This window comes from Gossypium hirsutum, chromosome D04 (genome assembly GCF_007990345.1).
Source record: "Gossypium hirsutum isolate 1008001.06 chromosome D04, Gossypium_hirsutum_v2.1, whole genome shotgun sequence".
In the NCBI taxonomy this organism is placed as follows: domain Eukaryota; kingdom Viridiplantae; phylum Streptophyta; class Magnoliopsida; order Malvales; family Malvaceae; genus Gossypium; species Gossypium hirsutum.
This window is the reverse complement of record NC_053440.1, coordinates 52,742,395-52,886,573: the sequence shown is the minus strand read 5'-3', so window position 1 is coordinate 52,886,573 and position 144,179 is coordinate 52,742,395. Positions and strand designations below refer to the sequence as shown.

At 31.2% G+C, this 144,179-nt stretch overlaps 11 protein-coding genes and 8 non-coding genes across 25 annotated transcripts; 9 read left to right on the top strand and 10 right to left on the bottom strand.

Annotated features, from left to right (window-relative positions):
- The first annotated feature begins 22,192 nt into the window (after window positions 1-22,192).
- Window positions 22,193-24,647, top strand: LOC107898077 (uncharacterized). The gene is made up of 4 exons (XM_016823628.1): window positions 22,193-22,402; window positions 22,484-22,863; window positions 23,021-23,555; window positions 23,784-24,647. The coding sequence occupies exons 1-4, from the start codon at window positions 22,193-22,195 to the stop codon at window positions 24,645-24,647; spliced, it is 1,989 nt and encodes a 662-aa protein (XP_016679117.1).
- An 11,375-nt stretch (window positions 24,648-36,022) lies between these two features.
- LOC107898872 (E3 ubiquitin-protein ligase RING1-like) lies at window positions 36,023-39,590 on the bottom strand. Of its 4 annotated transcripts, XR_005911933.1 has the most exons (4): window positions 38,502-39,590; window positions 36,951-37,161; window positions 36,822-36,875; window positions 36,090-36,283 (listed from the first exon to the last, which is right to left on the bottom strand). XR_005911933.1 is itself a non-coding variant. In NM_001425982.1 (2 exons), exon 1 carries the CDS (start codon window positions 39,521-39,523, stop codon window positions 38,507-38,509), a length of 1,017 nt encoding a protein of 338 aa, NP_001412911.1. In that variant the 5' UTR covers window positions 39,524-39,550; the 3' UTR covers window positions 36,023-36,283; window positions 38,502-38,506. The 4 variants fall into 4 exon arrangements, 1 of the variants encoding a protein (NP_001412911.1); XR_001684508.2 differs by lacking the exon at window positions 36,822-36,875 and having other exon boundaries at window positions 37,035-37,161; XR_005911934.1 differs by lacking the exon at window positions 36,951-37,161.
- Window positions 39,591-47,771: 8,181 nt separating this feature from the next.
- On the top strand, window positions 47,772-48,904 carry LOC107898871 (thioredoxin X, chloroplastic). The gene is made up of 2 exons (XM_016824435.2): window positions 47,772-48,324; window positions 48,468-48,904. The coding sequence occupies exons 1-2, from the start codon at window positions 47,980-47,982 to the stop codon at window positions 48,672-48,674; spliced, it is 552 nt and encodes a 183-aa protein (XP_016679924.1). The 5' UTR covers window positions 47,772-47,979; the 3' UTR covers window positions 48,675-48,904.
- Window positions 48,905-57,471: 8,567 nt separating this feature from the next.
- On the top strand, window positions 57,472-63,332 carry LOC107898870 (serine carboxypeptidase-like 34). Of its 3 annotated transcripts, XM_041090861.1 has the most exons (10): window positions 57,472-58,163; window positions 59,975-60,082; window positions 60,409-60,504; window positions 60,727-60,819; window positions 61,264-61,352; window positions 61,589-61,882; window positions 61,961-62,097; window positions 62,208-62,300; window positions 62,375-62,483; window positions 63,049-63,332. In XM_041090861.1, exons 1-10 carry the CDS (start codon window positions 57,881-57,883, stop codon window positions 63,196-63,198), a joined length of 1,452 nt encoding a protein of 483 aa, XP_040946795.1. In that variant the 5' UTR covers window positions 57,472-57,880; the 3' UTR covers window positions 63,199-63,332. The 3 variants fall into 3 exon arrangements, with proteins under 3 accessions (XP_040946795.1, XP_040946796.1, XP_040946794.1); XM_041090862.1 differs by lacking the exon at window positions 60,727-60,819; XM_041090860.1 differs by having other exon boundaries at window positions 61,589-62,097.
- A 368-nt stretch (window positions 63,333-63,700) lies between these two features.
- TRNAE-CUC (transfer RNA glutamic acid (anticodon CUC)) lies at window positions 63,701-63,773 on the bottom strand. The gene has a single exon. It is a non-coding gene; the product is annotated as a tRNA-Glu (tRNA).
- Window positions 63,774-65,551: 1,778 nt separating this feature from the next.
- Window positions 65,552-69,091, bottom strand: LOC121216135 (receptor-like protein 56). The gene is made up of 5 exons (XM_041091441.1): window positions 69,039-69,091; window positions 68,358-68,555; window positions 68,046-68,116; window positions 67,636-67,962; window positions 65,552-67,561 (listed from the first exon to the last, which is right to left on the bottom strand). Exons 1-5 carry the CDS (start codon window positions 69,089-69,091, stop codon window positions 65,766-65,768), a joined length of 2,445 nt encoding a protein of 814 aa, XP_040947375.1. The 3' UTR covers window positions 65,552-65,765.
- TRNAE-CUC (transfer RNA glutamic acid (anticodon CUC)) lies at window positions 65,614-65,686 on the bottom strand. Its single transcript has one exon. It is a non-coding gene; the product is annotated as a tRNA-Glu (tRNA).
- TRNAE-CUC (transfer RNA glutamic acid (anticodon CUC)) lies at window positions 68,878-68,950 on the bottom strand. Its single transcript has one exon. It is a non-coding gene; the product is annotated as a tRNA-Glu (tRNA).
- A 2,161-nt stretch (window positions 69,092-71,252) lies between the features above and the next one.
- Window positions 71,253-75,939, top strand: LOC107898075 (receptor-like protein 9a). Its single transcript, XM_041091440.1, has 4 exons — window positions 71,253-71,613; window positions 71,698-71,884; window positions 74,748-75,286; window positions 75,395-75,939. The coding sequence occupies exons 1-4, from the start codon at window positions 71,253-71,255 to the stop codon at window positions 75,937-75,939; spliced, it is 1,632 nt and encodes a 543-aa protein (XP_040947374.1).
- A 2,122-nt stretch (window positions 75,940-78,061) lies between these two features.
- TRNAE-CUC (transfer RNA glutamic acid (anticodon CUC)) lies at window positions 78,062-78,134 on the bottom strand. The gene has a single exon. It is a non-coding gene; the product is annotated as a tRNA-Glu (tRNA).
- Window positions 78,135-78,251: 117 nt separating this feature from the next.
- Window positions 78,252-80,199, bottom strand: LOC107944993 (thioredoxin-like protein YLS8). The gene is made up of 2 exons (XM_041090859.1): window positions 79,881-80,199; window positions 78,252-78,733 (listed from the first exon to the last, which is right to left on the bottom strand). Exons 1-2 carry the CDS (start codon window positions 80,193-80,195, stop codon window positions 78,425-78,427), a joined length of 624 nt encoding a protein of 207 aa, XP_040946793.1. The 5' UTR covers window positions 80,196-80,199; the 3' UTR covers window positions 78,252-78,424.
- Window positions 80,200-85,803: 5,604 nt separating this feature from the next.
- On the top strand, window positions 85,804-88,244 carry LOC107898868 (porphobilinogen deaminase, chloroplastic). Its single transcript, XM_041090858.1, has 5 exons — window positions 85,804-86,230; window positions 86,859-87,264; window positions 87,356-87,562; window positions 87,658-87,835; window positions 87,948-88,244. Exons 1-5 carry the CDS (start codon window positions 86,019-86,021, stop codon window positions 88,058-88,060), a joined length of 1,116 nt encoding a protein of 371 aa, XP_040946792.1. The 5' UTR covers window positions 85,804-86,018; the 3' UTR covers window positions 88,061-88,244.
- A 1,237-nt stretch (window positions 88,245-89,481) lies between these two features.
- TRNAE-CUC (transfer RNA glutamic acid (anticodon CUC)) lies at window positions 89,482-89,554 on the top strand. The gene has a single exon. It is a non-coding gene; the product is annotated as a tRNA-Glu (tRNA).
- A 3,020-nt stretch (window positions 89,555-92,574) lies between these two features.
- On the top strand, window positions 92,575-92,647 carry TRNAE-CUC (transfer RNA glutamic acid (anticodon CUC)). The gene has a single exon. It is a non-coding gene; the product is annotated as a tRNA-Glu (tRNA).
- Window positions 92,648-97,164: 4,517 nt separating this feature from the next.
- LOC107898867 (protein TRANSPARENT TESTA 16-like) lies at window positions 97,165-99,744 on the top strand. 2 transcript variants are annotated; one of them, XM_016824431.2, is made up of 8 exons: window positions 97,165-97,324; window positions 97,568-97,802; window positions 98,596-98,662; window positions 98,739-98,903; window positions 98,999-99,040; window positions 99,133-99,174; window positions 99,247-99,465; window positions 99,549-99,744. In XM_016824431.2, exons 2-7 carry the CDS (start codon window positions 97,615-97,617, stop codon window positions 99,442-99,444), a joined length of 702 nt encoding a protein of 233 aa, XP_016679920.1. In that variant the 5' UTR covers window positions 97,165-97,324; window positions 97,568-97,614; the 3' UTR covers window positions 99,445-99,465; window positions 99,549-99,744.
- LOC107898866 (pentatricopeptide repeat-containing protein At5g08305) lies at window positions 99,606-101,561 on the bottom strand. The gene has a single exon (XM_016824430.2). It carries the CDS (start codon window positions 101,475-101,477, stop codon window positions 99,900-99,902), a length of 1,578 nt encoding a protein of 525 aa, XP_016679919.1. The 5' UTR covers window positions 101,478-101,561; the 3' UTR covers window positions 99,606-99,899.
- A 1,957-nt stretch (window positions 101,562-103,518) lies between these two features.
- Window positions 103,519-103,591, top strand: TRNAE-CUC (transfer RNA glutamic acid (anticodon CUC)). Its single transcript has one exon. It is a non-coding gene; the product is annotated as a tRNA-Glu (tRNA).
- Window positions 103,592-119,414: 15,823 nt separating this feature from the next.
- On the bottom strand, window positions 119,415-119,487 carry TRNAE-CUC (transfer RNA glutamic acid (anticodon CUC)). Its single transcript has one exon. It is a non-coding gene; the product is annotated as a tRNA-Glu (tRNA).
- Window positions 119,488-125,524: 6,037 nt separating this feature from the next.
- Window positions 125,525-138,083, bottom strand: LOC107898074 (serine carboxypeptidase-like 34). The gene is made up of 10 exons (XM_041091439.1): window positions 137,741-138,083; window positions 133,832-133,939; window positions 133,666-133,761; window positions 133,477-133,569; window positions 133,163-133,251; window positions 127,714-127,797; window positions 126,885-127,124; window positions 126,661-126,797; window positions 125,932-126,040; window positions 125,525-125,788 (listed from the first exon to the last, which is right to left on the bottom strand). The coding sequence occupies exons 1-10, from the start codon at window positions 138,081-138,083 to the stop codon at window positions 125,681-125,683; spliced, it is 1,407 nt and encodes a 468-aa protein (XP_040947373.1). The 3' UTR covers window positions 125,525-125,680.
- Window positions 138,084-144,179: the final 6,096 nt, after the last annotated feature.

Genomic DNA, 144,179 nt, shown 5'->3' with positions numbered 1-144,179 from the left:
AAATTATAATTTTTAAGCCTCCTTGATATCAATAATTACATTAAGTGTCTATTTTGTAATCAAATCATATTAAATCTCAAATAAAATAAATTTTCTCTCAAACTTTTATTTAAATATGTTTCATTTTTCAATATCAATATTATATTTTGGATCTATAATTTTCTATACATATTGAACATCAAAAACTTAGTAAGAGAGTACATCTATCATTGATGGGAACAAAACACATTAAAGTGATTTTTTTTTGGAAAAATAAGAAATTATTTCATTATTACATCCATACATTGCATTTTATATTAAACACCAAAGTTGTAAAAGAGAAACAACATTATGCTCTTCATACCCATCAAGGCTTAAGCACCAGCAAATGGCTTCCATCTGAAATACATAATAACCAAGTTTCCTTCATCAACAATAGAGGTATGTATTACTTCAAAAAAATATATAGATATATGTATACCGTTGAATCTTCATCATTTCCTGTATTGTTTGGTGCGTTTCCTGAAGATGTCTTCGAAAATCCTGAATTAATATCTGCAACCAATTAAGTTGTTCATACCACTAGTATTAAACCATGACAAATTATTCTCTACTTTCTCCCTTATTAATAATTTCTTCCCTAATTTATAAAGGGTTTATATATACATATATAAATATACATTGATTGGGGAAAAGATTCGAATCTACCCTTTCGATCATACCGTTATAAGACCTAATTTTTGGAGCGCAAAATAGATAATAATTTAATGTATTTGAAATAATAAATCAACACATGACAAGGTACATAATTTTTTTCAACATCATCAATTTTTTGTCAGAATTGGATAGGATAATAATTTTTGAAAAATTTTATTATAGTACCAAAAGAAAAATACTAGAAAAATGTAAAAGAAAAAAATAGAATGAATTTTTTCTTCACCTGTTGATTATTGTCATCAGCATAAACATCTTCCTCCTCATCACTTTATTGCATGCAAACAAAATTTTAAGAAGAATTTTTCATTATTCAAAGAAACTTAAGGGAATAGAAATGTAAATCCAATTTTTTTTACCTAATCTATAGAAAAAGATGAGAGATTTACCTGCTCCATTCTGATTCATTAGCACCAAATCGTCTAGAAATTGTGTCAGACCTAAATACACAGATTAGAAACATACAATTACAAACTACCTTTGTTATAAACAGGAATTAAGAAGGGATTTTGGATGATTTTACTCATAAATTTAAACCTATTTCTTGGTGGTAGGCTTGGCAATGTTGGAGATTGTGTAATGGAGACACCTGAAGGTTTGGTACTCAATTTTTCTTTTCCTTTCATCATCTTGACGTCAACTAACAAAGAGAAAAAGATGAAGAAATGAGAGAAGAGAAGAAATAAGTTTGAATGTGAGAAGAATTAAGTTTATCTGAGTGAGAGGGGAGAATATATAGAGGTTCATATTGGCATTGAGTAATGGCAAATGTCAATATATATATTGCTAAGGTTATAATTTTTATTTGAAAGATCAACACCCCTGAAACAAGGTTACAACATTAAAAAACACAAAAACCCAGACTAAAAAATACACCTAAAGGAAAAACAACAAAAAGGCAACTATCTCAGCTTTTACTTTCATCATTTTAGTTCTACAACTTAAAGGCAAATTAGAGGAAGAACAACAATGACAAAAATGAAAAAGATATGTCATAAAGCTAAAAAAAAAAAAAGCAAAGAAGCAATGTAATTTTTAAGACTTGTTGATATGCAATAATTACATTAAGTCCCCAATTATTTTGTAATCACATGAAATCTCAAATAAAAGAAAATTTCTCCCAAACTTTAATTTAATTTTTATCTATAATTTTCTGGACGGATTGAACATTAAAAAGAGAAGAAATAAATAAGTTTGAATAAAAGAAGAATCAAATTTGTTTGTGTGAGAAGAGAGAGAATACATGAAGGTGCACACTAGCATTGAGTAATGCCAGATGCCACATTGCTAACGCTAAAATTTTTATTGATAAAATATCAACACTCAAAACAATGTTATAGCATTTAGAAACCACAAACCCCCCTAAGACAAAATACACCTAAAGGAAAAACAACAAAAAGGCTACTACAACCCTTCTTAAACTCGTTAGATCAATTCTACAACTTAAAGGCGAATTAAAGGAAGATCACAAAAAAAATGAAAAATATATGCCATAAAGTCCCCAATTATTTTGTAACCATATTAACTCTCAAAGTAAAAGAAAATTTCTCTCGTACTTTTATTTAAATATTTTTATCTATAATTTTTTAGACATATTAAACATTAAAAACATAAGAGAGATTTACCTTCTCCTTTGTGATTCATTAGCACCAAATCATCTAGAAGTGATGTCGAATCTAAAGACATGGTTTAAAAACATACAATTAAAAATTGCCTTTGATATAAACACGAATTAAGAGGGAATTTCAGATGATTTTACTAATAAACTTAAACTTATTTCTTGGTGGTATGCTTGACGGTGTTGGAGATTGAGTAATGGATTCAACTAAAGTCTTGGAAGCAACCTCGTTACTCAAATTTTCTTCTTCTTTCATCATCTTATCATCAACTAACAAAGAGAGGAAGAAGATCAAATGCGAGAAGAGAACAAATAAGTTTAAATGAGAGAGTAGAACTAAGTTTGTTTGGGTGAGAAGAGAGAGGATATATAAAGGTGCATACACAATGAGTAATGCCTTATGTCAAAAAAATATATTTATTTTGCTAAGGCTGAAATTTTTATTGATAAAATTCCAACACCCCCAAAAGAAGGTTATAATATAAAGAAACCCCGAACAGAAAACACATCTAAAAAACAACAACAAAAAGATAACTACACCAGCTCTTACACTCATCAACTCAATTCTACAACTTAAAAGCAGACTAAAGGAAGAACACCAAAAAAAATTAAAAAGATATGCCATAAAGGCGAAAGAACCAAGCAAAGAAGCATTGTTCTATTTAAGACTTGTTAATATTAAATAATTATATTAAGTCCCCAATTATTTTGTAATCATATTACATCTCAAATAAAAGAAATTTTCTCTCAGGCTTTATTTAAATATTTTTTATTTATGACTTTCCAAACACATTCAACATTAAAAACTTTGTAAGAGAGTACTTCTATTGTTGATGAGAAAAAACACATTAAAGTATATTTTGTTTTTTAACGGTAGTACATTTTTTTTTAAAATTAACTAGATTAAAGTTTCATCTCTGAGGCATGAGTTGCAGAAATTGTTAAATGTGAAATTTTCAGCTTTAATTCAAAGCAGGAGCCGTTTCTGTCACTGCCATGAAACCAGAGAATTGGCGTTCGAAATGCAGGCAACTTAGCATCAGTGTAACTCCATAGAAAACAAATATTTTGTGATGGTTGAAATAACAAAAAGAAAGACGCCTGGTGATGTAAATAATGCCACCAGTTTCTTGTCTATATTCTACCAAATTCTCTCCTTTTGATAACTCCCATCAGTTGAAAGCTCTTGTTTTGTTGCTGTTTACTTGTAAGCAACGTGCTGAAGCTTGCAGATTTTGGGGAGAGCTTACTTATGCATGCAACACACCTGTTTGGTGAGATTGAAAGAGTATTATAGCTATATGAATACCGTTGTCTCTTCAACATTGCCTGTATTCTTCGGTGAATTGCTTGAAGATGTCTCTAGAATCTTAAATTAATATCTGCAACCAATTAAGCTGTTCATTCCACTAGTATTAAACCATGGCAAATTATTCACTACTTTCTCTCTTATTAATAAATTCTTTCCTAATTTATAAATGGTTTATATATACATATTTAAATTTAAATATACATTGGTTAGGGAAAAGATTCGAATCTGCCCTTTCGATCATACCGTTATTGAACCGGAAGTTTGGAGTGAAAAATATATAATAATTTAATATATTTCAAATAACAAATCAACAGGTGATAAGTTACAAAAATCCTTCACGAGATCATCATTTGTTGTCGGAATTGAATAGGATATAATTTTTGTAAATAATATTATAGTACCTAGAGAAAAATACTAAGAAAATGTAAAGGGAAGAAAATTAGTATGAGTGTTTTTTTTTTCACCTCTTCATTATAGTCATCATCATAAACATCTTCCTTTTCATCAATTCGTTGTATGCAAACAAAATTTTAAGAAGAAATTTTCATTATTCAAAGAAAATTAAAGGGGTTGTAATGTTAATCCATTTTTTTAATCTATGGAAAAAGATGGGAGATTTACTTGTTCCAATGTGATTTATTAGCACCAAATCATCTAGAAATTGTATCCGACCTAAAGACAAGGATTAGAAATTGATGGTCACTAAATTAACTATAATTACGACAAAGGCAAGCGCACCTATCGAACAGTAGTATAGCTATGGTGAGTAGGAAATATCGTATCCACGAGGACTAAAAGTACTAGTAATTACCATTTTTCTATTATTTAGGGGATAAATTGAAGTGCTAGCTTTAAATCTGAATTTACTAATCTAATTTAACTATGAACGCAACAGAAAATGAAATGGGAAAATAATCGAGGACAACTAATGAGAAAGACAATACCCATGAAAGAATCCACCTAGACTTCACCTATTATTCCTAATCTGAATTAAACGATTTATTCACTTGTGTCTTGATACGTAGAAATCCTTAAATTATGTTAATATCTCTTTTGAGAGTAAGACCAACTGACTCTAGGTTGATTAACTGAAATCTCTTTCTAATTAAAACCCCTATTGTCGCATTAACTCGATCTATGGATTCCCCTATTAGATTTGACTCTAATCCGGTACATTTATTTCGTCCTACTTCTAGGATTGCATGCAACTCTACTCAAATATGCTAGATCTACTCTTAAACAAGGACTTTTGCTCCACTGAAATAATCACATTAAACCTGAATTAATATCTTGATAATATTTAAACACGAATTAAGCATACATAATTAAGAACAAGAATCAAGTATTTATCATGTAATTCAGAAATCAAATAATAAGATTCATCATAGGTTTCATCTTCCCTAGGAATCTAGGGAATTTAGTTCATAATCTGAAATGAAAACATCTCAAAATCAAAAAAACTACAAGACATAAAGAAATTCAATAAAACTTCGAAAAAAGTTAAAAGGAGATCTTTCAATCTTGAAGGATATCTGCTTTTAAGTTGGCTCCAATGGTGTTCTTCGAGTAATTTCTTCAATCTTCTCTGAGTCCTCCCTTAGATCTTTTTCTAATTGATATTTATAGACTTTAGAATGCTCAGAAAGCCTACAAATTGGGTTTTTCCGCGTGTTTGGGAAACAGGGAGCGATATCGTCACGGGCTGGCACAGAGGCGTGTGGCCAGCTCGTGTGGCGCACACGAGCGTGTGGCCAGCCCGTGTGGAAATACCCAAGCCGTGTGGATCCTGGAAATAGCTCTATTCGTCCGATTTTTGGCTCGTTTTTCACTCCTTTTGCTCCCAAATGCTCTCCTAAGTATAGAAACATGAATTTAAAGGATTAGGAGCATCAAATTCACTAATTTACATCATTAATCATCCAAAAATTCATTAAGAATGGGATTAAAATATGTTACTTTTATAGCTTATCAGAAACATCCAATTACAAACATATTTTGTTAAAAGCAAGAATTAAGAAAGAACTTTGGATGATTTTTCTCATAAATTTAAATCTAGTTTTTCATGGTAGGCTTGACAGTGTTGGAGGTTGAGTGATGGAGGCGACTGAAGGTTTGGTTGCAGCCTAATTACTCACTTTCACTTTTTCTTTTTCTTTCACCATCTTAACATACAACTAACGAAGAGAGGAAGAAGAAGAAGAAATGAGAGAAGTGAATAAATAAGTTTGAATTGGAGAAGAAATAAGTTTCTTTGAATGAGAAGAAAGAGAATAAAGATGCATACTAGCTCTGAGTAATGCCGGCTGTCAAAAAACATAAATATTTTTTGTTAAGGTTAAAAAATTTAATTAAAATATTAACACCCCAAAACATGGTTTTAACACTAAAAAACCACGAAAACTATAACGTCTCAAATTTTATAACTTATTTGAGTGTTATTTGTGGCATGTATATTGATTTGGTTCAGTGGTTAAGTGTTGAGTTGTGTGCTTAAGGCCTTGTGTTTTATTCCTTTTTATTATTTTTTTTCCCAAAACCTAGCTTGTCACAACTTAGCTTTTCTTTAGTTTTTGTATGTTTGTTAACAAGTGTGAGGCATTGGCCTAGTGGTGCTCAAAGTTGTTTTGCTTAATAGTATTTTCATTTTGAAAATTATGAAGTTATTTTATTATTACATGCATATATTGCATTTTATATTAAACACCAAAATTGTAAAAGAGAAACAATGTTTTGCTTTTCGTTGATATGCACCAAAATCAAATAGCTTCTATTTGGAATACATAATAATCAAGTTTCCTTATTCAACAAAAGAGGTCTTCAAAAGCAAAAAACAATATAGATATATGTATATCGTTGTCTCTTCAACATTGCATGTATTCTTCAATGCATTGCCTGAAGACGTCTTCGCAAATCCTCAATTAATATTTGCAACCAATTAAGTGGTTCATACCACTAGCCTTAAACCAACGCAAATTATTCGTTACTTTCTCTCATCTTAATAAATTCTTCCCTAATTTAAAAAGTTTATATATATGCATGCATAAATATACATTGATTGGGGAAAAAAGATTTGAATCTAGGATTTCAATCATATTGTTATTGAACCGAATGTTCGGTATGAAAGATAAATACTACTTTAATGTACTTTAAATAATAAACCAACACGTGATAAGTTATATAATTTCTTTTTGGGATCATATTTTCTTTCGAAATTAGATAGAATTATTTTTTTTTAATTATATTATAGTGCTTAGAGAAAATATTAGAAAAATGTAAAGGAAAGAAAATTAGTATGAGTTTTTTTCATCTCTTCATTTTTGCTGTCCTCAAAAATATCTTTCTCCTCATCACTTAGTTGCATGCAAATAAAATTTTAAGAAAAATTTTTCATTATTCAATGAAAATTACAGAAATAAGAAAGTTAATTCGATTTCTTTTTTCTAATCCATGGAAAAATAAGAGAGATTTACTTGCTCCATTGTGATTCGTTAGCACCAAATCATCTAGAAACGATGTCAAACTTAAAGACAAAATTAGAAACATACAATTAAAAATAATCTTTGTTATAAAAATGAATTAAGAAGGAATTTTGGATGATTTTAATCATAAACTTAAAACTTGTAATTCAAATTTGGCTAATTAAATTTGTAATACAAAATTTATAATTTTTAAAAACTTGTTAGTATTCAATAATTACATTAAGTCTCAATTATTTTGTAATATAATCATATTAAATCTCATATAAAAGAAATATTCTCTCAAAGTTTTATTTAAATATGTTCGATTTTCAAGATCAATTTGATATTTTCGATCTATAATTTTCTACACATATTGAACATAAAAAACTGAGTACGAGAACACATCTATCATTATTGAGAACAAAACACAATAATGTACATTTTTTAAAAAAATTTAAAAATTATTTTATTATTTCATCCATATATTGCATTATTTTATAATAAACACCAAAGTTGTAAAAGAGAACAACATTATGCTTTTTGTTGATCTGCATACCTATCGGTGCTCAAGCAGTAGCGAATGGCTTCCATCTGAAATACATAATAATCGAGTTTCTTTCATCTACAATAGAGGTATGCATTTCTTCTTGAAAAAACAACATAAATATATGTATACCGTTGTCTCTTCGGCATTGCCTGTATTCTTCGGTGCATTACCTGAAAATGTCTTCTAAAATCTTGAATTAATATTTGCAACCAATTAAGTTGTTCATGTATTATTATTCACTACTTTCTCCTTTATTAATACATTCTTCCCTAATTTATAAAGGGTTTATATATACATACATAAATATATATTGATTGGGGAAAAGATTAGTATCTAGCCTTTCGATCGTACCGTTATTGAACCGAATGTTTAGAGTAAAAAGTAGATAATAATTTAATGTATTTTAAACAATAAATTTACACGTGATAAGTTACATAAATTATTTTCGAGATCATCAATTCTATTCAGAATTGGATAGGATAATAATTTTGTAAAATAATATTATAGTACATAGAGAAAAATACTAAAAAATGTAAAGGGAAAAATTTTTAAAACTTTATCAAAGCACAGAGAATAACGGCAAAATTTAACGTCTAAGGTAAGTAAGGCCTTACTGGAGCCAACGTTTTTCAACTTGGGACAGCCAAACAGCACTCAAGATTTATTTTCTGGTCAGTTACACTACACCAAATGGAAATCAAAACTGTTTTGTTTTAAGGTGTGCCACCTCAAATTGTGTGCCGACTAATAAATAGTATTATCCCACTTGCCTTATTTTTGGACCAATTTAAGGAAAATCACTGATTAATTAGTTGGAAAAGATCAAATTAGGCTGTCCACCTCCCCATATTTTATATTAATTTTTGAGTTAATTCCATCGGCATCCCTAAATTATGATTCTTACTTTAAATTGGTCCTTAAATTTCAAATTATTATAATTACATTTTTAAATTACTAATGTTATTTTATTTAGGTCTTTCCCTTACTATAATCATTAATTTAGATATGTTTCATTCTTATATTAGTAAGAGAGTACATTTATCGTTGATGAAAACAAAACACATTAAAGTACTTTTTTTTTTTTGGAAAACTAAGAAATTATTTCATTATCACATCATATATTGCATTTTATATTAAACATCAAAGTTGTAAAAGAGAAACAACGTTATGCTCTTTGTTGATCTTCATACCCATCAAAGCTTTAAGCACCAGCAAATGGCTTCCACCTGAAATACATAATAACCAAGTAACATTCATCAACAATAGAGGTATGTATTACACCAAAAAGAATTATATATATAGATACATTTATACCGGTATCTCTTTAGCATTGCCAATGTTCTTTGGTGTATTTCCTGAAGACATGTCCAGAAATTCTGAATTAATATATGCAACCAATTAAGTTGTTCATACGACTAGTATTAAACCATGGCAAATTATTCACTACTTTCTCTCTTATTAATAAATTACTCCCCAATTTATAAACGGTTTATATATACATATATAAATATAGATTGATTGGGGAAAAGATTCGAATCTACCCTTTCGATCATACCATTATCGAACCTAATGTTTGGAGTGAAAAATAGATAATAATTTAATGTATTTTAAATAATAAACCGACATGTGATAAGTTACATAAATTCTTTTCAAGATCATCATTTTTTTGTCAAAATTGAATAGGATAATAATTTTTGTAAAATTTTATTATAGTACCAAAAGAAAAATACTTGAAAAATATAAAGGGAAAAAAATAGAATGAGTTTTTTCTTCACCTCTTCATAATTGCCATCACCATAAACATCTTCCTCCTCATCACTTTATTGCATGCAAATCGAATTTTGAGAAGAATTTTTCATTAATGAAAGAAAATTAAGGGAATAGAAATGTAAATCCATTTTTTTTCTAACATTTAGAGAAAGATGAGAGATTTACCTGTCCCATTGTGATTCATTAGCACCAAATCGTCTAGAAATTGTGTTGGACCTAAAGACACGGATTAGAAACATATAATTACAAACTATCTTTGTTATAAACAAGAATTAAGAAAGAATTTTAGATTATTTTACTCATAAATTTAAACCTATTTCTTGGTGGTAGGCTTGGCAATGTTGGAGATTGAGTAATGGAGACAACTGAAGGTTTGGTAGAAACCTCTTTACTCACTTTTTCTTTTCCTTTCATCATCTTAACATCAACTAACAAAGAAAAAAAGATGAAGAAATGAGAAAAGAATTAAGTTTATTTGAGTGAGAAGATAGAATATATAGAGGTTCATACTAGTATTGAGTAATGCCATGTGTCAATATATCTTGATTAGGTTATAATTTTTATTTAAAATATCAACACCCCTAAAACAAGGTTACAAACATTAAAAACCCTAAACCCCAACTACAAAACACACCTAAAAGAAAAACAACAAAAAGGCAACTACATCAACGTTTACATTCGTCGTTTTAATTCTACAACTTAAAGGCGGACTAGAGGAGTAACAACAACAAAAAAAAAAGGATACGCTAAAAAGCTCAAAAAACCAAGCTATGAAGCATTGTAATTTAAGGATAATCACTAATTAATTAGTTGTATAAGATCAAACTAGACTGTCGACCTCCCGATGTTTTATAATAACTTTTGAGTTAATTCCATCATACATCTCTAAATTATGACTCTTATTTTAAATTGGTCTTCAAACTCCAAATCATTCTAATTACATCTTCAAACTACCGATTATATATCAATTAGGTCTTTCCATTATTAAAATCATTAATTTAACTGTGAAATGGTACATTAGATCTTATATGGCATAATCTAAAATGAAAATTTTAAGAAAAAAAAATATTGTTAAAATAGATGCTATCAAAATCATGGTTTTGAGATTTCAAAACTTTTGCTAATGTTTTATCATTCACTCTCTCTTTCTCTCTATCCAATTTTACTTTTATTTTAGTTTTTGCTTTTAAAAGTTAAGTTGCAACGTCATAATTTTTTTCCTAAAAAAGATCATTTTAAATTTAGCTATATAAGATTTGATTTGTCATTTAATGGTTTTAATAATGAAATGACATGTTTGATATAACTTCATAGTTTGGGGGATGTAATTAGAATACTTTGGCGTTTAAAAATCAATATAAAATGAGAATCATAGTTTGGGGATGTCTGATGCAATTAATTCTTAACTTAAAAAACTTTGGCTAATTAATTTTGTAATTTTTAATTTTTAATTTTTAAGACTTGTTAATATTCAATAATTACATTGAGTCTCGATTATTTTGTGATAAAATCATATTAAATCTCAAATAAAAGAAATTTTCTCTCAAAGTTTTATTTAAATATGTTCGATTTTCAAGATCAATCTTATATTTTCAATCTATAATTTTCTACACATACACATCTATCATTATTGAGAACAAAACACAATAAAATGCATTTTTGGGCTGGTTTAAAGGGTAAGTTATCGAACACCCATATTAGGGGTTGGTTTGTGATAATTCAGTTTACAAGGATCGGATATCCTATTATTTTTGGGTTGAATGCTTTAGAAAGCAAGGGTCAATTCTCATTTTTAGTCACTAATCCAATAAGTGGGTGTTGTTTTTAGGTGCTGCATTTTCTACTATTGTGTCGGCATCGAAAAGTAGTCAAGTATGTACCTTTTGTCTTGAAAAACAGCAAACGACGCAAAGTCGAAAAATATTCTGTTGACGCAACACAGCCATGTAACAAATTATGTGCCAAACTGTGTACGCCACACGGCTGATTCAAGTAAGTCGTGTAGGCCACACGGGCTTGTGAGTCCAATTTCTGTAAAATTTAGTTAAGGTCGGGTTTCGAAGTGCGTTTCAAGGTTAGCAATATTATAGGATTTGCTAGGTGATATTTATGTTTCTGGTATATGAATCTATGGTTTTGCCTTTGTATAAGTACTTTCTGAAAGCATGATAATTGAAGTTATTTTGTATCTTATCTAAAAATTCTGAGTATGTCATTAGCATGATTCCAATATGTAAGCATGTCTAATCTGTGTGCATCTGAATATTTGGTTATGCTATTATTGCATTTGCATTGGGGTGGGATGAGTATGTGACGGAGGAAGTGTTGGAAGTTTTATGATCTGTCTTATTTGGTGGTTTAACCACATATCTATTCTGGCAGTTTGACTGCACTTCTGGTGGTTTGACCACACTTATCTAATTCTAGTGGATTACCACATTATTTCTAGCAGCTTTGACTGCACTTTTCTATACAGTGACATACGCTCACTTATTGGTATGTGGGGTTCGATGTTGAAAAATATGGACATCACATATATAATAAGGGTAATTACATGTTATTATTTACTATCATACTAGATTAGCCCAAATTAAAAGTGATCTAATTTGATTAAGTTTTATTGGGCTTTAATTATTAAATAAAGTATAGGTCAAATATGTGTAGATACTCTAGTAACTAATTTCTAATTGATGATGGGTTGATTAGAAATTAGGGCTAATGTCTCAAAATTATATATTAAGGTTATGGTTCCGTAATTATAAACAATGTAACTTTTCTAATATCTCATCTTTAGAAAAGAGAGAGCCGCCTTCTCTATATTACTTGTGTTCAAATTTGGAAGATCAAAACCCCAAGATCCGTAGATTTCAAGAAATCGATGAATTTAGGTATGCTTCTGCATCTAGTTTTATTCTTGTTTTGTTCTTGATGATTTGACATGATAGATCTTGATTTACAATTTTAAGTTTATATCATATTTTGTTTTACGATTCTAAACAATCGATGGGTATTAATTATCCTGTTTAGTCTGTTGGGATGGATGGAGATGATGAATAGCGAATGGGGGTAGGATTTGTATCTATTTTGTATTAATTGTTACATCACATGATATGTAATGTCATCCGTATCTGATTTGATTATTATGTTGCATTGCATAGTATGTCATGTTGTGTATTCTATTTGATTTCTGATTTCTTTGTGATTTTGTTATCTGTTCGGTTTGTATGGGCTTAGTTATACACTGAGCCTTATAAGCTCACCCAATTTTTCTAAGTTTCAGGTAAGCAGAAAACTTAGGACCGGGCAGTGCACGGGAGCTCGGATGGATTTTCTGGTTAATAAAACAAGACGATTTATGTTTTAACTTAGTTCTGGACTTTTTGGACTGTAAATCTATTTTCAAACTTTGCTTTACAGTTTGGTTCATTTTGCCAGATTTTGGTATTTTTAACGTAAAACTGTAAAATCGTGCGAATTATCAAATTAGAAATCAATTTTCAAAACTAAAACTCTAAAAATTTCCACTGCTATACTAAGTGATTAAGTGATTTTATTGTAAATAAGTGTTTTCAAGTATGAGATTTTCTAAAAACACATAAAATGTTAGCTAAAATTAATATTTTCAGATCACATGATTTCCAAAGCTAAATTTTAATTTGGGTTTTCAAACGTGAAGCATAATACCTGAAGATCAGGCCATAACGTCTAAGCTAGATGTGGGGCGTTACATTTTTTGCTAAGACTAAAATTTTTATTTAAAAGATCAACACTACCAAATAAAAAACACACCTAAAGGAAAAATAACAGAAAGGCAACTACACTACCTCTTATACTCATTACCTCAATCTACAACTTAAAGGCAAACTAAAGGAAGAACACCAAAAAAAAAAAAGAATGAAAACAATATGCCATAAAGCCCAAAGCACCAAGCAAAGAAGCATTTTAATTTTTATGACTTGTTAATATTCAATAAGTACATTAAATCCCCAATTGTTAGGATCGTCCCGAATAAGCAACGAACAAGTAAAAATAGTAGAAGAAATTGAGAAGATGAACACACAAATTTAATGTGGAAAAACCCCTCAAAAGAGGATAAAAAACCACGGGCAAAGATAATTTTACTATAATGGCAAAAGAATGAAGAGTACAAAAGATGGAGATAAAAACTAAACCCCGAAAACCCGAAAAACAAAGAACCCTCAAACGTAAACACAAAATTCTCTGAATGTGTTATGAGTTCTAATCTAATGGGTGTCTCTTAATTCTAAGATTGTAAAGGAGCCTATTTATAGGCTAAATTAGTAAGTCAAATAAACTATACTAATAAATGCTAAATATATTATACTAATAAATACTAAATCTTCTAGAAAGAAAATATATTTTTGTTTAACTTGACTTGCAAGCAATCTCTTAGAATTTGGGTCACATAATTCTAACAATCTCCACCTTGACACGAATTCTTTCAATGCCATCTTTGCCAAAACCCGCCACGGGCCTATCTTGAACTATGCAGGGAATTAACTGAGTCGAATCTATGCTTAGAAGCTGGAAGATTTCTAGCTTTCGACTTGTGCACTGCCAAATCAAAACTAACCCGAGTCTGATTTTCACGAATACAGTGCCCTAACTTTTCAAAACCTGCATCCAAAAGAGAACCTCTCTTCAACGAAACAGTCATAGCTTTTTCCCTCCTATGACCAAGTTGCCTCCGCTTCAAATGAGTTGACTTTGACTCCGTAACGGACGAGGGACGTTCGATTTTACCGGTCACTATAGAACCTTCCAAAATATAAAGATTGCCGGTTCTTTTACCTTTTAACAAAACGAGAGCTCCACGAGATACTTTAATGTCGCTCGACTCGATGTTGATTCTGCATCCTTTCAAGTCTAAAATACTCAAGGAGATGAGATTCTTTCGTAAATCAGGTACATACCTGACATCTGAGAGTGTCCTAATCGTCCCATCGTGTATCCTAATTTAAAAGTACCAATACCGATTATTTTACTATATGAATCGTTTCCCATGTGCACAACTCCACCTTCAACTGAACTGTATGTGGAGAACCATTCTCTATTAGGACACATGTGGAAAGAACATCCTGAATTGAGAATCCACTCAGACGTAAGCTTGGAATTATCGCTCGTTGACACTAACAAGAAATCATCATCGCCTTCATCGACCAAATTAGCACCAGCTACATCTTCCTCGTTACTCTCAGCAGCTTTTTTATTTCGCAGTTTATAACAATCTGCTTTGACGTGACCTAACTTTTTACAATAGCGACACCTTTTGTCTCGTTTCTTTGATGCTACCAAAACGGAAGCTTGCCTATCTGCTTTGCTATTCAAACCAAACTCATTGTCGAGTTTGTCTCTACTCAACAAATGACCCTTCACATCTTCGAACAAGAGTTTGTCTCTGCCATAAATCAGGGTTTCCCTGAAAGACTTGTATGAAGAGGGTAAAGAGCATAATAACAGCATAGCTTGATCTTCATCGTCAATATGAACCTCAACGTTCTTTAAATCATTTAAAAGAGTGATGAATTGACTGATGTGATCTTTAAGAAGCTCACCTTTGTTCATGCGAAACGTAAATAGACGTTGTTTCAACACTAAACGGTTAGCCAGAGACTTAGTCGCATAAAGAGTTTCTAACCTTTTCCACAAGGCGAATGAGGTCTTCTCCATCAATACCTCCTGCAATACTGTATTCGCGAGGCACAACTGGATTGCAGACAAGGCCTTTTCATCAAGCTCTTCCCATTCTGTTTGATTTAGATTCTCAGGCTTTTTCCCTGTAACAACCTTTTTCAAGCCATTTTGAACTAGAATTGCCATCATCCGAACTTGCCACAGATTGAAATTTGTCTCACCATCGAACTTCTCAATTTCAAACCTTGTTGCTGCCATCTCTGAACGGGCTGATCTATGAAAGTTAAACTAGCTTTGATACCACTTGTTAGGATCGTCCCGAATAAGCAACGAACAAGTAAAAATAGTAGAAGAAATTGAGAAGATGAACAGACAAATTTAACGTGGAAAAACCCCTCAAAAGAGGATAAAAAACCACGGGCAAAGATAATTTTACTATAATGGCAAAAGAATGAAGAGTACAAAAGATGGAGATAAAAACTAAACCCCGAAAACCCGAAAAACAAAGAACCCTCAAACGTAAACACAAAATTCTCTGAATGTGTTATGAGTTCTAATCTAATGGGTGTCTCTTAATTCTAATATTGTAAAGGAGCCTATTTATAGGCTAAATTAGTAAGTCAAATAAACTATACTAATAAATGCTAAATATATTATACTAATAAATACTAAATCTTCTAGAAAGAAAATATATTTTTGTTTAACTTGACTTGCAAGCAATCTCTTAGAATTTGGGTCACATAATTCTAACACCAATTATTTTGTAATCATATTAAATCTCAAATAAAAGAAAATTTCTCTCAAACTTTTATTTAAATATTTTCTAGACACATTGAACATCAAAAACTTAGTAAAAGAGCACATCTATCATTGATGAGAACAAAAACACATTAAAATACATATTTATTTTTGAAAATTAAGAAGTTATTTCATTATTACATGTATATATTGCATTTCACCGAAGTTGTAAAAGAGAAACAACGTTCTACATACTTATCAAGGCTCAAGGACCAGCGAATGGCTTCCATCTAAAAAACATAATAATCAAGTTTCCTTCATCAACAATAGATGTATGAATTTCTTCCAAAAGAAAAACAATATAGATATATGTATATCATTGTCTATTCAGCATTTCTTGTATTCTTCAGTGCGTTGCTTAAAGATGTCTCCGCAAATCTTGAATCCATAGTTGCAACCAATTAAGTTGTTCCTACCACTGGTATTAAACCATGACAAATTATTCATTATTACATTTTCCTTATTAAAAAATTCTTTGCTAATTTGAAAAAAAAAATTTATATACACACATAAATATACATTGATAGGGGAAAAGATCAAAATATTACCTTTTGATCATACTGTTATTGAACCGAATGTTCAATATGAAAAATAAATACTACTTCAATGTACTTTAAATAATAAACCAACACATGATAAGTTACATAAATTCTTTTAGGGATCATCATTTTTTTTTAAATTGGATAGGATTAATTATTGTAAAATTATATTATTGTACTAAGAGAAAACACTAGAAAATTGTAAAGGGGAGAAATTTAGTATGATTTTTTTTCACCTCCTCGTCGTCAAGGGAAGAAATTTAGTTGCATGCAAATAAAATTTAAAGAATAATTTTTCATTATTCAATGAAATTTACAAAAATAGAAAAGTTAATCCAATTTCTTTTTTCTAATCCATGGAAAAATAAGAGAGATTCACTTGCTCCATTGTGATTCGTTAGCACCAAATCATCTAGAAATGATATCAAACCTAAACCTAAAGACAGATTAGAAACATACCATTAAAATGTGTGTTTGTTATAAACATGAAGTAAGAATGAATATATTGCATTTTATATAAAATACCAAAGTTGTCAAGAGAAAATTAATGTTCTACTCTTTGTTGATCTGTGTACCATTTTGAAATTCATAATAATCGAGTCAAAAAAAAATATATTTGGTTATTAAAAAAGACTATTTATTTGACACATAGAGGAAGGATCAAAGAGAGATAAGTTTTGCTTGAATAAGGATCAAGGAGAGATAAGTTCTGCTTGAATAAGAGGCTATATATAAAGGATCTTATGTTTTAAGCATTGTCATTTGCCCTTGTATCAAATTTATACATACTAACAATGAATGATATCAATAAGGGAGCCAGGATATTGCTTTTTGAAAGTGCTTTGTTTCTATCAAGATTTTATCTTATTTGGTTGAGCAAGAATCCATCTCGAGTTAAGAATTTCCATTACCAATGGAAGCAAAGGTGTTAGAATAGTACTCCAAAAGAACACTTTTTCTTTGATATCATAAATGTAAAATTAATTATAAATTAAATAAAACAAATAGAATTTGATTCAGTCTTAAGTAACCGCATTCTATACACTATTCAAGCACTTCCATTTTGGTCGATTTTCAGTTTTTCTTGGTCAACCCAGAATTCCTTTTTACTTGACGAGTTCGAAGGAGATGTTAATTTTGTGGCCTGCCTTCTAATTGGATGATCCTTCTTTCAGTTACTTCCACTAACATTTTCCTTTGTCGATATAATTGGTGGTCTTTCAGTAAAGTATTAGAATCTTCCTAGAATTAGATCTATAATTGCCTACTAGAAGTATCAGAATTTTCCTGTCTGAACAAAAAATTAACTAAATTAAAGTTTCATCTCTGAAAAAGAAAATCGAGGCAAGAGCTGCAGAAATTGTTAAATGTGAACTTTTCAGCTTTAATTCAAAGCAGGAGCTGTTCCTGTCACTGCCATGAAACCAGAAAATTGGCGTTCCAAATGCAGGCAACTTAGCACCAGTGTAACTCCATAGAAAACAAATATTTTGTGATGGTTGAAATAACAAAAAGAAAGAGGCCTGGTGATGTAAATTGTTAAAGATTATGTGTTTAAGATTGCTGCCATTTAATTTTTTCTGTTACTAAGTTTGAATAATTCTCCTTGACTTTAGGAGATTAGATTTTTGATTTGTTTGGTATATTGTTACCATATTTTTAGCAGATTTTTAGAACCTCTTTTTTCTATTTTTAGTCTTGAATTTTCTGTATTTAAACCGTTGAGGTGCAAATCAATTAATATATTCCAGTCTTCAATTATTTTTCTACTTAAAACTTCTCGTCTCTTCTTTTTGCTTCAAATCTCTCGATCAACCATCAAAGTCCGAGTTCTAAACACCAACAAATTGGTACCGGAGCTGTTTTCCTAAGGGATCTGTAACACCCCTTACCTGAGACCGTTGCCGGAGTCGAGCACGAGGCATTACTTAGCTTATCACACTAATTCGAAGCATAAAAACTTGTTTTGAAAATTAATTTCACTAATTACAGCAATTTGTCCAATCGTGCAACAGTTACTAAATTAATTATAACTCGAGCTAAGAGACTCAAAATTTAATTCCGTAAATTTTCTCTGAAACTAGACTCATATATCTTCCTACCATAAAATTTTTAGAATTTTTGGTTCAGCCAGTTAGTACGGTTTATTAGTTAAAATTTCCCCTGTTTCACTACTTGACTGTCCTGACCTCTTGCCACTAAAAATAAATTTTCTCACTATAGGATTTTCATATGATGTTCTCACTTGTTTCTACAGAAAATAGACTCATTAAGGAATCTAAACATGAAAAATACAGTTCAAAAATATTTTTATACAATTTTTAATGATTTTCTAAACTCAGAACAGGGGACACCAAAAACAGATCTGACCCTGTCTCATTGAAATTCATATATCTTAAAATATAAAATTCCTTTTGTTAAACCGTTATTTTTGCATGAAAATAGACTCAATAAGCTTTCAATCTACATATCATTCACCTTCTAACTCATTATATACTATACTATCCTAGGTGATTTTTCAAAGTTATGTCACTGTAGCTGCTTGAAATCTGTTTCTTTGCAAATTTTTACTTTTTCATGATTTCCATGCATGATTTATCACCTAAACATACATAGTACCAAACACATTCATACTTAACCATTTTAATCACATACTCACACATCTTCCTTTAGCAATATCATATATACAAACATTCAAATTGACTAATTCCTATACATCACTTAGGTATATATATTACTTAGGTACATGCCACGTTATCAAAAGAAAGGTACATCACTAAAATTTCTCTGAGGTCGGGATTACTCTGGATGCTGGACCGAACATTGGTTTTCTACTAACCTGCGCACGGAAACAACCGTACGCTGAGCATGGGAATACTCAGTGGTATTGCCATAATTCAAATTAATAACATTAATCGATAAATTATATACATTTAATTTATGTCTATAATTATTCGTTAATTGTCTCGTACTTTAAAACAACTTGATAATTAATAACAATAAGCAATATTTCAATCTTGTATTTAATTGTATTCATACCTTATTTCACTATCTCAATTCTATTGGATTTTTCAACATCTCATTCTAATAACTCATTTCAATTCATACAAATTCAATCAATTTATCAACTCATTCATTATCATTTCTATTTATATTCAATTTATACTTTTAATCATTTAATAAAAATTTAATATATTAAATCCATAAATAAATTTCAATAACTTGTATTCAATTAAATTCACATATAATTCCACTATTTCGAATCATTTTACTTTCACTTCTCATTTCTCAGCAATAGCTATTTCAATTTGCTTTTCTTTACTTATATTTTTACATTTCTCATACTACCAAAATCATTTCATGAACTATATCGTTAACTATTTCTTGAACCCTTGGTTCATACATTTCATTTCCATATCTCAATTTAATATCTCATTTCGATTCATATTCAAGATCATTCAATAAAATTTATATTATCAAAATTATTCATTTACCCCTATTAACTTGACTCGAACTTTGGCGGATACACGGATCCAACCAAACACACCAGAATGGCACCCAGTGCCTCATCGGATAGTTCGAAGCAATAAAGTGACACCCAGTGTCTCATCGGCCAAGCCGAAGTAAGTTGGTACCCAGTACCTCATCGAATCTATCCGAAGTAACAGTATGACACCCAGTGTCTCATCGACTCAAGGTCGAAGTATCCCTCAACACTTCCAATCCTATGGCATGCCAACTATATCCGACTCAGCCCGACTAGTTAATAGGGTATTCAAATCATTTTTCTATTTCAAATTCACTTTCGATTCAATCACAAATCAACTCAGATTCACTTCCCACTTTCAAATCAATATACAATTCAATACCAATACATATTTCAAATATTCACATACAATCATACTTCGATTCAATTCAAACCACTTTTCAATCAATACACAAATCACATATTCACATATCTTCAAATCTCATATCTCGATTTCCAATTCACATATCAATTCACAATTTACAATTCACATATTCACACATAATCATAATTTAATTCACTTTTATTCAATTTATATTTTAGGGTCTGTTTGATTGAAGGAATTGATTTTCCAGAAAATCATTTCCAACTTTTCCAGCGTTTGATTGGCGAAAAACATTTTCCATTTGGAAAATGAACTCCAAAACAAGGGAAAATGGGTTACATTTTAGGGAAAATGTCTTACCCTTTCAATTTCCGTAAGACATTTTCTGTGCTCTCCTCTCTATCGCCTCCTTCACTCCTTCCTTCATTTTCGGTAGAAAATTGCTTCTATTTATCGATTTTCCAGTAACTTGTTTTTTTAATTATTCAATACTTGTTTTTTTAACACAATTACAAATAATTTATTTGATATTAATTTTTTTCAATTTATAACAATTAATATTGTGGCTTAATAATTGAGTATTATTATAAATAAATCATTGCAATATATGTAAAAATAATTTAAAATATAAAAATTTATTAACATATATCAATATATGTAAAAACAATTTTTTTGAAAAATATTTCCAGTAAATCTGCTAAACAGCTGAAAATATTTTACACAGATTCAATCAAACACCAGAAAATATTTTCCAGTAAATCATTTTACAGAAAAGTAAAATATTTTCCCGAAATCATTTTACGGAAAATATTTTACTGGCAATCAAATAGACCCTTAATTCATTTTCCAATCAAATTCAAATCACTAATTATTTTTCAATCAATATGCATTTCAAATACTCACGTATTTTCTTCATTCAATTCAATTTCATTCAATCCAAATCACTATTATCATTTCTATTGCTTACCTAATTTTACTTATCTGCATGCATTTTAATTAAAATATAATAATTAATAATTAAATTTGAATTATGGTAATACTAACCGAAATTTTCTCGAATCACTCCTTGTCCACCTTCTCCTTTCCTTTCTCGGAAAATGACTCTTACACGACATTAGCAATTGAACTTTGGAACCTCAAATCTTCAATTTCCCCTTTTCTTTCTCTCTTTTCTTCCTTTCCTTCTTTCCTTCTCTGTTTCGTTTGCCTATTCTGTTTCTATCTTTTTCATTTCTATTCTCTTTTGTTATATATATAATATAATATAATATATTAATAATAATATAATATAAAAACATAATCATTAATTACGTATATATATAATATATATTTTTTAAATTTAAAAATATCTTAGATTTTTAAGGTTAAACCGCCTCAACTTTAGGAAAAGACATAATTACCTATTTGGTCCTTTTAACTTTTCTTTAATCTATAATTAAATTTTATCTCTATTGCAATCTAATCCTTTTTCATAATTAACCACAATTTAGACAAATTGACTTAATTAAAACCTAATTAACTACACAACTAACTTCATAAATATTTATATAAATATCTATGAATCCGATTTACCGAAACGGAGTCTCTAGAATACATTTTCTTTTTAAACTTTGTCCTTTTTAATCAATTAACCATCGAAATGTTAAAATTTCTTAACGAAACTTTAATACTATCCTAATGACACTCCGTAAATATTTATAAAAATATTTACGGCTCAGTTTATAATATCAAGGTCTCGATACCTCGTTTTCGACCCAATTTACCTAATAATTTCTTTTAAATTATAAAATTCACTAATTTTAGAAATATTTCTAAAATCACGCTTAACTTATAATTATTAATTAATAAAATTTTCTAACTTTTTCATCGAATTTAGTGATCTCAAATCATTGTTCTGACACTACTGAAAATTGGGCTGTTACAGGATCTATGAGGTTATTTGCATGTTAAGATGGAAGGAGGGTCCAGTTTTTCAGTTGTTGGACCACCAGTCTTCGATGGAGACAATTATCAGATGTGGGCAGTTCACATGGAGACTTACCTAAAGGCTTTGGATATTTGGGAACCTATAGAAGAGGATTACGAGGTCCCACCTCTTTCAACAAATCCTACTGTGGCACAGATTAAAGCACAAAAGGAAAAGAAGACAAGGAAATCAAAGGCAAAAGCTTGCTTATTTGCAGCTGTGTCTCAAATGATTTTCACACGAATAATGTCTTTGAAATCAGCAAAGGAAATCTAGGATTACCTCAAGGCTGAATATGAAGGAGATGAGAGGATTCGTGGAATGAAAGTCCTAAATCTAATCAGGGATTTTGAGTTGCAGAAGATGAAGGAGTCTGAGTCAGTGAAAGAATATTTTGTCAGACTTCTCAGCATTGCCAACAAGGTGAGATTGCTTGGTTCTGAGTTGAACGACTCTAGAATCGTAGAAAAGCTGCTGGTCACTGTTCTAGAGAAGTTTGAAGCCACCAGTACTACTCTGGAGAACACCAAGGACCTGTCAAAGATCTCTCTCGTAGAGCTCTTGAATGCTTTACAAGCACAAGAGCAAAGAAGATCCATGAGGCAAGAGGGAGTGATAGAAGGGGCCTTACCTGTCAAGCATCAAGACAACAACAAGTATAAAAAAAAAGAAAAATTTTAAGAACCAGTCGACGAGTGGAGAAAATTCATCAGGCAATTATCAGAAGAGCAAAAGAGGAGGTGTCAAGAAATCCTACCCACCTTGTCACCATTGTAAGAAGAAATGTCATCCACCATTCAAATGTTGGAAAAGACCTGACGCCAAATGCTCCAAATGCAATCAACTTGGACATGAAGCAGTGATTTGCAAGGTCAAAGGCCAGGTACAAGAAGTAGATGCACAGGTAGTTGATCAAGAAGAAGAAGATCAATTGTTCGTGATTACCTGTTTCTCAGGCAAAGAATCAAGTGAGAGCTGGTTGATTGATAGTGGGTGCACAAATCACATGACGTATGACAAGGAGCTCTTCGAGGAATTGAGAAACACTGAAGTCAAAAGAATGAGGATTGGAAATGGTGAGTACTTGGAAGTCAAGGGAAAAGGCACAGTAGCTATTACAAGCTATGAAGGTACAAAATTCGTTTCAGATGTTTTGTTTGTACCTAAAATTGATCAAAATCTCTTAAGTGTTGGTCAGTTGCTAGATAAAGGCTATAAAGTGCTATTTGAGAATAAGCAGTGCTTGATCAGAGATGCTAATGGCAGAGACTTGTTCAATGTCAAAATGAAGGGAAAAAGTTTTACTTTTAATCCAATGGAAAAGGAGCAAATGGCTTTTAAATCCAGAGTTAGTGCTACTAAGACTTGGCATAAGAGACTTGGGCACTTTCACCATTGAGGATTGCTTCAAATGCAGTCGAAGAAACTAGTGGAAGGACTTACAGACATTGATGATGATCTACCTTATTGTCGAGCTTGCAAATTTGGGAAACAACATAGACAACCCTTTCCTAAACAAGCCTGAAGAGCCTCGAAGAAGTTACAGCTTGTTCATACTGATCTTTGTGGTCCTCAGAGAATGCCTTCGTTAAATGGTAACCTCTATTACATAGCCTTTATTGATGATCTAACAAGAATGTGTTGGATTTTTTTGTTGAAGCAAAAATCAGAAGTTGCTGGTGTGTTTTGGAAATTCAAAGCTAGAATTGAGAATGAAAGTGGATGCATGATTCAGATTTTAAGATCTGATAATGGCAAAGAGTATACTTCAGAAACTTTTAATAGGTTTTGTGAAGAGGCTGGAATTGAACATCAGTGGACGGCGCCATACACTCCACAACAAAATGGAGTCAGTGAAAGGAGGAATATATTCATAATGGAGATGACTCGATGTATGCTTCATGAGAAGAATCTTCCAAAAGGCTTTTGGGGAGAAGCTGCAAACACTGCTGTGTTCTTGCAAAATCGGATTTCAACAAAAGCTGTAAAGGATCAGACGCCATTTGAAGCTTGGTATGGTTACAAACCTTCTTTAAAGTTTCTTAGAGTGTTTGGCTGCTTGTGTTTCACTTACATTCCACAGGTCAAGCGTGATAAGCTTGACAAAAAGGCAGAAGCTAGCATTTTTGTTGGGTATAGCACTGTATCTAAAGCTTACAGAGTCTTTCAACCACACACTGGACGTGTTATTGTGAGCAGAGATGTTTATTTTGTTGAAAATGAGCAATGGAATTGGGAAGACTCGACCAAGACGAACCAAACTTATAGTGCACCAAATTGTTTTACCATTGGCAGCACGTTAGAAGAGCTTGAAGATGAAGGGCAAGATGTTTTGGCTGATGACGCACCTGTCAGAGGTACAAGGCTGCTCTCCGACATTTACCAAAGATGTAACATGGCTATTTGTGAGCCTGCAGGGTATCATGATGCAAAAAAATAGTCAACATTGGATGGCTGCAATGAAGGATGAGCTTGCGATGATCGAGAAAAACAAAACTTGGGAGTTGGTTGATCGACCTCTGAACAGAAAGATAATTGGAGTTTGCAGCATCTAAACAAGGAGGAGTGTTAAGATCATGTGTTTAAGATTGCTGTCATTTAATTTTTTCTGTTACTAAGTTTGAATAATTCTCCTTGACTTTAGGAGATTAGATTTTTTATTTGTTTGGTATCTTGTTACCATATTTTTAACAGATTTTTAGAACCTCTTTTTTCTATTTTTAGTCTTGAATTTTCTGTATTTAAACCGTTGAGGTGCAAATCAATTAATATATTCCAGTCTTCAATTATTTTTCTACTTAAAACTTCTCGTCTCTTCTTTCTGCTTCAAATCTCTCGATCAACCATCAAAGTTCGAGCTCTAAACACCAACATAAATAATGCCAATAGTTTCTTGTCTATATTCTACCAAATTCTCTCCTTTTGATAACTCCCATCAGTTGAAAGCTCTTGTTTTGTTGTTGTTTACTTGTAAGCAACTTGCAGATTTTGGGGAGAGCTTACTTATGCATGCAACACACCTGTTTGGTGAGATTGAAAGAGTAAAAAATTATAGCTATATGAATACCGTTGTCTCTTCAACATTGCCTGTATTCTTCGGTGCATTGCCTGAAGATGTCTCTAGAAATCCTAAATTAATATCTGCAACCAATTAAGCTATTCACTCCACTAGTATTAAACCATGGAAAATTATTCACAACTTTCTCTCTTATTAATAAATTCTTTCCTAATTTATAAAGGGTTTATATATACATATATAAATAGACATTGGTTGGGGAAAAGATTTGAATCTACCCTTTCAATCATACAGTTATTAAATCAAATTTTTGGAGTTAAAAATAGATAATAATTTAATGTACTTCAAATAACAAATCGACAGGTGATAAGTTACAAAAATTCTTCTTGAGATCATCATTTGTTGTCGGAATTAAATAGGATATAATTTTTGTAAATAATATTATAGTACATAGAGAAAAATACTAGGAAAATGTAAAGGGAAGAAAATTAGTATGAGTTCTTTTTTTCACCTCTTAATTATTATCATCATCATAAACATCTTCCTCTTCATCACTTCGTTGTATGCAAACAAAATTTTAAGAAGAAATTTTCATTATTCAAAGAAAATTAAAGGGATTGTCATGTTAATCCATTTTTTAAAATCTATGGAAAAAAAGGGAGATTTACTTACTCCGATATGATTCATTAGCACCAAATCGTCTAGAAATAGTGTTCGACCTAAAGACGCGGATTAGAAACATCCAGTTACAAACAACCTTTATTAAAAGAAGGAATTAAGAAAGAACTTTGGATGATTTTACTCATAAATTTAAATCTAGTTCTTCATATGGTAGGCTTACCAGTGTTGGAGGTTGAGTGATGGAGACAACTGAAGGTTTGGCAACAGCCTAATTACTCACTTTTTTCTTTTTCTTTCACCATCTTAACATCGACTAACAAAAAGAGGAAGAAGAAGAAGAAATGAGAGAAGTGAAGAAATAAGTTTGAATGGGAGAAGAAATAAGATTCTTTGAACGAAAAGAAAGAGAATAAAGGTGCATACTAGCTCTAAATAATGTCGGCTATCAAAAAACATAAATATTTTTTGTTAAGGTTAAAAATTTTAATTAAAATATCAACACTAGAGGTGCTTCGGGCCAGGCCCGGAAAAAAATTTCAGCCTGATTGCTAGGCCCGGGCCCGGCCCAGCCTGAAATATGGGCCTAAAATTTTGCCCAGACCCGGCCCGTGGAGAAAATATGAGGCCCGGGCCAGGCCCGACCCATTTTTTTTACTAATTAATGTTATTAAAATTATATCAAATATCAAATTATATTTCATAATCATACTCAATTTAATAAGTAAGACAAAAGTAGTCAAAAATTACTTATTTTGAGTATCAAATAAAATTAATTACCAAATACAAAATCCAGATAATAAAATTTTAACTAATTAAAATCCAATTATTTAGAAAATATATATTTTTCAGCTAATTTCGTAATGTTTCGCAGTGGATTACCATAATAACCATAAATGGTAGCTAGGGACTATATTTATAAATATAAAAGGAAGCAAACAGCCATAAACACTTGTTGCAAACTTGATTGGTTTCCTAAACCTAATTTTGAAGATGAAGAAGACTCCATTACAATTGCAAAAAGCTGATTCGCCCCCAAATTTGCATTTCCCAAAGGTAATTTATGGCCTCACAATTTTATACTAAATCTGTTTGTTCTTGGCTATATTTTGTCTTAATTATTTCATTATTTTTTAATTAAAGCTAGTTTAATACAGTGATACGTAGTAAGGTCTGTCATTGCTTTTCATCAAATGAGAGAATAGCAAATAAAGTCTGCCATTGCTGAGATGTATATTATAATATAATGATTTAGCCATATGATTGTTGTTAACCATAATAATCACAACAAAATCAAGCATTGAAAATCCCAATCTATAATTTTGCTTCACTGAAAATCCCAATCTGTAATTTTGCTTCAAACTATCTTTGAGATAAGAAAACATAAGAAAACATAAGTTAAACCCCACAAGTACATATACCAAAATGACTTTGGAAAATTAAGCAACAAACCAAAATATTCATACATTAATCCATCAACATATTTAATTTCATAACAAAATATAAATTGTAAGCTAAATTAAATTTTAAACATTTAGAAAGAAAGTATCTTAAAAAGCTACCGAAGAAACATCATCATCGTCATCGTCGTCATCGTTCTTTTTGCAACCAATTTCTAACATGAAATAAGAATAAATAATTAGATAATAAAATTGATGAAAAAATAAGAAAAAATTCGAACAATAATACGAGAATAATAATTACCTGCTGAAAATCCCTTAGCTCGCATCCAATCATCCAAGCAAACAACGGCTTGAACCATTTTTGGCTTAAGTGAACTCCTCAAATGTGTGATAACTTTCTTACCCATGCTAAAAGCCGATTCAGAAGCTACAGTCGATATTGGAATTGCCAAAAGATCACGAGCCAATAATGAAAGCTCATTGTATCAAACTGAACTTTTGCTCCAATAATCTAAAACATCTATTTGACTATTCAACTCAAGCTCTGGTTCTTCCAAATAAATGTCTAACTGTGACTTCTCACTCCTAGTGCTAGATTCATTTAAATATCGTTTATAATCATCACTCTCATCAAAATATCCCACAAAATCAGCACTATTATCATTGTGTTCATCCAAACCAGAATTAACAGGATTTTTATCCGAAACATTAGAACCCCCAGCCAAAGAGGAAGACGTGGATTTGGATTTCTTAACATACTCATCAAACAAGAGTCTAAGATTGCAAAGAATGGTCTCAACAAAATCTGAAGCATGAATACCATAGATTGTATTAAAGCAATACTGCACATAATTCAACTTGTAACGAGGATCTAAAATTGCAGCACATGACAATATCAACGAATACTCAGCCCAATACTTATTAAATTTCTCTTGCATTTGCTTAACCATTGGAGTTAAAAATGAATGCGGACCTTTAACTGTATCAAGAAAGACCTTGTGAACCTTCCAAACCCCTCTAAAATAAAGATTGGCCGTTGGATAATTAGAACCAGAAAAAATACAAGTCACATCATAAAAGACTTTCAAAAATTTGCAAAGAATAGCAACATTTCTCCACTCCTCGTTAGAAAGTGCAAACATTTGATAATCTTTATCCCGTTGGCCCCAATAATCTAGCACATCTTTATAGCAAAGAGAAGATTCAAGCATCAAATAAGTAGAATTTCATCTCACACACACATCTTGACGCAACTTTTTGGTCACATTCAAATGAAAACTTTTGTCGGCCACATCATAAAATCTTTTCCTACGAATTCCTGACTTTTTTATGTACCTAATTCCGTTTCGAATCTTACCAACAACATCATCAGCAAGTTCCAAACCAACTTTAACTATAAGATTCAATATATGTGCACAACATCTAACTTGAAAAAAAGCACCATCACACAAAATAGCTCGGTTTGCACGAAAACGATTTTTAAGACAAGAAACCATAACATCATTATAAGAAGCATTATCCAAAGTGATGCTAAAAATTTTCTTATCTATACCCCATTGAGATAAACATAAAACAAGTTCATCTGCTATGTTCAAACCATCATACGGAGGAAATAAAGCTCTAAACCTTATGATTCTCTTTTGTAGCTTCCAATTTTTGTCAGCCCAATGAGCAGTAATGCAAATATATTCATCATTAGTATGCTCTGAGTTCCAATTATCGGAAGTTAGACAAATTAAACCAGGTGCTTTAGCCAACTCTTCTTTAACACGATCTCTCACTTTTGCATAGTACATTAAGACATCCCTAACAGCTGTATGTCTACTTATATTCTTAAAATTAAGATTAGCAATTCTCATCCTGTATCTAAAGCCCGGTTCTTCAACTATCCTAAACGAATGCTTGTCACACACAAGAAAAGTAGAAATAGCTTTACGACATTCATCAGCATTAAACTTGTAGTTTTTTATAGATGGAACACCTTCGGGTGATGGCTGAGTGGCTATGGTGTATTGAGTGATGTCCTTATTAACTTTTTTCAAACAACTATTTAGATGATGTCTTAAATGAGAGGTTTCACTAGAAGATTTAGCAGAGAAGATAGTCTTACAGTGATTACATTGTACCTTCAATTCATTTTTGTTCTCGCATTCAAGCTTTGTCATTTCATCCCACACCTTTGAAGTGGTAGACTTTGACGTTTGAGAGAACTTTCATACTCATAAAACCCATCATCCACAGGTATAGGAGTGTTTGAACTAGCCATAGTCATAAAAATTCAAGTCCTGCAATCCAAAAATAATCTTATTTATAACTCGGTTATTGAATATATAGTTATATATATCTACATGTATTAAAATTAAATAATCTTAAATTTAATCAATGCCATGCACCTTCAAAATGGCACTACATTTGTGGGTAAATTACGATTTACGACATCTAATCATAAAAATATTGGATTTTAAATTTCATTTTGGGCAATTAAAGACATAGTTTTCTAGTATTTTATTAAAAACGGTAAGTAATTATTTTAGATTTAAATACATTAGGACATCAACATTTAATGTGTTACAAATTAAATGTATATTCATAACAGTATATTAAAAGTTAAAACATTATATTAAAACAATATATTTATAACAATATATTAAAATAATATATTAAAAAAGTATATTTATAATAGTATATTAAAAGTTAAAAGTTAAAACAATATATTACAAATTTTATAACAGTAATCAGTATATTAAAACAGTATATTATATTCAAAATTATTGTTTTAATCAAAAAATTAACAATATTAATTATTTAGTTAATAACATTATAAAAATATAAGCTCCAATTTATGTTAAAAAATAAAGTATAGAAACTAAAATTTAATCATTTTGGTAAAAGGATATAAAGATTAAAGTTTAGTTGTAACTTGTAAGCATAATAGAGGAATAAAATGATATTCGACCATTTTCATATAAAAATAAATACATATTACATAATAGTATAATAACGAACTCATATACGAGATAATAAACTAGTTATTTAACTACGCTAGCCTTGTGATACAAGATCAAACTTGTCACACGTCTTTAAGTAATACTAAAAAAACACACATCATTTACGAAAAGATCTGAGTTTGATTGTTTCGAAGGAAAGGATGTGATAGCAACCTCTAAGTGATAGCAACCTGACTGGGCCTGCTGTTTTTCTGCCTCAGTAGCTTGTTTCTGCAATAAAACAAAGCAAAAACAAAAAAGATGAGATTAAAATTATGAATAACATGTACAAAATACAATGGGAAATGTTACTACTGCAAGAAGTGAAGTAATAATGGAATGAGCAAAGAGTTGTCAGCATCTACGCCCCTAGAAGATATAAACTGGAGTTTGATTTCTAGATAAGTGATAGGTGAATACAATACTCGACTAAGCATGGCACATAAAAAAACACACTGCTTTCTTCCTGTTATTGATCAACCAAAACAGAGAAACATGCTAACCTGGGAAATGATTTCCCCTTTGTTAGATGCATTTATTTATTTTTAAGGATAATCACTTATTTAGCCCTTTTAACTTTATAAAAAAAGTCATTTTGAGTCTCTATTTAATTTTTTATCTCTTTATCCCTTGAATACAAAATTACTTAGAACCCAAATTGATCTAAACTCAAATCTAATCCTAAAATTTATTCAAATTTGAAATAACATAAATCTAAAATTAAACCAACAAAAAAGACAAAAATAACATAGCTTTCAAAGATCAAAATTTAAGTCAACTAATATTTAAATTTAATAATTAAGAGTCTGATTTTATTTTCAGAATCGATGACTTAAAAAGACAAAAATATGAGTCTACTAATATTTAAATTTAACAATCATTTACTAGAAACAAATTGATGAATGACAAGGGAAAGAGGAGAAGAAAAAAAAAACAAAATAAGAGATGAGAGTGTATGAACATCCACTTCTACAGCGTATGTATAACTTATATCTAATGAATTCTAAATTGAGAAATTGAAAATCGATCTAAATTAGGTCATTTGTAGAGCTAACTGCTAAGTAAGAAAAATGGAGAAATTGAAAATCGGTTTATGGAATATAAGTGAAGTAATAATGGAATGAGCAAAGAGGGTTGGTTGTTTGTTTTTTTGGACCACTACTGAACATGTTCTTAGACCTATCAAAATCATTTCATTATCAAAGTCCTATTTCTCTTATGTTCATTAAAACTTGTTTGGTCTGTTTTCATACAAGAAGAGAATTTAAAACAGTGTCTCTTTCTTTTTTGGAAGTGTTGGTTTGAGCCACATATTTTGTAATTTTTTGACAGCTCAAAGGAACTGAGACATGTGTTGAGATCTCAATAAAAAGAACATGTACAGAATCACTGATTTGAACTCCACGTCTACTACTAAAGTGAAAACAAGGCATCAATATTCAATGGTAGTAAGTTAATAATGGCATAAACAAGAAAAGAATAGAAAAGCAGAAAATCGAAGCATGTCACCGTCAGTTACTAAACTCAGCAATAAAGAGCAGCCTTCTCTTAAGTACATGATTAAAATGTAAAGCTCCAAAATTTCAATTGAAATGAAAACTAAAGTGAAGATTGAAGAAGAATCGAAGCATGTTACCTTGAACTTGTTGATTTGAAGGGTGTGGGTCGGAAGTTGCAGAAGAGTCGAAGTGAAGAGAACAACAACGCCACCTACTGTCTTGGAGTGGAGGTGGAGGACCGGACACCGGAGGTGGGATGGTGGATCGATGGAGGACTAGAGGTGGGTTTTCGATTTGGGGAAAAAAAGGGAGGACGGGAGGGGTTAGGGATTTGTATTGTATCTGAAGTGAAGTGAGTCTAACGGGGTTGGGGAAATGGGGAGGGGAAATGGGAGAAATGTAAAATGTAATTATGTAAATGTAATATTAAATTTAAAATATATATAATAATTATATCCGGGCCGGGCCGCCCGGCCCATGAGCAGCTCTAACCAACACCCCAAAACATGATTTTAACACTAAAAAACCATGAAAACTGTAACGTCCCAAATGCTATAACTTATTTGAGTGTTATTTGTGACATATATATTGATTTGGTTTAGTGGTTAAGTGTTGGGATGTGTGCTTAATGCCTTGTTGTTTGATTTCTTTTTATTAATTTTATTCCAAAATCTAGCTTGTCAGGCTTAAAAATATTTGTTATTTGTGACATGTAGACCTGCCCATGGGCCGGGTCGGGCTGGGCTCACAAAAAATTTTCAGCCCGTTTACTAGGCCCGGGCCTGACCCGGCCCGAAATATGGGTCTGAGATTTTGCCCAGGCCCGGCCTGAAGAAAAAAATGGGGCCCGAGCCCAGCCCGGCCCGTTTTTAATTAAAATTATTTTTTTAATAAAATTAAAACTAATTGTTATTAAAATTAATTGTTAGTAAAATTATCAAATTATTAATTGTTAATTGTATTAATTGTTGTAATAAAATCTAACATTTGATTAGTAAATTTATCAAATTATTAATTGTATTAATTGTATTAATTGTTGTAACAAAATCTAACATTTGATTAGTAAAATAAACTTGACGTTTTATTATTATTATTTTGTAACACTAGTCAAGGAAATGAAAGTAAATAAACTTAAAATAAAAAACTATTATATTTTAAAAATAAAAAATATATATTTAATATTTTTCGGGCCGGGCCCGGGCTAAAAAAATCTTGCCCGAGGTCTGGCCCATTTTTTAAACGGGCCTAAAATTTTACCCAAGCCCATATTTCGGGCCTATATTTTTACCCAAACCCTCTCAAGGCTCAAGCACCATCGAATTTGAAAGACATAATAATCAAGTTTCCTTATTCAACAAAAGAGGTATGTATTTCTTCAAAAACAAAAAACACAATATCTGTCTCTTCAACATTGCACGTATTCTTCAATTCATCACCTGAAGATGTCCTCAAAAATCCTTAATTAATATTTGCAACCAATTAAATTGTTCATACCACTAGCCTTAATAAATTATTCGCTACTTTCTCCCATCTTAATAAATTCTTCCCTAATTTAAAAAGTTTATATATATATGCATACATAAATATGCATTGATTGGGGAAAAAGATTTGAATCTACAATTTCGATCATATTGTAATTGAACCGAAAGTTCGGTATGAAAGATAAATACTATTTTAATGTACTGTAAATAATAAACCAACACATGATAAGTTATATAAATTATTTTCGGGATCATCATTTTTCAAAATTAGATAGAATTTTTTTTTAAAAAATTATATTATAGTGCTTAGAGAAAAATACTAGAAAATTGTAAAAGGAAGAAAATTAGTATGCTTTTTTTTTCACTTCATTTTTGTCATCATCAAAAACATTTTTCTCCTCATCACTTAGTTGCATGCAAATAAAATTTTAAGAATAATTTTTCATTATTCAATGAAAATTTCGGAAATAAGAAAGTTAATTCAATTTTTTTTCCATTCCATGTAAAAATAAGAGATATTTACTTGCTCCATTGTGATTTGTTAGCATGAAATTATCTAGAAACGATGTCAAACCTAAAGACAAATTAGAAACATATAATTAAAAATTGTCTTTGCTATAAAAATGAATTAAGAAGAAATTTTGGATGATTTTAATCGTAAAGTTAAAACTATTTCTTGGTGGTAGGATTGGCGGTGTTGGAGATTGAGTGATGGAGACGGCTAAAGGTTTGGCAAAAACCTCATTACTCAATTTTTCTTTTCTTTCATCATCTTACATCCATTAACAAAGAGAGGAAGAAGAAAAAATAAGAGAAGAGAATAAATAAATTTGAGTATGAGAAGAATAAATTTGTTTTAGTGAGATGAGAGAGAATGTATAATGATACACATTGCCATTGAGTAATGCCAAATGGTAAAATATATAATCTTTTGTCAAGGCTAAATTTTTGTTGATAAAATATCAACCCCCAAATAAGGTTACAACATTTAGAAACCACAAAAAATCCAAATAAAAAACACACCTAAAGGAAAAACAACAAAAATGCCACTACACCAACTTTTACACTCGTCAACATTAAGAAAAAAATGTTCCTCTTAGTTTAAGATTTAAGAATTTAAGATGTTCCCCTCAAGATGATCGAGATGGAGATTTTACAAGATAGTGTTGGAATTAAATATAATTCATGTTATGGCTAACTGTATTTAGCTTCTTTATCTACCAAAAAATTAAAAAATAATTATTCATATAAAAATTATTAAAAATGCTATATTTAAAAATAATTATTTTTTAAACAATGTAATAATGAAGTTAATGGTACTAAAATATAGTAGTTATGCCAAGGTCAAAATGTCGTTTTTGGTTTGATTAATTAATAACAAATGGTAATAATGATTGTCATAATTTATTTAGAATAATGGTTGAAGTTTTTGTCTAACATTTAAATTACACGAATTTAAATTAGTGTAAAAAATAAATTTTATTTTAAATAAATATTAATGTTATACATAAATTTGGATTCAATATATAATTTAATACAAAATTTGTAATTTATACAATAGCCAATATATGAGTCATATATATGCATAGAACTTTGATCTTTATCTATTTAAACACACCTAAATTCCCCTTGTTTGATATGATAATTATATACTGCATATAAATATCTTATTTTTTTTTCATTTTATATTTTTATCCTGTAAACACTTCAAGGGTTAAATTATAAGTAACTTTGAATACATATGAAATATTTGCTGATCTTTTCATAAAACAAATTAACAAAAAAGTGAATGAGAAGTAGATAAATTAATGAACATAAATCATTTCAAGAATAATATTTAAAATAGATAAATAAATAAAGTAAATTGAAAACATATTTTATGAAGTGATTAACTCTAATCTCATTATTTTTTAACACTATTTTCTATCAAATAATTCTATCAGATAATTTTTATTCTAAATTGTAAACGTATTTAACTGAAAATATTTTCAACTAATCAAATGGGCCCTAATTCTTCTATTACTTATATGCAGGTGTATATCTATAAGTTGATGAGAATGGGAAACACAATTGAAGCCACAAAATCATGAACATGTGAAACAAACAGATCCCGTGTCCACTTGTTTTTTTGGAGGTATTAATGAAAAGGACCTCCTTTTCCTTCTTTTTTTTTCTCTTCTTCAAGATAATGAGATTCAATTAGGTACTATTATAATTATTATGGACCAATGAAGTGTTGGCACTTGCCACATCACCTGTTTACTTCAACCCTAGCCCTAAATCCTTTTACCTAACTACATGCCTTTATTTTTTCCATTTCATGTTTGCCCTTATAGATCTCCTATCATATTCATATTATATTTTCTATACATGCAACTATACTACAAAAGTGAAGGGAATATGAGCTACAAATACAAGGATCGAACCCTAACTAAAACCAACCAACTCGAATCCACCTAAGTTTGGTCACTAGACAAGTGAAATGATTGACATATTCATAAGGGTGAACTGTATTTACCCAGAATTCAATATAAACCGAAACCAAACCAAACACCATGGACAAACTATCCGGTACTATATCCTTGCCCAGAACTAGAAACAAACTATTTAGCTCTCAGCAACTGAGAGCGTGCAGGGTCAAGACTCGTTAGAATAGAGAAAGTGATAATAAACCTCACCTTCCTCGGGTAATTGAAAACATGGAAATGTGCTTTAAAATATTTACCTTTCTAGATTTACTTCTCTGATGGTGGTTCAGTTATGCCTTGCAACAGATGAAGAACTCTTCGGAGCTGTGACTAGTTTCATATAGCAATAGTTCGAAGATATAAGGGGGGAGAAAATTAAGCAGGGATCAAAGAATCTATACAACAATGTATGAAAGAGTAAATGCGGTTGTCGTTGACAAACAAAGCTGTAAAATTTTCAGATGTACATATGATACCCAATAGCAAAACACTAATCTCAATTCTCCATGTTTACACACAACTCTCATACCCAAATTCTGTGAGTAGATGTTTTAGCACCATGTCAAATGAAACAAATGTGGGCACTTTGTTGTTACATTTTGAGCTGCCAAAAATCAAATCTAAGTTAGAATGCCGTTATACAATTATGACGAGAAAATTGCATTCAAACAGACCATGTAAATGCAGGCAAGATAATAAACCTGCATTTTGAATATGAGTGAAAGTGTAACTGCACTATGCAAAAACATGTACCACCATAAGAAGTTAGCTCTGATATGAGTATCACAATACAGTTGATGATCAATATATGGCAATTTATATAACTACAAATATACAACTCCAATGGTTAAATAACAGAACTATATTTTTTTTCACACTTTTCCATCAAGCACAGTCCTAATTCATGAGCAACCAAAGTATGCACAATTATGGAGACCTTGATGATTAACAAAATGCCTTTTTGGCAGAATATAATTGATTTTATAAACCAAATTTGCTAAATACGCGACTCACTTTACTAGACACAAACGAAAACCAGAATAGCTGGAGACGGCAGCAAGATGGTATGATTGCAGAGATCAGTCTTTATAGAAAACCCCCTAAATAAAATTTTAACCTATTTTGGAGAGAAAGATATGCACCTTCTTCAAGTAGGCATAAATTGAACCTAAACCTTATCCCAGTTCCGCTGCACCCTAACATTTTAGCTAACAATTAATTCTCTTTTAGAAAGGTAAAGAGGGGATTAACAATAAGTTCAAACTCCTTACAAGGTTATTAAGCAAACATGGATTATCAGCATATCATCAACTCAACTGAGCATATTGAATTTAAGTTCCCAGATAATATAATACCACTATTTCAACAGCATCAAAATTTATTCAGATTGGTTGATTGAACCACAGTTGGAGTGGGGAAGAACTTGCGCTCAAGTCTTCAATTGACACCCATCCCGGGTTCAATCCGGGGACAGCCCTACCCCTTATTAAAAAAAATCAGATTGACATTTGACATTGGTCAGTATGAATGCAAGAGAAGGCACATGCAGCATTAAAAGAGAAGAATCAAAAGCTACTAGCCACTCTCAGTATTAAGATGTTCACTAGATTTCAGCAAGATTTCTCTCAAAAAAAAAAAAAGCAGTCTAAAGAAAATAGAAAAGGTTTAACGCCTCAGTGCTAAGACCACAAGTATCTTCAGAAAGCTTAACAATAAAATAACATGCAAGACAATCTATACACAAGTTTGAGAACTTGGCAGGAGTTAATTCCATGGGTTACAATGTCAGTGCCACAAGTTCATAAACAGCAAGTATATAATGAAATTATGATTCTATATTTTAATTCCTCACCTTGACACCCTCACAACTACTACTTTTCTCCACAACTTATGTTCTCCTTCACCTTATTACCTAAATAAAAAGACAACCCAACTGCCACTCTTTTGTGGAACAACACCTCAATCGGATGCCAATATTCCAGAATAAAACAGTAAAATTCCCTACATTATCATTGTACTTTTTAACTTCTCATATCAAAAGCTAAGCTACACTATGGGTTTTGAAAGCACAAGACAAGAAAGTTTTTGATACTTAATCAAGTTCAGACTTCTCCTTTCCCTCGAAAGGTTAAGATAGGATTAAACACGTATAACCTCAAAAATGTATTATTTATCTCCACCTTCATATTTATCAACTACACTCTTTATAGATAATTACCAAGTTGAATGAACAGTGAGCACACAAAATGAAGTGCTAACAAACTCAAATTGTAGTTCTTGCTCAGTGACTCTACTAGTGTCATTTTACAAATATTTTTATAAAGAAAGACGAAAGATGGTTTTGAAATTGTAAGGCATCATGGTGTCAATGAATTCAAGGAAATAATCTAAAACAGCCTTTCAGACATTACATTTGACAGTCAGTGACTTCCAAGAAAAGAATGCATCTATTCGTCTTTGACTAATTACTTCCTATAAAATTCACACAATTGCATGTTTCATTTGTTGATCAAATGCTGCAAGATCCTAAGGCAATAAAAGAACTTCATAACATGCATGAAAATTCGATAATTTGTCATGCTTAGCAGGCAGTCTCATTTTCTTCTCCAGATTCCTCATGACCTTGGAATACCCAAAACTCGGATGAAAAGCTTCACTATATTAGCTGGTAAATTCATTTGATCATCATTCAACACTAAATTTGATTCACAATAAATTGAACTAAAATCCCAACTTTCAGAAACACCAAAATTATCAAGATAGCACTAGAAAAAAGGGTATCATAATGCATACAATTGTTAAAACAGAATAAAGATACTTACAATTCTCAATCCAAATCTTCTTGCCTGGTCTCTGCATTATCACCTGGTGCAGGACCAGGTCCCCGAGCCTGAAACGGCCAAGGCAGCGATATCCTAAAACTCCTCTCGACAGTCCGATTATCCCCATCAGACCTCTGCCCACTATTATCACCGTCATTACCACCACTGGTCCCTTGTGCCCCGCGAACCCTCCTCTCATAATCAGGATCATCAGTAGGCAGCTCGTGACGACACACGGGGCACGAATTATGCAATTCCAGCCACGGCAATAAGCAATCCTTATGATAAAGATGCTTACAGGGCATCTGCTTGGCTTCAGTTCCTTCCTCGAAATCGTCCATGCAAACTGCACACTGGTTGAACTCCGAATTCAAGTTATTCTTCGTTATATTCACCGAAGGCAGCGCTTCAATGGCTGATTTAGATGCGGGTGGGGTCCCATACCGGTTAGGGTCGTTTTCGGCCAGCTGCTGGATCAATTGCTCAAGGCCCGGTCCGATGAAATAATCCCCGATGTTCGCCGGAAGCCGAAAGCCCTGGTCGGACGGATTGTTCTGGATCACGAACTCGATCTGCGCCCCGCTTGAACGCAGATCGTTGAGATGATTCTGGATGAAGGTAAACGGATCGAAAGCGAACGGGTCGCCTCGACCTGAGCGGGTCGGCCCAGATAGGCTAGGGTTATTAGGGTCAATAGAAGCAGAGGATGAGGTAGTTGTGGATGAAGAGGACGGAAAAAGGAGCGGAAGGAGGGAAGCGAACGGATCCGATAACGTCAAGAAAGGGTCATGGAACGGGATTGAGTTCGGATTCGGGTTTAGGAAACCGGAACCTTGATTAGGGTTTGGGTTGTCGTATTCTTCGAGGAAACCCTCGTTGCAAATGGGACAAGTCGGATCAGAAGAGGGAGGGGATATCGTTACGTTAACGGTACGGTTGCATTGGTAGCAAAAGAAAGGCTTATTGGTTACGCCGACGGTGTTAGCGCCGCCGCCGCCGGTGACGTTCCCGTCGGACGACATGTTTCACCTTTTAGGATTGTTTTGGACGGAAGAGCCAGAGAGGAAAATGAAATGTGTATTGAAGGGGGTCTTTTAGGGAGATCAATTTTCTCTTTTTAGAGGCTTCTAGAAGCTATACCAAGTTTAATTAATTACTTTTTAAATAATTAGAGGGTATTTGATGGTCACTATTCACTACCACAATCTAAATTCTTAGCCAACAAATTTTAAATTGTGCCCACCCCCAAGTTATTTTAATTCAATTTTACCTTAATTCACATTATTACTTATAGTAACATAAAAATATATAAATTTATAAATATCTATTATCTTTTAATTTAAAGCTCATGAACAGATTATAATTTATTCAAATATTGTCTCAAAGAATCAAGACTCGACGTTTAACCAATTGGTTAAAGTTGTAAGCTCCATAATCATTGCCTGAGATGGAATCTAGAAATTACTTGTTAGTGGTGTGTGTGCTAGAAATATTTTACTCTGATCAACGATATAAAAATTGCACCAAGAAAATATGAAAATATAATTATTATATAGATAACTTAAATCTAATAGGTTAAAAATCGCTTGCTAGTGGTGCAAGTAGTGGAAGTGATTTACTCCTACGCCTGAGTTGTAAAAAAACAACCACATAAGCGTAACTATTCCCAAAGAACAAATGTAATCAATTAATCTTCTAAAGGTAGTTAATAACTAGAGAAACTAGCTTAAGGTCATGCCCATGCCAGGCTCAACCACCTAAAATCGTTAGGTGGGTCGACAATGTTAGGTCTTGCTTGCTAGACTAATGAAACCACCCATTTAACCATTGCAAATACATGCTCCAAAAAAAACAAATAAGTTGACCTTAAAAACGACAAAGAAATTAAGCATGAACACCGCATAGGGGAAGTTACAAGAACCTTAACCGAAGACAACCTTTAAGCAATATAAGTAGCTATCGTTGTTGAACTTTAAATCTTGGATCGACTGACCACTAACTCTAATCAGCATCAACCCATCAAACAAACAGGCTACATGATTATTGCTTCATTCAAGGTCTTGCTCCTACCCCTGAATGAATCAATCAAATTTCAGCATAAATCTTTCCTTTGAGGAAGTCCCACCTTCCTCAATCCCCTCGGTCCTTCTTTCTTATTCTTGTAGTGGTGCCTCGATTAGCTTCATTCCGTCACCTCCTCTCAAACAACTTAACTAATATTTCATAAGTTCAATTTCCTTCGGCATAGCCCATCAAATGTTTTCCTTCTCTACCTTTTCTAGAATCTCTTTGTAGCAATATCTTGACTCATTTCCTCCTACCCAACTCTAAGATCTCCACTAGACCCGATTAAAGATCGGGTCACTTACCGAAGTCCAAACCGCTCGAATGGTGAAATGGTTGGCCAGAAATGTAGATTTAAAAAATTGACTTAGACAAAAAATAATGCATATTTTTTAAACGAGTCGAGTTTCAGGTAATTTTTTTTTGTTTAGGCTTGATCTGACCCGAATCTATTGTTTTGTTGTTGTTTTCCTATTATTTTGTTGTTATATTGCTATATTTTCTTATTATTGTTTGGATATTATATAACTCATGTTTTATTGTTAATTTTGTTACTATTTGAGAGGCATTTGTTTGTTGAATTGTAACTATCTTAATATTTTTTTTAAGTATAAAGATTTTTTAATGTATTTTCAGTTTATTGAAAAATATTTATTTTAATATTTTTAGTGTATTGGATGTATTATATTTTTAAAATTTGTTTTATATAAAAGAATAATCTAAAAAATTTAATCCGGGCAAGTCGGATTCAAGTCCGAGTTTAATATTTTTAAGGGTAAACTATCAAAATAGTCACTTTTGTTTCTTTCAGGTTACATTTTAGTCACTTATATTTGAAATGTTACGTTTTGGTCACTTATGTTATTGTCTTGTAACATTTTAGTCACTGAGTGTTAATTGTCATTAACAGTGTAACAGTAAGCTGATGTTGCACGTTAAATCATTATTTTAAACGAAAATTTTAGGTTAAATTATACAATTGGTCCCTATATTTTTTTCGTTTTGAGAAATTTAATTTTTTTCTTTTACGTTAAAAGAGATGGAGAAGCGGAAGAGAATGAAAAAAAGAAGATGGGAAAGTTAAAAGAATATAAAAGAAAAAAGTGCTTAAAACGAAAAAATTTTGGGGACCAATTGTATAATTTAACCTAAATTTTTTGTCTGAAATGATGATTTAACGTGTCACGTCAGCTTACTGTTACACTGTTAACGATAATTAACGGCTCAGTGACTAAAATATTACAACATGTTAACGTAAGTGACTTAAACGTAACATTTCAAATATAAGTGACTAAAATGTAACCTAAGGGAAATAAAAGTGACTATTTTAACAATTTACCCTATTTTTAATCTAAGTCAAACTTAAAATAGAATTTTAAATCTATTTTTTAGTTCATGCTAAACTCGAGCCTAAAAATCAAATTTTAAATTTTAAATCAACCCATTACAAGTCTAATCTCTGCATCTTATTCTTAGTGCACCTCCAGCCAATGGGTAACTTCTGTTTTCAGGTCTACCTTACTTGGAAGCCCCAAGCTCCTACTTCTAACTTCTCCTATATTTTGTTCAAAGTGGATCATGACTTCGGTGCTGATAAAGCCCTCTTCTATTAGAACTAGGTCAAAGTAGGCCTTTTCCTAAGTTATTTTCTACATTTTTTAGGGGCCTTTGCAGTGGTCTAGGTCTATCACCCTCTACTCCAACCCGCACCTGGCTCTCTTTCGTCCCATCATTGTTAGTTTTGTCATATCCATCATCACATTCTTTAATGCTTCCAGGTGCACATATTCCCATACAATTAGACCACTTCTTTTCAATACATTCAATGTAATCTTAGAAGTCTCTGAAACTTTACGGCCTCACCGTGATAAAGACAATGCTCTCACCATAAACTTTTTTACGACTAGATTCAAAAATGGCTAGCAAAATTTAAATGAATGGTCAAACCGACTACATGAAAAACATATATCAGGTGATCTTTAATAGAAAAACGAAGCAACAAGATCATCTTTACCAAGTCGTTTGAGTTGAAGCCTTGAGTTAAAGGCTTTTTCACCTTCACAATAGCTTGTAATTGAATGAACTCTTTCTATCAGCATCCATTTTGGTTTACTTTAAAGTCAACCATAGAAACTCTGTAGATCACTTGATTAATTTTCTCCAAGTTTTCTCTTCTGTGTTGTTAAAGTGGGATGTTATGAATTTGTACCCAGAATTCAGTTGTAGCAAGATCCACATCCTACAAACCCCCCATTCCTAGACCATTCCTTCAGCATAAGGTGGTCATCCAAGACTTTGTTGAGGACTTTTAACTTGTCATTTCTTTTTGTCTTAAACACAAAATTAAAAACATTCCTTTCCATTTCATGCACTTCAAAAGAATCCTCCACCAACCATGCGTTATTCAAAATATAGAGGATTTGTAATACCCAAAATTTTAGTCATTAAGAAAGGGTAAGTATTTTAAAAGTAAATTAAGTATTTGGAGAGAAAGCATGAATGATGAAATTTAATAACGATTAAATTTTAATTTTTTTTAAGTTGAAGGATTAAAATGTAAATTGACCATTTTGGAAAGGAGGTGAAATTGAATAAACATTTTTTTATGAACGTGACAGAGATATGTATTGAGATGTGGAAATGGAAAATTGAGCTAGGGATTAAATTGAATAAAGTGAAAAATATAGGGGTTAAAGTGCAATTTTCTTATATTTATAGAGGACCTAAATTTAATTGTTTTCATTTTTAATCGATATTTGGTGGGGTTAAAATTTCTATGCAATGAGGTGTAAAGGAGAGATAATTTATGAAAATTAAGGTTGAAAAGTGTTGAAATTTAATTGGATGCAAAGGCGAATGCAGGGGGTTGGCAGGGGCCCCGACCCCCCTAAAATGGAAAATTGTTGTTTTAGCTCTTTAGAAAATTTTAAAATTTTAAATTAGTAAAGGTAAAATTACACTTTGGCCCCCTTAAAATTATGAAATTTTAATTTAATCCTTTAAAAATTATAAATATATAGACTATTAAAAATTAAAATTTCATTTCGGCCCCCCTAAAAAAAATTTCTGGCTTCGCCCCTGATTGGGTGATGGAATAAATGGACTAAATTTAAAAAAAATAAAGTGTAGAATTTTCTACACAATTGGAAGGCTGAACAGTAGTAGCTTAGGGCAGCAAAAAATAAAAGGGAAAGAAAAGAAAGAAATAAAGGGAGTAAAAGAAAGAAAAGGAAAACGAAAGGAAAAGCTCTCGTGCATTTTTCTTGAGTTCTTCCTTAAAATAATAGCTTAATTTCACCTCCTGGTGTGCTATGGAAATATTTCAATCACGGAAACAACTTAGAAGACGATGAAAGCTTGGGAGAGTGAGGAAAAATGTTAATTTCAAGTGAAGAAATAGGCAAGTACTTAATTGAATTCAAGTTAGTTTATTTTAATTTGAATATTTAAGTATTTAAATTTTAATATGAAATAATTAAATAAGATATGATTAAGATTATTGAATATGTATATTAAATTTTGTAGTGAATATGTAATTAAAGGTACGTTAGTAATGTAAGAAATGATAAAGTGATAATTTAGTAATTAGTGAATTTTATGAAACTAAGGATTAAATTATAAGGAGCGAAAAGTTATTTATTTGTCATTGATTGATAAGTGAATAGATGTAGAATAATGAAATTACTATAAAAAGGATTAAATTGTAAAGATTTTAAAATTTTATATGTGAAATAAATATTGTGATTAAAGATTTAAATGAAGTGAATAGCGATATTAAAGTGTTATAAAAGTAAATATTGAATCTTCATGAATTTAGGGACTAAATTGTAAAATATTAAAAAAACTACTAAGTGGGCTAAAATAGTGAAATAAAATATTTAAGTGAAGTATTATAAGAAAGTAAAGTGATTAATGATAGTGAATTGAAATCTAAAATTCTAAGCGTTGTGAATATATGTTATGTTTGTATTTTAATGAACTATGAATATGTGAAATAAAATTATATTGGTTGTTTTTATGTGATTCAAAGTGAATAAGTAGTATGATATAAAGTGATATATGTGTCATATATCAAATATGTTATATGGAAGTGATATGTGAATAAATGTCTTAGTGAATTCAGAGAAAATATGATAGATGATGATGAAATGATTTTGGAGCAAAGAGGGGTTGAGGGTTTGGATGGGAACTGGGTTGGTGATATAGGGGTTCGGAGGGGATTAGGAGAGAAGTATTAAGTTATGTGATTTATTTACTGGAGTTCTCGTTATAGGCCAGGAGTTCATGTTTGGCCTAAATATTTGCAATGTATAGAAATTATTGAACTCCTCTGAGATTCATTAAGAACTGCAGAAGTGATTGTGAAAGTAGAAATGTTATAGTGATATACGTGTTTCAGTAATACATATGAATTAAGTGTTTATGTTATGTTTGTGATATGAGAAAAAGATTTTGATATGTGTATGTGAAAGTTGATTAGTGGCTACATGTGTTAAAGTAAAAAAACTATAAGTTATAAAGTTAATTTAAATGATTTTATATTTTCGAAATTAATTAAAAGTTTAAGTATATCAATGAAAGAAATTGTATGAATAAATATTATTAAAATTAATTAAATTAAATTATATATAAAGTAATATTGAATTCAATTGAGTACTTACTAAGCTATTCATGTAGCTTAACACGTTTGTTTTAAACGCATAGGTGATAGATAAGTTTTGAGAAGAATCGAGGATTACTACTTCAATTCGAATCACATCACTCCTCAAAATATATTTTGTGCTATAGTTACTTCGGTTATAATGAAACAAGAACATGTTTAAGTAGTGAATTTAATGTTTAAATGTAACATTTTTTACTCGAAACGAGTGGGGTGTTATAAAATCAATCCTAACTCCACTTCTTTATCTGAAACAACTTTACCAACTAAAGTTATTACATTGATTCATTTACCCGCCCAAGTTTGAGTCCACCAAATCTTCCTTTGTATTTCCTACTTTGATCCCTTTGATCTTCATTGAAAATGTTGTTGTCACAGGCCATGAAAAAAATAGGACAATAAATTTAAAAGAAAAGAAAAATAAAAGGAAAGAGACAACAAACTCTTGATCTTCTTTAAGTGTAAGAAAATTCTTTCTAAAAAATAGGAAGACATCCACCAGATTGCAGAGTTTTTGTATTTTCTTACACTGTATTTTTTTTAATACATTGAATTTTAGTTGCTGATTTGGTAAGTATACATATTCACAATTTGATCAATATATTTTAAATATATTTCACGGTTGATCTTAATCTGCATTGAACGCTTAAATTGACAGATAGATTAAAGAAAGAACTTGATTGATGTGATATTAATATATTGAGGACTCAATTAGAATATTTTAAGTTTTGAAAATTATTTTAGAATATGAATGATAATTTTAGAATGTTGGATCTCAAATTCTTACAATGTTATGATATGTTATACATATGTAGGCTTTACTTATGCTATTTATAAGATCTTTAAGTTGGTGTCACGAGTTAATCAAATACCAACTCAATTGCAAAAAAATTTAAAAAATCGAAATCTTTAAAAATAAATTTTTTATAAGAATATTTATGCCTTTAAATAATTTTATAATTAAAAAAAAGATTAAACAGTTTAAACAACTTTAAAAGAAATCTCAAAATGGATGAGTAGTAAAAGTGAGTGACTTATGCTTCTAGTGTGGGTTTGATTTGTGTTATGTGAGAAAGGTTTTAGCTGCCTTGGAGGCTTCTTTTCTTGCTCAACATGGTCATTCTTGAAATGATATTCATGTCTTCCCTAAATGTTTTTAATTTGCATTTAAGTTTATGTGTCTTTAACTGAAAAAAAAATTGTATTTAGTCTTTTTATTAAAAAAAATAGATAAATTAATCATTGTACATTAAGTGAGTAAAATAACCTCTCCATTAAAATTTGGTGTTTATATATAAGGTATAATACCAAGTTTAGCTCTCAAGCTTTACACATTTATTCAATTTGACTCCTACTCTTTTATTGGAAGTAAATTAAAAGTTTTTTTGGAACTAATAAGGCTAAAGGGTCAGAAAGACCATAGTAACAATTAAAAAAATTAATTAAACCCTTTTAAAAAAAAGTTATAAAAATTATAAAACTTTTATTAAAAGATAACAATATCAACCCAATAAAAAAAATAGAGGATAAATTTTTTTTAAAAAAATCTTATAACAATGGGCCAATATTTTTATTTTTTTAATGAAAACTTTATAATTTTAAAATTTTTATAAATTTTGTTTATAATTTTTATGATTTTTTAAATAATTTTTAAATTTTAAAAGGGCTTACTTGATTTCTTTTTAAATTTGTTACTAAGGTATTTTTGATATATCCTTTAGCCTTATTAGTTTAAAAAAAAATCTAATTTACTTTCAATAAAAGAGTAGAAGTCAAATTGAATAAATGTGTAAAGGTTGAGAGTCAACTTTGTTATTATAACTTATATATAAATAACAAATTTTAAAGGAATGCTATATTACTCACACATCTTAACATATAAGAGCTAATTTACTCAATTTTTTCAATGAAAGGACTAAAATGAAAATCAAAATATAATATAGAGAGTTTTATGGTACTTTTACCTCTTTTAACTCCATTTCGTTTTCTTGGCTGGATGGGACCTTATTGTTTTCTCTACTTTAATAGAAATTTTTTATGAAAAAAAAAATAGTGAAATGAATTTAACAGTCTTGTAATACTTATTTTCTTATGAATATATATAGATAAAGAAGAGTCGGTATCAATCACGTGGCGTTCACGTGAGAAACCTTTCAATGAAAACTAAAAGGTATAATGATTTTTTTGGCCCTCTAACTAAAAAAAAGTTATTTTAGCCCTCAATTTAAGTTTTTGTCCCTTTTAATTTTTGAAATTGCATTTTTCTTATCAAATCATCCTAAAATAGATGGAAAATACTTTACTAATATGGCATACACGTGGATGAAATGTCATTATTTAATTAATTTTTTAAAATTTTAAAAAGGTAATTAAATAATTATGTGTCATCCATGTGACAATTCACGTATATGTTAAGTCAGCAAATTTTTTAAAAAATTAATTTTCCCATCCATTATGGGTGATTTGACGAAAAACACCAGCTCAAAGGCTGAAAAAGAGAAAAATTAAATAAAGGGCTAAAAGGATTTTTTCTGTAAAGTTTGAGCGCTAAATTGTTGATTATGTCAAACTACAAGGTTTTGCCGTTGTGGTTCCAGTCAAGCTGGAAATAGATCATACAACCTCTAATTTCTCCATCACATAAAAAACTATTTATAAAAAAAATAAAATTCTTTTTTTAAAATAAAAGAAAATATTGTGATCTCTCAATTTTATCCTTCCACAATCCACACTCTTAATCACCAGCCGTAAAAAATGGACACACTTCGCTCAAGTTCATCGTCTATGGTGGTCCGGTCACCCCTCCCTCCGGTTCGCACAATCGCTTCCCCATCCAAGGTCTATTCCGCCGCCGCAAGATTCTCTTCCACTCCTTCGGTCAACGGTTTCCGACGGAACCATCTCCAGCTCCTACGGCCATTCACTTCCTCATCGGTTCCTAAATTCTCGGTACGGTGCGGTGCTGGCGTTAGGGAAATTAAAGAGAGCGAGTTTCAAAGTACGGTGTTGGAATCCAACCGTCCGGTTCTCGTCGAGTTCGTCGCCACTTGGTGTGGACCTTGCCGATTAATCTCTCCCGCCATGGAATCCATCGCTCAGGTAGTTTTCTTTTTTCATTTTTCATCTAATTACTTATTTGTTCCTTTAATTAAGAGCTTGAACTTGTTTAATGAGTGATTATCAACGAATTGATTATCCATTTCTAGTAGCTTATAGCTGCTTCTTTTTTGGTTCAAATTTAGGAATACGGAGATAAATTAGAAGTTGTGAAAATAGATCATGATGCGAATCCACAACTGATTGAAGAATACAAAGTTTACGGATTGCCGACCTTGATCTTGTTCAAAGATGGGCAAGAAGTGGCAGAAAGTAGGAGAGAAGGTGCGATTACAAAGGCCAAGCTTAAAGAGTATGTTGATTCTCTCTTGGAGACAATTTCTGTTGCCTAGCATTCTCTTTTCTGCCCTATTTGGGATTGCGTATTTAATTTTTCTTGTATAATCTTTGAGCTATAAAGTACCTGAAATTAATTTCTTGGAGTATAAATGAGTAAATCGAATGCTATGTTGCTCCATTTTTTTTTAATCTTTTCCGAAAATAGAAATACTGATATTAGATTCCGCTCTTGTATACTTTGTTTTTCTGTTCTTAATAAAACTCTCATGTAGTTGGCAACTTATATATATAGCTTCCAAGGTTAACATGGTATTCACAGTACGATCCTTATGAGCCCTTTCCCTCTTCTATTTAAATGTAATGTATTGAAAAAAAAAAAACCCCTCATGTTTGAAACATGTTCTATTAGTGTAGATATGATCATAGAAATTTCCATGAAAATCAAAAAAGAAGTTATTTACCTCTATTCATAATTTGACTAAATTCTATGTTATGGGGACTTCTTATTTTTCTTATAATATTTGTGCCGTGCACCTGTATTTGATGCTTATTCAATCATTGATACATTGATCTTCAGGTATCAGTAACATAGGATGGTCTTGTCCACTTGAATAGATTTATTTTTCAGTTAATAATGTTTTTGCTCATGGTACTGTTTACCATACATTATCACTGAATCATAATTGATTCAAAGTTACTTCTATTTTACTAATACATCTTAGAAAAAAATAATGATGGGTGATAATTTATTCTATATGGAACTATAGAAGGAAAGTATATAATCTATATGTAATTTTGATTAATGGCCAGCAATAAGGGTTTGGTAAGAATTTTTTTTCATTTGACGTGTTAATAATTTAGGTTATATACCTTTTGAGCTTGCTCATATATTTGTATTGTGTATTTGCTTATCTTCTGTCTGTGTCGTGTTTTATTTGCCTTTTAAGTGTTGTGTTCATGTGGTGCTTTAGTAGGCCTATAAAATATGATGACATTAATGCTATTGAAGTCCTGTATCTTTTGGTTGGAAGTTGTTCTTCCATGGGTGGTCCATAGAAAACCCAAACCGCTACACTGATTATGCATCGAATTCTCTGAATGGAGATTTGATTTAAAAAAAAGTGGATGCGCTTAATGGAGTGAGGCAGTTGTGAATTGTGATAAATGTTTGCTTCACTTTGCTTCGTCTGACTTCTAAATTACTACTTTACCCTTCGTGACATTCTATGTAATTTGTTTTATTCTTTTATATATACATTAAATATATAAATCATAGGTACATATATGAGTATTTATACACTATATATTATACGTATACTAGAAAACTATATATATTGAAATTATGTTCATTAGTTAGTTAATAAAATATGATTTTTTATAATATGAAATTGAAAAATTATTAATACAAGAAGTGAGATGCAGTGGTTCTGGATATTACCAACATATCCGGATGTGGATGTTTATGACATCTATGCAAACTTGGGGCAGAAGTAAATGAGACAATCCCCGTCATCACTCCACTCCAATTGCAATCCCTAGTTATCTATTGTCTTGGGCAGCTTCACTGGCATTGCTAATGGCTATTTGGGAACCAATGTTCAAAGCTCCTTTAATCATTGCAAGTGTATAGCGGAAGAGCAAGAAAGTCTTACCTGATTAACAAAACCAATACCAAGAAAAAGGCCAATGATTGCAAAGTTGGTGGTCGAAGGTAATTACAGGTGATTTTCATCTGCTCTGTCGTTTGCATGTGTAGGGCTTCCCTAGCTAATCTAGCATTTGCTAGTAGTTTCTCTCTCAATCGATTTGGGGATTCTCACACTTGTGCAACCTTCATCTGCTTGGCTTAGTCACGAGTATCACATGGCTCCGGCAGCAGTGAATTCTTTAATTTGAAGATCGGAGTTATAATGAGAAATGAGCTGGGATCTTAAGGTAATCCATAGTTTGCCTTGTTTCTTCTTGGATTTTTCATGAGATGAGTTTTGTTATCATGGAAATTTTGTGGTCTTGGACAACCAACAGTTGTTCGAGCCTTAAAGGAGCTCAATTGGCTATGGACCAACTGTTATTTTCTTAGAACAGAAGAGGAAAAGACTAGAAGTGCTTAAGAACAGATTTAAGGTTCATCAATGGGTTCTATGGTGAAAACAGGATGTGAATTTCAAGGTCATCAGTTCTTCGAAGAACTATACTGATTCAAAGATCAACTGGGGTAGTAAAAGATGGAGATTCTTATTCATTCATGGTAGCTTATTATAACAAGATGACAAGGGAAAAAAAGTATGGAGTAAGATCTCAAAAGCTCAGGTGGACTCTGACCAACCCTGGATCTGTATAATGGGATTTCAACATTGCTAGATCCTCAGAAAAAAAAATGTCCAAAGGGAGGGAAATTAATGCAAGACCAGTTCAACAAGTAGATTGATCGGTGCCAATCCTTTATGGATATTATAGGGGTGGTTTTACGTGGCCAAATCTAAGGGTAGAAATCGAAAAGATACAAGAAAAATCAGACAGAGCCTTTATTAATGTACAATGAAGTTGACTATGGCCAGATCATAGTCCAATAGTTGTAGCACTTCACAAACGAACCCGAAGAAGGAAGAAATTATTCAGTTTCAAAGCTAAGTGGCTATTAGAAGAGGAAAGTGAGCATGGAACCAACATACATTTGGAATGAGAATGGACAAATTCCAATGGAAATTAAAGAATGCTAAGCCATGTTTTAAAGAATAAAGTAATAAGTTTGGACATCCGAGGATGAAAATTAAGGTGAAAATCTCCTTACACAAACAGAGATCAAGAATCAAGTGGATTAAACAAGGTGAGACAAACATAGTTTTTGATAACACTATTATCAACCATTAAAGATGGAACAAAATCCACAAAATAAAGAACTATGAAGGGAAATGGATATCAGATGAAGGACATGTAGTAAGAAAGATTACCAAAAGTTATTCCTTGCAAGTGGCAGGCTACATAACGAGATGGATTCAACTCATCTCATTCTCATTATAAGGTAGAAATGCCCCCAAATATATCTCAAAATTCAGACCCATTAGTTGTTATAACTTTGCGTACAAGATCATGGCAAAATAATGACATCTAAAATGAGACTACTAAAGGAATCTGTTTCACCAACTTAAGTTGCATGCATTCCAAGGAGACGAATTCAAGATAACATGATGCCCCCAAGACGGAATGAAATCGCTCGAGGTTCATCCCCTAACGATAGCATATTTTGTAAGAAGAATGAGGAGCAAAACTCCAAAGTAAGTTAAGCATATGTTAGCTCCACGATCACAAAAAACTATTCCCATGGTGTCACGTCCAATAAAGTATAACCCGTGTGGATAGACCCACAATCTGAAGGGCTTTCCAGTTGATACACCAACTCAAACTCAATGATTTGTCCTTCAAGTGTTGGTACCTCTCTTCATGGGGTGGATGATCGAATGTGAGATGTCGGTGTCGAGTGGTTGCGGTCTAAGAGAAGGAAGATGAAGTCCCAATAACCTTTTGTTTTTTGGACTGAGCGGGTACCTTATCATGAAGACTTTTTTTTTATTTCTCAAGGTATCTACTGGAGCGAGCCTAGTAACTAATCCTCTGCATTCTATAGGCTCATTAAACGGGTAGATGCTGGCCACGAGTTTTAAAACTGCTCCATACCCAGTATGAGGATTGAACTCTTGACTACTAGTTAAGGTAGAAAAGACATTTATCATCTCACCTAACTCTTGTGGTTTAGCTCATGAAGACTTTAATCCTACTTTTAAAAAAAGGTGGTGAAACAAAGTCTTCATGATGATGAATCATGGAGTGCATCGTTACTCTAATTTTTCCCATTATCATCAATGGAGAACTACATAAGGCGTTTAGGCCAAGGAGAAGACTTGAGACAATGTCACCTTGTACCCTTTTTCCTCTTTGTTCTTTCACTGATGTTGAAAAAGGCAAAACTATCAAGGAAGCTTAAACGTTCAAAATTAATAAACACTAGTCATCTTTACAAAAGCTATTGCGTAAATTTTTATTATGGTTCGAGTCAAATGATAAAATTTTCAAAATTGAATAGAAATGATGCTTGGGTTCTTTTTGAAAATCATTTTAAATGCCAGATATGTTTTCAGTACAACTTAACTTTGGTTAAGCATTTATATCATTTCTTTCATATGCATTTCGCGTGTTTAATTTCATATACATTAGGATCCTTATGATTCCCTTTCCTTGTAATAATTTTTATATCAATGAAAATTTCTCTTTGGAAAAAAAAAACATTATGTCTTAGGGACTTTTTTATGCAAATATTGGCATAGCATCTATGCTATTATTTAAATGTGTGACTGGGTTGATGTCACGAGTTAACTCAATATTAACTTAGTCAATAAATTTACTAAAATAATCTTATATATTTTAAATAAGTTATATTATTATGAAGATACTTTTGCCTTTTTTTATTTTTAGAAAAATCAATAAAAAAAAAGTTAGAAATGTTAGGATTTGAACCCATGCTTCCAATATTTATAAAATCTTTTTTTGTTTACCACTTCAACCAAACTTTTATTTTGAAAATTTTAAACATTTCAAGATTATTACACAAACTGTTTCACCCACATTATTTGTATACATTGACAATGTCGACGATTAAGTTGACGTCATAAGTCAAGTCAATACTGACTTAAGAAAAATTATAATACTATTATAAACAATTGGAGTGGATTTAATATTCTTAATTTGATGTATTTACCTACCTAAATTTCCATTTATTCACAATTTAAGCAATTTTCTTATGTTAATTTTGTACATATTACATATATATTGTTATTATTATTATTATTTCCAAATCTTATATTTCATTATTTATTATGTCATTTTTAAACGCTTACTTATAGTCTAAATAGAGGTTTCCATACATATGCACGTGTGATATAATTTCTAGTATTAGTAATGCTTATAATCTCTTTCATCAAATGCAAAATGAAAATAAATTGATTGAATCAACCTAAATACAAACAATGGCATCTCTCTCTTTTTTTTTTCTTTTTATAATGTGTTAAAAAAATCATTCAATAATTGAATCTGAATGTAATTATTTGTAATTATACACATATATATATAGCATGTTTGAATAATTATTGTAATTATGGGTCTAAAAAATTAAAAACCCTTAATCATATTTTATTTTTCTCAATTATTTATATAATGTCAAAAATACATCCTAACATTTTATTGCACTAAATAAAATACATCAAACATTATTATAAAATTGCATATAAAATAAAAACAAGAACCCAATGAGTACTACCAAGCCTAGCCCAAACAACAAAATGGCAAATTGAAAAAATAAATATGAGATTTTTAAGGTTTTTTAATTTGGTCACATGCATTTTTTTTTCCTAAAAAATAATATTAAATTTGGCTTAAGTAATCAATCATCTTCCTTTTTTTGTCTATTATATTGTCTGGTTCCTTTGTTCTTTATATAAATTTAATGTTATTTTAAATATAAATTATTCCAATTTTCCATTCGAATATATATGTTCTTATTGTACGAATTTATGGTTGTATTGTCATTAATTAATTAGATTTTGATGTTACATTTATTTATTTATATTAACAATGGAACTCGTCAATGTTTAACTTTAGTTTATTTTAATTATTGTAAATTCTCAATACAAACTACTCATTGCCTACATGATTTTAATTATTTTTGGGTATATTTAACCATTTTTTTCTATTCCACAAATAATTTTAAAAAATTCACGTGTCTTTTTTTTTAAATATATATTTTTAATATTTTATTGAAGGAAATTTGTTTAGTATACTATCAATGGAGTTTGTAGACTACACAAATAAGGTCAAGGGATTGACAAGTGTCTTATAGAGGTACAGTAAAATATTGAAAAAAGAGGAGAAAATACTCGGTACACTGCTAGTGTAGTTTTTAAACTTTACAAGTGAAGTTAAGGGGTTATCAAGTATCCTGTAGGAGTATAAAATATGTATTTAAAAAAGAGACATGTCAATTTTTTAAAACTATTTGTGAAATGATAAAAAAAAGTACACTACCAAATTATCAAATATTGACCCAAAAAAGAGACGCATCAAAATTTTAAATTTGCTTATGGAATAAAAAAAATACACTACTAGTATGCCAAATATTTCTCATGTCTCTCTCTTTTTTAGTAGTTATTTTTTTAATATTTTACTATGACTTTATAAGACACATGTCACCCCGCCTTTACTTGTAGAGTTTAAACATTTCATTGGCAATCTATCAAGTATTTTCCCTTATTAAATATAAATTATTGAGTAATTATAATTTTGAGTCAATAAATTAATGTGTAAGAGTTTGTAGAAAAGCATAGGCTCAAATTCTAGCAGCTTTTAAGGATGAAATTGCATAAAACTTTTTTTGTTTTTTTTTCATAAATTTGTATTATTAGTAGTAATTTTACACCCAATTTCGCTCGGGATTTCAACCATTAATTATAAATAAATTTACCTTATAATTATATTAAAGTTATTATATTTTAATATCTATGCTAATAAATCCATAAGTATATTTTAATAAAAAAAAGGAGACTTTTAAAAAATAAAAAAATTTATATAATTTTCCAACCCCTCTAAATATTTCTAATCAATTCCTAAAAATAAATAGTGTTAATGGGAATAAAATCTAAAGTGATACAAACCCAAAAATATAATTAAAATACAATCTAAGATAAAATCTACCCAAGTAACCCAACATGAAAAATATAATTAAAATATAGTTTAAAAATAAAATCTACAAAATACTCCAATTATATATAATAATTATTTTAGGGAATATAATAATTACAAAAAAATTGAATTATATTAAATATTGTTATTTCTTTTATCCTTTATATAATATTAAGGTAGGGATGGACGTCACACGATTTGAACCTGTATCAAATGAGCATCTGTCAAAAGTTTTAATCACCACTTTATATAAATCAAGATATATTATTTAAATATTTTTACATATTATTAATTTATGCAAATAATTTAAATCTTTCACTTAATAATTATGATAACTATATAACATGAGGTAATTTGAGATTGATAAAATAATATATGATAGCATTAAATTACAACACAAAAAAAATAATTAAGGAATAATATATTTTTCTAAACTTAAATTTAAGAGCATATCATTAGAAATTATGAATACAAATAATCCAAATATAATTTTTTTATTCTATATATTAGTTTTATGGTCTATATTTGGAGTTTGTGATTGTCTCTCTCAATAATGTCGTCTCCAAAATTTGAACGTGCATTCTTTTATCAAAAATGTAATGTGTCTTGCCATTGAACTTAACACTTTTTGCTATAATTGAAACATGATAACAAACCATGCTCAAAATTAGGGGTTGGATTGCATTTTATCCTTTTATTAAAAAAATGGGCAAATTAGCCCTATATGTTAAAAGTAGAAAGGGAAAGGGCCTTGGAAGGCAATTAATCAAAAAGTTGAAAGTAAAAGGAAAAGAGTTGAAATGGCATAATAGAGTATGACGCGGGGAAAAGAAATAGAGAATTTATTAAATGCGAAGGGTAAATAAATATGTATTTATACACATTTTTAATGTTAAAATTTAGCTAGATTTTTTAAAAATATTATCATTAAATAATCCTAAATATTATCACTAAATAATTTAAAATTTAAAAATTAAATTGAAACTAATTACAGAGTTGTAACAATATAAAAAATCCTTCAATCTTTATCCAGCCACTTTTTGAATCTTCAATCTTTCAATCAAGCCCTCGTCTTTGCTTTTTATTTCAATTTAGCCCCTATTTATAAGAGTTTGAATTCAACACCAACTTTATTCCAGATAAGAAAAACTCAAATTTAATAGCATTTATCCGATAATTAGCCAAAATAAATAAATTAAAAATACGAATTTATCTTGCTATTAGTCTATTAAAAATTTAATTCATTTCTACGGTTAAAAACTAGTCACCGTAAGGTACACATGACATGTCACATGTCATTGTATGCTTATTTTGTCAGCCGTGTCAGTTTTTAATAGGACAAATGAATCAAATTTTAACAAAAAAAGGCTAATTTGCTTTTTTTTTTATCTAATGTATAAGGACTAATTTACTTATTTTTTTATAAGAGAGATATAACATACAATCCAACTTTTAATATAAGAGCCTCCACGGTGCTTTTACCATAAGTTTTCTTAATTAACATCTTCTTTAATTTAAAAATTATTGAAATACCAAACACCATTTACATTTTAGGATTAATGTAAAATTAAAATTTTGATATGTTTGTATACGATCAGATTTGTGTAATTTATGTCGATTTTGATATATTTAGTTTCTTAAAATAATTTTTACATGTCTCTAGTACTTGTAGGTGTAGTCAATGTTCTTCATTGGTTAAATGGTATAATTTCGTTTCTAGTCCTTTTTAAAATTACTAAGTTAATCTTAAGCCATTTGAATACAAACATTTTAATTTTAGTCTTTAATTTTTTTTTAAATTTTATATCGACCCAAACAAAAAATTTCCTGACTTTACTCTTCAAATACTTATGTTAAAATGTATATAGTAATAAAAAAATTTAAAAAAATGAAAAACTAAACTAACATAATAGTAGTGGGAAAATAAAAAGAACTTCCCAATTCCATACTAACATAAGTATGGCAAAATTATATAGTGGGAGAACATTTGCATATTGCACTCTGAAGGGGAAGATTTGGATTTGAATTTTGGAGACGATATTGTTGAGAGAAATCACCTTGAACCCCGAACATGGATCGTAAAACGGATATGAAGAATATAAAAAATATATATATAAGATTCAACATGTGTATATTTTATTACCAAATTAGTTTAGCTTCTAATCAAAGGTTAAATTTTATAAAATTGCAAAAAAGCTGTCAAATATTTCCATTCAAAGCAATTGACCCAAAACCGGCCCTCTCTTTCCCAATATCCCATTCCATATACTCCCAAAATTCCCGTCCAAGCAATTATATAATTCAGTCCCTGAATTAAAAATAATAATTAAGTATGACTTCTTTTTTCATTAAAAAAAAAAGCCCTCAACTAATTACAGATGATTCTTATCTGTCGTTGATTATCTGATGAATATCTTTTTCTCCATGTATATATATATATATTATATACACATATCTTAACACCACACAATTGAGATAAATTTATATACAGAGAAGAAGAAGAAGAAGAAGAAGGGGAGTGGGATCTCTAATGGCTTCCAATGCAGCAGTTTGGTTGGGTTTTTTTGTTTTGGTTTTGCTTAGTGTGAACAGTGAAGGGTCGAGGCACGGCGGTGAACTGAGCCATAGTGATGTTTTACGGCAGCAAGAAGCGGACAGGGTGGTGGAGCTTCCAGGACAACCGGCGGTGGAGTTCAAGCAATATGCAGGGTACGTGACGGTGAACGAGAGTCATGGTCGAGCCCTGTTTTATTGGTTCTTTGAAGCCACCAGCAAACCTGAGAAAAAGCCCCTCTTACTATGGCTCAATGGAGGTAAACAAATTTTCTTTTCTTTTTTTCAATTCGATTAAGTCGATTTTAACTAATATGAAATTATGAGTTAATAGATTTAAAGAGTAACCCAAAAAGATTCCGTGTGGAAATTTTTATTTGATTTTTGTATTTATTCACCAAGTCATTTTCATGCCTTTTGCACCATTGCCATATATATTCATATTGGGTTGAATTGTCATCTTCAACCTTTTTTTCCTACTCTTTTGTCACTTGTTTTGTTTGGATGAAAGTTGGTTTTTCCCTTTACACATTCTCCATATATATTCCTTTCAAATTGGTACCCAAAATGTTAAAATTTTAGAATTTTTAACCCCATATATATCGATACATAAATTCAACATTGTCTAATTAACATGCTTATTTACTTATTAATTTGTAATAATCATTACTATCGTATTTTGAATACGTTTGAATTTACGTTTTCTATATCGTTATAATAGTACGGTGCTAATTAAATTAAAATTCAATTGACCCAAAAATTCAAAAAGTATTTTTTCCAAGATTTATATTTTATATTCAATTTTAATTAAAATTTTTATTCAAATTTTAGTCTAGGTCACCCTTGGACACAAGAGCGACAAGAAGAGTAGACATTCTTCCCAAAAATAATAATTTAATTTAAGGATTTTAGTCTCTAAATTAAATACAAAATTTTCAATTTTAATCCCTCCTAATATTTAATAATTCAATTTTTTTGGGTAATTCAACATCATCATGAAGAGGCACGACATATATAATTTGCAATGAGAAAAAAAAAATCTTACCTCATAAATCGACTTTAGAGGTATTCATAGATCGAGTTAAACTTAAAATTTTATATTTGTCCAAGTCTAATCTATAGCCCGAAATAGAGGTCTATTTTATCTAAATTCGTTCATATTTGTAAAGAGACTAACCCAAGTTTATTTTAAGCTCATCTTTATTATTTTTAAAAAAAATTATATTATTTTTATTTAATATTAATAATTTTATATATTTTTTATTTACTGAACTTTTTTATATAGTCATCTTAACACCATTTTAACGTTTAAATTAAAGTAGTATTATATATTTAGCATAAGTTTTTTATGTGTTATAAATTACATGATATTTAAAAATAACATAATACAAAGTATTGCAAACTTAAAAACGGGTTTAATTTTTTTGTCCAAGCTCATTTTTTGGACCAAATAGTTTTACTCAAAACCTCTCAAGTTTCGAGCAGACCTTCGGATCGTATCTGTTTTTTTTATACAATGCTTAAAACTACCCATAACTCTTTCTCAATCCATAAAATAGGAGTATAATGCGTTTCAGTGCGCTTGCACATAGTTCCTCTTATGTTGACAACAACGCCTATACTAATCGAACTAAAACTCAATCGACATTCTAATTTATTTCTTTTACTTTCAATTTTTAACCAATATATATATAAAGATGCATGCATAGTTGGCCAAGTTAAAAAAAAAATCCAATATAATAATAATAATAATAAAAGAATATGTAGGTATAACACCCTTTAATCTATTTTCACAAGCTGTCAAACCAAATCATCATGGATTTCTTGAATATGATTAGTCTGATTCAACTACCTTATTATAACTATGTTGACTTCTACCATCTTTTTAACTACCATTCATGCTCTCTTTTTCGTCTTTTAGCACTCTCAATCTTTATTTTCTTTTCCATTTTTTTATTTCCATTTATGGGTTGTTTCCTTTTTTTATTATTATTAATTTAATTTGTATTTTTTAAATGGTGAATATCGGTTACTTCTTGTCGAAATCTTATTAAAATAATTAAAATTGTAGGTCCTGGATGTTCATCCATTGGATATGGAGAAGCAGAGGAGTTGGGACCTTTCTTCACTCAGAAAGATGAACAAACCCTAAAGCTTAATCCACATAGGTGGAATAAAGGTATATAAAAACCAAACTCGACACTTATTTTCATTTATTATAGAACAAAGGTCAGATTTCAAGATCATTTCATATTATAATAGTTTCGAGTTTAGATCATTGGATTCAAGATTCGAGTATTTTAGATCAGATAATTACGAGTTAAGATCAATTTAGATTCTAGTTACTTTAAAATTTAGGGTAACTTTTAAATTATTTATTCAGGTCATTATAAATTTAGGGCCAATCGGTCCATTCGAATTTGACTCGAATAAATTTAGTTTATTTAATTTTTTTTATGATTAAATTGAATTGAGTGAATAATTGATAGTTTGTTTGTGAACCAGCTGCCAACTTATTGTTTCTTGAATCTCCGGTTGGTGTTGGGTTTTCTTATACCAACACAAGCAGTGATATCCATCAACTGGGTGATAAAATCACAGGTAAATATAAATTATCATTAAATTTTTTTATTGTAAAAGAAAAAAAATTTAAGGCACTTTGGATAAAATATATTTACGTGCAATTAGTGTAAAAATAGTAACGTAAGTAGAAAAAAAAAACTAGACGCATCGCGCTAAAAATAAACGTTGAGATACTAAAACTCTTTTAAAAAATATAATTTCATCATCATTAATTCCATGTTATTTTCTTGGGATGCTTAGCTGAGGATTCCTACATATTTCTGGTCAATTGGTTCAAAAGATTCCCACAGTTCAAGTCGCATGATTTCTACATTGCTGGTGAAAGCTATGCTGGTATATATATATATCACAAACTTCTCCCTTCATTTTTTTTCTTAATTTTTTTCATATTGGGTAAATTAGTTTTTTTTAAACGAAATAATTTAATTATTTTTGAAAGTGAACAATTAATAACACTGTTAATATTTTTCGTCAATTTTACATAGATTTAATTGGTCATAATTTACATATTCTATCAATTTAGTCACGATTTAACAAATTTAGCCCATAATATTTTTGTTAATGTTGAGGCTAAATTTGTTCATTTTTTAGAATCAAGACCAAATTAAAAAAATATGTAAACATTGAGTTACTTAAAACTAATTTCCTCAATTTCAAATTTGAGAAAGACTTAATAAATTATTTTACCAAAATATTTATATTCAATAAATATCCCTATTAATATTCAAACACATATCTACATTCCGAACTCATAACTTGGATAATGAATTTTTTCAGGGCACTATGTTCCACAGCTAGCTGAACTTATCTTTGACAATAACAAGATTGTTCCCAAGTCGGATTACATTAATTTTAAGGGATTTATGGTAAGAAATTTAGTTGTTTTCTATTATTCTATCAGTCACACAAATTTTTAATGGAAAGATCAATTTGCTATTTGATACTAATTTGTTTATTGTTTTATTAGAGGAGCAAAAGATAATTTGAATCTTAGTATAGAAACCTCATGATACTTTTACCGTTTATATAAATTCGAAACTTTAATTCAAGTGATTCATCCAATCATTTTGAATTACGGAATTCATTAATGAATTTTTTGTAGATTGGGAACGCGTTGATGGACGACGAAACGGATCAAACCGGAATGGTGGATTATGCATGGGATCATGCAGTGATATCCGATGGAGTTTACAGCAACATCAAAATCAAATGTAATTTCAGCACTCCAAACACAACTAATGGTTGTAATGAAGCCATGCAGGCTTACTTTGATGTCTACAACATCATAGACATGTACAGCTTGTATGCTCCCACTTGTAATAGTAACTCCAGCACCAGTAATAACCGACAACGGCCGATGATTCAAGGCATTGCCCCACAGATATTTTCCAAATTCGTAAGCTCTTTCTCACACCCGAGTTTAAATAACATAGGTAAAATGTCTCGATTTAAATTTGAATCCGATTTTCTCCAGGACCGATGGCATTTGAGACCGGCGGGATACGATCCTTGTTTATCGAACTACACTGAAGTTTATTTAAATAGGCCTGATGTTCAACAAGCACTTCATGCCAACGTAACCAACATCTCCTATCCATGGACTCATTGCAGGTACCATTAATTGAAATCCACAATCATTGAACATTGAAGTCTGTTTTGGGACATCATCAATAACCATGTGAAAATACATTAAGTATGAGGCTGTCTTTCTTTGTCTGCAGTGACATTATAAATACTTGGGGTGATGCACCATCTTCTATGCTTCCTACACTTAAAAAGCTCATAGCCGGAGGTATCCGTATTTGGGTTTTCAGGTAACGATACGATTATACAACAAAAACACGAAATAACAAGAACATGATATAAATGCACGGTTTTGTATTTGCAGTGGAGATACCGATGGAAGAATTCCAGTGACTGCAACTAGATTAACCCTGAACAAGTTAGGGCAAAAAATAATTGAAGATTGGACACCTTGGTACACCAACCACAAACAGGTTATACATGCTTCTCTACTTCATTGTTTCACATGAATATATATATATTGTACCCCTATACCTTGAAATTCTCACTCGTCATCACTCCTAATATCCACTTTCCATAGCCAACCTTTCAGCACAATTCATCAAGAAAATCCATTGAGAAACCTCTTGGAAAACTCCTCGAGCACTAATTTATAAAGGGCTCACTTTAATACAATCATTTATGATATCAACAGTCACATTTCATCTGAGATGATTGGCAGTATGGCCATTTGCCACCCTAACTACTTTACTTGGGACTACTATAGCAAGGTAGTTAATTAACCTATAGCATCTCGAGATTCGAGCTATGGGTACATAAATCCTTTATTTCCATATGGTAGGGGGATCTCTCTCACTCTTTCTACATCGTCTTTCAAACCTAACTTCTTTAACCTTCCATTTATAGCGATTCTCCACCCTGCCTTAAGCAAAGCAAACCGCCAATCACCGTCATAACCTCCACCTTGTTTCATCCTCACAACAATCATATATATGTATATATATGATTTTGTCGTAATATTGCATTTTATTTTCACAGGTTGGTGGGTGGACGATTGAATATGAAGGGCTTATGTTTGTAACCATTAGAGGAGCAGGTCATCAAGTGCCAACTTTTAAACCAAGTCAGGCACTTCAACTAGTGAGGCATTTCTTGGCCAATAAGAAATTGCCACCTACACCATTTTAGAAATTGTGTTTATATTTTCTTGCTCTTGCTTTCATTTTCAGAGGCAAATGAAATCTGAGAAACTTTAGTTTTCATTTGTAAACAAAACCATTAGCTTTCAACATATGTCAATGCATTTGAGTTTAAATTTATTATATACATCAGTGTTTCTATCTATCAACATTGCAGACAGGGAATTTGGAATTGTGAGATGTATTTAAGTTTGGTTTATTATGTTCAAAAGGAAACCCTGTTTGCTTAATTCCAAACACCACTAGGCAATAACAATATAAAATTTGGACTATCTATTTCTTTATAAATAATTGCTTTTACACATATAATAAGAAAACAAAACTAACCCACTCTTATCACATAAATTTATTTTCCTTTTCTGAAAAAAATAAATAAAAGTTTATGTGGATGTTTCAAACAAACTCTATTTCAAAGACAAAAAAAGAGAGCCAGACAAAGCCCAAAGTAAAAATCAAAAATAAACAAACAGATCGCAGAATGGAAAATTTAATTCCGTTGCCGGGACTTGAACCCGGGTCTCTCGGGTGAGAGCCGAGTATCCTAACCACCTAGACTACAACGGATCTTGAAAGCGTGGATGCTTTAACATATATAACCAAAGGACAACATACTTTCACCTCTTTTCTAGATTAATAGAACATTGTATATTTGAACGGTTTCAACCTTAAAATTCGTAATTTTTCATGAATTTCATTATTTTGACTTGATTTGATTATTAATAGAGACGATTTTGACTCTCGAATTTAATAATTATATTTATTTTGATACCTGCATTTTTTTTTGTTTATTTTAGTATTCGAATTTGATAATTAGGTTTATTTTGGTCACTAGAAAAATATAAAAGTTTGATGAAGTAGCACAATTTTAAGGTGTCACATTCAGTGTTTTAATAATTAAACTAGTGATTAAACAAGTCAAACCACTAGTTTTTTATTCAACCAGTTCAACCGTCAAACCAATAATAATTAAATAATTAATTAAAATTTCATAGAAATATAAAACAACATAAACAGGTTTAATATGTTCAACTATCAATTTTTTTCTCAATTTTTGATTTTTTATCAATTTCAAGTAGTTTCCAAGTCAATCGGTTCAATCATTTTGTTCGAACGGTTATATCGATCAATTCTTTGCCCATCCGATTTGGTCCAATTTCAGTAACACTAGTCACATAATTAAATCTTGACAGAATCCAAATCTAGGGACTAAAATGAATTAGTTGTCAAGTTCAAAGACCAAAGTAAACAAAAAAATATATATATAAGTACCAAAGTGAATCTAATTACCAAGCTCAGATACAAAATATTTTATTAATAACTAGGAATTAATTGTGCATTGCATTATAAGCTAAAATTAAAGTTTTTTCAAAATAATCTCATTATAGGTTCTAATCATATCTACTCTTTTTGATATAATGCCTAAAACTGCTCATAGCTCCTCTCAAACCTATGTAAATAGGATGATAATGCGCTTCAACGCACTCGAACCCATGTCCTTCTACATTGACAACAATATTAATGCCAATTAATCTAAGACTCAATCAGCAAAACTAAATTCATTTCTTCTAATGGAAATATTTAATTTCCTTCAACTATTCGCTTAAATTAATTGCCTATAATTTATTGCACAAATACATTGTTTGATTAAATGTAAAAGCTTTGTTAGCAAATATAAAACTAAAAAACGTAAAATTATATTTATAACTTTATATATTACATGAATAGGTGTTTTTGAATAATTTTATGACTTTATAAATATTAATTTTGAATAAGTATTTATTTAATTTAAGAATGTATTGTTTGTGAAAGCTTATGAGTGACTTCAAATATCTACAAAAACATGATTATAAAATTATAAATATAATTTGTAATTTTTCATGCACTTAATATTTACATAATTTATGGTCCACCACTATGGGTAGAAAACTTATGTAACAAATATAATGTTTTCTTTTCCAAATGGATGCATCAAAATATAGTAAATTTGAAAATTTCTACCATTTTTCAGTTTCTTTTAAACAATAAAAAATGTTAAAATGTGCCTATAGTCCTTGTACTTTTGGAAAATTAGGAATTTAGTTTTTCTGCTTTTCAGATTTCAAAATTCAAGTTCAATTGTTAACATTGTTAATTTTTTTGTTAAATTTGCTATTTTGACATTTTGAAAAAAAAAACTACTCACTTGGTAACCATATAATTAAAAATTATTATTAACTTGAATTTAACAACGGCATTAAAGCTGGACCTGAATTTTAAAATATGAAAAGTAGAGGACTAAATTCCTTGAAAATACAAGTACAAGGACTAATTTTAAATTTTTGAAAAGTACAAGGACAATAGGTATATTTTAACTTAAAAAGCCCAAAGGGCTCCAAAATAGTCAAAAACGGTCCAAGATTAAAATTTCCGTTGCCGGGACTTGAACCCGGGTCTCTCGGGTGAGAGCCGAGTATCCTAACCACCTAGACTACAACGGATTTCTAAAGCTGTAATACAATAGATAGTTAAAGTCCAATTACTTATGCACAAACAAGTTTATTTCATTACAGGTTGCTGCTAAGTGCCTAATTTGAAAAACTTTATGTAGAAAAGATGTTCAATCCATCTATCAATGGTGGCAAAGTATTTTCTCCGCCAATTTGTACTGATGTAAAGTGGTGCAATGAAACCCCAGAATCCCAAACTATATGATATAAACACAAATGAATAGAAAATCAAGGGCTTATCAAACACCCCCTCCACTGCTTTCTCACTGGGGTTTTCTTTTCTTCCATCGTCGTCATCGTCATTTCCCGAGCATTTCCTTTGTAGTGGTTCACCGCAAAGTTCTGGGTTGCCTTCGAAGTCGCTTTCAGAGAATGTTGAAAATTGTGTACTAGATGGGATCGATCCTCTGAGGTTGTTGAAGGCTACAGAAAACTTTGAGAGAGTACTCATCTGGGAGATTTCAGGAGGTATATGTCCCGTCAGATTGTTGTGGGAAAGATCCAAGCTCTCCAAATTATTGAGTTCTTTGAAAGATGTTGGAATATGGCCTGTTAAATGATTATTTGAGAGGTTCAAAGAATGAAGCTCTGATAGTTCACCAATTGCTTGTGGAATTGCCCCAACCAATGTGTTAACTGAGAAATCAATCCCTGTCATTAGAGTAAGGGGAATCCCCTGGTACAAACGTGAAATACCTTTGGTGGTGAAATCAATAGGGACCCATGAGTTTGCTTGGTTCTTGTTTTTCCATACTAAACTTTTATGGAGGCAAGGAGGAATGTTCCCTGAGAATCTATTGTTTGAGAAATCCAAGAACTGTAACATTTGCATTTCGCATAGTTCCTTGGGAAGGTGTCCTGAAATTTGATTCCCACCCACAAGAAATGCTCCTAATTGCATCAAAACTGATAGACTTGAGATGGTTCCCAAGAGATCATTATGTCTTACATCAATCAGTCTCAGTGACAAACTGTTGGACAAGCAAGCTGGAAATTCCCCCACAAAGTGATTATTGTGAAGCAGCAACCAATGCAATTTTGGCATTTTGCAATTTACAGCAAGCGGCTCACCTTCCAAGCTATTGTTTGAGAGATTCAAGTACCATAATGGTGAATTTTGGGTTAGACCAACAGGGACAGGTCCAGAGAGGCGATTGTTAGACAAGTCTACCCTTTCTAAATGTTTCAATTCACCTACAGAAAGGGGAATATTGCCAGAAAATTGATTGGAGGAGGCATTGAATTCAAACAGCTGAGGGAGAATTAGATCAAAGTGTAATGGCAGATGGCCATCAAAGCGATTGTCAGAGATATCTAACGTAGAAAGTGTAGTTTGGAAATGTTCAGGGAATTGACCAACAAAGCAATTGCTTCTCAGGCTTAATACGGAAGAAACATTCTGAAGCAGCCAAGTAGGAAACTTTCCAACCAGCGAGTTACTGGATAAATCTAAGGTTTGCAGGTTATATTGTGTTGAAAGGAACCTAGGAATTCCTTGACCACTCTGATGGTTCAGATTGCAATCAGCCAAAAGCAAATGTTGTACTTGGAAAGAAGGGTGCCAAATTGGATCTTCTGTTTCAACTTGTAAATGGTAATTGTAGGAAAGACCTAGATGTTTGAGGTTGGAAAGGTTTGCAAGGATGGAAAAGGGCACAAAACCTTCGAAAAGGTTATGAGAAAAGTCAATGACTTCAATGTTTTTTGATATATTTGCAAGGATGGAAGTAAGGTTTCCCCGGAACTCGTTCTTCGACAAGTCTAGAGTTCGAAGCTTTGGCATATTGCCCCAACAAGGTGGTACTTCTTCTTCAATTGAGTTAATTGAAAGATCCAACCGTTGTAAGTTAGCAAGTTCACATATTGCTGCATGAAAATCAGGGATAGTTTTAAGAAAGTATCAAAAATAGCCACTGATTAAAGCATAGTGAGAAACTTACCATCAGGATTATCCAGTCCACCAATATTGTTCCCTACGAGATGCAATGCTTGCAACTGCTTGAGTTTAGAAAATAAACTCATATCCAGAAACCACTGTTCTTCACTATCTTCCTTGATGAAGTAGAAATAAATCTCAATCACTTGAGAGTTTGTGGGGCTACAATGAACACCTTCCCACCTGCAACAATCATCAAAGAATCTGGACCGATATGAATACTCATAAGAATCATGTCCATAGCCCATAGATTCTGTAATTTCTTGAAGAGCTGTCCTCTCCTCATCCATACAACCATGGTTGAATCCAATGTTGCAACAGGTAATCATCACTATAAACAATAACAGCATACCATTGTAAGTAGAAAAAATGTTCATATTGATGTGCTCAATTAATCTAACTAAATTACCTTACTGTCTGTTTTGTGAAGTTTCAACTCTGTGTTACCTCTTATATTAGACCTAAAAGATAGAAAACTTTGACACCTGATAACAAGTTAGAAAATAATACAATATGAGAGAAAAGGCAAGAAATTTCCCAAAGTCTGAAGTCAAATTCTTTTGTTTATAATAGAAATAAATGCATCCTTTTTCTAACTTCTTTTACACTTCTCGATTATAATATTTTAGATATATATACTTGAGCATTAATTATTGCAGTGTGATATGGCATTAACATATGAATGAGATACAAGCAGGATATGATAGACATGTATACAATATTAACCTGTAACTTGTTTTGTTGAAAATGGGAACACAAGTTTGACCAACGTGAGATTTTCCTTGTCCTGATATTCTTGTCTGTTGTCCCTTCTCTGTTATTTGCTTTAGCACTGAAATTTCCTTAGCCTTGAGATTCTTGGATAATACATAGTAGACTTGCATTTTCCACTGTTGACTGGGACACTGGGTGATGAAAATACAACTGAAAGTTAAATGAAAGAGGAAATAAATCAGCCAAGAATAGCAAATTGTTGACTTGGTAAACACTAGGAACTTCAGTCTGAAAGTCAATACTGTTTTGGTTGATCATAGAAAAAAGATGGCATCCTTGTAACTTGTTGTCCACTTTGGTCCTTCCTATACTTTATAGGAAAGATACTATTTTCTTCTAATGGATTCGAAAATTTTTGCCATATTTAAGTTTTTTTTTTAATTTTTAAATGAAAAATGGTCAACAAATAGAGCGGATAAAGCCCAAAGGGCTACAAAAACTCAAAAACGGTCCAAAGTTAAAAAATAAAGATTTCCGTTGCCGGGACTTGAACCCGGGTCTCTCGGGTGAGAGCCGAGTATCCTAACCACCTAGACTACAACGGATCTTGACATCATTTTTAAACAAGATTTAATAATTACATTACACCCCAAAATGCTATGAAAAACTATTGAAGTCTATGATGTTAGATACCCCCAAAGTGGCGGAGTGTAGGTAGAATGTTGAAGATTTGATCCCTTCTCCATCGTTTTAGAATTATTGTGGAATGTGTGGGATTGATGTCTATAATGGGATAAGGATATTCGTGACAAGACGTATTTTTTCATTTCTTTTGATTCGTGGTATGGAGTGATTGGATCTACATGGAGTTTGATAACCAATAGAATCATGTTCTTAATAAAAGTTTGGATGCTTTAAAAAACGAGTGGTGGTATCCTCCCAAAGAAAACGGGTGGCTATCTTCCTTGAGCGACTACCTCCTATCTGGCCGATAGCTAAATCGAAAGGCGGAGCTTCTAATGACCTATTGATTCTTCATGGGTAAGGGGCACTCTTCAAGTAGCTTACCTCGTTACCACGTGTCTTAAGTTGGTAGAGGTATAGTAGGTATACAGATCATCCCTACATTTTCTTTATTTGTTTGGTTTATAGAAAATTTATGGTACATTATCGGTGGAGTTTTTAAACTTCATAAGTAGGGTGAGAAGTTGACAAGTGTTGTATAGAAGTATAATAAATTATTAAAAATATATATTTAAAAAAAATAAACTCATTGAACATGAGATAATCAAATTATTGAATTGGGTGTTACATATTTTAAAATTTTAATTTGTACATCAATGGTATTTCGGTTTGATTAATTTTCACTGGATTTAGTTTAGAGAGTATTTGATAAATTGTAATTTTAAATATTAAAAGAATTAAATATTGAATTTTTATTGTTAAATTTTGTAAGTATTGAATTTAAATTAAAATATTAATTGATAAATTAATAAGTATAAGTAGTTAATATAATTATGTTATATGATAAAAGTAAACATTAGTTTTTAAAAGATTATTTATTTTTAATTTTAATCTTATTATAAATATAGTAATTTGATTTTTTTTTAAACTGATAATTTATTTCAATTTTTAATAAAAGTAAATTGAATTAATATTTTTAATATTAATAGTTATCTATCTATATTTTTTATTTAATATTTTTTTTGCTGAAAATTGTATATTAAGTAAAAAGTTAAAATAATTATCAAAGAGATTGAGGAAAATTTTTATTTTCATTTAATAATTTATTAAAGTGTAGATTAAAAGAGTTTAAGTAAATTAAGATCAAAATGTCTGCCGCATGAAAGTTGTTCTTGTTGTTTTGTGCTTTATAAATGGGTTATTTGTTTCTAGGTCCCTTGACAATTGAGTTCTTTATGATTTAATCTTTGAGCTTTATTCAGATTCATGCAATTTGGTCCCTAAACCTGTTTACAACCTGTTCAATTCGGTCCTTTGTTGATGATTTGATGATTTCGGTATGTGCTCTAGCATGTTTAGTTGAGACTTAAGATATCTTTGAGACCTATCGTATGACTTAATTGATGAATTTTTATTGTGAGCATGGTTTCTTGATTACTTGATTGAATTTTTAATTGAAAGATGAAGTCTTTAAATCAGAGAAATTTCACTATTATCAGGCCGCAATAGTGGTTTAGTTGCTGAAAATTGAAGCATTTCGGGCTCTCTGGTGATGGAACATGGAGGTACAGAAAAGCGAAACAAAGGTCTATTTTTAGAGTTTAAAGTTTAGTGACTGTTTTGTTATTTTATCAAAGCTGGCCGACTGTCGGCTCATAATATTTATATGCATATTCTTAAAGATTTATGCCCTGCACTTGACCTCACTTCAGGTGCAAGACAGGTAAATGACTGAGTTTTGCATAACTATTGAAGTGTAAGAAAATAAACAAGCTGAAGAAGAATTTAAACAATAAAGCACGTTTTTTATGGATTGGAACTTAAAAACTGTACTAAATTGAACAAATTTAAACATTATAATTTATTATTGAAGGAAATATTGAAAGAAAAATCAATTTAGAGTTGGGAGTCAACAGTATTAGGACCGGAGAGATCTTTTACCAACAATATGGGAGAATAGGCAAGGAATTTCCCAAGTCTGAAAGTCGAATTATTTGGTTTATAAAAGAAAAAAAGATATTTCCTTTGGCAATTTAGAGACACACGTCATACGCACAAGCGAAAGTTCAATGAAAGAGCAGATAAATCAGACAAGAATGGCAAATTGTTGACTTGGTAAACACCAGGAACTTTAGTTAGGGTGAAGGAAAAACAACTCTAGCTATTAAATTTCAAGTGGAGGTGTGTCTTCCTGGGATATGTTGAAACAATTCAATTATCATCATGGAGATCACATTTGGGAACAGCACCTTCTTACCTATCTTCTCGCTTCTTCTATGCATGTGCTCTGGTTGCCATAGGTGCATGGATGAAGAAAGGGATGCTCTCCTACAAATTAAAGATTCAATAAACAGTCCTGAGGGAACTGCTTTCTCAAGCTGGTATGGAGAAGATTGCTGCCAGTGGGAGGGTGTTCAATGCAATGCTTCCACCACACGTGTCAGTAGCATCTTCTTTAACTACCGAAGGGATCCCAGCTTGCTAGAAAATTGGTATCCCAATGCTACCTTATTTGCTCAGTTTAAGGACTTGGAAATCCTTCATCTGGGAGGGAATCAGATTGCGGGATTCACTTCACCTGAAGGTAACCACTGTTGTTTCACTATATAAACTATAATTGGATCAGCCTTTCTTTTTATGTATAATTTCCTAATTTTGTCCTCTGTAGAGCTTCACAGTCTCAAGCACCTTCAGCAGCTGAATCTGCAAGGCAACTCAATAGAAAATGCCTCTCATCTCTGCTGGGGAAAGGGGGCATTACCTTCTCTTTATTACTTAGATTTGTCTGGTAATAACTTGCAAGGGTTTATTCCGGAATGCCTCTGTGACAGCCTGCTCTTGAAGCAACTAATCCTGTTTTATAACCATCTCCATGGACAAATCTCCCCATGCTTGAGTAATATGACTGCACTTCAATATCTGGATCTCTCTAGCAATCAATTCAGCGACTCCCTCCCTACCTTTCCTGTTAGGATCGTCCCGAATAAGCAGCGAACAAGTAAAAATAGTAGAAGAAATTGAGAAGATGAACACACAAATTTAACGTGGAAAAACCCCTCAAAAGAGGATAAAAAACCACCGGCAAAGATAATTTTACTATAATGGCAAAAGAATGAAGAGTACAAAAGATGGAGATAAAAACTAAACCCCGAAAACCCGAAAAACAAAGAACCCTCAAATGTAAACACAAAATTCTCTGAATGTGTTATGAGTTCTAATCTAATGGGTGTCTCTTTATTCTAAGATTGTAAAGGAGCCTATTTATAGGCTAAATTAGTAAGTCAAATAAACTATACTAATAAATGCTAAATATATTATACTAATAAATACTAAATCTTCTAGAAAGAAAATATATTTTTGTTTAACTTGACTTGCAAGCAATCTCTTAGAATTTGGGTCACACAATTCTAACAATCTCCACCTTGACACAAATTCTTTCAATGCCATCTTTGCCAAAACCCGCCACGGGCCTATCTTGAACTATGCAGGGAATTAACTGAGTCGAATCTATGCTTAGAAGCTGGAAGACTTCTAGCCTTCGACTTGTGCACTGCCAAATCAAAACTAACCCGGGTCTGATTTTCACGAATACAGTGCCCTAACTTTTCAAAACCTGCATCCAAAAGAGAACCTCTCTTCAACGAAACGGTCATACCTTTTTCCCTCCTATGACCAAGTTGCCTCCGCTTCAAATGAGTTGACTTTGACTCCGTAACGGACGAGGGACGTCCGATTTCACCGGTCACTGTAGAACCTTCCAGAATATAAAGACTGCCGGTTCTTTTACTTTTTAACAAAACGAGAGCTCCACGAGATACTTTAATATCGCTCGACTCGATGTTGATTCTGCATCCTTTCAAGTCTAAAATACTCAAGGAGATGAGATTCTTTCGTAAATCAGGTACATACCTGACATCTGAGAGTGTCCTAATCGTCCCATCGTGTATCCTAATTTTAACAGTACCAATACCGATTATTTTACTAGATGAATCGTTTCCCATGTGCACAACTCCACCTTCAACTGAACTGTATGTGGAGAACCATTCTCTATTGGGACATATGTGGAAAGAACATCCTGAATCTAGGATCCACTCAGACGTAAGCTTGGAGTTATCGCTCGTTGACACTAACAAGAAATCATCACCGCCTTCATCGACCAAATTAGCACCAGCTACATCTTCCTCGTTACTCTCAGAAGCTCTTTTATTTCGCAGTTTATAACAATCTGCTTTGACGTGACCTAACTTTTTGCAATAGCGACACATTTTGTCTCGTTTCTTTGATGCTACCAAAACGGAAGCTTGTCTATCTGCTTTGCTATTCAAATCAAACTCATTGTCGAGTTTGTCTCTACTCAACAAATGACCCTTCACATCTTCGAACGAGAGTTTGTCTCTGCCATAAATCAGGGTCTCCCTGAAAGACTTGTATGAAGAGGGTAAAGAGCACAATAATAGCATAGCTTGATCTTCATCGTCAATATAAACCTCAACGTTCTTTAAATCATTTAAAAGAGTAATGAATTGACTGATGTGATCTTTAAGAAGCTCACCTTCGTTCATGCGAAACGTAAATAGACGTTGTTTCAACACTAAACGGTTAGCCAGAGACTTAGTCGCATAAAGAGTTTCTAACCTTTTCCACAAGGCGAATGAGGTCTTCTCCATCAATACCTCCTGCAATACTGTATTCGCGAGGCACAACTGGATTGCAGACAAGGCCTTTTCATCAAGCTCTTCCCATTCTGTTTGATTTAGATTCTCAGGCTTTTTCCCTGTAACAACCTTTTTCAAGCCATTTTGAACTAGAATTGCCATCATCCGAACTTGCCACAGATTGAAATTTGTCTCACCATCGAACTTCTCAATTTCAAACCTTGTTGCTGCCATTTCTGACCGGGCTGATCTATGAAAGTTAAACTAGCTCTGATACCACTTGTTAGGATCGTCCCGAATAAGCAGCGAACAAGTAAAAATAGTAGAAGAAATTGAGAAGATGAACACACAAATTTAACGTGGAAAAACCCCTCAAAAGAGGATAAAAAACCACCGGCAAAGATAATTTTACTATAATGGCAAAAGAATGAAGAGTACAAAAGATGGAGATAAAAACTAAACCCTGAAAACCCGAAAAACAAAGAACCCTCAAACGTAAACACAAAATTCTCTGAATGTGTTATGAGTTCTAATCTAATGGGTGTCTCTTTATTCTAAGATTGTAAAGGAGCCTATTTATAGGCTAAATTAGTAAGTCAAATAAACTATACTAATAAATGCTAAATATATTATACTAATAAATACTAAATCTTCTAGAAAGAAAATATATTTTTGTTTAACTTGACTTGCAAGCAATCTCTTAGAATTTGGGTCACACAATTCTAACATTTTCATTCCACAACCTACCAAGTATCGACACGCTAATTTTGTCAAAGAATAAATTCAGAGGCAAGTTTTCATTTTCCATTTTCGCTAATTTATCAAAGCTCAGTCACCTTGAAATTTCATATAATCCCTACTTAGAACTCGAAACAGAGTCCCGGACCTGCTTCCCGTCTATCAAGCTTATTGAGCTGAGTTTAGCCGGTTGTAACCTACGAAAGCTGCCCCGCTTCCTTTCCTCGCAGAACCACCTGAAGACCCTAGATCTTTCAGACAATTTGCTTGAGGGAAACATTCCTTCTTGGCTGATGCATAATGCAACTTTATAATTATGGGTTAGAGGCAACAATTTGAGTGGTCCATTCCCTAAGACCTTTGGAAACATAAGCTCACGCCTTACTTCACTAGACATCTCCAATAATGGCTTCTACGGGCCATTACTTGAAGATATTCACTTGATTTTTCCAGAGTTGCTTTATCTAAGTGCTTCTGATAATGGTTTTAATGGCGGCATACCTCCATCATTTGGTAGATTAAAGCGACTTCAATATCTAGACATATCTGGCAACAAATTACATGGAGAAATTCCATACCTTCTGACAAGTAATATGAGTTGTCTTGAATACTTGGACTTGTCTGGCAACCAATTACATGGAGAAATTCAGTACCTTCTGACAAGTAATATGAGTCGCCTTCAATATTTGTACTTGCACGACAACAACTTGAGAGGAGATGCACTTCCCAGAAACTTGAGTTTTTTGAAGCTAGAGGTTATCCATCTTGGCAACAATGATTTTACGGGAAACTTATTAGATAGCCTATACTGGAGTTTGTTGCAGTCGCCCGCCCTCCCTCAGTTGAGAGTGCTCAGTCTTAGCGGTAACCATTTGGAAGGGCAAATACCACACTGGTTGTGCCAGATGAGACATTTAGAAACATTAGATCTATCGTGAAACAATCTGTCCGGCCATATTCCCGACTGCTTAGACAACATTACTTCTTGGAGTGACTTCTCCCATGGTCACCACTTGTACTTGCCAGCCTTAGATCTGTCGTCCAATAGATTGACTGGTTCAATTCCCGTCCAAATTACACAACTAATAGCGCTGCGGGCGTTGAATCTCTCCCATAACAAGCTCTTTGGTGAACTGTCTCCAGAATTAACAAAACTTACAGATCTGGAAGTGTTGGATGTCTCCCATGACAAGCTCTTTGGTGAACTATGTCCAGAATTCACAAATCTTACATTTCTGGAAATATTCAACGTTTCATTCAACAACCTATCAGGCACTATACCAGTAGGATATCAGTTTAGTACATTTGATGCGAGCAGTTACATAGGCAATCCTGGTCTTTGTGGCAATCCACTTTCAAGGAACTGCGGGGTAGTTGTAGAGAAACCACCCAAATCGAATGCCAATGTACTCTTGTCAAATATGGCCACCACCAACCATTTGCTCTTTCCTTGCATTCTTTTTCTACCTGTTGTAAATTTTGTTTATCTGGGGGGTTTGATTAGTACAAGTTTTTAGGTTTGTTTGTAGGTTATGATAGTGTCTGATTGTTGCCATGTCATTAGGGCGGTTTTCATGCTTTTCTGTTTATGTTTCAGAGCGTTGTCAGTGGTGCCATGCTGCTGTTTTTATATATATACAGAGCTTACAACTACATATAATTCCTGCCACAACTACCTTTAAATAAGAATATATATGTATATATTATTATTTTAAATGTATTTTTTTATATATACAATAGCTTTTTCAACAGCTGTCAATACAATTGAAGTGAAATCAATATTTCTTTCTTTTTCATTTTCTTTTTTGGTAATCAGAGCCTTAATCTTTTCTGGGATTAAACCATGTAAGTTGTACATTTTGTAGAGAAATTTTAGTTTTTATATCTTTTAAAATTTAAAAATTTAATCCAGACCAAACAATAACTATCAAATATGTTAGTCTTGCCTTATGAATAAAGTTAGAGATTTAATCCTTGCTCTCCAGTTGAATCATTTTTAGTCTCTATACTTTTTGTATTTTAAAATGTTAGTCTTAATATAGATGACAATCATTAATCTATTAACTGAGAATTTAATAGCTGTCATTTAGTCTTGGACAAAAATTTTAAAATTCAAAAATTACAGGAATTGAAAATAATTAAATTAAAATATAGGTACTAAATTCACAACTTACTCAAAAGTCATGGTTTAATATCATAATTTGACCAATTAGTTTATTATATTGTGATCTATAATTTGTTTTTACACATAGAATGGAAAAACAAAACTAGCAACTCTTAGTCACATAATTGATCTTCTTTTTAATTTTATAAAAAAAAAAAGCAAGTCTTAATGTTTTGATTGAATCATAGAGAAGTAATGGGTGTGCATCAACATTTGATCTATGAAGAAGGATCCAAAGAAAAAATTTAGGTTGCCGGGAGAGAAAGTATCCTAACCACCCAGATTAGAGCGGATCTTTATAAATATAAATATAGAGGAGAGTAGATACAGGTTAATCTTGAACTTGACAATTAACTTCATTTAGATATTGTACTTTGTATTTTTTAATTTTTTAGTTTGATAATTAGGTCTATTTTGATCCCTAAATATAAATTTTTTATAAGTTTCATGACGTGGCATTCTAAGTTTGGAAAATATTTTTTAAATGATGTGATACAATTCTAGAGTGTCATATTCAGTGTTTTCATAACTTAACCCATAGTTGAACAAGTTAGACCACTAATTCTCGATTTAACCAGTTTGATCAATTCGGCCGTTGGACAAATAGTAATTAAAAAAATCTTAAAAATCTAAAAAAAAAGTAAAAAGAAAGATAAAACCAAGTTTACTTGGCTTTTTAAATTTTTTTAATTGCTTATTTAATTATTTTTTGCCCAATGGGCAAATCGACCAAACTAGTTGAACCGAGAACTGGTGATCTTACCTGTTCATCCATCAATTTGGTTATTAAATACTGAATATAACATTCTGAAATTGTATCACATCATTATCTAAAAATTTTTATTTATGAAGTAATGATATGACACAATCTCAAAGTGTCACATTATCAAACTTTTAGATTTTTTAAAACCAGAGATAAAAATGAATCAAGTTTTCAAGTTCAAAATTGACCCAAAAAAAAAGCACAAGTACTAAAAAGTAAACCTAGTTGTCAAGTTCAATGGTCAATATAGACCTCCTTGCCAAATTTATGGTCAAAAGTCACATTATCCCTTTTTTTTCATGGCCATTAACATAATGGGCTTAAAAGAATATTGATTTTCAAGTTCAGGTGTCAAAGTGAATAAAAGAAAAGTTCAGAGACTAATGTGAACCTACTTACCAAGTTCAAGGGCGAAATGTTACATTATCCCTTTATTCTTTTTTCTTCCTTTAATAAATTTATTTTATCATTTATATAATAAAAATCACATCTACAACCATGACTGTAACAGATTATCATCTTTATAAAGAATAACATGCCATTTATAAGTAGAGAAATAATGTTGATATTGGTATATGCCCACTTATTCTTACAACAAAAATTCTGCAACTTCTTGTATATTTCATCATTGTTTCAGCTCTGCTTATCATATTAGACATAAAAGGATATATTTTTTTAAAACAAGCCAGAAAGGTCAAAACATAAAAGGGATTTCCGTTGCCGGGACTTGAACCCGGGTCTCTCGGGTGAGAGCCGAGTATCCCAACCACCTAGACTACAACGGATCTTGAAATTATAGCATCATTTATATTTTCATATCTTAAATAAAAACGCATGTTTCCTTGTCAAACAACCGCAGGGGAAGTCACTCCAAGCAAAGGTGCCATAGTGTAAACAAGCAATAAGAAAAACACATAAAATATATATTTCAAAGTTTCATCTCAAATTGGATTATCCTCCACGTACACGCAAGCATTGCGAACGACATACACAGTTCATAAGGAAAATAGTCTGTATTGAATTCGCGAAATATGACCATTAAATCTTTCTGATCAACAACAGGTTGCAAGAATACTCAGTAGCGGTATTTTGTCGAGTAATCTTTCGGAGCAATTACCAGACCACGACCTTTCCTTGCCCCACGGTATACAGTCTCAATGATGTCTATGAACTCCTGTTTGTCCTTGAGTGCCCAGTTAATCTTGTTGTTATTGCCAGTGCCAAGATCAATCATAATGTGCTTGTTTCTGAAAAAGAACATCACTGTCGATGGATCGTAAAGCTCATACATCGTGTTAAAATCAGGTACTTCTGTTATGTCTACAAGATAAATCACAGCAAAGTTCTTTATTGTTTCAGCGACAGAAGCAAGCACCTCATCCATCTGAAAATGAAAATAATATAACTAATTAATCGACTGCAAATTTAAGTGAAAGTATAATGATAAAACCATTTTCATTCCAGAGGAAGCAAAAGCAAGTCAATATTCAAGCATTCATGAATAAGTGATGACAGAAAATGATGTTTCCAGATATGCAGCACTCAAAAGAAGAAAAGAGAAAGGCAAAATGTTATGGAAAAACTATTGAAGTCCATGATCTTACAAGCACCCCAAAGGCAACATGCTCAAATATTAGCAACACAAAAACCATTTCCCTATTATGTCAATAAGCACAGCCAGCTATCAAACATAACTTTGATTAATGTAAGGTACCAAGTTCAGTATTCAAGGACTTGACCAGAGGGCTAATAGACCAAACAAGGAGAAAGCTAATATACTAATAAAATAGAAAGTCATTATTAAAAGCTCAATCGATATTTCCTTTCGCTCACTCGGAGAAGATTCTCAGCTTAAGCATTTCCTCACATTGGCAGTTTTAGCAGTTCATACAGGAATACCAAATATTGTTTCATGCCAAAATATTTTAAATTTGACAAGCAACAATCAAGAACATATTTATTCACAAAATGGTTCATGTAGCATTGAAATTTACAAATTGGGAGAAGTTTCATAAGGGATCAAAATCAGGCAGGAATATCAGGAAAGCGACCTAATATATATCTGGCATCTACTAAAAAGAATTCTTAAAACAAATTTGTTAACTAGGTACCTAGACACAAGTTCATCTAGCTCGTATAATAAAACTCGGGCTCTTGTTTCGCCCCCTTTTAGAAGTTCTTTCAACTTAATGAACACAACAGAAACAGCAGACATTAAGAACCAAGATCAAGCAGCCTTCCAGAACCAAAAGCACGCTTGCTAGCAGCTCAAGGGATTGAAAACAAGGTCAAGGGCAGGTCTAGAAAGAAAATTTGAAGCAATTTGAAGATAAACAACCCACTAATTACTAGTTGCTTAGTTATGAGATAAAAACAATCAATTTTTTTTCTTTCCAACACGATGCTGTCCTCGAATTTCAATCATACCCTTTTTCACATTTGATTAAAAAGCCAACAAATTTATAGCGAACATAGGATTTATTGAAGACCCTTTTTCCTATTGTAGCGATTTAGAGAGATGGAGGGAATACCTGCATGCAAGTTTCGTCCCAGTCGTGGCCGAATCGGATGACGACGAGACGCTCTTCCTCTGCCAAGATGGCCTGATCTACGGCCCATCCTGAGTGCAGGTGCGGTAGTAGGTACGACATCGTTCGATCGTTCCCCTGAAGACTAAAATTCCCTTTTTTTCGCTGATGATGAAATGCTTTTCCTCTCGCAAAATTTGTGATACCAAACCCTAATTTGGAACAAGAAACGCTCTGAAATGTTAGTGGTTTATAATTTATGGACGATGCGTTGGCCACGTGCAACGCCACGCTACTCCGGCGCCAAATCCATATCATAAACGCAGCGTTTTATCATGGGTTAAATTTTTATTTTATCTTCAATATTGTTCATGTCTATTATTTTATGATCATATTCGACTAGTTTCTAATATCACATTCCTTCCATGTTATTTTACACTTTCAATTTTTAAGTATTTTTTAAATGAATAAAGTATTTTTAATTTATTGTAATTAATTTTGTTCTTTGTTATTTAAATTTTTAAAAATAATAAAAGATTCAAACAAATTAATATTTTGTAGATCAATAATCTTTTAATAATATTAAAAATTTTAAATCATAATTAAAATATTTCTACTATTTTCAATGTAAAATATAACTTTCCTTCATGTAATCATCATTTAAAATGATAAGTTATAAACCGTGTTAAAAAATATTAATTATTTTGATAATTTAAATATAATACTAATAAAAAATATTATTAAAGAATTTGTACAAATAATAAAAAATAATATATTATACTATTCAATTTTTATTAGTATTTTCTTAACAGTCAATAAATTGACTATAATAACTGTAAATAATATATACAAGGAGGGATCCACTTATACGGATGTAAAACAAAAGTAGTTTTACACTGTTTCGTATATTTTTTCACGATTAATATTTTAATAATCTAACCATTAAATTTATCGGTATAATTGTACTTATCATGCATGTAAATTTTCAAATTAATTATCGATCTAAAAAATGTATATATTAATACTTATTGAACGATTCAAAAATATTTTATATAAAATAAATAGTTGGAAACTTTTTATTTACATCAAATTTGACATATATGATCTATACGAATAGAATATGAAATCCAACGGTTGGATCAAAATATTAATCGTACAAAAATATACGAAATGATGCAAAACTATTTTAGTTTTACACCTATGTAAGAGGATCCCTCCCCAATATAATCAATACGTGGCAATTAAATATCAAGTGAAAAAATAAAAAAGAATATCTTTTTTAAATGATTGAAATTGTAATAAATGTAAATTATAATTATAACTATTTTTAAATATATAATTATCATAAAAATATTTTAATTAATAATTATAAATTGAATATTATAATTATTTTTAATAATAATTTAGTAGTATGATAAAATATAAAAATTATTGTTATCGATTCTAATATTTTTTCAACCTCGTGCTTTTATAAATATATATTATAATTTTGTGTACTAATTTATTTATTAAATGTTATTAGTTTATTTAATCCTATATGTATATAGCTTTTTATTATTTATTTACTGTTTTAGGATAAGAAATTTTAAGAATTGCAAGAGACAATTTAGTATGATCAATTGAGTTTTGAATGAAGAGATGTTGTGTTGTATCATTGGGCATTAATTTATATTAATATTGATATACTTTAGTGGGAGCGAGTTCAGTTTGATTTGCTCGAATTTTTTGAACTGTCCATGATAATTCAATTCAATTTAATTCGATTTTTTATTTTTCATACTAATTTTGAATTTTGAATTTTTAAACTTTATTTTAATAAAATGAACATTGTTATGGTTTTTGAACATTATTTGGTAATGCTTAAAACATAAGTTTGATTGTTCAAAAATGTGTATTTTATACTCATTCATTTAAATGAAATAAATTCATTCATAAACATTTTCTTGAAATTAATTTGTTCATGAATATTAAACAAAGATATTAATAAATATTTTCACAAAAATAATAATAATAGAATTAAAAATTTTAGAATTTTAGGGAAAAAAAACATGTTTCACATTTTTAGAAAACATAATAAAACATAAATATTATTGATTATGTTATAAATAAAGTAAAACAAAAAAATAACTTCCTTTAAGACATTTTGTGAAAAATTAGTCACAAGTAACTTTATTTTTATATAAAATTAATTTAAATCAAGCAAAATATTGTATTATTGATAATTTTCTAATTTTAACCTTTAAAATATTAAATATTGGTATCAAATATTAGACCTGAAGATTACAATATTAAATAATTTTATTTTAAATATTATTTTTTAACTGTGTTGATGTTAAAGTTAATCTCTCACATTTAATTTTATTAATTATAAAAATTTGAGTTTAATATTATTAATTATTATCATATTGAAAATCATATTATTTAATTTATCTAATGATATTCAAAGATTTTATACATTTATGGTATTGAAACTCAATACCTATATATAATACTATAAACTTTAAAACTATTAAGTTGTTGGTGTATAAAATTTTAATAAATGAAAAAAAATGTTAAACATTATATTAAAATAATAATATGAGCGATCTTAAAATGAACATGAGTTAATTATTTACAAATATGGATGGGTTTGGACAAATTTTTAGCCCTATATTTTAGAATGGACCAAATATAAAATGTGTTAATATCATGCTTAAATTCGATTGAACTTGGACCGACTTGGCCATAAACAACTATATCCAAAAGCTTTGTACTTTACGAATGTAGTGGATTTAATCATTGTACTTTAATTTGATCATTTGTATTCTCTATGCTTTCTATGCAACACCCCCAATCCATATCCCTCGCCGAAACCAGGTTACGGAGCATTATCGGAATTTGCAGATCAAACAAACAGAAATTTCAAACATTTCATATCATCAAAACAAGTGATCAAAGCATTATTTTAATCCAAATTATAAACATATCAAACCCAAATCAATTTTGCCTAGTTCATGAGCACTTAAACATAGAATTAAATTCACATGCACCTATCTATATCTAGTTCAATTTATCATGCCATAATATGGCTTCAAAAACAAACACATATTTATATGTATAAAACCAACCAAAATTAAACTTATAACTTCATTTACAATCAAACCACCAAATAACTATTATTTAGACACTCTAGGTACATGCCGACACAGATGATAGACATCACCACATTTGAGTTCGAGATCGTTGTTGGATGCTAAATTGGCAATCAAAAGTTAAGTAATTGACCTACGCACGGGAAACAAAACCGTACGCTAAGTATAAACTCAGTGATATTTCTATAATCCGAATATTTAAAGATAAGAAATTAAAAATATACAATTAAAATATAAACACATATTAATATTTAATTATTACAACAACCATATCATATTTCATTTGTTTCACAAATATCTCAATCCTCATACTTGCTATATAAATAGCTTTTCACAATTAATTTCACATTTCATTATACAATTGCAATATCCATTCCATAGTAATTTCATGAGTATCTAACTCATATATTCCATATATTTGCAACATATTTCACATTCTATTTTCAATTCTCTATTTCACTTCCATTTCTCATACCATGCCATTTCAATATCAATTATAAAACTTTATTATTCATTTACCCCTATTAACACGACTCAGACTCGGACGGATACACAGATCTAACCAAACACACCAGTTTGGCACCCAGTGCCTCATCGTATTATTCAAAGTAATAATTTGACACTTAGTGTCTCATCTGTTAAACTGAAGTAAATTGGCACCGAATACCTCATTGAATTAATTCGAAGTAGTAAATTGACACCCAATGTCTCATCGACTCGAAGTCGAAGAAATCCCTGAACTCTTCCAATCCTATGGCATGCCATTTATATTCGACCCAGCTCGATACAATTAATAGGGTTTCAATTCACTTTTCAAATATAACCAATATTCATTTCAATTCAAATAATCAATATATTCAATATATATATACCAATTCAATCAATATAAATTCAATAAATTCATCACATATTAAATCAATCCATTTCAATTGCAAAACACAACAATTCTCACCTCAATACTTACTATATACATTAAATTGAATTATAACAATTAACAACTAAAATCGGATTATAGAAATACAAACCAGAAATTCCGAACTATTCCTCGTCGACTTTATCTTTCCCCTTTTTCGTCGAGGATTCCGGTACGATATTAGCTACGGAATTAAAACAATTAAAATTCATCAATACAATAAAATACAATACAATACAATACAATTTTATATTGCATATTTTAATTTTTACTCAACATTTGTCTAAATTTCAATTTAATCCCTAAACTGAGACTAATTTTATTTCTTCACAATCAATTATATATTTTCATTCAATTTCCACTTTAAACTAGATTTAACTCTCTAATTTCACTTAAATCCCTAAATTTCAAAATTTTCACAATTTAGTCCCTATTACTCAAAATTTACAATTTATTCTACAATTCAATCCTTTTTCACTCCTAACTTAAAAATCTATCAATTTAATCCCTAATACTAAAGTTATTCAACATTAACAACATTTAAAAACTCAATAATTTCTAAAATTTTGACATGGGTCAGGTAGTATTTAATACCAGAATTCCAAAAACATAAAAATTAAAAGAAAAAGGGACTAAATTAACTAACCAATTAAACTTTGAACAATTGAAGCCTTAAGGCGGTGACTTTCTCCTTCCTTTCTTTTCTTTTCTTTCTTTCTTTTTCTTTATGTTTCATTTCTATCTTTCTTTCTTTTTATTTATTTATTTTTATAATATAATAATATATATACTTAATAATTAAGTAAAACATATTTTATTATAATATATATTAAATTTATAAATATCTTACCTTACGCCCTCATTAAAGAAAAATGGCATAATTAATCCCTTTAATTTTTCTTTAATCTATAATTCAATTTTTACCCTATATGCAATTTAGTCCTTATACCTAATTACTTTTAATTCAAGTAAATTCACTTAATCGAAACCTAATTAACTACACAACTAGCTTCGTAAATATTTATCAAAAATATTTACGAGTCCAATTTATGAGAACGGAGTCCCGAGAATGCATTTTTTTAATTTGATTCTTTTTAATTAATTAACCATCAAAACGTTAAAATTTCTTAATGAAACTTTAATACCACATTAATGACACTCCTTAAATATTTATAAAAATATTTACGGCTCAGTTTATAAAAATAAGGTCCCGATACTTTATTTTCTAAAACCATTTGAACTTAATAAATCACTTATATAACATAAATTATCAAAACAAAAACTTTTTTTTAAAAAAATCACATTTGACTCGTAAATATTAAATAATAATATTTAAGAACTGACTTGTCAGATTTGGTGGCCCCGAAACCATTATTTCCGACACCACTAAAAAAAACGGGATGTTACATTTCAAATTTTAAAATTTTAGTCACCACCAAATGAGAACTATTAAATTCATTAAGTTATGTCCAAAATTTGATGTGGCAAACGTATTATCATATGTATAATATTATGTTAGCTTGTTATTTCTACATATGACTCACTAAAAATCTATTTAATGGATTAGTGATTGTTATTTGTGTCTAAGATTAAAATTCCAAAATTAAAAAAGTATAGGTTTAATTGGCGAATATGGAATAAATCTACAATTATACACATATTACAAGACTAGTAATTAAAATTAACCAAATAGATTTAATTGTTACTATTTGGGTTAGGACTCAATTTTTAAAATTTGAAAAATACATAGTCTAAAATTGACAAATTCGAAACTACATTAACTTTGATGAAATTAAAGTACATAAACTAAATCAACAATTTTCGCAAGAGTACAGGGACTAATATCAGAATTTAACCCAATCTTTGCATAAAGATGGGAGGCAGATAATAATGAAAAATCAAAAGAATGGGGAAGAACTGTAGGGTAGCAAACCGTATGGGATCATAGCCATTGTAATCCCAATATCCTATCCAGTATCCGCTCTCACCCAGCGCTTTCTTTCTTAACAGTCAAATAACAAACATCAATCTCTTCAAATCCATTTCAATCTCCCTTTTCTTCTTCCTCTTCTTCTCTATCGAGTTCTCTAGCTTCCAATGGAGACGCTAGTTTATTCTCAATGTACAACCCACGGCGGCAGCGTACTCAAATCTGGCGGCGGTGGCGCCGTCTCTGTTCTCGGCTTCCCCCTCCAACATCTTAAGCGTCACACTCTTCCTGGTTCAAAGAAAAAGCAGAGCTTTGGTGCCATAAAAGCTTCTCTTGCCAAGACTGAAGTTGCACTTCTCAGAATTGGCACTAGAGGAAGGTACATTCTTTGAATTGTTGCTCTGTAAGTTGTTAAATTGTAATGCTGGAAAGTGATCTTCTCTCTGATTTGTTAAAACACTTGGATGGTTTCTCTGGGTTTAATTTGTTTTATAGAAGCTAGCTCTGGTATTAGCTAGTTTTGTGAATTTCTAATAGAATTTCGGTTTTTTGCATACTTAGTCCTTAATAGTCGGTTCAGTTAATTCCATCAGTCATTGACTTTTTTTGTTATTGAATTATTTGTTAGGTTCAGCTGTTCTTTCGAAATACTTGCTTTCTTTTATTTGGCAATTGTCATAGACTAAACTCAACTTGTTGGGCTGTGTAATGAAAGCATAATCCATAATTATGTTCCTCTATGGGTACTTATAGATCCCCTTTGTGATCCTTTGATGCGCTACACATATTCGAATCCTAGACATAACACAAATGAGTGCGAATAGATACCGACTTATCCTGTTATCATCCCGAGTCTAGGATCGAGTCACTGGCTGAATAGCACAAAAATCAGATTCAAAGAAAGGGTCTTTCGATGTGGTGTGGTGAATAGTTCTTCCATTTCTTGCTTTTTGAAGGATATCTTGAATTTCTTCTGGCTATTTATGTACTTTCGATGTGTAGGACAGCCCGTTAGCACTTGCTCAAGCTCATGAGACACGTAACAAACTCATGGCTTCCCATCCTGAGCTAGCTGAAGAAGGGGCTATAGAAATTGTTGTAATAAAGACTACCGGGGATAAAATCCTGAGTCAACCACTTGCAGACATTGGTGGGAAGGGCTTGTTCACAAAAGAAATTGACGAGGCTTTGATAAATGGTGATATCGACATTGCCGTCCACTCAATGAAGGACGTTCCTACTTATTTACCAGAGAAGACGATTCTTCCTTGCAACCTAAAGCGTGAGGATGTTCGTGATGCATTCATTTCCTTGAGTGCTTCTTCTTTGGCTGAGCTTCCTGCGGGGAGTGTCGTTGGTACTGCATCACTTAGAAGAAAGTCACAAATACTCCATAGATATCCATCACTCAAGGTAAGTTACTTCGCATATTCTTAGAGGAATCAGCTAAGTTATTTAAGATTCTCTTCCGATTCAAACATAGAAAATTACTTCTTTATTTTAGGTGGAGGATAATTTCCGAGGCAATGTACAAACACGATTAAGAAAACTTAATGAAGGGGTCGTCCAGGCAACTTTGTTGGCATTAGCAGGACTTAGCCGCTTGAGCATGACGGAAAACGTTACTTCTACTCTTTCAATTGATGAAATGCTACCAGCTGTTGCACAGGGTGCTATTGGAATTGCTTGTCGTAGCGATGATGAAAAAATGGTATGTATTGTCTTTGCTTATTTTATGGCTAACCTTAAATCACTCAAGTGGTGGTTCTGTGAATCTCTTCTCATCTATTGTTATCTTGTACACAGGCCAGTTACCTAGCTTCATTAAATCACGAGGAAACAAGATTGGCAGTTTCATGTGAGAGGGCCTTTCTGTTGACACTTGACGGGTCTTGCCGAACTCCTATAGCTGGATATGCTTCCAAAGACGAGGATGGCAATTGCATATTTAAAGGATTGGTAGCTTCTCCTGATGGAACTCGCGGTATGACCATCTCACTCGGAACATTTCCCAGATTTCTCTTTTAATCTTATATCTTCTATAAGAACAACTTTGTCATTTCTTCTATATATGTATGTATATGTATATATTGCAGTGCTTGAAACTTCAAGAAAAGGCTCATACCATTTCGAAGATATGGTTTCGATGGGGAAGGATGCTGGCAAAGAACTTCTATCTAGAGCAGGTCCAGGCTTCTTTGATTCTTGAGTAATTTAACAACAATCTAGCTTTTTTTTATTGGTTGTAATTCTAGGAAATGTTGGTAAATTCAGATCTAGATATGTATTTTTGATGAGTGGTGTTAGAATGTTAGATTTTTTTATTGCCTTGTAATTTTAATTAAACTAGTTCATGTGTTGCTGGTGGATAATTTATAAGTTAGTTATTATAATCTTATATTAAATTATTTAATAATTAAAATAATGTTTCAGTAATTAAGTAATATTAGTAAATAATTTTCAATGTAAAACATATGTTCTATTGATAATTACTTGCTCTAATTAACAATTACACTTAAATTAATGCTATATACAATAATATGTTTCAACAAGAGAAGCATTTACCTCCTTTCCTTTGTATTTTCTTTTGCTTGAGTTTAACAACAAATATAAAAGTCGATTCGATTGGTATGAACATTGTTACCAATGCATGAAGACGTGAGTTTGAGTGCGCTGAAGCGCATTATCCTCCTGTTTATGAGTTGAATGAAGCGGAACTATGGGTAGTTTAGGCATTGTGTCAAAAAGAATAAATGTGATCAGAACTTATAGTGAAATTGTTCAAAAATATTTTTAAAATTACAATTTAATTATAAAATATATAAAATAGCAACTAAAAATAGTAAAATGAATTTTTTAAGCAGGTTTGAAAAATATTTTAGAATTGGACAGCTCTAATTACATGCAACTAGATCTAGGATTAGGCTTGTTGAAATTCAAAAACTCATCTTAGATTTGAAAGGCTTTATGAAAAAAAAAAGTCACTTTAGAACATAGTTTGAGCTTGAACTCAAACATCCTTGAGCTCAGTTTGGTCAATTTAACAAGTTTGTAATACATATTATATTATATAAAAAAATAAATCTATAATAATCTATAATGTTATAATATAAATATTAAAAAAATTAAGTTGTTATATATACAATTTTGACAAATGAAAAGAAGTTATTAAAAATAATATAAATAATTTTCAAAAAAAAATAAAAAATAATATAAGTAGACCTAAAATTTAGACAAAATTTTAGATTTATATTGTAAAGCGGTTTGAGCTAGCATAAAATTATACTTACGCTCGGCCGATAGACATCTCTGATATCTCATTTGGTTACCAGTGTAATAACATAAGAAAAAAAATTTATTTATTACATATGTTTTACAATATTTGAATATAAAATAAAGAATAATTAATATAAATTTAAGCTTAAAACTAAAAAATTGAGTAAAAACTTTTATAAAAAATAATACCTCGAAATAAGCAAAACTTTTTATTTTATTGGACTAAATTCTACAAATTAAATTAATTTATTGTTAACTCATATACTAAATAATGTATAAAAAAATAATACCACAACCTCTCGTTTTATTTTTAACATTAGTACAAAAATATTATTTTCCCGAAATTTGACGAAATCCGTTGTAGTCTAGGTGGTTAGGATACTCGGCTCTCACCCGAGAGACCCGGGTTCAAGTCCCGGCAACGGAAGTCTTTTTATTTTTTTTGGACCCTTTTTGACTTTTTGGAGCTCTTTGGACTTTATCTGCTCTATTTGTTGATGTTTCCATTTTTACGGTTAAATTCCATTAGTAGTCACTCAATCATTAGTGAATTTCTTTTTTGGTCTCCTAACATAAAATGTTACAAGATGGTACCCAACTATCAATATATTTCTTTTATTTTTAACTTTGGATCGTTTTTTTTACTTTTATTTGGTCTCTTTGTCGATGTTTCCATTTTTTTTGTGGGTAAACTACATTAGTAGTCACTCAATTATTAGTGATTTTCTTTTTTTTTGTCACCTAACATAAAATGTTACAAAATGATCACCCAATTCTTAGTAGATTTTTTTTAGCTCATCTAACTATGAAAAGTTATAAAATGGTCACCTAACTATTCAATTTTGTCTTTTTTGGTCACTGGGTGGCTAACAATGGGAGCATTAAAAATTGGCATAATAGCAACTTTAACCATCAACATTTATACATTGTGTAATTTGGTCTTTTTTGTAATTTTGCTTATCTTTGTTACCCTTTCACCTAAAAACCACTTTTATCAGTTAAATTTGATTAAAAATATATAAAATGGAAATACTGAAATGCCCAAGATAATGATTTCTATCTTTTCTCATTCTTTTAAAATTAACTCTTAATGTAAAAAGAAGAAGAAGAAGCAAAACTGCAAAAAAAAAAAAAAGGTTACACAATATGTAAATGTTGAGGGTTAATTTTTTTAGTACCAAGATAATTTATAATTGTTGAGGGCTAAAGATGCTACTATGCCAACTTTAAAAGTTACCATCGACCAGTTGGTGACTAAAAAAACAAAATTGAATGCTTGGTGACTATTTTGTAACTTTTCGTAATTGGGTGACCAAAAAAGAAACTTACTAATAATTGGGTGACTACTAGTGTAATTTACCTTTTTCTTAAAAAAATTTTGGATTTTTGGAAAAATAAATATTAAGTATTTTACTTTTTTTTAAACTTATTTAAATAACTTATATGTCAAAAAAGCCCTTAAGAAAATGCAAAAAAAAAATCAACTAAGTCCCTATATCAAATTCACACCCAATTAAGTCCCTGCCGTTAACTAAAAAAAATCAATTAAGCCTTTTCATTAACGGTTTCCGTCTATTAAAAAATAAAATTATTATATCTTAAAAATATTAACAATGATATAAAGTTTATTAAAATTATAACAACATTATAAAAAAAATATAATACTATAAAAATTTAAAAATATAATAAATTATAAAAACAATAAAACTTATTTAAAATATTTAAATTAAAAAACGTGTTAGAATTCTTTAAAAAATAATAAAAAATTGTAATAAATATTAAAATTAATATAAATTTATAAAAATTATAAATAAATCATAAAAACTTGAACTGGACTGGTTAGCCCGAAATCGACAAGGCCACAAGGGTACCAATCCAAAGAAAGCCTTTAGATCAGTTGACTTGGGAACTGGATAGTTGAACTAATTTTTTTGTTTTTTTAATAATTTTATCAAACCAGAATTTCATTATTCAACTATTAACATATGTCATAATGAAATATTCTAACCAAGGTTTTTAGAATTGGATCGGTCGTTGAACTAACCAGGCTATTGATTTGCCAATTTGTTTGATTCGTCTAGTTTAATTAAATAAAAAATAAAAAATAAAAAAAGTCGGTTCCTAGGTCAACCAGTCTAATGTCTTTTCCCACATTGATATCCTTGTCGATTTCGGTCTAATTTGTCCAACACACTAATCCACTCCAGTTCAAGTTCTTATGATTTTTTTAACAATTTCTATAAGTTCATATCAATGTCAATAGTTTTAATAAAATTTTTAATAAAATTTTCATGATTTTTTAATAGAATTTTAATACATTTTTATAAATTTTTTAGAATTTTTTAGATTTATTCTATTTTAATATTTTTTAATATTTTTTGATAAATTTTCTAGTTCTTATAATTTGATCTAAGTTTTTTATTGTGATTTTTAATATATTTTATAGAAAAAATATTAGACAACACTAGAAGCTGTTGTCATGTGCCACTATTTGGTTGGTCAATCAATTTATTTTAACTGTCAACATGGTCAATGACGAAAACAGTTAACAAAGGGACTTAATTGATTATTTTAGTTAACAATAAAAACTTAATTGAGTATGAATTTAAGATAGGGGCTTAATGTAAATTTTTAAAATATTTTTTTATTTTTTTAAACATATAAGCTTATTTAAATAAAAGAGAAGGGAAAGAAGAAAGAAAAACATAGGAAAACATGAAAAAGAGACGCTCTTTGTTCATAGAGGATGGAAGGAAGGAAGGTGAAATTAGAAAGATGATAGAAGTTTGAAAATTGCTCCTTAGCATAAATTTGATTTTATGGAAATTCCTTCAATAATATGTTATTTATTCTTTTCTATACATTGTATAGACGTAGGAATAAAATGTTCAATTTTTAAAAATATATTTGAACTCGTGACATTATATTTTTTATTATCTCGATTTCGTCATTTTAATCAGAACCACATTTGATTTTTATATTATTAGTAACTAGTGACAAAATCTAGTTTGAATGGAATGTTTTGTACAATTTTATTTAAGGATAAATTTTAAAACTGTATATGGATTTTGATTTAATGTATATAAATTTTGATTGTGTAATTTTATACCCGAAATATTAATGTAATTTAATTTTGACAAATTACTAACATTGTTACTGTTATAGCTCTATTTTAAGTATACATAGTGAAATAAAAATAATTATGTATATATTTAATATAAAAATAAATTGGTGTATTTATCCCTTTAAATGTATTCAATTGAATCAAAATTAGAATTTCATGTATGTATATGAATCACAACCAAAGTTCTGTATGCATAGTTGCATCAAACTAAAATTAATATATCAAATTACGCATTAAATTAAAGTTAGAGATTTTTCTATTTTATCCATTTAGTAATCTTTCAATATTAGTTAAGAATAAAAATGCGAGACTCACTGTCAAAATCCGTTGTAGTCTAGGTGGTTAGGATACTCGGCTCTCACCCGAGAGACCCGGGTTCAAGTCCCGGCAACGGAATATTTTTTCTATTATTTTAAACTTTGGGCAGTTTTTGACTTTTTGAGCCCTTTGGGCTTTATCTGCTCTGTTTGTAGATGAATGTACCCATTTGTTTACTGCCATTTCTCATTTAAAAAGAAACAGAAACAATGGCAGAACTATATTTTGATGCCTTCCATTAGAAGAAAATATTATCTTTCCCCATAAAGGAAAAGAGTGTACAAGGAAAGACCAAAGTGATTAACAAGTTACAAAAGGATGCCATCTTTTTTCTATTATAAATCAAAAGAGTTTGACTTTCAGACTTTTGGAAATTTCCACCTTATTGCTCTCCTCGTATATTATCTTCTTCATAAAGTTTTATGTTTTAGGGATAACTCTGACTTGAAACCTTATGGATATGAACATTGTTGGCATGTCATGGTTTATAATGATGATATTGCCTGTTGCGACATTGTATATTCGGTCATGGGAAAAGAATCGTATGAAACAGTAATGCCATGTCATCTGTATATCCTTTTCAATAGTTTAATGTCACATCAACGTTTTCATTTTGAACGCGGCATGAAACCATTGGATAGGGATAATATTACTGTTTCATACAATCCTTCCTCTCGACGATGATTGTATCAAATCTTTCAATTAACTGAATTCAACATGATGTACAATCCTATTGGATAATGCTTGGAAGTCCGTTGGATATTATTAAACGCTTTAAAATACTATATCAGATTCAATAAGTTTGGAATGGCAATTAATCTAACATGATTAAATCCCAAAATAAGGACTTGTGAGTATGATGATATATGGTTTAAACAAGTAAATCGGAAATTTATTTAACAGGTTCGATTTTATTAAATTTGTTTCAATTTTAGTTTGGTTATTATTTAAATATATTCTACTTGGTTTGTGATTTACGAATCGAAAAATTACAATTATTTTTTATTTTTATTTAATTTATAATTAATTTTGAAAATTTTTAATATAAAAATAAATGTTTATATATAAATTAGTCAAGAAGAATTCAAAATTCTATATTATCAAAATGTGTTCTCTTAAAAAAATAAAAAAAATAACTGAATTGATGGAATTCGATTCGGTTGAATTTCGAAAAAAAACTATAATATTATAAGGTAACTATAAATTTTATCCAAAATCAATCTGAACCAAACCCTTATCACCCAATAATAGATAAAAGTACCATGGAAATCTTTGGAGTAAAAGTCAGATAGCATTTTGCCCCATTTATTAAAAAACGGGCAATTTAGTTTTTGTATGTTAAATCAAAGAGTAAATTGATCATTTCTGTTAAAAAGTTCATCGATTTCTATTGTTAAAAATTGGCGTGACTAACAGAATAGATAGACATCTACACATGGCGTGCCATGTGTACCTCATATTGACATACCAAGACCAATTTTTAATAGTGGAAATAGAGATAAAATTTTTAATAAAAGGACTGGTTTGCTCTTTGATTTAATGTACAAATACTAATTTAACTATTTTTTAATAGAAAGAACAAAATACAATCTGACTCCTAATATAAGAGCCTTTATAGGAATTTTACCACAAATAATACTATATATCAACATTGTGGAGGCTATCCTTACGGGGTTATTAAATGGTAATGATGATGCAAAATATAGATGCCTGGCAAACTCCATGTGAATAAGAACCCTAAATTAGTGGTGGAAAGTGGACCTTAAACCGCTTCTTCGACGGTTTCCATTTTGGGTAAGTCCCCCCCATGTTCTCATCTTCGTTCTTTTCTTCACTAAAACTCCGTCTCCCACAGAAAAAAATAGAAGAGTTTTATTATACGATTTGGATGCTCTATGGCAGTTTTAATGGTGGATGATCAGCTAAGTGGGATATGATGATAGTGACAAGCAATTGAGAAAAAAATAAAATAATGGTGGGATATTTGGGGGACCAATGTAGGCCATTGGGTTTCCTGTTTTGGAAAACCTAATATGCATTGTCTGTCTGTGGCTTGTTACTATAATTAGGGTTGGACCATTTCTTATTAAACTACAAAACCCCTTATCTCCTCCTCTATAAGAATTCTAAAATGATTAAAACCCATTTTTTCTGTTCAATTTTCTAAGTATAAGAAATGAATATCACTGCTCTTCTATCATCAGCTGATGAATGGAATTAACTTCATATATATATAAATGTCTATATATGCAATCTCAGGATTTGATTTAATCCACTACTGGAAGTACACTGTCGGAATTCTGAAACACAGTTAAAAGAACAGCTCTTTTTATGTAATATGTGTGTGTGTGAGGAAGGGTTACATATAAACATAAACAGTAATGGAACAAATTAATGAAATATTTTCATTTTTTGCATATAATGATAAAGCAAAAGATGATGACTTTGTGTATGTAAGAGATGTAAACGATGAGGGAGATGACTAGTTAGGATGTATGAACTTAGTTACAAGCTATTCTAATATTGGTGTAGCTAGGGGCAGGCAAGACTTTGACCTCTTCGGTTAAATGGATAAATTGCTCTTCAGCCCTTACCAAAATTAAAAAAAAAATGGATTAGTTTGTTTAACCTTGGGTTAAATATAAAAATCGAAATTTTAGTGGTAAAAGTATTATGGAGGCTATTGTATTAAAAGTTGGATTGTATTTTACCTCCTATACTGAAAGAAATGGGCAAATTAGCCCCTATACATTAGATTAAAGAGTAAATTAGTCATTCTATTAAATTTTTTTATCCATATCTACTGATAAAAAATGGTCCATGTATGCTAGCATGAGGTATACATGGCCCATCACGTTTCACTGTTTGGTTATTCTATCAAGCATGCCAATTTTTAATAGTAGAAATGAATGAAAATTTTAATAGAAAAAAGACCAGTTTACTTTTTGATCTGATGTACAAGGACTAATTTGCCCATTTTTAAGTAGAGGAGGCAAAATGCAATCTGGCACTTAATATAGGGACCTCCGTGGTATTTTTATCAAATTTCAGCCCTTTGAAAAGTTAATAATTTAACTTAAGTTTCTTTTTAATACAAAATATTTAGCTTTGGCTCACTAAATTTTATATTTTTTTTATTTGAACCCCAAATAAAAAATTGAATTTAAATTCTTTTAAAAAAAGTTTAATTAGTGATTTGAATCCAATCCATTTACACTAATAAACAAAATTAGAGGAAGATTAGGTGTTTAAAACAAAGATGGTGGTGATATTCAAAGATTTTGGACCATAGCTCACCCAACTTAACCTAAAGACAAATCCAATTGCATGAAGTAACATATTGGTCCAATTGAAATTACCCTTTTGGCATAAAGGTTTAGGGTAAAAAAAGTTACATTTCAAATTTAACTCTAATTTACTCAAAGTTAATATGAAAGTATTGCATAGCAAGTCTGTTTGTTTTAGTCAATTATGCATATATCATGGGATTGTTACAGTTTGTCTTTTCCCAATAGGGGGTGTGTTTTAGGGTTTTGGGTGGGGGACCTCCACCTCCATTGTTGAATTCCCAATTCTGGAAAGCCATAGTTTTGTACCAATTGTAAAAGGAATTTCTATTTATGCCAAAATTCAGGTTGCTTGACAGATATGAGATCAGAGGAGTGGTTTAAGACTCACACCACAACACCACCCCCTTTTTGTCTTTCTTTCTTACATTTTCACAATAAAGGGTTGCTTTTTGGTATTGAATTACTCATAATGCCATTCCTCCTACTCCATTATTTTTATTTTGTAATTAGGGTTTAAATAATTATTATAATTAGAGACTCCTATTGAACTGAGTGTAACTGGAACACCCCAATTACTTGCGGCTCCAATTAGCAAAGCTGGATTCAATATAAAACATTAAGGAGGCCGAGTATAAATAGTAATAAACTCCAACAAAATGCAATAACATCCTTTAATTGCTAAAATAATTTCAAAATACATACACATTCAACCTATCAAAATAAAATATGCCTCTCTTTCGTGTCACGAAAGTTATCTATATGTTAATCTACATGAAATGTTTTTCACATACAAAGAGAATATTAATCACTAAACTCGTACGTTTTTCTAAAACAAAGTTTATCTTTAAAATAATTTCTAAAACTACCCATAACCCACAACCTATAAATAGGAGAATAATACGTTTCATCGCATTCAAATCTAAGTCCAATTATAATTTGCTATGCACTTCACAAACTAAACTTATTTAGAAAATTAAAATTTCATATTATTACAATAAACATTTCCTTGTAATTATATTCATGCATACATTTTAAAAAAAGTTTATGACTATAATTACTATGTTTTGATCAAAATGTTGTATTAGTCCCTGTATTTTTATATAATTTAATATTAAACCATTATATTTTAAAAATAAAAAGGTTAATCCTTTTACTTTTTTTAATTTAAAAATTTGAGTCCAATCATTAATACAATTAATATTTTCGTCAAAATTGATCAGAGTTCACAAAATTTATTAAAAATACAAAAAAAATACTAAAAACAAAAATAAAATCAGAGTAGGTCTAATCTATTTGTATCAAATATAGGTGCAAATTTGTAGTTTAATGAGAAAAGATTGGGGGCATTTAGAAAACTTAAAAAATAAAAATAAAATTATAGCAAAGCTTATAGAGAATAAATTCCTTGTTCATACACGCTAGCTTCACCAAAAGAGCTGCAGATTTACGAGAGCAAAGCAAATAGGTAATAAACTCAGAGACTCATCATCATCATCTTCTTCTTTTTTATCCAATAATCCCTTCCTCTTTTTATGAACTACAAACCATAAAAACAAAACTTGTTATTTTCAGTTTCAGAAGCTTTTTACTTTCCATTTTATCTTATATTCTAGCAACCCATTTTTGAAAACTTCTTTATTAAGCTCAGCTGCTTCATTTTTTAAACTTCTTTTTTGTGTGTGTGGCTTAATGTTTTTTTTTTTCCCAGTTTCCTTAACTAGGTAGAGATTATAAAGGCAAAGAAAAGAGATAATTATGGGACGTGGAAAGATACCGATCAAGAGGATTGAGAACCAGACGACTAGGCAAGTTACGTTTTCGAAGCGACGAGCTGGGTTATTGAAGAAGACCCATGAGTTGTCTGTGCTTTGTGACGCTCAGATTGGGCTCATCATCTTCTCCACTACCGGCAAGATGTGCCAGTATTGCACTGAGGGTTACAGGTCTTTTTCATTATTTACTTTTCTCTTTTCATTTTCATGAATCCATGGTTATCTTGGTTGAAAGCCTGCATGGGAGTTTGATTTTTTGACTGACCAAGATCATGTTTTGTAAAAATGAAGAGCATGAACTAGCTAGGGTTTCAATTTCAAGGCTACTTTTTCAAGCTAGAGTTAAGTTTTTTTATGGTTGTTAAGTTCTATTTTCATGATCTGCAGATCTCTTTATCTTCTGCATTAATTTGACTGGTTACAGTCTTTGTTATCATCAATTTGAATTCAAAAAGCTTTCAAGTGCATGAATATCCCTATTGATTTGAGCTGGCCAGATCAAGGGTGTTGTGTTGTTTGATTTAGACATTAATGAATGTTAAATAATGTAAAATTTAAGGGAAATTGGTGGGTAAAAAAAAAGTGTTCTTTGTTATAATCATAAGGGTTTCATTTTCTTCCATTTCATTATTACTGTTTTTGTCCATTTTTTTTAAAAAAATTTTCAATATATATCCTTAATAGAGATTAAATAAACTTTGACCAAATATGAGAGTTTATAAGCATCTTAATTTTGCACTCTTTCAATCATAGATATAGGACTACAGATTTTTAATCGACTTAATTTTTCATGCTTATCTTTCTCGGAAAATATAAGAATGGAATTTTACTGAGAAACAAACACTTTCTAAAGCCTTTTTAATTAAAATTAAAAATCATCTAAGCAAATTTTCTTACTAGGACTGTCTTAGATGACAAAATTTTCCATTTTTTCTTTGTTTAATGGCTAAATGTTATGTGACAGAATGGAGCAAATCATAGAAAGGTATCAGAAGGTCACTGGAACTTGCATTCCTGAGCATGACAATCGGGTAAGATCACTCGCATTTCCTTCTTCAATCTGCCTCAGCATGAAGGTATTTAGTGAATATTTTCATATATGTATAGGAACATTTGTACAATGAATTGGCAGTGTTGAGGAAAGAAACTCGTCGCCTTCAACTAAGCATGCGACGCTACACTGGTGAAGACATGAGTTCTATACCATTCGAAGAGCTCGATCAACTTGAACACGAACTCGAACGCTCCGTCATCAAGGTCCGAGAGCGAAAGGTACATGTTCATCATCATCTTCTTAATGCATTTTGAACTAAATATGTCAATTCCTTTGTTTTTTTTCAATTGTCTTCCCCGTGGGGTTTTTGTAGAATGAGCTCTTGCAACAACAACTGGATAACCTACGTAGAAAGGTGATGAGTTTAAACATTTCTTTAAGTTCCCTCCCACATATACATATAAATCAAAACCAGATGATAATTGAATTATGATTTTGAATGTGTAGGAGAGAATACTAGAGGAAGAAAACAGCAATATGTACCGCTGGGTAAGTAAATGGTTCAACTGAGCTTGTATTGAACGAGAGTTTTGGGTGCTAAAACGTTACCTTTCCTCACAGGTGCAGGAACACCGAGCGGCGATCGAGTATCAGCAGGGAGGAATGGAAGCTAAGCCAGTGGAGCATCAGCAAGTTGTGGATCAATTCTCTTTCTTTGGAGAACCAAGCAGTGTGCTTCAGCTTGCTACCATTCCTCAACAGTTCCAATCCTATCAGCTCCAGCTTGCTCAGCCCAACCTTCAAGATTCTAATGTCTAGTATTGTGCCATTGCAGCTATGGTAATTACATTCATCATCATTTAATCTTCATATACACGCCTTACATATAAACTTTTGACAGTCTTTTGATTACATTTCTACAGATTTTCTGAGAAGAAAAGAAGATGGTATATTACATAGACAGAGAGTCAGCATTATTGGGATCGAATCTTGTGTTCAAATTATCTATTGAAAACATATTTCTGATATTATTTTTGTTTAGGGGAGTGTGCTATATGCTTTCATGTTTCTGAAGTTAAAACATTCAAACTCAACATCAATACCCTTTTTCTGTGTGTTTCTGATTTTTCTATTTTCTTTTTGGGTTTTTCTTAATGAACATATGCTATTAAGATAAATATATATTTATTAGTTGTACTGAACTTTCTGAGACAAATGGACCGGAAGCTTTACACAAAATACCATTAAAAGCTTGCACTCAACCACAATTCATTTCATAAAGAAGGATATTCTTGAATATCCTTATGAACATCAAGTTTCATTTGGCTTACAATAAATTCTAGTATTTCATAAATTTGTTTTGAATTAGGATGTGTTTCATCGTGAGCTATAAAACTATAAAGAGTTCCAGAGATTTCCACACAACTGAACCCAGCAGACTTCTTCACTCCCCTTCTTTCCATGGCCTCTCTCATTGTTCTTGCTTCTTTCCATCGCTTGACAGCCGCATAAACGTTAGATAAGCCGATATATCTACCATCGTGATCTGGGTCTAATTCGATTAGTTTCCTTCCTACTATTTCTGCAAGATCAGATTTTCCATATATTAAGCACCCATTTAACAGAGCACCGAGCAATGAAGCGCTCGGCTCTACGGGCATTTCACATAGAAATTGGTATGCTTCTGCTACCTGCCCTGCTCGAGCTAGAACGTCCACCATGCAAGCGTAATGTTCACTCTTAGGAGTCATACCGTGTTTGCCAAGACACTCAAAGAAGTACCAAGCTTCCTTCACTAATCCACCATGTGCACAAGCACTTAACAAGCACAGGTACGTGATCTCATCAGGGACAATCCCAGCTATTTGCATTTCAGTAAACAATTCAAGAGATTCATTAACCAAACCATGAATTGCAAGCCCTCCAATCATAGCATTCCACAACAACACATCGGTCTTACCATTAGAAACCCCACGAAAAACGTATAAAGCTTCTTCTATTGCTCCACATTTAGCATACATATCAACAAGAGAAGTACGCAAAACCAAAGTCATTGGTAACCCATTGTCCATCACATAACAATGCATTGACCTTCCTTGATCAAGCGCACCCAAATGTGCACAAGCACACAACACACTCACCATAGTTACCTCATTAGCTTTGGGACCCAACACTAGCATTTCTTCAAAGATTGCCAAGGCCTCCTTATGATCCCCGTTCTTAACATACCCATCGATCAAACAGCTCCAAGAAACAACGTCCCTTTGAGGCATCAAATCGAAAACTTGACGCGCAGAAGCCATATCCCCACACTTGGCGTAACCATCCAACATAGCGTTCCACGAAACAATATTCTTCATCGGCATTTCATCAAACACCCGACGGGCGTAAACTATGTCATGGCAGGAAGCATACATGTGTATCAAAGAATTGTTTATGAACTTATCTAACTGGAACCCATTTTTCAACGCGTGGCCATGAATCAAACCACCAAGTTCCGGCTTCAAAAGACGAGCAGATGCCTTGGCGAGAAAAGGGTATGTTAAATAATCAGGGAAGACCCCAGCTCTCAGCATTTTGATGAAAACTGAAAATGATTTGTTAGGATTTTTGCTGATGGAGTAACCTCGAATAACGGTGTTCCAATCAAAGACTCGAGGGGCGGGTAGGGTGGAGAATAGGCGGTAGGCATAATCGATGTTGCCGGCGCCGGAGAGAGCAGCGAGAGAGAGAAGTTTTGATGAAATTGGGGAATCATGGCGGAGACCAAACGTTATTACAAGTGCATGGATTTGCTTTAATTCGGAGAATGATTTGCATTTAACAAGGACATTGATAAGAGCTTGGAACATTCCACATTTACAAGAAGGTCGGACTTGAAACTCTAAAGCCTCCTGCCATTACAAATTCTTTCATACTTCCCATTAAAAATTTAATTAGAAATATTTTCACTCTTTTAAAATATTAAATTATTCTTATCAATTCTTTTTAAAACTTATATTTGATAATAGTCAATTTCATAAAAAGTACATAAATTATATTATTTAATAAATTAAATTTATATTTCCAGAAGTGTTTAGTGAATTTCAATTAATCCTTTTTATTATGTTTAATATATAATTTGGTATTTAAGTTTGATTTTTTTAGTATGGTATTTGTGTTTTTTTAGAACGTGATACTTGTATTTAACAAAAATTATATATTTTGATATCTGATGTTAACTTTTTAGTGTTTAATTTGAGCTTTAGAGTTGATTTGATGAAAATTCATAAAATTAAACAAATTCACAGTTAACACTAAATTTATTCTATAAACAAAATCATGAAAAATTCAGACCTAATAATATTATGAATTAACTTCCATCAAATCAACCTTAAAACTCGAATTATACAGTAAAAGGTCAACACGGTCATCTTTGAGTATCAAAATATATAACTATTGTCAAATACAAGTACCAAAAAATAACATAGGTACCATGTTAGAAAAAAATGTTAAACTCAAGTACCAAATGATATATTAAGCATTTTTAATATAGACAAAAAATTATAAAGAACTTTCCCGGCAATCATGTTCCGAAGAATCACATTTTTGATACATTTGTATCATAGAACATGACTTACAAAAATGTGTTTGATTCATGGAAAACAACTTGATCGATAGAAATGGCATACAATGCAATGAAAAATAAGTATTTTTCCTGTAAATTGACTTACCCTTTTAAAAACCGTAAATCATTTTCTAAAAAAATATTCTTTTATTAGTAATTTTATATTATATAAAAGCTATCTAAATAAAGTTTTACATTATTATATTATTAATAAATTTTTATTTTTAATTTTTAAAATATTTAAAAAAGTAATATAAAATATGAAAAGTTAAAAATTATTAAAAATACTTATATAATTATTTATATTTAATAATATGATAATTTATTAATAATTTATATAATTTATATTTTAATAAGTTATTTAGCATTACAATTTTATTTTAATAAATAATTTTAACAGTAATAGTTTTACATAATATTCTTAATATATGATTGAAAAATATTTATATTAATCATAAACATATATTACAATTTATAAATATTTAATAAAGTATAAAATAAGAATATTTTAATTATATAGATATGAGTATTTGTTTAAATTATACTTAGCTTCATTTATCTCTTCTAATTTTAATGTGTCACTATCCACTCTCATATATGTAATATATGCAATTTAAATTAAGTTTTAATTATGCATTATTTATTATTAATTTTATATATGATATTAATTATTACAAAATATTATATTATTCTAAAATAAATTTTGATTGTCAAAAGAAAATGATGCTGCAATATTTTGTAATTATTTATGTTGGGTTTGTTTAGCTAAAAACAACTTTTAGAAAATGATTTCAGGAGAACTTGTGAAACAACAAAAAATATTTTACACAAAATCATTCAAACACTAGAAAATATAAGTTTTTTTTAAAAATAAATCTATTTCATAGAAATCATATTCTGAAAGTCATTTTTAAGTAGTGAGTTATGGGAAAACACCAAACCTCTTTTAATAGTTTGCAAAAATCAAGTCAAAATGCAATGTTACTCTTGTATCCAAGTAGGCCAAAAAACAATTCACAAATCGTGATTTAACTGCTAAATGAGATATCAAATCTTATGTTGTATAGTTTAAAATAAAAAATTTAAAGAAAAATGAATATTGTAAAAATAGATGTTGCAAAAAACTTATGAAAAAGCTTTTATGTAAGAAGAAATAAAATTTATCAAATGAAATGTTTTAAAATTTAAATTAAATATACATCATTTAAGATTTATGGCGAAAATATTTGTAGGTGAAAATATAATGGCTAGTTTCATCATGCTTAATTTGTAAAAAAATTTCAAAATCCGTTGTAGTCTAGGTGGTTAGGATACTCGGCTCTCACCCGAGAGACCCGGGTTCAAGTCCCGGCAACGGAAGTCCCCTTGTTGGACTGTTTTTGACTTTTGATCCCTTTGGGCTTTATCTGCTCTGTTTTACTAACCATTTTTCATTTAAAAGAAAGGGTAAATATACATTTTGGTACCTGAACTTGGTTTCATAGTTCAATTTGGTTCAAACAACTTTTATGATCCAACCATGATTGTAGTAATTGCTTTTTTATTTTATTATAAGCATTTGTAATTATGCCCAATTAGATCTAATTTGAAAAAAAAGATTATTTAATGAATTAATAATGGTTTAAATTATTTTCATTAGTTTCAATTCTAAATAATTATAAATTTTAATAGATTACATATTAAATAAAAAATAATTAAAATAGCTCAAAGAAGAAAAAATAATAAAACTTAATTATTAAAAATCTAGATAATTGTAAAAAAGAAAAAAGCCCATTACCATAATGAATCAATAATATTTCTCAAAACTAACAAATTGGAATTGAAATAAGAAAATGGGTAGGATAATATTAAATTTAAAAATAAATAAAAATATAATTAAATATAAATCAATTAATACATTCAATTATTCACAGCAATCCCACTACCATCATCCTTTCATTTGTAACAATCAAACACCATTCAAGGCTCAACTCCTTTGCAGTAATGCACTATTCTTCCACTTCCAAGCTACATAGTGAATTCATCTTCTTTCATGAAAAATTGAGGAAACTTCATGGAATGCAAATCCAAATTGGGATAGTCAACTCTGCAACTGCTTCCAAATGGTGGACAAGGACAATTCAACGTACACCGGAAGCTCGAACCGATACGACAGAACATCATCATCCTACAACAACAATTGCCAATCTGCTTGGAGCGCAAACATCACCGACTCTACCCCTTAGCACGCAGTTTAGCCTCTCGAGCAGCAAACCACCGATACACTCAAAGCTGGTCCATACAACCTTGTTTGTTTCTCTATAATAGTTAGTTTATTGTACTAAAAAGAAAAGTCAATTTAAATTATAAAAACAAAACCAAATACAAGAAATAAATTTATTACATGTAATGTTTTAAATTTAGATTAAATCGCATAAAAATAATTAGATATAAATCTATACTATTATTTAAGTGGGTGAATGGTTTGTGTTACGAGTCAACCCGACACCAGTTTGATTAAAAAAAAACTACTAAAATAACTTTACATATTTTAAATAAGTTATGTTAAATACATGTGTGATACAATTTCTATATTGATAATGTCATTGATTGGGTTGGTGTCAAAAGTCAACTCAATACCAACGCAAGAAAAATTATACTAATTTTTTTATTTTAATTTTGTATATATTACATATGTGCTCTTATTATTATTAAGTTCAAACCTTACATATGTAATAGAATGTTTTGTACTTATATGATGTGATTGACTGAATTGATGTCGAGTTAACTTGTAGCACCAACTTGATCAATGAAATTACTTAAAAGCTCATTTTTAACAAATGATTGAATATTAATATAATGATATTTTCACCTTTTTACTTGTACAAAATGTAATGGGCCAATTTAGCTCGGGCCCAAACCCAAACAGAAATAATAAAAATAAAAATAAAAAATTTTCAAACCCAATTACAAAGCCCAAATTTCATCCAGCCCAAACCAAAAAAAACCTAGAGGCCCAGTGGCCCAAACTATTTCAGAATGCTAGAAACCTTAGGGTTTCAAATTACAAGGTGATCCGATCGCACCTCATAAAAAAGATTGGTGACGACTCCCATTTTCGCTTTTTAATAAAAAGTTGATTTCAAAAAAGAGGTTTCAACAGCTTGGTGAATCCACTGGGACAAATAAGAGAGTCAAGTCGCGAGTTGATTACTTTTGGTCTTTTTGTCAAAAATTGATAATTTGGTTTAAATTTACAATCCCTTCGTTGCATTTCATCATTCATGTTTTGATATCTCGAGTTGTGTGTGATCTCATATATTTTGTTTTATTGATTCGAAAGTTTCTTTTTGCGTATTTTCTGCATATTGCATTGCATAATTGTTCGATTTTTCCCTTCTTAAGTGGGAGTGAGAAACTATTCCTTCGTGATGTCTTCACCTCCGTATAGGATAGTGGATTGCTTTCGAGATACATCTATACCTATATCTTCGTGAGATTTTCATCTCCGTATAGCCATAAGGAAATGTATTCCCCTAAACTGAACTCAATCCGTATGAGCCTATAATGGGTAAGGATCGAAGGATCTACCAGTTCATGTACCCTTACTTTAGAATCGAACCGTATATAATGAGCCCTAAGAGCCTACCCTAATAGAACCACACCAAACCCTTAATGGTCACCCGAATAAGTGCTTTATTTATTATTTCTTGCTTGCTTTGAATTCTAGATTTGTATGAAATGTACTGACTTGTTTCGTTTTGTTTTGGTTGTAATTGCATTGCATTTTCATCATGGAAAATGTGTTGATTCACATTTAGTTGCTAAATAGAGAGCTTGTCCTAGAAAAGAGATTTGTTTTGTTTTGTTTTGACATTCTTGATTGAGTTTTGTTACAAATCAACCTGATACCAACTCAAGAAAATGTCAATAGCATGATAAATAATTAGAGTGCATTTAATATTCTTCATATGATATTTTTACCCATTTAAAATTTATTATTTAAACTATTTTAATTTTAATTTTGTACATATTGCTTATGTGTTATTATTAATTTCGAATCTTAGATTTTATTTTTTATTTAATATTATTTTTAAACACATACTAATGTTTTAAATATGTAGAATTTCTAGTATAATTTTTTTAGGATTTATGTAAAAAATATTAGTATAGAGAAAAGGTGAAAATATGTTAGTTACAAGTCATACTAATTAATGTGTGGTGGTTGCTCACCTTATCCCTTAATTATAAGGTTGGGAGTTCAATCTTTTCCCCTTGGGAATGGAGCACATTTAATGGTCAATCTTTTACCTCTTTAGAGAGCATTCGTAGCGAGGGGATTAGTCATGTCTATTGACGTAGACACCTTGGTTTCGACCAAAAAATTAATGTGGTGTCAGGAATTTTTTTTTGACTGTTGGGTTTTTATTAGGTATAATAACTCATTTGGCCCTCTAACTTCACAAAAATGCCATTTTAGCCATCCATTTATATTTGTGCATCTTTTAACCATTGAACTTGTGTTGTTTGTCAAATTATTCCGAAATGGATGGGAAAATATTTTAACGATTAATTAATTTTTTTAAATTAAAAATATAAATTATTTAAGAACTAAAAATTATTAAAAAAATCATAAAATTATAAAAATATATAAATTTATTTAATAAAAAAAATAAAAATAAAAATAAAAATAATATTCTATAAATTTTAAAAAATTAAAAAAATTTTAATTAATTGCTAATATGTCATACATGTGGAATGCCAAGTTAGCAAAGTTAACAAACATTTAAAGAAATAAAAAAAGAGAAAAATTAAATGAAAAACTAAAATAATTTTTTAAAGTTTGAGGACTAAATAAGTTATTATGCCTTTATTTATACGTCTTGTTTGTTGTTGATGTATACATTTATTTACACCTTCATTTAGAAGAAATAGAAAAAACATGTCTTTGATTACCAAAAATCAGAAGCATATTAAAAGAAAAAAATGAAAATCCCTGTTTGCAATATTAGAAAGAAACATTAAGAAATTTATTAAAGGCAGAAAAAAGCAAATTGTGGGGTGGCCTTTGTAAGCATTAAATTTTGTCCGGGTTTTGTCGTGTTTATATATATAAAAAAAATTCAAAATTTTTTTTTTAAAATAAAAAAATCAAAAAATACATTTTGACCTCTGAACTTTTTGAAATTATATTTTGACCCCTAAAACTTTTTAAATTACATTTTGACCTACAACCTTTTTGAAATTACATTTTTACCCTAAATTTTCTCAAAATTACATTTTAGCCCCAAAATTTTTGCTGCATTTGCAATCTGGTCCTTCTGGCAGCCAAACGTGATTTGCGCACCTAATCCCCGATTTTCCGGCCGCCGGCCTAGGGCATGGCCTCCCTCTCCCCTAGCCACCTACCACCTGCAAAATGAAGCAAAAATCATCTATAAAAGGGGCTTTTAACCCCCAAAAAAAAGGACCCCCACGAATCAAAAAAAAAGAGAAGAAAGTTTCGAAAAAAAAGAAATAGAAGAGAAAAGAGAAAGGAGAGGAAGAAAGGAAGAAGAGAAGAGGAGAGCCTCCGACGGCGAATACGGCGGCGACGGCACCAGAGGCGGCGTGGGGGCTAGGGTTTTGAAGAAGAAGAAGAAGAAGAAGAAGAAGAAGAAAAAAGAAAAAAAAAGAAAAAGAAAAAATAAAAAATATTATAACAGTCGGGTCAACCCGACCCGACCCACCTACGACCTGATCCGACCCAGTAGCCCAAAAAACAAAAACAAAAACAAAACAAAAACAAAAAAAACAGAAAAGAAGCAAGCCAAAAAAAAAAAGCAGGCCATTTCTTAGCAGACCAGCAGCAGCCCAAGCCCAGGCCCAGCGCAGCCTAGCAGGCCAGCACCAGCAGGCCAGGCCCGCACGCACCAGCCCAGCAGAAAAAAAAAGAAAAGAAGAAAAAGAGAAGGAAAAAAGGAGGAAAAAAGAGAAAAGAAAAAAGAAAAAGAGGTTCAATTCGTGTAACCCGTTCGACGAAGCTCGTGTTTCGAGAGCTTTTCAGTAATTTCGTTTATTTCATTTTAAATTTAACCCTCGTATTTTTATGTTATTTCCTTTTAATATTATTAACATTTTATGCATTTTATGCATTTTATCTTTAATTTAATTCCATTTTAATTTTATTTTAGTTTAATTAATTTTAATAAATAAGGCAACGAATCGATTTAACATTAAATCGTTGAATTCATCGCTATGTTGGGTGAATATCACCGGTTTGTGTTAAACACGATACGCCCTTTTTTAAAAAATCGAAAATATTCTAAAATTCTCGCTTTTTTTAAATTATCGTGTTTTAATAGAATCACGATTAGATATTAAGTTGAATCTATTTGGCATTAATTCGATGATTTCATCGCCATGTAGGGATGAATATCATTGATTCGTGTTAAATACGGTACTTCTTAAAAGAAAACCGTGTTTCATAAATTTTCGTGTTTCAAAAAAAATCTCGTGTTTCAAAATTTTCATATTTTTTAAAAAATTCATGTTTCTAAAATTCTTGTATTTTAAAAATTCGTGTTTAAAAAAAAGTTGTTGTGCTTTAAAATTCTCGTGTTTCAATCAGGATCACGACTAATATTAAATTGAACTCGTATTTTTAAAAATTAAGACAACACGCGCTTAACAAGATACCAATTTGGGCGTCGCGAGGGTGCTAATACCTTCCTCGCGCGTAACCGACTCCCGAACTCGAATTTTCTCTGGATTTTTACGTGGACCTAAAATTACCTCTTTTTTAGAAAAGTTTAAAAATAAATTTTTCTTCTAAAAAGAGAATTTTGTAGGTGTCCGATCACACCTAGAAAAAAGATCGGTGACGACTCCTTTTTCAAATAAAATCGAGATTCGATTTTCAAGTTTTCAATAATTACTTCGAGTAGCGCCCGTGCCCAAATTTTTAGGTCGCTACAGCTGGCGACTCCACTGGGGACGTTTTTGAGAGTCGAGTCTGATGTTAAACGCGTGTTGTCAAAATTTTTAAAATTCTTTGTTCAAATTAATTTTTAATCGTGATCCATGAATTTTATTTTTGAAAAGTCATGCATTTGCATTCGATTTTTAAATTAATATTTTTCTAACTTGTTTTTTTTTCTGTTTTCAGCTCTAAGTTTTACGCTTTTTAGTTTGGTTTTTAGTAAAAATAAACAAATTAAAAGGTTTGTGAGTTTCTCCCCACACACCCTGCACTTGCATTCTTGCATAACATGAGCTCTCTACCCGGGCTCTGTTCGTTTAAGTGGAAGTAAACGCTACGCCTTCGTGAGTTAACTCGTCCCTCCGCACAGGCTAGTGAAATACTTCCGGGTTACATATGACTTATGCTTTCGTGAGTTAACTCGTCCCTCCGCATAGGCATAAGTAAATGTAATCCCTCGAATTGAGCTCGTGAGCCTGTGATGGGTGATGTCCGAGGTTCCATACTAGCCTTAGTAGGTGACAGTATGGACAATTCGAGTACCTTTCTAGAACTGAAACCACATATAGTAAACCGTACGAGCCACTTGATTAGAGCCACGCCTAACCTTTGTCCGTTGAATAGTCACCAAAATAAGTACACGGGAGAAACGCCTCTTACCTTTTATTTCTTTTACATTTACACTTCTTTGCAAATGAATTGAGTCTGTTAAATAAATTGGGTCGGGTAGATTGTCTGAAGATATGTGGGGTAGGTTTTTTTGTAAAGCATGTTGGGGCAAACAAAAAATGTGGGTTTGTTCCACCAAATTGCATGATTAAATTGCTTAATTTGTTAAATTTTCCATAGTGTTTATTTTTCTTTTTTCTTCTGTTTATCTCTGTTGTGATCTCTAACCAATGTTATTTGTTCTTCATTTTATTTTTCATCATGCATCGTAGACATCTCATTAGGAAGGTGTTGATTAAAGATTGGTTGCCAAAAACGAGTTTTTGATGGAGGAGTCAATTACAATAGTAACCAAGACAAATGTTGTAGTCCGAGATTGGTCTTTAAGGACTCAAAAAGCAAAAGGGAACAGTTTGAAGGAAGGATACACCTCTGATCTTCCTGAGCGTGTGACCTCGAATGTGCGTCAGAATGATCTTGAAGACTTGACTAGGATTTGGAAGCAGTGGGACTCAGATACTAGAGGCATCTTCACTGAAAAATACAGAGATATAGCTCACTTGATAGCAATCAATGTGAACGAGCAGTTGATCCAAGCCATGGTTCGATTCTGGGACCCAGCCTATCAGTGTTTCACTTTTAATCAGGAAGATATGACTCCGACCATAGAAGAGTATGCTGCCCTGCTTTGCATCGACAATGTGCAACTCAAAAAGATATATGTGAAGGAGTCTAAATTGATGACCTTCAAGAAAAAGCTAATGAAGTTGACAGGGATGACTGATACATGTTCTGAAGTTTAGTCAATGAAATTCGCTAGGCGTCTATGCAAATTGTGCAATTATCAGATGAGGCCGAAGCTCTCAGTTGCCAATTATCTCTAAGCCAAAAATAAAGTATGTCGGAATTCCTAGGACGAGTGAAGAAACAAGGCGATGTGGTTAGGGAATTTGTGTAACTGTTAAGTCCAAGATGGAAAAATGTATTGTAATGGGCTCTTTTGATTAATGAAATGCCAAAATATGGGGCTATCTTGAAATCAACACCAAATTCTTGTATATTTATTCATGACTAACATTCACTTGTCATTCATTCATGCATTGCATGTACATATCACCCTAACCATTCACTAAGGCTAGAACCGCATAATCCACAGTTGTGACACTACAAGTCTGGAATCACGTCATTCTTATAAAACACATTTAAGAGCTAGAACTATGGATGCTGAGCTCAACGAGAGTGATACAATTGAGGATGTTTCAATGATACACCCCTGTCTTCCAGGATATGTTTTGAACAATTGGACTGCTGTGGACCTCCTTGTAGTTTTTAAGTCTCCTTCAGAGTAATGCCCAATGTTAACCCTTCATTTTGTGTGTCCTTAAACAGTAGGGTTCCTTTTGTAAGAGCTTATGTTTGCTCTTTATCATTTCAATGAACATTAATGAAGATGCATTTTGTTTTATATTGTCATGTTCTTTTCATTTCCATTAACTTCGAGACTACTCCTTTTATTTATTTTCTTTTCCGACATGTGTCTCATATCATCTCATATCATTGTGTGATTCCAATACCTCAATACTCTTCTATAGCTTCTTCCATTCACCTTTCAGGTGCTCAGATATCAATGGCATGAACAATCCTGTTATGAATCCTGAAATCAATTTCGAGAGGGTTGTTTGTTTAGGAGAATTCGAAGCTGACGGAAATGTTGAAGATTGTGTCTCGTCTCCTGACTTACTGAGAATGGTAGAACAAGAAGAGAAGCAAATCCTACCCCATCAAGAATCTGTTGAGGTAGTGAACTTGGGGAATGAAGAAAAGAAACAAGAAGTGAAGATTGGGACTTCCATTTCAGAAAACACTAGGCGGGATTTGATCGCCTTGCTCCATGAGTACAAGGATGTGTTTGCCTGGTCTTATCAGGATATGCCAGGATTGAACACGGATATTGTGGTCTACAAGCTCCCACTGAAACCAGAATACAAGCCCATTCAGCAGAAATTAAGAAGGGTGAGACCTGAAATGCTATTAAAGATAAAAGAAGAAGTCAAGAAACAATTTGACGCTGGCTTCCTACAAGTCTCAAAGTATCCAGAATGGGTAGCTAATATAGTCCCAGTGCCGAAGAAAGATGGCAAGGTACGAATGTGCGTGGATTATCGTGATTTGAATCAAGCAAGCCCCAATGATAACTTTCCTTTACCGCACATCGATACTTTGGTGGATAATACGGCAAAGCATTCTCTATTTTCTTTCATGGATGGCTTCTCAGGTTATAATCAGATAAAGATGGCTCCTGAAGATATGGAGAAAACTACATTCATAACAATGTGGGGGACCTTCTGCTATAAGGTAATGCCGTTCGGATTAAAGAATGCTGGGGCAACATATCAGAGAGCCATGGTGACATTGTTCCATGATATGATGCACAAAGAAATAGAAGTTTACGTCGATGATATGATTGCCAAGTCCCGGGGAGAAGAAGAGCATGTTGGGAATCTCAAGAAGCTGTTCGAAAGGTTAAGAAAGTTCTAGTTGAAACTTAATCCAGCCAAATGTACGTTTGGGGCTACCTCGGGAAGACTGCTAGGTTTCATTGTCAGTGAAAGAGGTATCAAAGTTGATCCAGACAAGATAAAAGCAATACAAGAACTGCCACCTCCGCGTACACAAAAGGAAGTCAGAGGATTTTTAGGAAGGTTGAATTACATTGCTCGATTCATCGCTCAACTTACCAATCAGTGTGATCCAATTTTTTGACTCCTTCGAAAACGCAATCCGGGAAAATGGAACAAGGAGTGCCAAGTGGCATTCGATAAGATAAAACGGTATTTGTCTAATCCTCCTGTGCTAGTACCGCCGACCCCTGGAAAACCCTTAATATTGTACCTTACCATGTTTGAGAACTCAATGGGTTGCGTACTGGGGCAACATGATGAGTCAGGGAGAAGAGAAAAGGCAATTTACTACCTCAGCAAGAAGTTCACAGAATATGAGGCAAAGTACCCTTCAATTGAAAAGTTTTGTTGCGCATTGATTTGGACAGTTCGAAGGCTCAGGCAATACATACTGTATCACACGACATGGTTAATTTCAAAACTGGACTCAATAAAGTACATGATGGAGTCACCTGCACTCTCAGGGAGAATGGCCCGATGGCAGATCCTATTGACTGAGTATGACATCGTGTATGTGAGCCAAAAATTGATAAAGGGAAGCGCGATAGCCGACTTCTTGGCAAGTCGAACAATAGAAGAATTCGAACCTTTGAGATTTGATTTCCCAGATGAAGATTTGATGTGTATTTTAGAAAGAGAGGGTGGGTCATCAAAAGAGAAATCATGGAAGATGAGCTTCGATGGCGCATCGAATGCATTGGGGCATGGGATCGGAACAGTCTTGGTGTCTCCGAAAGGAGATCATTACCCGATCACTGCCAGATTGAACTTCTTCTGTACCAATAATATAGCGGATTATGAAGCTTGCATCATGGGGCTTCGTGCAGCTATCGAGAGGAAAATTAAAATTTTAGAGGTACATGGGGACTCAGCATTAGTCATTTATCAAATTTGTGGAGATTGGGAAGTGAGAGATCCAAAATTAGTCAAATATCACGATCTCGTTGCAGAGCTGATCAAGGAGTTCTATAAAGTAACTTTTAACTACTTTCCACGAGAGGAGAACCAACTGGCTGATGCCCTAGCCACCTTGGCTTCGATGTTTAAGGCAAACAGAGAAACTGAGATAATGCCCATCCAAATGAGTATATATGAAACCCCCGCACACTGTTTTAGTATTGAGGAGGAGTCAAATGGACGACCATGGTTCCATGATATCTTGGAGTATATCAAGAATCAAGCGTACCCCGAGCAAGCAAACGAGAATGACAAAAGAACAATCAGGAGAATGGCGATTGGATTTGTTCTTGACGGGGATATTCTTTACAAAAGGGGAAAAGATCAAGTGCTCATGAGGTGCGTGGACGCTGTTGAAGCTAGAAAGGTACTTGAAGAGGTTCATGAAGGAATTTGTGGAACACATGCCAGTGGTTTCACCATGGCCAGGCAGATTATGAGACTTGGTTATTATTGGCTGACAATGGAAAGGGATTGCATTGGTTACGCACGAAAGTGCCACAAATGTCAAATTTATGGCGATAAAATTCATACAGCTCCGTCGCCCCTTCATGTCATGACTTCTCCGTGGCCTTTTTCTATGTGGGGCATGGATGTTATAGGGCCAATTTCCCCAAAAGCTTCCAATGGGCATCGATTCATCTTTATGGTTATAGACTACTTCACAAAATGGGTAGAAGCCACTTCGTTTGCTAATGTGACAAAGGCTGCAGTCTGTAGGTTCTTAAAAAAGGAGATTATATGTCGATATGGTCTGCCTGAAAGAATCATTTCAGATAATGCTTTAAATTTGAACAACAAGATGATGAAAGAAGTATGTGAGCAATTCCAGATAAAACATCATAATTCTTCGCCCTATCGCCCAAAGATGAACGGAGCAGTAGAAGCCGCTAATAAGAACATTAAGAGGATTATTGGGAAGATGACTGAGACATATAAAGATTGGCACGAGAAGCTACCATTCGCTTTGTACACATATCGCACCTCAGTACGGACGTCTACGGGGGCAACTCCTTTTCTCTGGTTTACGGGATGGAAGCCGTGCTGCCTATCGAAGTAGAGATCCCATCCTGCGCGTCTTAATGGAGACAAGGTTAGAAGAATCAGAGTGGGTTCGAGCTCGATATGATCAGCTAAACCTTATTGAAGGAAAACGCTTGAAGGCAATTTGTCATGGACAGATGTATCAGAAAAGAATGATCACGGCCCATGATAAAAGGGTGCGGCCAAGAGAATTCCGCGAAGGGGAACTGGTACTAAGAAAGATCCTCCCGACACAAAAAGACTTTCGAGGAAAATGGTCACCAAATTGGGAATGGCCATACGTTATAAAAAAGGCATTTTCAGGAGGGGCTTTGATTCTCACTGAGATGGATGGGAAAGAATTACCTAATCCAGTGAATTCAGATACTGTGAAGAAATATTATGCCTAAAAAAAAGAAAAAGAAAAAAATCAAGATGAAAACCCGAAAAGGGCGTCTTGATAGACAAAAAATTTAGGATGAAAACCCGAAAGGGCGTCCTAATAAAATAAATTCGAGCTTAAAGGAGCAAGGTGATTTGGACGAGGAGTTGAATGACGAAGTCGCTATATTTGAAACATTCTCAGAAGCTTGAAATCTTCTACACAAGAAACCGTGCTCGAAAAAGATCCAGGACGAAGAAACGTGGAGAAGTTCATGCGTTGGATATCTAAAGCATTTGTAGCCATTAGGATTCACTTTCCTTTCTTTGTGATGCTTTCTTTATTGAACTATTCCTTGTTAATTTTCTTTGTTGCTTTTGAAATAATTGAATGTGAGGTATTTCTTTCATGCCTACTTTACCATTTTTCATACATCTCGTGTTTGATTCATTTAACTGATAAATGGAAAGATGACATACTCTAAACAAAAGGAATGTGGAGCATTACATGGATGAGAATTTGATAAATAAAAAGACCCTGAAGCAAGAACAAAGTTCAACGAGGGGGCAAGTGGGTGATATACGAGGAAATGTGGGTCACTCAACAAACTTGGAGATGGGCACAAAACCTGAGAGAAAGTCAAGAATTGAGGAAATGAATGCGGATCCTTACGAAAATCAAAAGTGGGCAGGTGATAAACAACCCAGGGTGCATGACATGATCATTTAGACACAAAAGCATTTAAGACAAACATGTGCATATCATAATAACATCATACATGACATATACAAGTATACCAGTAGAGCAAGGAATACTGGGAGAAAGCTGCACAGAATTAATGAAGAAGAAGGCTTTTAGTTTCACCAGATGTTTTTACTGAAACCCTGTTTTTTTTAAGAAATATTTTTCAATTTCTATTTTTCAATAAATCAACTCATATTGCGAGAAGTGAGTTGAGCCTCGGGTCGCACGCTGAGGTATTTCTTTTAAATTTCTGTTTTTCAAAAAAAATCAACTCATTTTGCGAGAAGTGAGTTGAGCCTCGGGTCGCACGCTGAGGTATTTCTTTTAAATTTCTGTTTTTCAAAAAATCAACTCATATTGCGAGAAGTGAGATGAGCCTCGGGTCGCACGCTGAGGTATTTCTTTTAAATTTCTGTTTTTCAAGAAAATCAACTCATATTGCGAGAAGTGAGTTGAGCCTCGGGTCGCACGCTGAGGTATTTCTTTTAAATTTCTGTTTTTCAAAAAAATCAACTCATAATGCGAGAAATGAGTTGAGCCTCGGGTCACGCTGAGGTATTTCTTTTAAATCTCTGTTTTTCGAAAAAAATCAACTCATATTGCGAGAAGTGAGTTGAGCCTCGGGTCGCATGCTGAGGTATTTCTTTTAAATTTCTGTTTTTCAAAAAAAAAATCAACTCATATTGCGAGAAATGAGTTGAGCCTCGGGTCGCACGCTGAGGTATTTCTTTTAAATTTCTGTTTTTCAAAAAAATCAACTCATAATGCGAGAGATGAGTTGAGCCTCGGGTCACACTGAGGTATTTCTTTTAAATCTCTGTTTTTCGAAAAAAAAATCAACTCATATTGCGAGAAGTGAGTTGAGCCTCGGGTCGCACGCTGAGGTATTTCTTTTAAATTTCTGTTTTTCAAAAAAATCAACTCATATTGCGAGAAGTGAGTTGAGCCTTCGGGTCTCACGTTGAGGTATTTCTTTTAAATTTCTGTCTTTTCAAAAAAAAATCAACTCATATTGCAAAAAGTGAGTTGAGCCTCGGGTCGCACGCTGAGGTATTTCTTTTAAATTTCTGTTTTTCAAAAATCAACTCATATTGTTAGAGGTGAGTTGAGCCTCGGGCCACACGCCGAGGTATTTTCAATTTCTGTTTTTCAAATAAAAAGAAAATTTTTGGATAGTCGAACAAAATTCAGTGCTTTAAAGTCTTTGCTCTATCCCTGTTTCACAGCGATGAGCAAAGAGGGGCAGCTGTAAGCACTAAATTTTGTCCGGGTTTTGTCGTGTTTATATATATATAAAAAATTCAAAATTTTTTTTTAAAATAAAAAAAATCAAAAAATACATTTTGACCCCTGAACTTTTTGAAATTATAATTTGACCCATAAACCTTTTGAAATTACATTTTGACCCACAACCTTTTTGAAAATACATTTTTACCCTAAATTTTCTCAAAATTACATTTTAGCCCCAAAAGTTTTGCTGCATTTGCAATCTGGTCCTTCTGGCAGCCAAACGTGATTTGCGCACCTAATCCCCGATTTTCCGGCCGCCGGCCTAGGGCATGGCCTCCCTCTCCCCTAGCCACCTACCACCTGCAAAATGAAGCAAAAATCATCTATAAAAGGGGCTTTTAACCCCAAAAAAAAAGGACCCCCACGAATCAAAAAAAAAGAGAAGAAAATTTCGAAAAAAAGAAATAGAAGAGAAAAGAGAAAGGAGAGGAAGAAAGGAAGAAGAGAAGAGGAGAGCCTCCGACGGTGAATACGGCGGCGACGGCACCAGAGGCGGCGTGGGGGCTAGGGTTTTGAAGAAGAAGAAGAAGAAGAAGAAGAAGAAGAAAAAAGAAAAAAAAGAAAAAGAAATAATAAAAAATATTATAACAGTCGGGTCAACCCGACCCGACCCACCTACGACCTGATCCGACCCAGCAGCCCAAAAAACAAAAACAAAAACAAAACAAAACAAAACAAAACAAAAACAAAAAAAAACAGAAAAGAAGCAAGCCAAAAAAAAAAGCAGGCCATTTCTTAGCAGACCAGCAGCAGCCCAAGCCCAGGCCCAGCGCAGCCTAGCAGGCCAGCACCAGCAGGCCAGGCCCGCACGCACCAGCCCAGCAGAAAAAAAAAAGAAAAAGAAGAAAAAGAGAAGGAAAAAAGGAGGAAAAAAAGAGAAAAGAAAAAAGAAAAAAGAGGTTCAATTCGTGTAACCCGTTCGACGAAGCTCGTGTTTCGAGAGCTTTTCGGTAATTTCGTTTATTTCATTTTAAATTTAACCCTCGTATTTTTATGTTATTTCCTTTTAATATTATTAACATTTTATGCATTTTATGCATTTTTATCTTTAATTTAATTCCATTTTAATTTTATTTTAGTTTAATTAATTTTAATAAATAAGGCAACGAATCGATTTAACATTAAATCGTTGAATTCATCGCTATGTTGGGTGAATATCACCGGTTTGTGTTAAACACGATACGCCCTTTTTTAAAAAATCGAAAATATTCTAAAATTCTCGCTTTTTTTAAATTATCGTGTTTTAATAGAATCACGATTAGATATTAAGTTGAATCTATTTGGCATTAATTCGATGATTTCATCGCCATGTAGGGATGAATATCATTGATTCGTGTTAAATACGGTACTTCTTAAAAGAAAACCGTGTTTCATAAATTTTCGTGTTTCAAAAAAAATCTCGTGTTTCAAAATTTTCATATTTTTTTAAAAAATTCATGTTTCTAAAATTCTTGTATTTTAAAAATTCGTGTTTAAAAAAAAGTTGTTGTGCTTTAAAATTCTCGTGTTTCAATCAGGATCACGACTAATATTAAATTGAACTCGTATTTTTAAAAATTAAGACAACACGCGCTTAACAAGATACCAATTTTGGGCGTCGCGAGGGTGCTAATACCTTCCTCGCGCGTAACCGACTCCCGAACTCGAATTTTCTCTGGATTTTTACGTGGACCTAAAATTACCTCTTTTTTAGAAAAGTTTAAAAATAAATTTTTCTTCTAAAAAGAGAATTTTGTAGGTGTCCGATCACACCTAGAAAAAAGATCGGTGACGACTCCTTTTTCAAATAAAATCGAGATTCGATTTTCAAGTTTTCAATAATTACTTCGAGTAGCGCCCGTGCCCAAATTTTTAGGTCACTACAGCGTTATTGGACAAAGAGTACATAGCCATTGGATTTGGGTGGTTGGTTCCTCTAAACACTACCCTACAAAGACCACCATTCGCCTTTCTTCCTCCAACCACAGCACATTCCGGTAACAAGCTGCCAACCATATTTGAATAATTTAAAATATAAATTAATCTAATGTTTTTTTTTTATATTTTCTAAATAGTTAATATAAATAAGGGTATTGTGATAATTTTCATGTTCAAATGCAAAATACTTTTTCACCCTATTTTTACCCCAAAAGCCAATTGTTCTTTGTTGCTTTTGTAGTGGAAAAGCACTTTTAGATCCCCAGTTCCTAAAACTATTTTATCGCCAATTTTAAATTGATTTTATTAATATTTCCTTTAATAATAAGTTATAATGTTTAATTTTTGTTTAGGTTAGGTTGGTAAAAGTTCACATGAGAAAAACCTAATCAATATGTCAATTTGACAAAATTTGATGGAAAATACTTACAATATTAATGATTAGATTGATATTTTTAAATCAAGTAAGTAATAGGACTTAATTTTTAAGTTTTAAGTTTAAGGACTAAATCTCAAAGTTTGTTAAAGTACAAGGACTAACAACATTTTTTACCAAAAAAGAAAAAAAGGACAAAAATCTTCCGTTGCCGGGACTTGAACCCGGGTCTCTCGGGTGAGAGCCGAGTATCCTAACCACCTAGACTACAACGGATTTTGGAAATAGCTCGCACATTTCCTTTTTTGACTAATATTCAAATAAGAAACGTTTTCGACTAAACAAACTGTTTACATAATTAAATTACTTTTAATGAGTTTTTTCCAACTTTACAAAAAAAAAGTTATTTTAGATTTTTATTTATTTTTCATTTTTTTATCCTTAAACTTACGTTTTTTTTTTCAAATCACCTCTAAATAGATAAAGAAAATTAACAATTTTTTAGCTTTGTTTACGTGGCATATATATGGATTGTCATGTAAATGACATGTTAACATTTAATTAATTTTAAAAAATTATTTTTAAAAATTAAAAATTATTAAAATTATTTAAAAATATAAAAAAAAATATTTTTTAATATTTTTAAAGTTTAAACAATAATTAATTTCTAACATATCATCCACATGGCAATCTACGTTCATGCCACATCAACAAGTTAACAAACATTAACTTTTGTATCAACTTTGGTGTGATTTGACAAAAAATTATAAGTTTAAGGGATAAAAGAGACGAAAAATTAAATGGAGGGTTAAAATATGTTGTTAGTCCTTGTACTTTAACAAAATTTGAGATTTAGTCCTTAAACTTAAAAACCTAAAAATTAAGTCGTCCTACTTTCTTGATTTAAAAATATGAGTCAAATCATTAACATTGCAAGTGGTTTTTATCAAAATTTGTCAATTTGACATATTGGTTAAGTTACTCTCATGTGACGTTGTATACGATAAACGGAAAGTTTATGTTGGCAAATTTTAATTGAAACCTGTAAGATGGTAAGATTGTAAAATTAAAAGTATAAAATTAAGAAAACAGAAGCATATACCCTGGAAGGAAAAACTAATTTATGAATGATTAAAATCTCAATCCATTGTTATATATTATTTTACGTGCATGAAAAGTTACCTAAAATTATATTTATAGTTTTATAATAATACTTTTTGGAAATATTAAAATTCAGTCACGTACAAGCTTTCTTTTCTTTTCTTTTTTGAAAGGAAGTAATACATTCATAAATTTCATAATTATTTATTCAAAAATATATTGTAAAATTATAAAATTATTCAAGAATATTTAGTCATATAATATATAAAGCTAGAACTATAATTTTATATATTTTTTAGTTTTATATTTGGTAACAAAACCTTTTACCTATAATTAAGGTTAAAATGTGAAATAAACTCTCTGAAAATAATTAAAAAAATTAATTAAATTCATTATCGAAAAGTCAACCTGTAATAGCCCGATTTTTAGTAGTTCGAGGCCACTAAATTTGGCAAGTAAGATCGTAAATATTATTATTTAATATTTATGAGTCAAATAGGGATTTTAAAAAGGTTTTTGAATTGATAACTTGTGTTTTATAATAATAATTTAGGTCAAGTGGTTTTAGAAAATGCGGTATCGAGACTTCGTCTCTATAAATCGAGCCGCAAATATTTTTATAAATATTTACGGAGTGGCACTAAGGTGGTATTAAATTTCCGTTGAGAAATTTTAACATTTCGATAGTTAATTAATTAAAAACGACTAAATTGTAAAAGATGTAAAATTTAATCACTATTTGACTAAATGGGTAATTGATAAAGGAAAAGGGAGTTAAATGGTAATTAAACCATGGTCAAAGTTTCCAAGCGGTGGTGTTATGATTGATTCCACTAGCTTTTGGATTAATTTTTCTTTTAGTCCTATTAAATTAGAGATTAAATTGTAAATAAGTTTATTTAGTTAGAATTTAATTAAATTGAAGGACCAAGTGTGAAATTAAACCTTCCTTTGGTGATAATTGTGCCATATATATATGTGATGGATAAAAACGGGCATAGATTTGGTGTTTTAAATTAATTATTAACTAAGGATAATATCGTAATTTGATGGATTAAATTAAATTAAAATAAAAATATAAGGAAAAAGGTGTCGTTATCATCATCTTCCCCAAAATTACACCCGAAAGCTTCCATGAAAATAGAGTTAGGGTTTGGCCAAGCTTTAAAATTTAATCGGTAAGTGATTTTCATTTCGTTTTTAATAATTTTTATGTTTTTTAGATTGTTGCAATTAGATCCAGCTAGCCTGTACCTTTGATTTTAAAACTGTTAAAGATTTTGAAAGTTGCCATTGATGAACCTTGTGATTTTTTATATTAAATGACGAATGTAAAATATTAATTATTATTTAAAAGTACTTTATTAAGTGATTTTTGATGATTTTTTTGATTAGGGACTAAATTATTGAAATAATATAAATACAAGCATTTGTTGTGAAATTATTGCAAAATGGGCTGTATTAAATGCCATGAATATTCGGCTAGCTTGGATTTGTATTAAAAATGGTTAATTTGCATGTTTTGGGCTCAAAGACTAAATTGAATAAAAGTAAAACTTTTGAGACAATTTTGTAAAAATGTCAAAAATGACTAAATTGCATGAAATGAATTGTGTTATTGACTAAATTAATATATTGAATGAAATTATTAATTTGGATCAAGGTCGAGTGAAAAATCAAGGACAATGGAAAATTTTCAAAATGCCTCCAAATATTGGTATTTCTGCAATTTAACCAGGTAAGTTCGTACAGTTAAACTTTAATATTTATATTGAATTAATGAATGATATTATGTATTTATTTTATTGCTGGAATTGAAATATTTTTAAAGTTATAAATTTGAATTGAATATCCGGATTAAATGGAACGCGAGATTTGGGTATATTCGGCATTTGGCGAATTGACGGCATTGGAGGAAAATGACAGCAAATTACCCAAGTAAACCGATGTTCAGCATTTGTTGTGAACTTTCGTGTTTACTTTCCATTTAGCTCTCACGAGCTTCTATTTGACTCATATGAGTTTTTGTTCAGCTCTATTGAGCTTCTGTTCAACTATTATGAGTTTCCATTCAGCTCTTATGAGCTTCTGTTTCAACTCATATGAGTTTTCGTTTAGCTCTTACGAGCTCCTGTTCAACCCTTATGGGTTTCTGTTTAGCTCTCATGAGCTTCTGTTCAGCCTTCGGGCTTCTGTTAACGATGTACTCAAATTCGCAAGTCGTTATTCAAATGGTAAAATATCGGGAGTTGTCATGGATGATATATGTTTATGAAGAAACGATAAGAGAATGATATGTATTATGATATGTACATATGTGAATATATTTGATATGTTGACACAAGGAAATTATGTAAGACGAGTAATAAATTCAAGTGTAACATGTTGAGAAAATAAGTTTATCAATGTTGAATTTATATGAAATATGTTCAAGTATGCTAACAAGTGTTGTTGTTTGATGCTTAGGCAAGTGTCAAGCTATTGGTTGAATGGTAATATGTTTAATTATAAGATACATTTAAATGGTAAGTGCTCAAATGAAAATATGCTTGTGCTCATGAAAGAGTGGTAAGGTTTAAGTTATGCAATTTCTTATGAAATGATTTATTCGAAAAAGGTCTATGTTTAAATGCAATAACTTGTAGCTATGGCTGAATGATATGCTTATGACTGGTGTGTTATGCATATGGAATGAGTGTGGAAAGTAAAGAAATGCAAATGAAAGTAAAGAAATTTTGGAAGGGTTAAAGTTGTTTAAAATCCTACTATGCTAGGAATAATATTTATAAGTGATATTGTAGATTTATTCACTTTGTGAGTTGTTGAATATAACTTCATGAGTATTGTGGAATCAATATTGGATTATTCTTTATATGTATAAATTTCATATTTGAAATGGAATATTATGATTAAAGTTTATACGAGCTTACTAAGCATTCATTGCTTATGTAATTGTTTTCCTTTACTTTTCAGATTATCGGAAGCTCGATTGGGTTAGAAGTTTGTCGGAGTTATATCACACTATTCTTCGGTTCTATCGATACTTTCGAATGGTTTGATTTTGGTTATAATGACATGTATAGATATTTTGTTTAATGATGGACTATATGTAATTTCTTGAGTTTAGCCACTTATTCTGGCTTGTTTTGGATGTTTAATTATGGCTTGTTGATATGTATAATGTTAATTGTAGATTGACACAAAATTGGGTGAGAAATATGACTTGTAAAATGACATATTTTCGTCCACACGGGTAGAGATACGGGTGTGTGTCTCAACCGTGTGTGACACACAGCCAGGTGGCACGGCCGTGTGTCTCCTGTATCTTAAATTTGCACAAAACAGAATGCTCACACGGCCTAGCACACGGGCGTGTGACTTGCGCGTATGACCTAAGTCAATATACTCACACGGGCATGGACACAGGCTGAGACACGGCCGTGTGTCCTTATTTCGAATGCCCACACGGCCGTGTGACCCCTGTAGTGTTGAAAATTTTAAATATTTTCAAAAAAAATTCTAAGTTTTCGACTTAGTCCCTATTTGTTTCTAATGTGTAATTTGGGCCTCGAGGGTTTGTTTAAGAGACAATATGTATGATTTTGATTGATTTCTAATATGAATGCTAGATGAAATGAAATGTCTGATAATTAATTTGTAAACTCCAGTAATGCTCCGTAACCCTGTTCTGGTGACGGATTTGGGTTAGGGGTGTTACAGAACCCAATTGAACCCTCCAAGTCATGATCGGTGCCCAATTAAGCCCATTGAATTCATTTTTCCGTTGAAGCCCCTGACAACTTTTGGTAGTTGATGTGGCATCTGACATGGCAAGTTGATGTAAAGGGCTTAATTGATTTTTAAGTAAAAATTTATTAAAATTTAAAAAAAATCTAATTTTAAAAATATAAATTATAAAAATCATAAAAATAGAAATTTATAAATAATTATAAAAAATTATAGAAAATATTTAAATGTTATAATTTTTTTAGAAAAATATTACAAAATTTATAAAAAAACTATAGAAAAAATTATTAAAAATTATAAAAAAAAAAGTATAGACAAATTTTAAATGTTATAAAAAATTTAGAATAATAAATAAAATTTATTAAAATTATTCAAATACTATAAAAATTAAAATTTACTATACATTTTTGTTTTCTCTCACACATTGTCCTACATCATACATCAAGCCATCTTTATTAACTTCCCTTGTGTAACTTCCTCAACTAAAATATTACCTATCACTGGAGGTATTCATGGGTCGAGCCGAACTTTGGCCTAATTTCAAAAAAATTCTAGGCTCGAGTCTAACAAGACCTAGCTTGCCAAAATGATTTTGTTTCACTGTTTTAAAAATAATAAAAATATTTAAATTTTAATTATAAAATATATAAAAATTAATATAAACTTATTTTCTATTTATTTTTTAATTGTTAAATGGTAAATTGAATCGGTCAATAACTCCTCTACCCATTACTTATCTTAAACCATCGAGTACTAAACTCATCGTCGTTCAAACCTCTCACTCTACACCCCACACAAGTTTAATTTGATCATCACATTTCAATTTCCCCATTTCCTTATTACAAAAACCAATGACTCCAAACCAACATAATAAAAAAAATTCTATAATTTTTATAACTTTTTAAATAAAATTTTATTTTATAAACTTCTATTAAATTTTAATAATTTTGTCGAACTTATTTGTAGTTATTTTTGTTGCAATTTTTAATAATTTCTAAAATTTTATACTATTTTCATACTAATTTATAATATGTAATGATGTTTCAATAATTTTTGAATTTTTTCTAAATCTTTTTATAATATATTTCTAAAAAAATTTATAACATTTAAAAATTTTCTAGAACTTTTATAATTATTTATAAATTTTCAATATTTTTTTATGAATTTTATAATTTATATTTAAAAAAATTAGATGATTATATGAACTTTTAAAAGATGTTAGCACCTTTAAATATTTTTTTATTAAATTTTATTTTATTTTGTTACATGGATATTAAATTTAGTTTATTTCTTTCAGAATATCACACCAACACAAAAGAATTCTAACAGTATTAACAGATAGACCTAAATTTTTAAATTCGAAAAATAAAAAGACTAAATTTCTAAAAATAAAAGTATGAAAATTAAATTCCAAATATACAGAAAGTACAAAAACCTTTGAGTAAATTGTAACATTTAGAATATCATACTATAATTTAGAGAAGAAGTAGATAATTAACACTCACAAATAAAGGGCGAGAATCATAGTAATGTTTGTTTAAAGAAGGATGAAGAATGTTTTCCAAATTTATTTCCTTGTGAAAATGGTGTAGATGACAATTTCTTATTGGCCAAGAAATGCCTAACTATTTGTAAGAGCTTGTCTTGGTTTAAAAGATGGAACTTGATGACCAGCTCCTCTAATGCTTACAAACGTAAGCCCTTCATATTCAATCGTCCACCCACCAACCTGTGAATATTGGATTGCAATAACTTTATTATATATATATATTTCTTAAAATGAAAGCATAAAATATTTTTAAAAACCAAACAATGTCATTCAATACAAATCATGGGAGAGAAGAGAAATAAAGAGAGAGGAGAAAGCATGACCTGTTTGTGGTGGGTGTACCAAGGTGTCCATTCTTTATTTATTTTTAACCCTAGTTTATTCAAGGTTAGTCTAGTTGAAGTAACTGGAATTCTCCCGTCTGTATCTCCACTGCAAATTACAATAATTTGTGCTCAATTATCATGTCCATTCCATGTGAGTATTTCATGTCCTAATTTGTGTTTAATAGGTGTTTCCGGCTATGAGCTTTTTAAGGGTAGGAAGCAAAGAAGCTGGTGAATCCCCCCAAACTGGGACAATTTCACTATACACCAAAAAGATGGACTCAAATTTATTGGGTTTTGCTAAATGCTCAAATTACAGCATAATTTTTTAGAGATTGTCTACTTAAGGGATAAACTTTTTAAACTAGTCATAGAAGGACTTAATATTTACAAAAGTACTCAAATTCACACATTTCAACCCAGTTTGTAGTAAAAAAATAAGTACTTAGAATAAAACATACAACAGTTGAATCCGATTTTGCTTAAAAGAAATTAAGGCAATAAAAGCATAATTAGAAAGTTAATATATAGCATTCGAGAAGCCTTTATTTGAGCATTTTCGAAAATGTTTGACTCTTATTTGACTATTTTAAAAAGATAAGTTCTTATGTACTGAACAACTCCTAAAAATTTAGACCCGATAAGAGTTTTTAACCTATTTTCTCATGGTTATTCATTATGTCGGAAACAAACATCAATAATAATCAATATAAATTTAAATAATACCTGCATTGAGTCCATGGGTAAGATATGTTGGTAACGTTGGCATGAAGTGCTTTCTGAACATCTGGCCTATTTAAATAAACTTTAGTGTAGTTTGGTGCACAAGGGTCATATCCTTCCAGTCTTTTGTGCCATCCATCCTAGAGAAAAGCATATTAGTTAATGGATTTAGATTTGAACTGAAACATTTTACTTATGTTACTAGGATTTGGATAGGAGGAGCTTACGAATTTAGAAAATATTTGAGGTGCGACGCCTTGAATCACGGGGTGTTGTCGATTACTGCTGATGCTAGAGTTGCTAACACAAGTGGGAATGTACAAATTATACATGTCGATGATGTAGTAGACATCAAAATAGGCATTAAGGGCTTTTTTGCAATCCCGAGTTGGGTTTGGACGGCTGAAATTACATTTAGGGTCTGTTTGATTGCTAGTAAAATATTTTCCGTAAAATGATTTCGGAAAAATGTTTTAATTTTCTGTAAAATGATTTACTGGAAAATATTTTCTGGTGTTTGATTGAATCTGTGTAAAATATTTTCGGCTGTTTGACAGATTTCCTGGAAATATTTTTCGAAAAAATTGTTTTTACATATATTGATATATGTTAATAAATTTTTATATTTTAAATTATTTTACATATATTGTAATGATTTATTTATAATAATACTCAATTATTAAGCCACAATATTAATAGTTATAAATTGAAAAAAATTAATATCAAATAAATTATTTGTAATTGTGTTAAAAAAACAAGTATTGAATAATTAAAAAAACAAGTTACTGGAAAATCGATAAATAGAAGCAATTTTCTACCGGAAATGAAGGAAGGAATGAAGGAGGCGATAGAGAGGAGAGCACGGAAAATGTCTTACGGAAATTGAAAGGGTAAGACATTTTCCCTAAAATGTAACCCATTTTCCCTTGTTTTGGAGTTCATTTTCCAAATGGAAAATGTTTTCCGCCAATCAAACGCTGGAAAAGTTGGAAATGATTTTCCGGAAAATCAATTCCTTCAATCAAACAGACCCTTAATTTTGATGTTATCGTAAACCCTATCGGATATCACTGCATGATCCCATGCATAATCCACCATTCCTGTTTGATCCGTTTCATCGTCCATTAATGCATTCCCTACCTTCATAAAGCTTATATTAGTAAATGAGCTACGATTGTTATTATATTTTAATAGAGGAAAAGATTGACTTGTTAGATTGGAACTTTTAAGAATGTAAAATTGTACCAATTGACTTTGTAACATCCTAAACATTTTGATTAGATACGTGACAATATTCCAGTATTTCATATTGTAACTCTTTGAGAAAATTGGAAAATTTGTCAAATAAAGAGATTCATATGAAAGTAAAGAGATTTTGGATATTGGAATTAATGAAAAAAATATGTTAGAAGTGAAGATGTGATGAAAGGACTAAATCACAAATTTTGAAAAATTTGAGGACTAAAGTGTAAATTTGAGAAAAAAAATAACAGTGAGTTATTGTTGATAAATTGACATAAGAATAAGTTCGAATATGTGTTGGTACGATGAGAATTACATTCGGGACCAAATTTGAAGAAATTCAAAAGTACAATGGTTAAATTGTAAAATTCCCAATTTTATCGAGAAAAGCGAAAAGATGTAATTTTCACCATCTACAAATCTGTATTAAATTTTATATGTGAATTTTGAGATTTGGATTTGATAATTTCCTATCATTGTGAAGAATTTGTACAAAAAGTCAAATAAGGGCAAAATAGTAATTTTGTCATAAAAGGATATTTTGGTCATTTCTCAATACTTTGGTGCACTTTGGTGGCTTAGCAATTTGTGCCCCTTGGTGTGTTTAGGAGGGATGTGATTTCGTATCTACCACTATGTGCTCCTTGATATGTTTTGGAGAAATTCTTGTGTATCCGTGTCATTTCTCTAATGTTTACTATGGGCTAATTGAACCAAAATATTGTCAATAAGATGTGCCTATGACTATAAATTTCAAAATGTACTCTAAAGTGGAATATGATACAGGATAAACAAGTTAAAAGGCTATGTGTTTACAATAAGGTTAACTATGGGAAATAAAATATGAAGTTGTGATTAAAACTTATGTCTTGAAATGATCCTAATGGGGAAACAAACAAGGGAAGGCATGACTTGCAAAATGAACTGTAATAGCCCGAATTTGGGGCTAGTCGGAATAGTAATTTCGGGACCACAAATTCGACGAGAATTTTTTTTTTCATTATATTTTTATGGTCTACGATCTCACAAAATGGTTTAGTGAAAATTTCGTTCGAAAATTTTGACGTTTGGGAACTCAATTTAGTCAAAAGGACTAAATTGTAAAAAGTGAAAAAGTTGAGTTCTATATGTTAGAGGTGTCCAATTGTTATGAAATTTTAAATTGGAGGTCTTTATATGGTAATTAGACCATTGGTTAAGTTGGTGGAGAAAAATGGGTATCGTTAAGCATGTTTTCAAAGTTTTTCATTAAGGGCATTTTGGTTATTTAATTATTAAAATGAATTAAAAACAAAATTAAAAGCCAATTTTTGTCCATCTTCGACCCCTAGGCCGAAAATTGCATGGAGAAACCATGGCTAGGGTTTTTCAAGCTTCCAAGCTCGATTGTAAGTCTGTTCTATCCCCGTTTTTAATGATTTTTACGTTTTTGAAATCCTCGTAACAAGATTTACCTATTTTTACCATTTTTTTGAACTAGGGTTTGTGTTTAAAAATTTATCCATGAATGATATGCATGTATTTTGATGTTTTATGGAAGAATATGAATGTTTGGAGGGTGATAAAAGATTTGTACTAAGTAATTTTCGATGAAAATGCCTAAAAGGATTAATTTGTAAAAGCTATAAAATATGTCACAAGTGTGTGAATAAGTGAGTATTGTGGACTGCTATAGTTATGAAAATGGTTCAGATAGGCCTAAAATGCAAGGAAATTGAATAAAAAATATTTTACGAGCCTAGGGGCAAAATCATAATTTTGTGAAACTTTAGGGGCAAAAATGTAATTTTTCCAAAGTATGATTTTTGGACTGGAATGAATATTGTGAAGGTTATATAAGTTAAATGTATTGTTATAAACCAAGAAAGACGAGAAATTGGAATTGATCGATAAAAAGAAAAGTGAGAAAAAGTGAAAAATTCCCGAATGAAACTTTGGAATAAAAAGCGATACGAATGAAGTGACAGAAATGATCACATGTGTGGCATGGATTGTGTGTAGACCACTATGTAAAAGTGAAAATGATGGTCACGTGTGTAGTGCTATGTGCAGGCTACTACGTGTACCGGAATGATAGGTTGCATGTGTAGTACTATGTGTAGGCTACTTTGCGTACCGGATAGTTTCAATCACGTGTATAGTACTATGTGCAGGATACTACGTGTATCGGATGGTAATGGTCACATGTGTAGTACTATGTGCAGGCTACTATGTGAACCGAACATCATTGATTAGTAAGGTAGTTGCTATGTGCTGATTCCACCGGACATCATTGATTAATAAGGTGGTTACTATGTACTGAATCTACCAAGTATCTGTTATTATTCTGAAGTGTTCATCGAGAAATTGACTAAGTGTAATTGAATAATGAATATAGGTGTGGAATTGAAGTGAATATCAACTTAGAAATGGAAAAGTGAATTTTGAATTGAATTATGATTGAAAGTGAAAAAGTGAAATTATGAAAGAGTACATTTAGCAATAAAACAATTTAGATAGCAACAGTTGTGTGACTTTGAAAAATCACCAAAAATGGTGGAGATTGAATTAGAGGCTGAATAATATATGAAATTGAAGCTGAATGAGTCTATTTTCACATAAAAGAAACAGAGCAAGCAAAAGAGTTATATATTTTGAGATATTTGAAGTTTAGTTAGACAGAGTTAGAATGAGTTCGGAATCCCCTGTTTTGACTTTGGAAAATTGTCAAAAATTGTAAAAAAATAATTATGGGATAAAGTTTATATGTTTAGAATCCTAAGTGAATCTATTTTCAAGAGAAACAAACAGAAACAATACCCGAATTCTGTACAATGAGATAATTAATTTTTAGTAAAGAGAGGTCAGAACTACCAAGCAGTGAAACAGGGTAACTTTAAAGAATAAACTGTACTATTTGGATAAACCAAAAATTCTGAAAATTTTATGATAAGAAGATATGTGAATCTAGTTTTGGGGAAAATTTACAGATCTTAATTTGGAGTTCTGTAGCTCAGGGTAAAAATAATTTAGTGACTCTGACTCGAATAGACAACTTTGAATATACATGTGAGTGAATAGTGAAATTGTCGTTAATGTTGTTTAAGTGTGTTATACACATTAAGGATGTGGAATGGAGAGGAGGAGGAGGAAAATTGGAAGAACATATGAATGATTTGTGTATAATTGGCCATATGCTCGATTATAATCGATAAACGATTGAAAAGAAATGATGTTTATAATTGTGCATTATTAGTTATAGTTAAAGTTCATGTGAGAAAATAAAATTTCATAGTATGTGTATGTGGTATACTTGGTATATGATTTGGTATGTAGCAATGTCAGAAATGGTTTATGAATTAACTCATGTTGACAAGTTTGATACATAAATAAATGTGGTGCTTATCCATGCTTATAATGCTTATACTATATGTTTATTTGGCTAGCATGTTTGGTGTGTATGCTTAGGCTTTGGCCAAGTTGTGGCTGGATTACGCCACATTAAATTTATAAAATTATGCACTGAGATGGTAAATGTCTAGATGGAAATATACTTGTGATCATAAAAGGGTGGTAAGGTTTAAAGTTTGTAATCTTTATTAAAATGGTTTATCATGTGGTTAGTCTTCAAAAAGACTAGCTTGCGACTATGGTTGAGTGTAATGTTTATATCTTGTGAGATATGCATAGGAAACGGGAGTTAAAAGGAAATGAAATACTAGGTTCATGCTTGAAGTGTAAAATGATGCAAAAAGGGGACGTTAAGTTAAACGATAAATATGTATTAGTATTGAACTTAATGAAATTGAATTGTACGTGAATTAAATGGAAATTGCAAATGATTTGATTTGAATTAAATGAATTATTGTGGTATTGAAATGTATATTGGATTGAGAAATTGAATTGAATCGTGAACATGAGAATCGTGAATTAAATGAAATGGAAATGAAGTATTGAATTACATGAGTATGTATTGGGTCTCAAAAGCCCTATTTGTTACAAATATAGTATTTTGAAGTTATAACGTGAAGATTTATAAAAGCATGTTAAAAATTTGAAGAGTTTAAATTTGAATGAAATTTTATAAATCGGTTTAACATGTTTATAAGTGTACGTGTTCTGGTAATGCCTCGTACCCTATTCCGGCGTCGAATATGGGTAAGGGGTGTTACAATGTGACATCGCTAGATTTGGTCATAACGTTTAGATCGGATTTGGGGTGTTACATGAACTCATAGCCATAAGTGGAACTTACATGCGAATAAGTTAGAAAGTTAAGTTAAAAAGGCTGTACACTTTGGATTAGACAATACTGGTAACCTTAGTGATAATTTTGAGCATGAATTCTTTGTATGAATTGTTAAAAAACCAATAATTGGTAAGCTGAGCTCCATAATTCGATAATCAGATTTGAATCCGTTAAAATGATTAGTATTGTGGAAATAAAACTTGAATAATTCTTGATAATGGGCTCAAATTTTATATTAGGATAAGATAAGTAAGTTTATCCTTAAGTACTTAATGAGCTTTTTAAGCTTACACATTAATTGTTTAAAGACGTAGGTAATGGATTCATCGAAAATTAGATGTTTCGGCTTGGGAGCTTCACATCACCCTTCACTTGAGGATTGTAATGTATCTATTTTAGTTGTTATTGTATAAGGATTTTGACATATACGTAAGGACTTAATTTGAATATGGTATTTGTAAAATTTGAGTTGAAATTCAAGTTATTTTTATGTTTAATTTGAATATGGTATTTGTAAAATTTGAGTTGAAATTCAAGTTATTTTTATGTTTTTAATCAAGCTTTATTCCATGGTTTGCTTTAAATATGTGTATGGCTTGTATCCTGAGTTGAAATGAAATTTGAAATTGGTTTAAAATGCTTTGGAACATATGGAAATGATTTGGGCATGTTTAGACTTGATTTTAAGTGTTTTTGAAGGGTCCAATACCCTTTCCTTGGATATCAGTAGTACGGGCCTATGTACTGATAACTTGGCCCTTGGACAATGCCAAGCCCTCCGAAGCTGGTATTTGACCTTGGGCACCTCCAATCATCTGGAAAATGTTTCTAAACACTTTTGAGATAATTTTAAAGCCTTCAAAATGTTTTCATATAATTTTTATGAGTTTATTTAATTTGTTTAAAGTTTTAAATAGTATAATTATATTTGAACTTGTCAGATATTATATAAAAATATTTCAGTAAAATACAAGGTGAATGTATTAAAAAAAAGTATAATTATGGAAAACAAATCTAGTGCAGTTAAATCCTTACCATACACCCTTTTAGATTAATGTAATTAGACTCAGGAACATGCTTGTTGTTGTCGAAAATAACCTCAGCTAGTTGAGGAACATAGTGACCTGAAAAATTAATTTAAAATCCAATAAAAAGTACTAAGCCGATTGAGTCTTAATTCGATTAGCATGGGTATTGTTGTCAATGCAGGAGGACGTGAATTTGAGTGCGCTGAAGCGCATTATTTTCTTACTTATGGATTAGAAATAGGCTATGAGTAGTTTTAGGCATTGTGTCAAAAATGGCAAATATGATCAAAACTTATAATAGAGAAATTTATATATATATACCAGCATAGCTTTCACCAGCAATGTAAAAGTCATGGGACTTGAATTGTGGGAACCTTTTGAACCAGTTGACAAGAAATGTGTAGGAGTCGTTGGCTAATCTTCCAAAGAAAACAATGAGGAAATTATAATATTTATAGAAGATTTAGAAATTTTGTTGCAATAAAAATAAAATCAATGATTCCTTTTCACCTGTAATTTCATCACCAAGTTGATAAAGATCACTGCTTGTGTTGGTATAAGAAAACCCAACACCAACGGGAGATTCGATAAACAATAAGTTGGCGGCTGGTTGACCAAAATAAACAATAAAATTAATAGGCTAAAATTGCTAGTAAATCAAACTTGAAAACCAAACCTTTGTTCCATCTATGTGGGTTAAGCTTCAGGGTTTGTTCATCTTTCTGAGGGAAGAAAGGCCCCACCTCCTCTGCTTCTCCAATTCCAACGGATGAACATCCAGGGCCTGCAATTTTAATTAATTTACAAATAAGCATGATTTAAAAATTATAAACTACACTGATAAAGACAAAGGAAATGATAAACTTGTGTGTGCTAAATGAAAATAAAAGGTGGTTTATAACTTAAGGGCAGAGAATTCGTCATCATTTTATTGTATCGTGGACGTCAAATTTTGAAATTCATTCTGACGTTGTGTAACTTGCCTTATGTGCTTGGTTATTTACTTAAATCGCAATTAATCAAATAAGGTAAGTTTTTCAAGAGTTTTATTTTGATCTACTTAACTTATATATTGAAAGCGATATGTAATCACAAGAAGATGCGGGTAAACTTTGTCAAGATTTATCTCAATATTTTTTATCTTTATATTAAGCATAATTAATTTGGTGATAGATTAAAATATGTAACACTTCGAATTTTGAAATGTTTAGTTTTGGGTTGGATTCCTTGAACCAAGCCATTCTTGGAAGTCAAACCGAAAGGTTTTCGGTTTATTAATCAATGGATTAAATTGTAAGGTTAGTAAAGTTAGTGGATCAATGTGTGATTATTAGAAAGTAGTATTTGGTTAAAGAGAGGTCCTTATTTGATAAAATGCCCAATCCCCTTTAAGCAAATTGCCTATTATGAAAATGGGTTATGAGGAAACGATTATTCCTCTCCCATTTGCTCGAGAGTTTCTTCAAAAACCACCAAAATTCTCTCAATTTTCGTTGTATTTTCATAATCAAACCTTGGTTTCCATTTATTCAAATGCACGTCTTTCTCAAAGATTTTTCATTAGGGATAAACATCAAAATTATACATGAATTTTGATATAATTTATAATGTTATACATCAACTTTAATTTGGTGCATTTGTATACATTAAACTTTAATTTTAATTCAATTTTCACATTTCATAGGAAAAGCATTTCAAAATTAATTTATTGAAATTTTTAATCCAATGGATCAACCTTTGGCACAATCTATAGATTCTGACCAAAATTGAATAAAAGATGCAAAATAGATCTTGTTTTATCGTTTATCAAAAAAATCTGAGTTTGAAGAAGGGGAAGGAAAAGGAGTACTCGAACCACAACAACCCCATTACCTATGTGGTACAATTTTTCGTTAAGTCATGTGTAAATTGCTGATCTGGCATTTTCTTAATTTAAAACAAACAAATAAATTTAAATTATTTCCACCTAAGATTAAAAAAGAATGCGGGGAAATAAGAAATCCTTTTCCCAAATGTATTTTTTTAAAAAAAATCTAGGTGAAAATTAAATTTTTTTGTTTTTTAAACTAATAAAATGTCATATTAGTAATTTACGCGTCTTAATAGAAAATTGTGTCGCATAGATAACAAGTTTAGCAAATTGTGAAATTTGAACTAAAAATAAAGTTTGATGTATACAAATGCATCAAATTAAAGTTGATGTATAACGTTGCAAATTGTATCAAAGTTGATATGTAATTTTGATATTTATCCCTTTTCATAAAAACAAGATTAGATAAAAAAAATCTCAATGTTTTCTCTTTTCATTTTCCTGGCTCACGTTGGTTTGGAGGGGAAGAAGAAAGAGTTTAATCTTGATTTGTTTTTTTTTTCTTTGAGTTTTTTCCAGCAACATAAGTGTTTTCTAACCTTAACCTATGATTTTTAACAGCTGGAAATTGATTTATTATAAATTTTTTTCTTGCATTTTCTACCATTTTGAGCAAATTTCAGAATAATGAGAAAAAGCTTTGAGTAGTTGTTTTTATGATGTTCTTGAGTTGGATTTATGTTAGTGTGGATTGGGGAGACATAATTTCAAGTTTGGTTAAGGGTTGGATAGAGCTCTTGAGTTTTGCTATTGATTAGAGGTTAAGGTGTTATAGAGAAAGTGCGTGAGCTTAAGTTTCTAGGTGGATTTTTGAGAAATTTAGAGTGCTTTGTTGTAATTATAAAGTTAGTTTTAAGTTTGGTATGTTGTGGTACATTTGATACAAATGGTATGGTATGGTAGAGGACCTTTGGCTACTTTTAAATTGAATTTCTTATGCATTTCTATGTGTTGAATAAATGGTATTTGGTTTATGCTTTACTTGCTTAGCTAGTGAGATTATGATCTATTGTATTAGATGACGTGAGATTATATGTTGTAGTAATGTCTTCGCATGACAATCATGTTTGAATTGGTTTGGTTTGGTTACACGTTGCATGTGTTTAGGTGTTTTAGAGGTCTAATGGCATGACATGCTTTGCCTGTTTTATTCATTTCTAGGCTAGTGTCTTGAGATCTCAAGAACAAAAAAATTTAATTTCTTGTATTTCTAGATGTACATCTCAAGATATAGGGTACCAAAGTCTCAAGATATAAAGCATCAAAGTTAAATAAATGATTATTCAATTCAAGGTCTCAAGACATGTGACTGTGTCTCAAGACATTAAGGTCATTGACTTGAGACATGGCTTCATTGTCTCGAGATTTTAAACTTCAAAGCTAAAATTATGAAACATGGAAGGCATGTCTCGAGACATGACTTCACTATCACGAGACATTACTATGCATTTTGCTAGTTTGACCTAAGATTTGCAACCTAGCTCCGTTTTATTTTTTTTCGTATTTGACCTCAAATTATCATGTGGGCCCAATCGACTTCATTTACGTGCATTTGAAACTTTTAAAACTCTTTAATTTTATTTTCCAAGCTTGATTTTATTTTTAGCCTCGAAGTAAGTGTTTGTTTGAATTGCTTTGGCAACGGATGTGATGGCTTTCGAGTCAAGTGTAGGATGTTATAAATAGATTAGAGTTTACTTTGTGAAGGTCGAATCTAGCTCTTTATATGAAAGTCTTGTTCAACTTTGGAAGAGTTTTTCATGGGTCACTATCCCATCTTCTACCACATGTCATTGCTAGAGTAGGGGTATAACAATTGCCCCCAGATCGAAAAGAAGGTTACAAAGTGATCTGCTTCAAGACCTTTTGAGCACACATGGCAAAAAAATGGGACAGGCCACTAAAGACCCTCTGTCGAATGCGGCCCATGAACAACCTTCCTCCTAATAACCATTATAATGACCATCCATTCAAAGCCACTTGTGATCAACCCTTCACAAATCCCATTAGGGCTATCTTAAAGACCATCCACTACGGACCCTTCGTGGGAACCACTAAAGAACCATTAATCTATAACCTCATACAACCTCAGGAAGGAGAATGTTAGAGCAGGACCAAACATTATTCCACATGGAGACAATTGACCTGTAATGACCCTATTGCTTGACTGACATGGGCAAGCCTACCAACTGTATTGTTGTCTACATGGCACTACCAAATAAAGGGTATTCTCCTATATATACTCCCAAAGAACGAGAGACAATGGGTCCTTCTCTCCTCCTCAAGAAACCTAAGTACTCTACTAGAGATCTGCTTCTTCCTCTCCCATCATTTCCTTTCCTCCTTCCTCAGCCTCCGACTCTCCACCTGTTGCAGGTGAACTGACACTCCAGTTATCACCACCCTCTCCTCCTTATCTCCTTCTTATTAAACACTTATATCAAAAATATGTTTAGAGAGGTATAAAAAAACCCTATTAAGGGATTTTTTAACTATAAACCAAAAGGAAAAAAGATCAAATATATGTATAGATAGGTGTCAAATAAATATTTTTTTGTACAATTAAATTTTGAATTCAGAATATTATTGAGGAAGGTGAAAACACTATCAATAGGCCACAATTGGGGTTTATTAGGCTAATGTAGTTATTGATTATAAATATCCAAAGGCGCAATTCAAATAAAAACAATGGGAAGTTCTAGAGTTAAATTTTACCTCCATTGAGCCAGAGGAGGAGAGGCTTTTTCTCAGGTTTGCTGGTGGCTTCAAAAAACCAATAAAACAAGGCTCGACCATGACTCTCGTTCACTGTAACGTATCCTGCATATTGCTTGAAGTCCACCGCGGGCTGTCCCGGAAGCTCCACCACCCTGTCTGCTTCTTGCCGCTGCAAAATATCCCCGTGGCTCAGCTCACCGTCGTGCCTTGACCCGTCACTGCTCACACTAAGCAAAACCAAAACAAATAACCCACACAAACTACAGCATTGGAAGCCATTAGAGACCCCCGGCCTCCCCCTTCTCTCCGAGCACAAATATATAGAGAAAAAAATATTCATATAATCAACGACAGATAAGAATTTCTGTAATTAGTTATTGATTTTTAATGGATAAAAAACTGAAAATTCTGTATTTAAATAAGCTTTAATTTGTATTATTTGATGTGCTGAAGTATATATTGACATAATAGCAACTTTAACTTTTTTTTCTTTTTTTGGTTATCGATTGTTAAATTACTAACCAACCGGAGACAACTTGAAAGCTTTTAAAATTGACATAATAGCAACTTTAACCTTCAACATTTATACATTGTGTCAATTTAATATTGATTCTAAAATAATTAGCCCTCAACATTTACACATTGTGTAATTTGGTATTTTTTTGCAATTTGATATCAAATATAGAGCTGTCAAATGTCATCTTGTTATTGGTCTTCAATACCAAATTAGCATTTTTAATGATATTATTGTTGAGGTATCAAAATGTGTAATAAAATTAAAGTTTAAGTACCAATTAGGTCGAAAAGAAAAAGATATCAACAAATCGCTAATTGGAGGACGAAAATATATATTAACCGATAAAATTACATGCTAAAGTTTTATAACTTTTTTTTATATGCATACTAAATACATTTAATTCAAAATATTTTATAAAGTATTTCATAAAATAATACCCAAAAAGTGGCATATAGCTTTATAGGAATAATGTATTTGAAAAAAGAAGTTGAAAGTATTTTTTTAGAAAAATTATAAATATTTCCAGATCATATAGTTTTAGAAAAAAAAATTAGTAGAAAATAACGCTAAAACACAATATTTATTGATTATTTTTATCTTTTAAAAATATTTATAAAAAAATTGAAACTTTAAATCAATTTTTTGTCAAAATAAAACCAAAAACTTAAAATCTAAAATTAGTAAAAAAAAATTTTAAAAAAATCTCATGCCGGCATTTGTTAATAACAAAGTAAAATGTAACGTCAAAACGTAATTATTAAGGATAAAACCAGAAATTGTTAGGATAAGAACATTGGAGGCATGTAAAGCTAGCTTGTATTGAATTTTATTTAATGAACAACGGATGATTGGGTTATGATCCAAATAAAATCCTCAAAAATCTCCAAATAAAACTTATCTATCATGCGTTTGGATCTACTTTTTATGTTCGAAAAGAACGAAACAATATGATTATATATAAAATCAAGTTTATCGTCTATATACATCTCATGATTATATATATATAAAAAAAACTATATTGCCTCTAAAGTTTCGATCAAAACAAACAATTAAGACACTTCCCTATTTAAGCTGTCAAAAAGTAAATTTGTATAAAAATAATTAAACGCTTAGAATTTACATGCTTTATTGATTTTAAGACAATCCCTGTTTAAGCATATCTCCTAATACGAGATTCTTTTGCTTGCACCGTTTCTTCTATGTGAAACTAGACTCAACAAGCTTTAATTTCATGCTTTATTCAACCTCTAATGTCATTTCCCACAATTTTTAGTGATTTTTCAAAGTTATACAACTGCTGCTGTCCAAAACTGTTTTATTGCAAATTTTACTCTTTCATGATTTCTTTTATACATTTCATATAATTTCAACAAACCTTTCTCATGTCTTAAAACATGATCAAATACCATTTCATATTTTTTCTCTATTAAATACTCGAATAGGTTCCATACGTACCTGTATCGTCTCGTATTAACCTCTTTCTCATTCATCTCATTCTTTTACCCGTTGAATCATTCGAAATAGAAATTGGATACTCAAATATCTCATATGATAAGTTTATTGTCATAAACAAAAATAAAAATTGTCGACTTGAAAATAAAAATTGGAGTCGCCACCGATCTTTTATTGTGGTGTGATCGGGTCACCTTGAAAATAATTTAGGTCTGCGAATTTTAAGAAAACAGGTTCGGGAGTCAGTTACGCACGAGGAAGGGTTAGCACCCTCGTGACACCCAAAATTGGTACCGAATTAATTGTTTAATGTCTTAGTTTCGAAATTTTGAAAAGCTTTTAAAATACGATCCTTTTATCTTGAATAAAATGAATTGGATGATAAGGTTCACTTATTTCAAAGAAATAAATTGTTACGTTAGAGTGCAACATTTTTAATCCTCAAAATTAAGTTTATCCTTTGATTTTTAAAACCTATGCATTTTGAGAAGGATATCCGATTATCTGTGTCAAATAAGAAAATCAAAACCCAGTAAATTAGGGTTCGATTTCACAAAATTCCTAAATATCAAATATTGCATTTATTTGTTAGAAAAACCCTCGTCTCAAGAAGACAATATGTCATACCCAATGCGTTAGGATACAATGTATCGAATTCCCGAGAATGAGCTTTTTATTTATGTTTTGATTAAAAAAGATATTCGGTTTCTTAGATCCCGAGGAAGATTGGAATCCAGTAAGTTAGGACACAATCTTTTCGAGGATTCCAAATTCCGAGTGTCGCGTTATTTTGAAAGCTTTTTGGATAAAAACGCTTTTGACGTTTATATGATATGAAACGTAATCTTTTGAATAAATAAAACAATGGAAGAATAACGTACAACGCGAAATGGAGATTCGTAAATCAACGTACACTAATGTATGAAGAATAATCAAGTAAATAAGCAATACAATACATAGGAGTAATAATTTCGTATCTCACATTGTGCAAATACTAACATCCATGTTTGAAGTCCTAATTAAAAATAATCAAGGAAATACCAAACAACTTGGCACGAATAAAATGCGGCAAAAAGGTAATATGGGAAAAGAGATTTGAATGCATATTCACAAAAGTTACATGAATGAAATTTTAAAAGGAAATAATTAATGCAAGAACTTGACAACATTTAAGAATAGGATTAAAATGAATATTACATGAAATATTACTACCTAAATGAACTTATAAAAAGGAAGTCAAAATAAGTAAAACTTAGAATAACATACCCGTATTAGTCAAAATAGACGATATATATGAAATGAAAACTCAATATAAGTAATAATATAATATATATGAAAAGTTGAGATAGCAAAATAAAAATAGAATATTAAAAGGAATGAAGTGCACACATGCATATAATAGGCAAAATTCGAAACCAACAATAATATATGTATATGTATAAATTAGTACTATATTATATAAAATATTTTTCTAAAAAAGGTGGCAGATCAAGAGTGAATAAAAAATATATTATAGAATAGATAAATAAAATAAATCAAGCAAGCATATAAACATATCAAGTTTACATAAAGATAAAATAAAATAGATTCAAACAATATTCATGATTGTATATTATAAAAAGGTAATAACATGTAAAACCTTAAAAGAAACTTAAAACAATAATACCTACAGAACAAAATAATGTATATGTAATTGGAAAATATACAAACGAATAATATAATAGTAATAGTAAAAATATTGATAATAATGAAAATAGTAGTAACAATAATAATGATAATAATAATTAAAATATTAAACTAATTAATAAATATAAAAAAAACTCAAAACTGATTAAATCACAATCAAAATCTAATTAATAGGGAGGAAATAAAATTAAACTAAAGAGGAGGCTCGTTCTGCAACACACGAATTACATGGGGGGCCTATTGGGAAATATCCCGCTTCCCCAAAACGCACCCTCTCAACAGGACCAGATTAAAAAACGAATGAAATATAAGGTATTAATCAAATAAGATAAAAAATAAATTAAAATAATTAAAAGAGTAGAGGGTCCAAATGCGCAAATAAACCATTAAGATGAAATGCGAGGATCCTTCCCTCGGTTCGGGTCACCGCGCGGGTCACAAGGCCACTAAACGACGCCATTTTTATATCACGCATAAAACCCTAAAAACAAGGCACTAAGCCACTTTGCAGACCCGCAAACCCTAAGCTAGAAACCCCCTCTGCGCGCCGCTCGACGGACTAACGTCTAGAGGTCCCGATTCCTCACCCATTTTCGATCGCGACGGAAGGAGCGAAAGATCGACCACCAGGTACGTTCGTCCCTCTTCTCTCTATATTTCTCCTCTTGACAAACGATTGATGAACGCGAAAAAAAAGAAGAGTAAAAAGAATAGCAAAATAAAAAGAATAAATCAGAAACCCAGGAAATCACATTTTTTTGTATTTTGATTTTTTGTTTGTATTGATATTCTCTCTGTGTATTGATTTTTTTTTTACAATATGCGTGACCCCCTTACAATATCTGATATCTGGCCTTATATTGCCGAAAAAGAAATAATCAATATCTCAATTTTTTACAACTGCTATCTGTCCTCCTTTGTTTTGGTGCTGCGTTGTTCGTCTTTTGTCTATTGCAGGAATGGTCGTACGGAGGCACGGTGACGTGGAGGCTCACGTGAATTTGACGCGGAGGTGCTACACGCACGCAGGCGCAACACGTGCGAGGAGGAGGCCTGGCTCTACTGCGGCGGCTGAGGCCGAATGTTGCTGCCTAAGGTTTCTGATGTCTGGGAAAGTCTGGGGCTAGGTTGGGTTTTGATTTTGGGCTGTTAATTTGGGTTAACGGGTTGGTGTTGGGGTTCATTGGGTATTTGGATTTTGTAATCGGGTTTGGGCTCAATTTAACTTGGTCTGTAAAAAAAACTGGACTGTTCAATAATGGCATTTTAATTTTATTTGTTTTTATATTTGATTTATTTTTTGTTTGTGTTTTTGGGCCCCGGCAAATTGGGCCTATTACAGTCTCGTACTAACCTCTTTCTCATTCATCTCATTCTTTTACCCGTTGAATCATTCGAAATAGAAATCGGATACTCAAATATCTCATATGATAAGTACCTATACCATGGCCCGTAGCCAAATCAAGGTAACTTATCCAAAGAACTATTATTGTGTCCCAAAGCCAAATTATCCCATATGCATGGCCCGAAGCCAAATCGGTATAAATCGTACCTGAAGTGCTAATATCATGGCCTAAAGCCAATTTATCTGATATGCATGGCCCGTTTATCATTTACCTCTCTTAATTAAATTAGGGGACGATTACGGAATTGAGTACTTCGTTTTCACAATGCCATAGTAAAACTATGGTCTTGCACCTTGTCGCATATCACACCGAAGCCATAGCGCAGCCATGGTCTTATACGGATCACATATCACACTGATGTCATATCCTAGATATGGTCTTACACAATAGCACATATCACACCGATACCATATCCCAGATATGGTCTTATACGGAAACTCATAATCACATCACACCGATGCCATAGCCCAGCTATGGTCTTATATGGAAATCACATATCCCATGTTGCCATGGTCCAACCATGGTCTTTTTCATCAATTCGTCTTGGCCTCTGAACGAAAGTACTCAAATCCATCGTTCCAACTATTTTGTACTTAAGCATTATTTTACAATAATCAAAATTTTATAACATTCATATACATTAATGAAAATCTCGTAATCACAGTTTAGGCATAATCAAAGCATTTAACATACATTCTAATGAAGTCATCACATTACGAACTTACCTCGTCACTTGCTTGTATACGGAGATCTACTAATCTGATACTTTTTCTTTTCCTCGATCTAACTCTTTATTTGATCTTTTCGGATCTATATAAATGAATTTAACATCAATTTAACACATCTCATATTCAATTCAATCCAACTTACATCTTAGGCAAAAGTACCATTTTGCCCCTATACTTTTAATTAATTCCAATTTCGTCCCTAGGCTCGGAAAATGAAATTCATGCAATTTAATCCTTATTCCAATCCTAGCCGAATTTTTCATTTAACATTTACAGCCCATGTAATTCATAAAATTTAGAAATTTTCTATGAATTTTACACTTTTACAATTTAATCCCTAAATCACATTTTCATCAAAATTCCTCTAACAAAAGTTGTTTATCTATCAACAACCTTTCATTTTCTACCATAAAACTTCATAATTCATCTATATTCATCCATGGAAAAACTTTAATACCTCAATAACTTTGCAAATAAATCCACAAGATAGCTAGATTAGGTAATTACGATCTCGAAAATATAAAAATTACAAAAAACGGGACTTGAATACTTACCCAATTAAGCCAAGTAAGCTTGCTTGAACTGTTTTCTCTTAGCTAGGGTTTTCATTAAAAAAAATTGGGAAAGATGATGAAAAAGATGATATT

What these genes read in the sequence shown, in the direction of transcription:
- LOC121216135 (XM_041091441.1), bottom strand. Translation starts at nt 69,091, where the DNA reads ATGGAGAAGGGATCAAATCTTCAACATTCTACCTACACTCCGCCACTT. An exon ending in TTCAACAAAACAAGTTACAG is followed by an intron (nt 68,117 to 68,357) that starts GTTAATATTGTA and finishes ACTTGTTATCAG; the next exon opens with GTGTCAAAGTTTTCTATCTT. An exon ending in GAAACTTCACAAAACAGACA is followed by an intron (nt 67,963 to 68,045) that starts GTAAGGTAATTT and finishes TATTGTTTATAG; the next exon opens with TGATGATTACCTGTTGCAAC.
- LOC107898867 (XM_016824431.2), top strand. Translation starts at nt 97,615, where the DNA reads ATGGGACGTGGAAAGATACCGATCAAGAGGATTGAGAACCAGACGACT. An exon ending in TGGATAACCTACGTAGAAAG is followed by an intron (nt 99,041 to 99,132) that starts GTGATGAGTTTA and finishes TTGAATGTGTAG; the next exon opens with GAGAGAATACTAGAGGAAGA. An exon ending in ACAGCAATATGTACCGCTGG is followed by an intron (nt 99,175 to 99,246) that starts GTAAGTAAATGG and finishes CTTTCCTCACAG; the next exon opens with GTGCAGGAACACCGAGCGGC.
- LOC107898872 (NM_001425982.1), bottom strand. Translation starts at nt 39,523, where the DNA reads ATGTCGTCCGACGGGAACGTCACCGGCGGCGGCGGCGCTAACACCGTC.
- LOC107898871 (XM_016824435.2), top strand. Translation starts at nt 47,980, where the DNA reads ATGGACACACTTCGCTCAAGTTCATCGTCTATGGTGGTCCGGTCACCC. An exon ending in CCATGGAATCCATCGCTCAG is followed by an intron (nt 48,325 to 48,467) that starts GTAGTTTTCTTT and finishes GTTCAAATTTAG; the next exon opens with GAATACGGAGATAAATTAGA.
- LOC107898868 (XM_041090858.1), top strand. Translation starts at nt 86,019, where the DNA reads ATGGAGACGCTAGTTTATTCTCAATGTACAACCCACGGCGGCAGCGTA. An exon ending in AGAATTGGCACTAGAGGAAG is followed by an intron (nt 86,231 to 86,858) that starts GTACATTCTTTG and finishes TGTGTAGGACAG; the next exon opens with CCCGTTAGCACTTGCTCAAG. An exon ending in GTAGCGATGATGAAAAAATG is followed by an intron (nt 87,563 to 87,657) that starts GTATGTATTGTC and finishes TCTTGTACACAG; the next exon opens with GCCAGTTACCTAGCTTCATT.
- LOC107944993 (XM_041090859.1), bottom strand. Translation starts at nt 80,195, where the DNA reads ATGATATGGATTTGGCGCCGGAGTAGCGTGGCGTTGCACGTGGCCAAC. An exon ending in GGGACGAAACTTGCATGCAG is followed by an intron (nt 78,734 to 79,880) that starts GTATTCCCTCCA and finishes TTTCATTTTCAG; the next exon opens with ATGGATGAGGTGCTTGCTTC.
- LOC107898870 (XM_041090860.1), top strand. Translation starts at nt 57,881, where the DNA reads ATGGCTTCCAATGCAGCAGTTTGGTTGGGTTTTTTTGTTTTGGTTTTG. An exon ending in CTTACTATGGCTCAATGGAG is followed by an intron (nt 58,164 to 59,974) that starts GTAAACAAATTT and finishes TTAAAATTGTAG; the next exon opens with GTCCTGGATGTTCATCCATT. An exon ending in TCCACATAGGTGGAATAAAG is followed by an intron (nt 60,083 to 60,408) that starts GTATATAAAAAC and finishes TTTGTGAACCAG; the next exon opens with CTGCCAACTTATTGTTTCTT.
- LOC107898075 (XM_041091440.1), top strand. Translation starts at nt 71,253, where the DNA reads ATGGAGATCACATTTGGGAACAGCACCTTCTTACCTATCTTCTCGCTT. An exon ending in GGGATTCACTTCACCTGAAG is followed by an intron (nt 71,614 to 71,697) that starts GTAACCACTGTT and finishes TGTCCTCTGTAG; the next exon opens with AGCTTCACAGTCTCAAGCAC. An exon ending in GAGAGTGCTCAGTCTTAGCG is followed by an intron (nt 75,287 to 75,394) that starts GTAACCATTTGG and finishes CCGACTGCTTAG; the next exon opens with ACAACATTACTTCTTGGAGT.
- LOC107898074 (XM_041091439.1), bottom strand. Translation starts at nt 138,083, where the DNA reads ATGAATATTTTTTTCTCTATATATTTGTGCTCGGAGAGAAGGGGGAGG. An exon ending in CCCACATAGATGGAACAAAG is followed by an intron (nt 133,762 to 133,831) that starts GTTTGGTTTTCA and finishes TTGGTCAACCAG; the next exon opens with CCGCCAACTTATTGTTTATC. An exon ending in ATGCAGTGATATCCGATAGG is followed by an intron (nt 127,125 to 127,713) that starts GTTTACGATAAC and finishes AATTAAAACATT; the next exon opens with TTTCCGAAATCATTTTACGG.
- LOC107898077 (XM_016823628.1), top strand. Translation starts at nt 22,193, where the DNA reads ATGGAAGGAGGGTCCAGTTTTTCAGTTGTTGGACCACCAGTCTTCGAT. An exon ending in AGAAGACAAGGAAATCAAAG is followed by an intron (nt 22,403 to 22,483) that starts GCAAAAGCTTGC and finishes AAGGAAATCTAG; the next exon opens with GATTACCTCAAGGCTGAATA. An exon ending in AAATGGCTTTTAAATCCAGA is followed by an intron (nt 23,556 to 23,783) that starts GTTAGTGCTACT and finishes TGTGGTCCTCAG; the next exon opens with AGAATGCCTTCGTTAAATGG.
- LOC107898866 (XM_016824430.2), bottom strand. Translation starts at nt 101,477, where the DNA reads ATGTTCCAAGCTCTTATCAATGTCCTTGTTAAATGCAAATCATTCTCC.